Below are 136733 nucleotides of genomic sequence, written 5' to 3' on the forward strand. Positions count from 1 at the left end.
CACTTCACAAGAAACATCCGCTTCAGACCTCTGTGCCTCTCGCTGATACTCACCAACCTGCTTATCAGAGTGACGAAAGACCCTCTAGGAGACTCATCGAGAAAGGGATGAAAGTAACTGGGAGGTTAGAAATGCACAGTTTGGTAACAGGATGTTTGGTCTGCTATAAAAAGCCCAGGAGGACAAGAGGTGAGGCTCGGAAGGAACAGTTGCTGCTGTGATTCACAGACCGTGAACACAGGAGAGTTTTGAGATCTGGGTAGATGAGTGGGGGCCAGGTTTAGGTGCAGGATCTGCAAGGAGTTTCCCTGCAGAGCTCTGGGGCTGTGACTCTTGTCTGCCCACTTGCCTGCCATCTGTCTGTACCGACACACTCACTGTCCTGTCTCTCCTCCACATCGGAGTCTCTCTCTGTGCACTAAGAAAAGAAAGCACAGCATGTCCTTTCCCTCTTTCTTTCACCTGCCCCTATTCTGCCCTGGTGGTCCCGGTTCATGAAGGGCCCGGTTTCTGTTCTTTAAGAAGATGTGTTGTTCCACACCCACGCTCTCCCAAAGGAGATCATCCCTCCCCTCTTTTCAGGCTTGGAGCTTCATTTGCACCTTCTTTGTCAACAGCACAGGGCGTGGGCTCACGGAGCGCTCCCGAAACACCCATCGGCAAAGCCTCTGTGTACATCGGGCTTAAGGGAGAGTTTCACCAGCGGGGACACAGCTGGGAGAGAAACACCCCCAGCCTCTGACCTCCAGCAGATAACTGGGGTTTTAAACTCCCTCCAGGCATTGAAATATGACCTTGGGTTTCCAATGTGCTCTCCCAATGTCCTAGCGATAAAGGGTGTGTTGGAAAGTCCGGGGAAGAAACTCCTTCCCTCCTCCTCTGCCAACACACAGCTCTGCTTTCAGTCCAGATGGGTCTTGCACTTAGCCAAAGCTTTTCAAGAGTTTCATTTCCTTGCAGGCATTAGAATTTAACCAGCCACATTTAAATACTCTCCAAGTGTTTAACTCTGCTCACCACTGAAAAATCCAGCCACGTGTGTCGTGGCAGGGGTTATTGAGTGCTTCAGGAAATACCTTGCTCTGATTTGGTGTCTTAAAGATGACTGAGCACATTGAATGTCAATACTTATAAATCCCATCCTTCTGCTTCTCTCCGTTTCAAACTACTTGTTGGAAGATGGTTGCAGAGGGACAGTGTACCTCTGAGGATGCTGAGCAGTTGTTAACTGTTTCTGGCCTGTCATGAGATTTCCTACAGCACAGTAATCTGTGCATCTTGAATTTTTCCAATGTCCAAATAGGTTTGGTCTTATTGATCCCCAGAGGAATTCCTAGCAACATGTGAAAGGGACTAAGTTCAGCAATCTGAAAAAGACGTGAAACTTCATTTCCCAATCTTTGCATTGCCCCTAACAGTCTGATCTAGAAATCTGGCAAGAATTTATGGCAGAGCCTTTCTAGGAAGGACACTGGATCACTTTATCTTCCCAGCATTAATTATCTGACATGTCATAAGGGCTTAGGAAAAGGGCAGAGGTTGTGGTCCAGGCACAAAAAGGTGAGACATAGCCATACCCTGAGATGAGAATCATTGAGTAATTTCTAAAGTGCTGAGTACAGCTTGGGCTTTTCCTTGGTGTGAACGTTGCCCCCAAAACCAGACTCACAAGGACTTGATCTTGATGGCTCACTTGGGCAGTGGTTGGGAAATGTAAATGGTGGTAACTCTGACTTCACAGAGGTAACACTATCTTCAGGACTGTCTGAACAGCAGTTCCTGCGGAGCACATCAGATGTAGTCATCAGGCATCTTTTCTCCTCCCCATCTCTTTGTAATATCATTCCAATGCCTCCTTCCTCCCTTCATCTTGATTTCAGCAAGAACAACCTGAAGTTATTCCAAAGAGGAAAATTTTTCAGTGGTGATCCTGAAGGTGATCAGATTCTTGCCAGTCTCAGGAAGTTAATTTCGTAACTAGGGTATCAAGTTCATAAATGAGCATGGGCACCATCCATCATTGAGTTCCTGGTGAGCACTTGGTAAGATTTGGGTAGAAAAGTGATTCTTGCTATAACTGGTCTTAGAGGATCATGACCAAGACCTTGGAAGCATCAGGAACATGATGAGAGAAAACAGGATGGGTAGATGGCAAGGACTAGGTCTTTACGGAGCCCATCGTCTGGAAATGCACTTAGAAAACTCTTCCATGGATGGTACCAGGGATGATTTTTATCTTGTCAGGACCTTAGTGCACATCTCTCATGGCTCACACACTGAGCATGGCACTCACACACACATGGATCTGCCTCGCTCTCAGTCAGCCTGGGTCTCACTTATTCTCCTTGTTTCGCCTCTCAGTCCCCCAGCCCTGGGACTGTGACACCAGGAGCTGCTGTGTTCCACGTGTTCCTAGTGGCACATGGTGGGGAAAGTGGCCACACTTTGTGGCTGACCCTTCTGACAGGGCACACTTTCCATCTGCCACATCACTGCTGGACCTCTTCCCCAGATGCCTCACCACACCTGTCCCGACATGACACCATGATTAGTTTCATACATTTTGAAAATGACATTTCTTGTTGATATGATGTAAAGCTACCCTCTATCTACAACATTTAACTCCCTGCTTTTCCCACCATTACCTCTCTAGTACTATGAAACTCATTGTTTCCAGGAATTTGATTGTGTCTGACTTTTGTTTTCTATCTGGCCTCTGGTACAGAATGTCCAGTAAAAGAACAATACCAAAATAGAAAAACTGAAAACAAAATAAATCCTACCATACGGGTCAAATCTCTTGGCCTCCAGGGGTTGGTTTTCGTGCCCTGGAATCTCTATCAGAGCTTCCAGTATTGCTTTGGGAAACAACACATGAGCAGCCAAGTGCAGGACCACCTTTATTCCTTGGCAACACACTGCCTTGCACAGGCAAGCCCTGAGATCTGAGAGCTGTGGGTAATGACACACAAAGTACAGCTTTACACATGCCAAAACCACTTACTTACAGATGAGAAAGATTCCAATGTTTTTGGGGCATTCTGAGGCACAGTCTCGAGCCCTGTAGTCATTTGTTGGTTGCTGATTCAGAAGAGAAGAAAAAACAAAGGTAACAGGTGAAAACTGAGAAGCTGGGGAGGAGGCAAGATTCCTTTCAGAGCCCTCGCTAGAGAGAGGTTTGGAGGAGAAATCAGGAGTTCAGCCAGCCTCACACAACTTCAGTGTGTTACAGGTAAACACATTTTAGCTACAGCCAGGTGAAATCCATCATGTGAAGAGTGGAATTAAACTACTCCCAAAACTGTAACCTTATTAAAACTGGTGGGAAAATATGAATGTTTGAATGACTGCAAGAAGAGGGTTGATTATTAGCTTGGTTTATCTCCAGATGATTAGGAATTCCAGGTCATGTCTGCTGACCAAACATAGATTGGTTTATGCTTTTTCTATCCCAAATATTTGAGAATGAATAATTACTACAGACTATTTTAAATTGTATTTTCAGAATACATTCCCTGTGTGTAGTCAGTATCAAATAAATCCTGTCAGTCCCTCCAATGGATGCTGCCTCCATCGACCACAAATTTCAATATCAAGGAGGAAATCTGAGCTTTGCTCCTGGAAATGATGGTTTCAATTCATCTGTGTAGGTAAAAGCTCTGGTTTTGGTGCTATTCACTGACCTGTGGTTTATGGGCAATGGGAGTAATTTGAAAGAAGTCTTTTCCAACAACTTTTTTGTAAAACTTTGTACTGAATGGCAGCCCTGCAGGAGTGAGCAGCAGAAGTAGTAAACTTTCCTTGTGCTGTTGCCCTCTCCAGCACTGACAGCTGTGATCTTTGGCTGCTTCAGCTGCTACCATGGTCAAACACAGTCTGCCTCTCACTGCTGGCCAGGCTGGACACAATCCTGACTAATCCCAAGGAAGATTTGCAGAGGTTTTAGATCCTCCTGACATCTGGGCAAAGAATCTGGGCGCTGCCTGCAAAACAGAGCTTGGAGCTAAGGTTCAGCAGGGGTGTTTCCCCTGGATGGATGGAGGAGTAAGTGGGAGAGAGAGAAGAAAAAGCAGCCTGCAGATAAACAACAAAATATTTTTAAGGTTTTTCTAGACAATGTAAACCTGAGCTAAACACATGTGGTCCTACAAGTCCGCCCTTTTCCTCCAGGACCTTGGGGACTTCAAATGAAACAGCAAGTCACAGGGTTCAAAAGAAACAAGGTATTGCTCTTTCCTGTGAAGTACAGAGTAAATCTGCAAAAATCCTTCCTGTAGAATGCTGCAAGTGCCAGAAGTTTAAAAAAACAGCTGAATTTATGGAGGGAAAATCAAGTGAACAAAATTAAAGTTAAAAGTACTGGCACCGGCTCAAGGTTTATTCAGACATGGATCAGGGCAGGCTATAATGCATCTTGGGGCAGGGTCACTGTTCTTGCAATATTTCCTGGCTCTACAACCAGCTGCCACCAGAAACGTGGGCTGGAGTGCTGTTGTCTGGCCATTTTTTCTGGCCATGTTTTCTGGTTCAGTTGTGAAGCTTGTGCCTTCACTCTGAAACAAGAGTAATGCAGCTGTGCCTGCTCTGCACACCTGCTGCTCTGCGCACCTGCCCATACTTATAATGACTTACAATCAGATGTTTACCCTTATACATGAGTTTTAGCTCAAGGATGAATTCAGGGGAGTCAGGGGGCAAGCTTTAGTGTATGCAAGGACAGAGAAGCACACCTGAGCCCGTGCTTCCCAAACACAGGCATGCACAGTGAGACCTTCCCCGAGAAATGTCTGAGAGAAGAGGAAACCAGGCTGCTCACCTGCAAGTCCTGGCAAGTGTTGAAGCTTGTTTTTGCCAGAAAAGGAAACAGGTATCGTTTACTACCCACAGAGCTGAGATCTGTGCTGAGTACAGCGCTGAGGCTGCTCTCTGACTCACACCCCCCAAGGGAGTGACATGACCAAGGTGTTGAGCATTTGGCCGGTGCTGCCAGGGCTGTGGCACACGAGGGCAATCTCTCTGAACGATTAGAGGAGTCTCTCTACCGGCAGACAAAAACATCCCAGTTTGATTTCAGGGACTGTCTGTTACACACGCCTCTTCTCACTTGGTCATGCTATTGTAAAGGACAAAAATTCAACTTGCATGTTTACTTAAGAGCAGGCCAATCACTGAGGACTGTCGCTAGGGGAGTACCTTTAGCCTAAAGAATACAGAGGAGATTGCAACATCTTGGATAAACCTAGGTCTTTCAGCAGAGATTAATGATCTGAAGGAATGGTATTTCCCAAAAGTCAGGTATAAAAACTAGGTGAAAATAGAGTGAAAACTCTTTGGGAGTTCCAATGGAAAAAAATCAAAACCAAAAGAACCTCAGGCAGAGGAGGAAAGACAGTGATTATGAGTAAAAAGAGGTTTTTTTTTTTTTTTGCCCATTGAGGCAGAACAAAAATCATCCAAGAAAAGAAATCAGATATTTAATGACTCAAAGAAAGGAAGGAAGTTCAGAAGAGGAGACTAGGTGCTCTTAGGGATACTGTAAAATCCACTGCAAATTCCACAGCACTGAGAACACTGATGAGTGATGAAGGGGAAAAGTGGAGTTTCAGTTTTTATCTTGCTATGTAAATTCCTTGTGATGATTTCACAGAAATAGTTTCTGGGTTTTGAAATCTTTCATGAAACATGAATAAAAAGTATCAACCTCAATTTGTCCCTAGAAAGCAAAATACAAATTGGGTGCTCATGAGGCTGGCACTGTGCATGAGGGGACTCTGTAAACTGTATACAGATTGTCAGGGATGTTCAGTGGTCAAAGAAGCGCTGGCAATTTTTGGTACAGCCTGTTAGGGCTGCAGGAGGTCTGAGAGCACATGGATGTGTGTCCTTATTGCCTTTCACTGGCTTTGTTTGACCCAAGGCCAAACAAAGGCCACTCTGTCACCCAGCAGCACTGCCCAGTGCAGAATCATCAGGGACAGAGCAGCAGTGGGATGGCTGTACAGCCCCTCAGGAGCACAGCATCCATCTCCAGGCAGGTGTAGGCTGCAATCCCACAGTAACCTTCACAGAATATTGCTTTTTCCAGTCTAAGTTCCATATCCTTCTGGAAGGGGAAGACACTGAGCACAAACGCTGTCCTACAGTATGAGCAAGCAGTCAGACTTGCACTACAGACAGTTTTGGCACAAACTGTCCCTAGAGTGCCACCAGGATAAATTCTAAGATAAATCCAAAGCCAAAAATTCCCAAGGACACAGTGGCCATGAATTTCAGTCCATCCAAGAGCTAGCAGCATGGTCTGGGTGCTACAACTTGCATCACATAATGGTGCATGCATTTCCCCAAGATCAGTCTTGATGTGCCTCTCAGTACCAGTGCAATCAGATCATTGGTACTCAGGACTCCTCCCTGTACTTTCCTAGAAGGTTCAGTATAAAGTCCAAGACCTTCCCATCCCTCCTCCTGTTCCCCCTCCTAGCTGCTCAGAGCTTGTAGAAAAAGGATCTGAACCTCCTGTAAGTGTCTTGGTAACTTTAAACCCTCTTCAGAGCTGACCTTGCACTGCAGGAGTCAGTGAGGAGCTGCCCAATCTGTTGGGGTAGGGGCTGGCAGGAGGGTCAGGAAAGGGCTGAGTCAGTTTAGTACTGAGAAGCACCAGGACCCTGCACATTCCTTTGCAGATGGACACTGTTGGACTGAAATGACTCTGCAGATGTCAACGATCAAATCCAGACGCTCCTAACTCTGCTCTCCTCAGGTCCACATGGGTGGACCTCTTTACCAGGCAGGGAGTTGTTCCTCACAGGAATCGGCTCCAACAGCCAGCACCATGCCGGTTTCCCTGCTCCCCGTATCAGAGTTCTTCATGAATACACAGATAAATGCAGCTACTTTGTTATCTCTGCACTGCCAAAGAAAACTTTGCTGCTTTCTTCCTCTTTACTCCCAGAAGTATAAAACTGTGGTCCACAGCAACACAGGAAAATACCATTTATTCACATGCAGAATCACAGTTCCCTAATCCTTCAAAAGTGAAAAAAGACATAACTGGAAACGATTGCTACCAGGCAACTGGGGTGGATTTCATCACACTAGCACTGCTGCCTGGACACTGGAGATCCACAGCCACAAGTGTTTTCAGAGCAAACCAGCCTTGCTTTGTCTCTGGCCGGTGGAGCAAGATTGCAGTGGCTTTTCTCCCCTTTGACCCCCCTGGCATTGCACAGGACTGATCAGGTAATCACGAGTCTGTTTGTCTGTTTGCAAATCTCAGGAAGCAGCTCCAGCAAAATCTCCTAAGTCATCAGAATGCGGCAAAACACGGTGTCAAAACAATGCAACCCCATCCCTACCTCCAGCAGGACCTTTATCAGGAATTATCACCTGTTTATCTCAGAGTTTGGGATTACAGCAGGTACAGGCTGAAGGACCCCTCCATCCAGCCTGTGGTGAGGGCGGGCAGCACCACCCAGCCCATGCTGTGCCCTCTGAAGGAGACATCATTTCCTCACTTTGTCTGCTATGAGCGTCAATATTCAAATATTCGTGCAGGAGAAAGGGAAACTAGAGTAACCAGACAAACACACACCCAAGACAGAGGACACTCCTTCCTGGTCTGTAATCCCCTGGTTCAATACACCTTAGCAAATCAGTGGAGTGAAATTTCTCCCAGTAATGCAGAGGTGTACTGTCCTTACTAAAACGGTGGGTTCAAAAGTTTGGATTTGTTCGTGGATGATGAGTGTTTGCACAGCTGCCTCTCTGAAAGCCCTTCAAAATCAGAGTGCTCATAATTCCCATGGCTGCTCTACCGCCTCCTCTGTGGCTGGTCAGGCGTGCTGCATGTCCAGGAGCCAGGCAGCGAATCTATCGGGGGGAAATGTCCCCCTGCCTTGCCTGGCGGCACTGAGCGGGGCTGGGAAGGGGGTCACACACACAGGACAGGTGGAACTGGCACAGCCCTGTCCCCACTCCCCTGCCCGCTGTGCTGGCTCCGGGAGGGAGAGCCGGAGAGCCAAGTTTACAGCTCCAGCGGGTGAAGGATAGCAGCGGGCTGCCAGTCCCAAGGAAGGCGAGTGGGGGTTCGCGCTCTCAGCACCCCCAGCTCGAGGAGGGGGCAGACCCGCGGGCACAACCAGGGCACCCTTTCGAGGTGCCAAAACATGCAGGGGTGCCAACGCAGCCCGCCCCCGTGGGGGACAGAAGGGATCATTCCTCCGTGGGGAGGGGCAGCGCGGGGCAGTGCAGTGCGGTGCGGGGGGTCACGGGCGGTGAGGGAAGAGTCACTCCCGGCCGCACCCAGTGCGGAGCGGTGCAGGGAGGGGGTCACAGGCCCTGAGGGAGGGTCTCTCCACTGAGGAAGGGTCACTCCCCGGAGGGAGGGTCACTCCCGGCCGCGCCCGGGGCTGCGCGGCCGGCGCGGCGCGGCGCGGGGCGGGGCCGGGGCGCGGCCGGCAGGGGGCGCGCTGGGCGCGGGTTCAAGAGGCGCGCGGGGCGGCGCGCAGGCGGCAGAGCAGCGCGCGGGTCAGAGCGGCGCGCGCCCTCCGTCCGTCCCCTCAGCCCGCAGACATGGCCAGCGGAGGGCTGCAGCTCCTGGGCTTCGTCATGGCCTTCCTCGGCTGGGTCGGCATCATCATCAGCACCGCCATGCCCCAGTGGAAGATGGCATCCTACGCGGGGGACAACATCGTCACGGCCCAGGCGCTCTACGAGGGGCTGTGGATGTCGTGCGCCATGCAGAGCACGGGGCAGATCCAGTGCAAGGTGTACGACTCGCTGCTCAAGCTGGAGGGTAAGTTGGGGCTGGGAGGTGGTGAGGGTGTCGGGGTGTCCGTCCCGTCGGGGCCGTGCCTTCCGCCCCAGCGCCTCATGCTTCGTTCGAGACGGAGGGGACCAGTCCCGCAGGGTCATTACCCCGCGTCGGTGTCGGTCGCGTCGAAGTTCAGGCTGAGCTATTTGGACTGGGTTTGCCAGTCCTATTGCACGTCCAATATCCTAGCTCCGTCATCGTCCCCTCGCCCCCGCCCGGGTGCTTATCGTGTTGGGGATGCCGCTGCTGTCGAGTCTCACGGTCTCTGTCCCGTTGAATTTACTCAGCCTGTCCCTTCAAGGTTGAAGGTGCAGAGCTCGGGGTCCCCCATCTCTTTTATGACTCCTGAGGGTCACTCCCCAGTGATTGTCCTTTGGGGCACCCCCGGCAGTGCCGCCTCCCTGGTAGAGGAGCGGGGGCGCTCCACGGGCAGTGCTCGGGCAGGAGCCGGAGCTGCCCCGCATCCCCCTGCCCTCTGTCCGTCCCCCCAAAAATGTCCCGGGGGGAGGAAGGGTGAGATTCTCTACGTGCGTTCCGGAAAGCGAACAAGAGCTTTTGGCTGTGGAGGTCCAGCCTGGGACTGGGCTGCCCTCGCTGGGCACGGCTTAGCGGCAGCAGCGCTCAGCAGCGTGGCCGGAGTGGGCTCTTGGAGCACGGGTCCTGTTTGCCTTTGGCTGTTTTGGTCTTTTGTTCTCTGGGAAAGTCGCTGCTGCTCCCGTAGTAGGGCTTTTAAACTGAGGGCTGGCAGGTGAGCTGGCCTCCTGCCCAGGTAGCACTGCCTGGAGTTTTTAGGCAGGCCAGTATGCCAAGATAATCTTTGGGTCTCTTATTTTGTCCTGGGACGGCAAAGCCATGTCGTGCAGGTAGGTACTGCAGCCAGCGGCTGGGGGTCATTCGGGTGCTCAAGCCGAGCTGGAGCCTTAGTAAGGGCTGTTTCTAGAGCGCTGGGGCAGATAACTTAGGCTGATAACCCAAAGGGGTTGAAACAAATGTACAACTTTCTCAATACCCCTTGTCTCATCTCGAGTCCCGGAACACCCTCATCCCTCCCTAATTAATAAAATAATAATTGCCACCTTGGTCACCTTCTCTTTCCCAAAAGAATGAGCAGGCAGTTTCACGTAAACCGAGGTCGGTGGGGAGTGTCCCCGAGTCCGATTGCCACCAGCCCTTCCCGTGTGTCATGCGGTGAAGCAGGACCCACCTTCGCGGCCAGCCCACATCTGTCCCGGCCGTTCCGTGCCCCAAAGCCCCGTGGGCTCCGCAGGAGGTGCGGGTCGCGCCCATCGGGAGCGCTGCGCACCCACTTGGCACTCGCAGTGTGGGTATGGGGCTGTGCTGATCGGGGCAGGGCTGAGCGCACGGTCCGCACTGCTCGGGGTGCTAATTATGTGTCAGCTCAGCTTCAATCCTCTTATCTCTCACTGGGGGTGGGGGCCTCAGCAGTGGCTGAGGAATCTCCATCCACCCATGGCTTGCGAAAGGTAACCTTGCCTCGGGGGCTGTGTGCAGCCCATTGTGCTGTAAATGGAGCCCGCCTTGAACGGGCTCCCCAAAACCTGCCCCAGGCCCTCCTTACCTGGCCATTCATGGCCGAAACCAGCTGCTCCCCTCACCTTTGTCTGGCGAACAATGCGGGCTCTTCTCTTCCAGGGGTGGGAGTGACAGGGACCGAGGCTGAGCTTGTGGTGGCCTTTTCTGATCTCGACGAGCTCTACAGGAGCGTATGCCTGAGAATTCTCAAATAACAGGGAGATCATAGGGTGTGTTATTCTCACGAGGAAAATCAGTGAGGAACGGCAAAAGGGCTCCTCGTTCTTGTGCTCCCTCAGCTTGCTTATTAGGCTGTGCCTTTCCCACTTTAGGCAGATCATGCCTGGGGACATACACCTTATCTGTTGCTTTCCCTCCTGGTGTCCCTTCAAGGTCTTGCAGTCACATAGGCCTGGGTCGGGACCAGCAGTTCTGGTTTGGGTGGAGATGCCAAAAAAAAAAAACCCAAACAAAACCCCTAAACCGTTTATACCCAACTCAACAGCCACACCCTGGGACAGGTGCAGTGGAGAGCTCCCTTATTGCATTCATTTGTGTCCTGGTGAAGGTGGCACAGGTGTGTGGGCAGAACTTCTGCCTGGCCACGCTTTCCTGCCAGGGCTTCATCTGCCCCAGGTGCTCTGAGCCACATGTCAGAGCCGCATGCACTGATGGGAGAGGCTCAGATCTGTAATTACTTTGTCCCCGAAGAAAGGACTGAACCTTCTTGCACCTGCACTAACTCGTGTTTGTGGGAATGCTGGAAGGATTTGCCAGCAAGTTTTGGAACATGTGGTAGCTGTTGCCATTGCTCTGGATATGTCAGTGCTTGGCTGTAAGGCAGAGATGGGGTTGGCACAAGCTGATGAGCACCATTAGCCAACCGAGGGGCCTCCAGCTTCCCGTGTGGGCACACTGCTGGAGTGCACCCGTGCTGGCACTTCTCCCGCAGCTGTGTTCAGCTGAGGGCTTATGTCACTGCTCCTATTCAGGCAACAGAAAGGCTGCGTTTTGCTGGCTTACGTGAAAAGCAGTGCGTGGCCACACGCAGACATAGAGGCAACAAATGCCACCCTTGCAACGAGGCTTTGTTGCACAGCCTCAGCATTGTTCTTGTGGCCCTCCAGCATGGTCCATGGAGCTTAGCCAGCTTTGTGCTCCTCGGGGTCTCACGGGGATGGTCCCAGACATGAGGGAGTAGGGCTCCTGGTACCTGTCTCGGAAAGTTTCCAGCCCCACCTAACCACATTCTCCTGTTCAGGACAGATGTTGTTCTGGATCCTGTCTAGGCTGTTTTAGCTGAAGATACTCATCGACCTGTTTGATTTTGCTGGGAGAGGTTCTGTGCTTGAGACAAGCTGAGACTCATCTATCACTTCATCACCAAACCTAGTACATCCACAGTGAGCCTTTGTGCCCTAGCCCAGAAAATAAACAAGGTTTTGAATGCCCTCTGGGTCAAGCAACATGGCTGAAATGTGAAATCTTCCCTCCTACACCTTTACCACCCTGGCTGAGCCTGTTCCTGGAGCTGGGGAAGAGAATTGGATGGGGGGAAGGAACAGTTCATGCTCAGGTTACTGCTGCTCGGTTCTGGTGGTAGGAGAGTTGGGATGGTGGCCCAGGGAGGGACAAAGCATGAGGGACATGTGTCCAATTCTCCATCTTCAGATCTTGATTAAGCAGGTAGAACCTGCTGGTATCTGTGCTTTCATGTGGGTTAAGGGTTAATTTGCTACTGTGTTTCTCAATCCTTGTTCCTTCCTGATGAAAAATTGCGATTGAGTGATAAAACAGTCTCTTGTGCTGGCTTTGAGAAGGTAGAGGGTGACTTGGAATGCCACCGAGGCTGTTCCTGTGCAGGGCCTGGTGTGTCTGCAGGAGGGGATGGATGGCAGTCTGTCGCAATACACTGGCTTTATTGCTCTACAAGCAGCTTCTAAGCAGCTTTTAGTAGCTGGTGTTACTATGTGTTACTAAATCCCTTGGTAAGGGAATTTCCAGGCTTTGTGGGAAAACAGGCTGTCCAGGTCTCCTCTGACCAGGAATCTGGAAATGGTGATATCGTGCTTGTCTTACTACCAATCTTTATTTGTCAGTGAGGATAGGAGGGCATCGAACCTTACTTGCTTTCAGATATGCAGAGTACAAGGCCACTGTTACCTACAGAACTTTCCTCTTGTGCGCTGCTCATGCAGTAGGGAGTTCCCAACCTTCCCATTTTGTAAAACAAACAAACAAACAGGACCCAGAGTCCCTGTCCTGGCTGGATACTTTGTATGGTCTTTCAGACTTGTAGGGAGGTGCTTTGAAAGTGCACAGACTGGGGTCTGTTGCTGGGTATGCAAGGTGGACCTTTGCAGGATCTGGTAAGGGGGTTGAAAGCCTCCAAGCCATTAGCAGCTTTTGAGAACTACTTCAAAGTGTGAGAGATGTTTGCTGGCCACCTCTGAAGCTTGCTCAGATCTTCAGTCCCCTGTCTACTGCACAAAAGTAACTTTCCCATGCTGGCAGGGCAGACCTGCAGGATCTCAGCTCTCGCTCCTTCCAAGGAATCCAGCTTTCATGGTCCCCGGTGGGAAGGCTTTGGAGGCTGCTGGCTTCTCTCAGAGGTGGACAGTGGAAGATGGTTCCTGTACTACAGGGGCGCTTTTAACTCATGGGGAACTTCCCTCATAAGGATTAGAGGGAACTGCACAGCATCTGTTTCACCTGCATTTTGTCATCAGCTAGTTGGATGAAGGCCCATGGGAAGGGAAGGAAAAGTCCTTATTTTAAATTAGGCAGTTGATGAGCATCCATATCAGAGAATAATCTTCACACAAAGCCATTACAGCAATTTTGCCTTACAAACAGGCATTACAAAAATCCCATGGCACTTTCCCAACAGCTTTTCTGTAACATAAATGACATAAACAGATTGAATAAGGAAATTAGATGATAGAGAAAACCTTCAAACATCTGCAGGTGAAGTACTGAAGTATTTTTTTAATATAACTAAGCAGTTACCAGCAATTATTTCTGTCTCAGTTAATGATAGTTGTGGGAAGGAAAGCATATTACTTAGGTCTCAGATAAACTGAATAAGGTTGTTTGTGTCCAAAACCACTAACAATAATTCTGAATGGTTTGTTAGTATTTTTTTAAAAGATGTGGGGGTTTATTCTGTGAAACAGGTGTAAGCTGCAGCTGCATGTTTGTGGTCTTTAGGGTTTTTTATGTCCTGTAGAATGCACATTTGTTATTAGGCATTTTAAGCCTCTATTTTTCAGTTCTTACTGCTTTCTTGCTACAGAGTTTTCAGACCATGTCTCTCATTGCTAACCAGCAATCAAAAGGCTTGGCTTCAAAGTGAAACTGGTTTGTATTGACAAAATACTGTTGCCATCTGACAGCTCTTGTTTGGTGCCAGGCCACTTTGTCTCACCTTGTGTAGGACTTTTTTCCCCAAAGGCTCCCAAGACTGCCTGGGTTTTCGTGTTCCTGTTGGTGAGACCGTTGCAGCAGCAAGGAGTGTGGGGGAAATCCTGTTTTCCCTCTAATATGGTAGAAGCTGTAAAGTTAAATTGCTGTGGATTACTTCTACTTGGTGTTGGCAGCCTGTCCTGTTTAGCAGGTTGAGACAATATTGTATAATTTTGGATTTTTAAAGCATCTGGAAAGGCCTGTGTGAACAACAGAACTATTATTAAAGTAGCTTTCCCAGCCGCTGGATGTGCAGCTTCCATTGACAGCGTGTCTGTTAATGTGTAGTTACTAGCTGGTAGCTTGTATGATGATTAACTGTGGCCAGTGCACTGCACACATTGCAAAAGTGGCAGGAGGACAAAAGCACTGCCTCCCAGGCTGTGCTGGGAGCACAGGGCAGGTGGAGGATGGTTGGCTAACACAGCCATGTCACATTTCATCTTCTCGGGACAAAGGAACAGAATGTTCTGCAAAGGCAGAACCTGTTCTGCTGTCCCACTGCAAGTTTCCTCCATGTTTCTGCCCCTTTGTGAGCCATGCGTGAGGAGGGGGCGAGGGCACCAGGAGTTGTCCCAGCAGCGTCTACTGAGAGTGGGCAGCCCTGGGGAATGCTCACAATGCTGTATTTTGTTCAGCTGCTTCTGCAAAGCTGTCGAGGCATGCATCCAGTTAATATTTATACATATTGAGATTTTGGTGCATTTCATAGTTGGGTTTTTAGAGGTCATAGAAACCTTTTCCAGCATTTTCCTGTATTTGTCCCTTGGCACTGTGTGTGAAGGTGAAATGCTTTTTTTCCACTCTTATAACTGTTTTTCTAGTTTTTAGAGATAGCATTGCCTATTTTGAGCTTCATGAAAGAACTCTTTCAAAACCCTCTCCTATAAAGTAATTTCTTCTGCAGCAAGACTGAGCCAAACTTACTGTAGTCTTGATAAAACAGGTTTGGTACCTCTGCAGAACATAATGGTTTCCCATGCCTAGTACAAACTGGTACTCAGCCATGGGCCTCTCCAGAGCTTCTGCTGTAGGGCACAATTTAGCCTTAAATGTATAGCAGCTCAATTGGTTGCCTGGGTGGCAACCTGTCAGCTGAAGCCTTTCTGAACGCCGGCATTGCTTTTGTAAGGTAGAAATTACTTTTGGAGTGTAATCTCTGGCACTGGAGATAAATCAATTAAAAACGAGTTTGGATAGTGCAGTGGTGATATATGCTAAAGTGACAACTGGCTTTGTTAATGGGTTTCTGTGCATGCAGCAGATGGGCTTTGATTAAAACATGGGTGGTGCAGAGGTGTGTCACCTTCTCCTTTGAAGGAAGTGAGAAGATGATATTAGCCTAGCTGATTGAGGAATTTTTCCCAAGAAAGCCAACACTCATCTTATGAAAGTGTGTTCCTTCCTGTTGCTCCGATGGTCTTTTTGTTGTGTTGTTTGTAACTGGTTTCATAATGTGTTTACAGAACAATAAGGTTGTGTGTGAAGGGGCAGATCCAGATCTGTTTTAGAGCAGAATTAGAACCTGGTGTTGTTATGGGTCACGGGAGTTTTCCTGCACAAGCAGTTCTGTGGGACAAAGTGTAGTATAGTAAAGAAGCTGCAGAGGATGGCTGTGTGGCTTTGCTCTCCTCCTGGCCAGCGCCAGGTCTGAGCTCTTCAGTTTCAGATTGGGCCACAGAGCCCATTGTTGGGGCAGGGACTCAGAGGGACTCACCGTGCCAGACCTGAGTGTGCAGGTGCTCTGTTGAAGGCTTAAATCTTGCAGTCCAAGCCTGAAATGTTTTGCAGGGCTCTACCAGGATGCAGTCAGGGTGTTTTGAGGGGTGAGCTTCAGATCTGAGATTCTGTGTCAGGGGACACCTGTGCCTTGGTAACAGCATGCTCCTTGGAGCTTATTCATTTTATTAACCAGCCCTGTTTGTTCTCAGGGCTTTACAGGGCTGTGTATGAAAATTCATTCTGTTCAAAAAACCTGATTTGCCAGACAATGAAGCTCAGGCTCTTATTTCACTGCTAGTCAGGTGTTTTGTCACCTGAGGGTGTTTTTTAGTAATGACTTAATTTACATTACTACTTGTCTTTGGTATCAAGAAAATTTAAGTTCAGTAGCTCACATTCATAGGATGTGTGTCTTCATGCCTTCAGATGACTCCATATAAAAACCAAATCCCCAAGTACATTAAGTTTATCTGCTGAGAACTCACTATGGGAGGCATCACCCCATATTCCAACTCTTCAAAAGCACAAGAAGCTCCTAAAGCATTTAAGTATCTTTGAGTCAATTAAGCTAAATATTTTACGTAGAAAAGAAAACAAGGTATTTTTCAATTGTCTGGGAAAGTCGTATTTCTTTTGCAATTGTATTTTTGTACCCTCTGGGACTCAAACTGAGAATGTAGCACAGAAACATCTAAATCAGCACTGAGTTATTTGTATAAAAGACGGGTTTTAGAAGTGTTGAGCAGTAAATGGGCCTCACTGTCTGCTGTGGCACTATTCATATGTATGTTACTATTCATATTAAAACATCTGCTTAAGTACTTTGTCAAGGTAGAGCCTAAATCTGAATACTTCTTTTGATAAACAGATATATCCTTTCAATTGGGATTCAAATGATCAAGGAACAAAAGATGTCTGGGGGCAATTCCCAGGTCATTTCCTGCAAAAGGCCACTGAATGCCCTTGTTTGCCATGCATTTTAGAAGAGGCAGAGTCCTCTGATCCTGGTGCATGGCAGCCTTGAGACTAAAGATGCGAAGGAATGTCTTGCTTGGCTGTATCCTGTGTATTAGGGAGCAGGAATATTTAGATAGAAGATTGTTGAGCAATTTGAATTTTGATTTGTATCTTGAGTTTACTTTGTGGGTAACTCAAATCCTATTGTCTTCCAGGCAGTCTCCAGGCCACAAGGGCTTTGATGGTGGCTTCAATACTCCTGGGGCTCGTTGGAATGTTTGTTGCTGTGACAGGCATGAAATGCATGAAGTGCATGGAAGATGACCAGGTGAAGAAGATGAGGATGGCTGTCTTCGGTGGGGTGATCTTCATCATTTCAGGTTGGTAACATACAGATGTGTTGTGTGCTGTATGTGCTGTTTCCTAGGTGGCCTATATCCTGTGCAGGATGTGGGAGAGCTTGATGTGTTGCTCCAAGAGCATTTTGGTCTGGGAACTCCTTAGAGGACTTTGGTTCAGGCTACCTGAGGCCCCTTGGCACTGGCATTACAATCTCCATATGAACTTCATGCTTTCCATATCTGTTGGCAGAGCTGAGTTTGACCCCGCTTCAGCGAGAAAAGGCTGTCAGCAGAGCAGTCCTGCCCTTGCTGCAGTGTAACTGTGGGAAGCCTCAAATCCCTTCTTCTCTCCCAACCAGCACGAAATGAAACAGCTCAGAACTTCCAGGGTAGCAGCAGCTCAGCTTTACTCCGGATGCTGATTGTACTGCATTGATATTTTTCCTGATTGTTTTTTCTTAAGCCATGACATTATGTTCTCTTTGCAGGTCTGGCAGCGCTGGTGGCCACGTCGTGGTATGGCAACAGAGTGGCTCGGGCCTTTTATGACCCTTTCACACCTGTCAACACGAGGTACTGACCCATTTGGTGTAACACACTATAGTTTAGCATGACAAGTACTCACAGGGCTTAGGTTTGGGTAGCAGTCACTCAAAACAAAAAAAGGAATTTTCTGAACTAGCTGGGCTGGCTTCAGGCTGTGCAGAAAGAGCTGGGACTGGATCTCATTATCCATGTGGCTCTTAGGTCTTGGCTTTAAGGTAACATCACTGCCAGAGACCTCACGGGTGGGACTTCTGTGATTTTTGTCCCACTACATGCTAAAGGGCTGGTTTGCATGGAGCTTGGCCTGCAGCTGTTGGGGGTTTCCCAAAATACTGGAGAAACCCAGCTCTGAGCTTTGAGGGTCAACAAAGCCTGACTGCTCTAAGCTGCTGCCTTGTTGGAAGCCACATCCATCCCAGTTTCTGCTTCCTCCTGCTATGTGTGGATGTGTAACTACAAGTAATACCTCTGGATTACAGTGATTCTCACTTTATCCCTTCTTTCTTCTCCAGATTTGAGTTTGGGTCAGCTCTCTTTATTGGCTGGGCAGCTTCATCTCTGGCCATACTGGGGGGATCCTTCCTCTGCTGCTCCTGTCCACGGAGAGAAACTTCATATCCCCCCACCCGAGGCTACCCAAAAAATGCCTCCTCCACAGGGAAGGATTATGTATAATGGAACAAAGAAGAGGAGCCACCAGCACTGGTAGTGAAAGCATTTTGGAGAGGACACTACAATGCCACTGTCCTGAGCAGAGTCCAGGCTCTAGGTTCTGCCTTCCTCTTCACCCAAAAATGTGTATATTTTTGTAATCCTCTTTGCTACTGGACGTAACTTCTCCTTTCTCTCCCAGCCCATGGAGGAAGGCTAGCCTAGATTCATAGGTATTGCCACTGGAAAGATGAAACCTCCAAGCTTGGGTTAAGTTTAGTATTTGGGAGTAAAAGGGAAAATGATACTGTTTTTATAGACGGATGTTGGTGCTTTTTTTAGTTGGTTGTTTTTATTTTTTTTAAATAGATGGTAACACTTCAGTCCCATATCCCATTAAGTTAGAGCCCACTGTGGTGTGTGTAGAAATTAAAGGAACATATATACAGAATGATGAAACCAATAGCTTAAGGGGAAACATAATTTTGGGGAAAAGGCTTTACATGTAAGAATGTTTGAAGAGATGTAAAATGCTCTTGTACTGTCCTATTGGCATCATTTTCAGCACCCTCCTTTCCATGCAGACAAAGGGTCAGAAACAAATTGCTGTGGCTTAAGTGGAAATCCACACTGTCTGTGCACATGCTGTTGGCTAATGGAAGATGCAGTGTAAGGTAGAGACCACAGAAGTTACCAGACTCCCAAAGCATCTGCAGGTTTCCCTGGTGCCAGGGAAGAGCTCCAGGAAAAGGATTGCCTTCTGTTTTCACTGTGTGCCTCTGGTGAGCCTGTGGCTGTTCCTTAGACGCTGAGTGCTGCCAGTGATTGTTTCTCCATTTTCACACCCTGGCAACTGAGCTTGAAGCTTTATCCCTGTGTGTGTTGCAGGTCACCTTTTACACTCTCCTCTTTCCTCGAGGCTTTCTCATTTGCGCTTAGTTTCCCAATCTCTGTTTGCCTGATGCAGCTAGCTGTGTTAAACCAAACTGAATGCACTGCCACTCCCTGATGTTTCCCCAAGGATACCTCACACACTGCCATTCCATCCTGTCTATTTCTTGTAAACACTTTCAGTGATGATACGAAGGCAAATTCCAAGAAAACTGACCCAAAGGTTATGGCGTTTGCTTGTAATCCAAGCTCACCAAAGAGGAAGAAACAAACATTTTAAAGACATAGCCATCCTTACATATTAAATCATATCTAAAAAAATAATGCTGTTCATCAAAGGTTCCCACCCTTTCCCTTGAAACACCCACTCAGTCACTTGGTGTTGGCTGACACTGGGAGTTAAGTCTTGTGATTCCTAGAGGGATGGTGCCACTTCTCCAAAGCTCCAGAAGGAAACTGGTGCTTCTGACCAGGCTTTATAATTGTGCATATGTTCAGAGGCATCAGATCTCTTGATTTCTTTCTGTAGACAGGGAGAGCCTCTGGCTGAGCTGTGTACCACGTTGGTGGTCTGTACGAGCCTTGTACCTCTGTACCTGACTCCTGCAGCATAAAGTTACTAAAAGAAACCAACCAAAGCATTTGCTTCAGGCTCGAGTTGCTGTTCGCCTGTACTTGGAGCTGGGCCATGTGGCTTCCCCTTCTCCATGGGGAATTGCCTGTGCACAGCAGCTGCCTCAGGAGACCTCTTGTCTTGGGAGGCAGCAGTTCAGGTCACATTAAAGAGCTGCTGAAGTCTGTGCTTTTGTATTTGCATTAACCCTGAGCCAGGGAGCAGATGCTTGTACTGGGAACTTGTACAAAGTGTTTAAACAATTTCAATAAATGGACTTTTTTAAGGAAAATCAGACTATTACTTCATTTCTTGTTTTTGAGCAGAACTTGGAACAGTGCGCATGGAAGTGAAGAGTGGGACTTGGGCTTTTGGGAGCCTGCCTGCCAGGATGGAGCTTGTTTAGCTGTGTGTATCTCCAGCAGACATAGGTGGGGACAGATCTTCTGCAGTGAGTCAGGCAGTTGTGGCCTCTGGCAGAAACTCACCCAGTAATTGCTCAGATTGCAGCCCAGGAACCAGAAGGTCTGCTCTGCTCCTCGGCAAGGCAGGCTGCACCCTGGGTGGAGCAGGAAGGGGCAGGGGGAAGGCAGACTGTCCCTGGGAGGGGAGTGGGAGCTGCAGGAATGGGGAAGGGATGGGGCAGGGAGCCAAGGTGTTCCCAGGAGCAGTGTTTGCCTTCAGAGGAGGGAGAGTTCTGCTGATCCATGTGTGACTCCTTCATCTCTACGGCCCTTCAGGGACTGTACTGTGCTTCTACTGTGACAGCACAACATTTTTTGCAGGCCAGGTAGAGAATGGTTCCTGTTGGACATGAGGTCTTACAACCTGCACTGATACCTCCCCAGGATAACAAGGCTCTATCCCCCTGCTTCTGCCTGCCCTGGAAACCTTTTTCTGTTCATCAGGGTTTTGAGTTCATCCTTTTCATATTTTAAAGTACTTGTGCTGAGAAGCAAACTGTATTTAAAACATTTTCTTAAGCTCAGTCAAGGAGCTGCCTCCTCTAGTCCCTCACTCTCCAAGGGCTGTTTGCTTTTGTGATTACAAACAATAGGAACAAAGCTAATTAGGCCTTGTAAAGCTGGCAGAGCAAAACAGCCAGGCATGTGGCTGGCTGAGTGAGCTTGCAGTGCCTGGAGCAGGCTGGTTGCCTGGCATAGTTTGGGGTCTATGGTCATTCTTATTCCAACCTGTCAATTAGTCAAGGATTTCCATTGAGATTAATTTTTTCCCATGTTTTCATGCTCTCTCTCTCTCTGAGGACTCTTGCAACTTCTGCTCTGAGGTTTCCTGGGCAGAAGAAGAAAGCAATTCCACCTCTAAAATGGTCAGTAAGACTTCTCAGCAGCTGGCAAAAATAGACCACTGCAGGAGATGCAGAGCTGTGTGTGAGACTGGCACAGAGGCAGGAGCCAGAGGCTACCTTGTTTGTTTGTTTGCTATATATTTTAACTGGACAAAATTCAAAGCCAAACTTTCATTTCCTCTCCCTTTCTGCCATGATCATGCAATTCTACTTGGCCATGTTTCCTACAACCCTTTGGCCATCTCTGCTGTAGTTTGCATAGAAAAGGAGTTGCATGGGTGGAAGGTTGGGGGAGTTTCACTGGATTTCAGTCTTTGCACGTGACTGACATTCCTGCTGCTAAAGCCATCTTGCAATGAAATGATGGCATTTGTCTCTGCAGACAATGGGAACTTTGACTGCTTCTTGGCACCTTCTTCCATATCATATTTATTATTCACATGGTGCCAGAGCTCTGTATACTATGCAGGGAACTTCACTGTCAGTGGGAATTACATGCTCATTTATATTGCTTAGATATTTCGAAGCAGTAAGGGACCTCAAGATGTTTTTATAATGGCATCAGCCTGTTGGATTTCTTGGCTTCTCCAACTGAATAATTTTAAAAAATCATGCATGCCCAATGCCTTTTTCAGTTTCTGATTTGCACGTAAGCTTCTTGTAATAAATGTGACTTTGTTTTCTGTATTGCTCTGAACACATAGCTAAAGAGTATTAAAGCACTGAAAACTGACAATTAAGATCACAGAAACAGCCAAGAGACCTAGTGACAGCTGTTGACAGCTGTTTGTGAAACACTTATACAAGCTCAGAATCTTTTTAATATAAGGCAGAAGCAGAGATAATGACATTACTGAGGGAAGGAAGTTAATGAAGGACTTCTTCTCAAGAGAAAAGCCGAGAAATGTCACTAACCTTCTGAAGTTGCTCAAAGGCAGCAGATTTACAAATCTAGATGACTAACCAGACTGACAGAGCTTGAGTCTTTGTCTTGAGCATGGAGAGAGACATTTGGAGTAACTTTGGGGCAGCCACTGAAGTGACAGTGGTGTGAAATTGTCTCAGTGTTTTCACAAAGGACAGCTAAAAGCTGCCAATGTCAGCAGCATCTTCCAGGGTCTTACACCTAAATCTCCCCAAAAAGTTATTTTGTGCGGACTTTGCACAGTGTCAGCGCTGCAGTCAAATCCCAGAACAGCCTGGGTTGGAAGGGACCCTTCCTTGTCACCTTGTCCGTGCCCCTGCGATGGGTGGGGACATCTTCAATAAATCCTGCAATGTCAGACCTCACAAGTGGCCAAAGCTCTGGCAGCTAGTTTGTATCCCATCAGGATCACAATGTTGTTTGCCTACCACCGTAGCAGCCACCAGCAGTCAGAGGAGATGGCTGGTGTCACACGGAGCAGAGGAGCCACAGGCTCACAACAACCACGCGTTTCAGCCAGGGCTTTGCATCCAACTGAGCTGAGCTTTCCGAAGTGGCCTTTGGATTGCAACACAAACAGTATTGCAAGGGTGTCCTCCCCGTCCCCCTTCATTACACTCTTCATTCCTCCACTCCCACTGCTTCTTCAATTTGCCTTGTAGCTGTTTCCCTGCTTCTAGAAGTCCAGCCTGCGACAAGGAGCTTGTTCTTCTATAGCATATTGCTTTTGACCCTTTCTGCAGCTCCTGAAGTCCTGTGCTCAGGCATCTGCATCACTGAGCAGAAAGGGAAAAACACTCCTTTGTTGAGCCTCATGTGCTTGATTGGAAAACATCCCAACTCCTACAGCTTTTCCAGAAAAGCCCTGCCTGGATTCCTAGCATACTGCATCAGGACATGGTGTTCCTAGGGTCTACATTTCCTACAGGGACCTGCTGTGGATACCAGGAGCCCCTTGAGCTATGGAGCCTGTGGGTGCTCCTGCTTTGCTGCCACAGGGGCCACAAGGAGCCTTCAGCTGGTGGGTCCTGCCTGGGCTGGGGGCCAAGCCCTGGGCAACCCACCTGGATAACACATCTGCTGGGTTTGCCTTGAAGCCACCCTCCATTCTGATCTGGTTCATCAACCAGGCCCATGTTCCATGTCAGAAACACAAATTTTCATGTTAAGTTTCCCATATTTTTGCCTTGCTCTAGAATGGCTCTGCTTCCATTGTGTCCTGATTCACTGTAGTTGTACAGGTCGTCCTGGTAGGAGAAGAATTGTTTGGAAAAGTGTTTTCATCACCAGGCAGGTCCATCTGACCATTCCAGGCTGTTGCTGACTGGTACAGCCAGGCTGGGTGGCACATTCTGGGACATTGCACAAGTCTGCATTCTTAGCATGGTGTTTTTGTACTTCACCTACCACATTATAAAATTCCACACCTGCCTTTTGTCCAGGAAGGTGAAGGATGTGACTGACATAAAAAACTGCGTTTTCACATCAGGGCAGAGGATCCCCAGGACTGAGTGGTACAAAGACAGCCTTTGCCAATGTCCTAGAGCTTGCCGGTGGGTTTTAATGGGGAAAAAAAAAAAGGAGACAGTGAGGGAAGAACAACATGAACTAGCTGGTGCCAAGCTTTCTCACTTCCTAAGCTCCTAGAAAAGTCCCAGCTATGTGAAAGCTGCTCAGTGCTGCACCAGTGTTCTCCCCTGCCACGGATTCACCTCCCACTGCAGCCAAGGGCTTTGACTTTTAGTTTCGAACCACCCAGCAAGGTTCAGCAGGTGGGAGGCATGAGATGCTGCTGCTCCCAGCCCAGCACTCCTGGCTGCCCTTGGAGCCAGCTGCCCGAGCAGGACAGCAGCCGGGGAGACTGAAAACAAGCTCAGCCAAGGGAAAAAAAGCAAGAAATAGCATTCTTATTACAAGGTAAACAGTATTAACTCCGTCTTGGGGGAGTAGGAACATCGCGGCGGTGATCGGCTTTTCTGCCCACAGCCTGGAAGGGCGGTGGAACGCGCTCCACCCTCCCCTTGTGTAACACTCCCCAGGCAGCAGCTGTAAATAATCATTTACCTGTGGCTGCTCCTCTTTCACGGCTTTTGTCGTCCAGTGCAGCTCCCGGAGGGTGGCTGCCTCAGCCCAGGGCTGGCAGAGCTGTGTCCCACCAGCCCGAGCTGGGAGCTGATGCTGCCCCTGCGAGCAAGGCTGCCAGCTGCGCTAAGGGGGATGGGACAGTGTGGGCTGCATTTGTTGTTTTTTCAGGGAAAAGAGCTCAACGGTTCCTTTTAATTATTGTTTTCCTAGGCCCGCAATAACATTTCTCCACACTGCATTCTCTGGAAAAGGTCTGGTAAAAACACACTGGCAAAAACACATCTGTCAGAGAGTCAGGTCTGCTTGTTTACCTGACTCCTGGATTTCAACACAGGTGCTCTGAAGTCTTCTCTGAACCTTTCCTGACTTCAGGTCCTCAGAAACTCGGGACAGAACGGGGAAACCAGTCCCTTCCTGTGTGCTTTTCCCCCACTAATAAGTAAAAATGCCTCAGAACTGACCTAGACTGACGGGTAGTCACTTTTGTTGAGATTTACTGGTCGCTCTTATATTTTAGCATGACAAAAGCATCCTTTGGGAAGTATGCGTGGGATGGATGCTCTGGGAGCATGAGCAGAAATGTGACCATGCCCAGGCAGCCCTGTGCACAGAGCAGGGGACATGAGGAGTAATGAAACCCTCGGCTGCTGCCTTCCTTCAGGGAGGGATGTGGCCTTGGCCCAGCGAGCAGAGTCTGCACAAGAGGGAGTCTAATTTACAGTGCCCTGTAATTTGCTGATGCTGTAATATGTTTAGCTTGGGGAGAAGGCTGTGTTGATGTTACCGTGCTCACTCACATTGGAGCTGTGGTGTGTTCCATCCACATGGAAAACAATTCCACACAGGGCTGGGGCTGGGCCATCCCTGTGAAAATAACGGGCAGTGGCTCAGCTGGGGATAAGCTGTTGGGGTTTTCGTGGGTGGGAGCAGCCCCCTGAACCATCCAGACCCAGGTGGGATGTGACAGCCCAGCACCTGCTGCAGTGACACTCACTCTTCCTCAAGAACTACTGCCCAAGGTCAATTAGACTTCAGGTGTCAGCACAGGACCAGGCAGGATCTCCCTAATGCTTTTGAACTGGCCCCAAATCACTGGCTGCAGAGTCAGAAAACATAGCTCCATCCCCCTATCTATGACTTTTCTTCTAGCTGGTGCTTTTTTTGAGTCCAGGCAAAGAAGGTGAGAATATTGTTGTCAGTACCAGCAGTGATAGCAGAAACAATAAAAATTATCTCAACACACAGACTGGAGGGCCAGAGTGGTACTAGACAGACAGCCAGCAAATAATTACTGTTCTGATCAGGTCCTGCTTAGGGATACAGCATTGTCGTGGCTCAAACACGCCTCTCTGTTTGCCTGGTAGATTTGTCAGTAGTAATTGCTTACACCTGTGCAGCGCTTGAGCTCATGGGACTGCTCCAGGCTGTCTGCTGCATCTTTCAGGGTAACACTGCAGGACTGAGCCCTGCAGATACAGAAAACACTTGTTTGAAATTCAAGCTCACTCCAGAGCAAGTATTTCTCTCCACATGGCTTACATGGCTCTTTACACCTGAATTCTTCATCATCCTCAGAGCAGCCAAGTGAGTCAGGGCAGTGTCTTCACTCTGCTTACAGATGGGCAGCAGGCAAACCATAGCCCTGAACCCTAAATGCCTGATACCAAGAAGATCCAGGAGGCTTTGGACTGGGATCTTCTGTCATCTGTGCATCCACAATTGCACCACACACTCAGGGAGCTCTGTGTGTGCTGGTGTGGGGCTACCCCGATGTGAGGAGTTATTAACTCTGTCTGCAGGCACAGGATACAGATGGACCACTCAGTCCTCAAGCTGCCCTGGAAAGGGAGAAGTCTCCCTTGCTCCATCCTTGCCAGCCATGTGTTCTTGAGTCCTTCTTTTTGCCATCTCTGGACTCTCTTCACTCACACTGAGCTGAGTGAAGATTTCTCTGCTGGGTTTGTCAGTGGGTGCTCAGGCCAGCAGAAGGCAGGGAGCTGGGCTGAGACCTTGCAGCTCAGAGGCAAGGGAGAAAAGCAGAGTGGTGGGGCAGGACCACGCTTCTGGCACCAATGACTCCCTGGGTGAGGCAGGTCAGCAAAGCTCCCAGGCTTGCCACAGAATTCCTCAGAAACTGGAACATTAAGTAAGTTTGCCTGGAGTCCTATGTTTCAGAGGAATTATGAAATTTTCCTTGCACACACCTATTTCTACTGAAGGCAAGAGTTAGTCCTGATTCAGAGCAGCTCTTATCACTGCAAGACAGTGTTTTAATAGTAATTTCCTTACAATTTGTTCCCAAAGCCAGGCTCAGGCCAGCTTTAAAAGATGATGATATCAAGACCAAAGTTCAGAGCAGATGAAAATTGCTCTTACAGAATTGCACTCAGCATGAACCTTTTTCCAAAGAAGACATATCAGGTGTTTTGAAATAAGTTAAAAACATTAATTACAGCCATAGCAGTAGTTCAAAATGTGACATGCCTTTTAGAACTTGTTGCCATAGATCACAATGTCAATATTGCAAAAGAGTAGTTTGTTTCCATCATAATCAAGTTGTCTAGCACTGAATAATGGACTACTGGAGGCTGCTTCTTTATCTTGGCATACACAGAGCTCAGCAGTGTGTGTCAACACCAAGAACACTTGAAGGATTGCATTGCTTTATCTGCTTAGACCCAAAAATACAAGGGCTTTGGAGGGGATTCAAACTGTTTTGTAAAGTACCTGCTCTAAGCCTGCTTACCCCCTTCTAATATGGACAAACTTGCTTATCTGTGTCCTGGTGTTCAGAACTCAGCCCTCCCTTTCCTCCTATTATTCACCTGAGTAATGAAATCTGTGCTGTGCAAAAGGGGCAGTGACACAGTGCACACGAACATGCAGAGGTTTCCATTGGTGCACTTCTACCCAAATTATTTCAGTGCTACATAAATGGTGTCGGCCCGCAGCCCCTCTGAGCAGTGGCTTCAGCTAAGCTGTGCCAGGTGCCATACAAACAGCTCAGAGCTTGGAAAAATACATGATATATTAAGGGTGGGACAGATCCAAATATATACACTTAAATCAACTTGTTCATGCATGACTGGAGTGCAGTAACAGCTCCAGTGAAGCAGCCAGTGTTGAGCTTGGTGTCCCTGAGCCTGCAGCATTTGGACTCCCTTCTGGGCCATAACTTGGCTGTTCCTACTAATTTTAAAGAAGGCATACCTATGGAAATGATAGGACAAAAAGAGCACAGAGAGTCCCAGGACTCACCATAGTCTTGTCCCTGTTTAGTTCACTTAAGCATTTCTTACAGAACAGATGGCACATTAACTGCAGGGCAAGCTCTGCTCTCTTCCTGCTACAGCAGAGATGTGCAAGTAAAGCAGTGGATCTGCTAATCTCTTTCATGATGAGATTTAGATAAAGGGTTGTTTGGGACTCCCCTGTGACAAGGGTAATTTTGATTCACAGCTCTTGGACAAATGGAAGCTAAAAGAGCGATTACAACATCCATGACTTCCCACAGGAGATTCTTTCAGGACATTTGAGTTTTTATCTTTTTGCAGAACTAATAGAAGTTCAGAAAAAAAAAATGCTGATAAAACCTAAACACACACTCTTCCTTCTTTCCATGGAATTCAACTGCAAAACAACTTACAATGTAGCTAATAAAAAATGGAAAGTTTCCTCTCAGAGTCATAGCTTTTCCTCTCAAGAGCAATTGAGGAGATTTCCTGTGAAAGCCTGTTTCTGCTCAGTGCCAGTAGCAGTGTTTTTCTTCCTGGGATAGGTGGCTGCACATATTTGTGGAGACCACCTGTGCACTTGCTGCTGGATGTGCCATAACACCCAGCCTAGGATGGCAAAGATGTCCCTCCCCACAAGCATGGGTCTGCTCCTAACACCAGTAACTCTGCATCCTCATGATCCTTGGGGCTCCTGTTGGCAGTGAAATCTCTTCCATGTCAGAGATTCATTTTTTCCTGCTGGATGTTTCTCATGTGGCTTTAATTCTGTTTGTGGAGGCAGCTGCATGCACAGATCAGAGGAACAGGCTGGGCGCAGAGTCAGCTTCCCACAACTTATCTCTGGTTGACTGGGGCAGGTGGGGAAGGGAGGATGTGGGCTCCATCCGTCCCAAAACCTGTGGGATGGCTCAGGATTGTTACTGTAGTGATGATATCTTCTTGCAGAGAAGACCAGAAGAATGTGGTGGGTGCAACCTGGGACACATTCCCACACTGCCTCTGTATATTTACACTCATTCAGTTCCAACATCCCATTAAGCTTGATGGAAGCAATTAAAAAAAGCAGCAGTAGCTGTTCTTGTTCATTTGTGAAAACCAACTAGTGAGATTCTGTTACAGATGAGCAGTCAAATTTTAAGCTGACCGGTGAAGTTAGGCTCCCAGGGTAATTCTGTCTTTTGGAAAAGTCGTGTGTGTGTAGGTCAGTGTAACATAGCCCAGCCCAGCACAGGCAGCCTTCCAGCAGGGCCAAGTTTAACTGCTCAGTAGAGTGGAGAATGGGGAACTGTTCTGACTAGGACCAACAGGAAAAAAAGTGTGTTTATGCAAGCATGCATGTGTGTAGGTGGCGCACACACACACTGGACTGTTTGCAAAGGCCAGTGCCAGGACCTTAGACGTGATTCCAGCATCTGCTTGAAAAAGACTTCTAGCGGTATCATGAGAGTAATGAAAGCTTGGAACTGCTGCCATTTGTGGGGATCCCACTGGGAAAAGGTTAAGTCCATTTGTTTGTTGTAACAACACAGGAAGGGAAGAGGTTTTCCTTTTATCCTGCTAGAACAGCTACCTTTGGCATAATATCCCTTTTCTCATCTGGTGGAGATCCATATTCAAACCAACCGAGCTTGTCCATAGCTACCATTCAGTAAACAGTAACGAGCTAGAGCCAGCTTTTATCTAGATTGAATTAAGCAGGCAGCAGATGGAAGATGTAACATGTTCACCTTTCCTTTTGCTGGAGCAGGAAGGGGTGGATTGGACCCCACTGAGAGAGGGCCTCCCTTGATTCTGAAGCTTGTGACTGTGCTGATTTAATAGGAAGCCCTTGAGTTACAATGAAATATCCTAATGGGGTTGACAAGCCTCTGACAAAACCAGTGGTGAACCCTTGCTTCAGTTGGGTGCTCACATCAGTTCTAATCCAGAAATGATCACAATCTCCGCAGACTTGTACTGTTTGAAAATGCCATCAGATTTTCCGACCTGGAAGTGCCCTGAGGCAATTCTTGGCTATTGACTCTGGACTTCCAGCAGCCACCGAAACTTAAACTGAGTCCTTTCTTCTTTTGGATAAACAAACCACCCTTTGCCTCACTGTTCCCATCCAACAGAACACTCACTCTTGTAAATGAAAGCAAGCTAATTTACTAATCTCAACTGCTCTTTTCCCAACATGATATTCAATGCAGTGAGTCACCAAAAAAGGCTCTCCCCTTTTCCATTAAGGTCAGCAGAAGCTTTAGCAGGGAGTAGGTGCCTGGTCATAGCTCCAGGCTGAGCTGGCAGCACCAGCAGCAGTGTCCAGGTGGAGGAAGATTTTCTGCATCTGCCTCTGCTGCAGATACAGCACCATAATGTCAGAGGAGGTCAGATAAGCAAGATAAGTTGCATTGCCTGAACCTTCTTTTTTAACAACTCTTTTCGGATGCAAATAATTCAGTTTAATACAGGTAGGTGCTGCCCCAGGCCTAAACATAATTTGGGTGACAAATGAGGAATGGCTTAGGGGCAGGGAGCAGTAACCTAACTTTAGAAACAGTTTAATCTCTCTCTTCAAGCTGCAACAATGAGGACTTTTCTTTGTGTTTCTGTCCCCAAACAAACTTCCTTTGTTCTGGTGCAGTTTCTCCTTTGCTGGAATTTGCTGTCCCAACTGCCTCACTCCAGTCATGCTCAGGCTTGCACCAATGCCAGCAGTGTCTCAGAATGAAACCTGAAGCATCCCTTTTTCCCCTCTATGCCTGGGGAAATAGAAGCCATCCAAACAGAAGCCAGGAAGCCCTTTTCTGGAACAGTGTTGGCCCAACAGCAGTGCTTGAAGAGCAGGAATGGAGGGATGGCACCTGCTGGAGCCCAGCCTTTGGGTACAGATATTGATTCACTCAGATGTCCAGGGTGGTGGTTGACTCAGCAGGAGCATGTGAGGTTGTCTTGAGTCCCTGATGAGTGTTTTCACACCCAGACACTCCTCAGCTGGAGTGGAGGACAGGAAGCCACTCAGAGAAGCCACCACCTCAAGGTTAGGGCACTGCCTTGGGGGACAGTTGCAGCCTCCAAACTGACCAGAGCAGGAACATGAATTAAATCTTCCCTCTTTCACATGGATATGTCAAAGGTCAGCACCAGCAAGGCTGCCTTTGTTCAAGGTGGCCCTGGTTTTGGCTTTGAGCCTGTGTAGGGCAGAGGATGGGAAATGCACATCAGCTCTTCAGGGAGTCCAGCCTGAACTGCTCCCTTTCAGGAGCTCAGCTCCTGGACACCTTGGCACATCTTGGTGAAAGCCTGGGATCCCGATGGGTACAGGGACACTCCTGAGTGAGGAACTACAGGCTAGGATCCCGTCCCATTCCCAGCTGACACCAGTGGATCAGCAGTCTTGGTGCCTGACTCTGCCCAGCTCTCCCATTCAATCTTACTGAGGAGCAGCTTCTAAATCATGGTGTGACTTCAGAGTCAGGTGAATCAGACACTTGATCAAGAGCCACTCTAGAATTTTTGGATTTGAGTGCAAGCTTAACTGTGGCCATATGCCGAGGTCATTGTCTGAAGGGCAATGTCAAAATGCAAAGTCAGTGAGATGCCTGCTGCAAGAACCCTCCTCCATTTCATTGCTGCTCATGGAGCTGTGCAGCCATTTCTTCACACAGAATCAGAGCAGCCTGAAATCTCCTGTGTCATCCTCAACACTTATCAGGTTCCCCTACATATAACTGCAACAGGGAGGATCAAGGCTAGAGTGAAAAAGCAGCCCATGTTCAGTAAAGAATTCTCACTGGTAGCGTCCAAGCCACGTTACTCAAAGGGCCAGTGTGAAGCTGGGACCTGGAATCATTGGAGAGAGCAAAGTTTTACCTGGAGAGGCTGTTTCCACCTGCATCTGCCTGTGCGATACCCACTCTGAAGTTGTAAGTGTGGAAGCAGGAAGGGACCCACTCTGTCCCTCATGGAGTCTGTATTTACACCCTCACCTTAGGTTCGTGCTGTATCCTGGTTTGCGTTTTGTCCTGTGCCTTGTGGGAGCAAAACTCAGGTTTCAGGAAGCGTCTCATTAAATTTTCCGTATTTTGAAATGGAGTGAGTCACTCTCACCAAACCAGCCACTGTTTTGTCCTTGCTTTGGGCACTGAGACAAGCACAGGACTCACCCCTGCCCCACGACTGGCCCCAGAATCTGGGGAGTCGGGGGTCCAGGCAGCAGCAAACACTCATCACCTTCCCTCTCAAAAAATGTCCCTCTGTGGCTTTTAGACACAAACATGAATGTACATGAAAGGGCAGTGGGTGGGGGCTTGTGCTGAATAATAAGCAGCAGCCAAACAAGTCGAGCAGGTCTGTGGAAGCAATTCAGGCAAGCCAAAAAGATCGGTAAGGTGAGATGTAATTATAATCCCTCTGAGCTGGGACACTAGGAGGAGTCGAAGCACCCAGGACACAAACATCAGCCATGCAGCCCTGCTACACCAGGGGAACTGGGCCTGAGTAACAACTTGTTTACAACTTCATCTTCGTCCTGGCTGATGTACCATGATGTAACTCTGAGCACCTTATACCTTGGCCAGGCCAAACTTATTTGGGGTGTAAGAGGAGATAGGGAAGAGGCACACAGGTACTTACTTAAAATTTTCTTTTTTCCTTTCATGTATCCTATCCTAGCAATATTTAACTGAATAACATTTTTTTCAGGATTTTCCCTGTTTTTAATTGTGTGTCATGTATTTTGCTGGTGTGTCAATGATGGAAGAACTGCAGAGCAATTGCTCATATCCAACAACAGTAAAATGAAAGTTCAGAGCCCAAGCAAATGCTCTCCAAACCTCTATTACCCTGTTAGATAATAAAGAAACCAAAAGGTACCTTGGTTATCACCAGAAAATAGCCTGTGGGAACATCCTGCTCATTCAGCTATCCCTAACTCATTTTCTTTCTTTTGCTGTATGAGGTTTCCAGTCTCAGTTGTCCAATGGCACAACATGAAAGGGTGAAAGGGTGGCCCTTGGGAGCCAAGTGCCCAACCAGAAGCTGAAAGCAAGCAGTTATAGCCAAAGACAAAGCTTAACCTAATGAGCATCATCAACAGAGAAAAATATGAAAGCAGGAGAGTTTCAAATTGTCCTGTCACTTCAGATAAGATCTGACTTTCTACACGTAAAAATGGAAGTAAAATTAAAGGGAGTGGGGGTGAGAAAGAAGCTGGGGAAGTGCTGAAAGCTTTCAGACTTTGTTCTTTCATCACAAAAAAGAAAAAGAGGGGCACGTTTTCCCCTTTGTAAGTTGTATTTAAGAGCTAGACCCTTCTTCATTTCGAGCCAAGGGAATTTTTGCTTTTGAGTTTGAAAAAAGTAGAATCAGGGTCATGATTTTTAAAAAGCTTAAATCCCAGGCGTGTTTTAGAAACAGATTCAAAAGCACATGCTCACTGCAATTATCTACGCCTGCGGTGTTTTCAGACATGTGGACTTCAGGAAAACAATAGCCAGCCCTGTTATCAGCACAAAGGAGGATCAGTTTGGAATTACCATACCTGTAACGTAGGCAGCCCTCAGCTCTGAGGGCTTCTATTCCCACTGTTGTTCAGCTGTGAATTTACTCACAACATTCCTGGAAAAAGAAAAAAAAAAAAAAAAGAAAGAAAGAAGGGCATTCCTGACTGAAGTGTGGAACAATTGAGAGCTGGCACCCTTTAAGAAATAGCTCTCAGCACAGGTCTCACCTAAAAGCAGGGGGATATCCTGCCACTGGAAACTGATGATTTTTGAAGCTGGAAAAAACATCAGAGAGAAAGGATGTCTGAACACAGGGATGCTCCTCGCCAATGCAGGCACTGCACAAGGGTGAGGAGGTGAGGGATGTGTCCCTGGCTGGAACACTCCCCTGTACAGGAGCCATGACTCCTTCCATCCATTTAAAACAAAGAACCATGATGAACCATTGCAGCTCCAGAAAATGGTTTAATAGAAAGGTTTGGTGCTGATGGCAAGTATCCAGATGCTACCTGGTGTGATCATTCAGAGGCACACACACCTTGGGTAGCTGGGCTTGTCTGTCTCTTGGAAACCCTAAACTTGTTATTTAGGTTAACTGCACCTGACTTTTTTATGTATTTGAGTTTAAAACTCCCAGGGATAATATTGATGAATCTCAGAAAGCTGGCTGGGAATCAGGCATGGGAGGTCAAGCCTTAAGGACTTGAACTGGGGTAAAAAAAAAGCGCTGGTGAGTTTTAGCAGGTCCTGGCTCCCCTGAGCAGCTCCAGAGGAAGCGGTCCTTGTGTTGTGTTTGCATTGCAAACTATGCAGAGCAGGCAGTGACGTTGCCTAACCAAAGTACCAGAAACATCTTAAAAACACCTTAGAAATTATGGGTCTCTGTGTCAGGGGCTACAATTCCTCAGTGGCCTGGGTCCTGGGTCTCAGCGCAGCCGAGGGACAGGGGGACAGGACCCGCACCCCGGTATCTGTAGCAGCCATCTCGGCTCCTTCCATAATCGATGGGGAGAAACCGGGAGGAAAGCGTGATTCATCCCACCTGCCGGCGCTCCCGCGGCTCGCAGCCCTCCTGCCCGGGGTGTGCTGTGCCCCGCTGTGCCGGCACTGCCCTCCCTGCCACCGCACCGCCACCTGTCCCCTGCTGCTGGCCCGGGCACAGCGCTGCCATCGCCCTGCCGGCAGCGGGGCAGAAGCTGCGGGGCGGAGCATCCCCCCGAAAGCAGCACCCCGCCTCTGACAGTGGTAACCCCTTGCTGGCACTTGGGAGCAGGAGCAAGTTCGTGTCACCCTTATCTGCGAGATCTCAGCTGTGCATTTCATTTCTCTGTGTGCAGAAACCTGCGCCGGGTGTGATTCATGTGCCATTACCATGGGTAAGCCCCGTGGTGGCGATTAGCAATCACTTATATAAACCGGGTTTCCAGGGTACCGAGCACCTGTGAACGATGTTGAACCGTAGGCAGAGCCCTCGGGAAGCTTCTGGACCTTTCTGGTCTTTGGCAGGGGCACCCATGGGCTCCCCCCTGCCAAAATTGTGATGCTGCGTGGCAGGGAGCCAAGGCAACAGCCCTGCCAGAGGGCTTTCCCCAGCATGGGGAACAGATACCCAAGCCTCCCTGGCAGGCTTACATGGAGGGAGAAAAAGCCAGCGAGAGAGAGGCTGGGGTGGGGAGGAGGAAGAGCAGGGTGATCCTGGAAGGGAGGGTTGGTTTGGAGAGGGGGAAGTGCTTGGAGGCTTGGCTGGGGAGGACAGGCTGGTGGAGGTGTAGGGTGAGAAGGTGACAGTGGAATGTGGGGACTCTGAGAGCAGCCTTGCTGGAGGGATGAGATGGGGCTGAGAGAAAACCAGTGGAGGAAGGGCAATGAGGCAGATTGTTTTCCAGCTTTCTGTTGCAAATGAACAGAGGTGGGAGAGGCTCTGAGGATAGATAGGGAGATTCAGCTAATCTCTATCAAATTAACCATTCTTTAAAGACTTGCTGAGCAGGCAGTGCATCCGTGGGGGATACCGGTGCCAGTCCCGATCCTTATCCCCCTGTGCCCATGGAAATGCACTGCTCACCACTAATGCAGCACTTGCAGAGCATCTGTGAGTCCCAGCTGGGGGCTGAGTGTGCCCCGTGCCACCCTCAGACCCCCGGCTCGCTGGCAGGGCCACACTGAGCCCTTGATGAAGCTGGATAAAGGGATCTGGGAGAGCTGGTCCAGCAGGGAGCCGGGTAAAGCACATCCTGTGCCCAGCTCTGCTGTGCACTGGTTAAAGTCAGCTCCATTCTCAGCCAGAAAAACCCTCTGATAAGTAGTAAGCCAGCCAGCTGCATATTTACCTTCCAAGGCTGGCCAGCACTGACATGCTTTGCAGAGCCAGGCCCAGCTCCAGTGAGAGGGGGAGTGCTGGGGAATGCTGCACGGGGAAGTGGGAGGATTTATAGCTGTTTGCCATGGGGGTCACCTGAGCCGAGGGGGCCTCCCAGATCCTTCTCTCTTGCCAAGAACGACTTTCCTTGCTTGGCCTCCCAGATAGTTGGATCGAGCAGGCCCTTCCCGGGGAGCGGGGTCACGTCGGAGCAGCTGAGCCTGGGAAATGAAGCCGTGGGTAGGGCTCCATCCCCCCGGGAGCAGCATCCTGCTGCTGGCACCAGGAGATGGCTCTGAGAGCTGTGGGGAGCTCGGCAGAGACTGAACTGGGCTGCAGACATTGTTCTGTATTGCTGAGCTTTTTTTTTTCTCTTTTGCCAGCTGACCATCTCTTTGTACACCCCCGCCCTTCCGGGCTGCCCTGACACCCAGTAACAGCAAAAATTAGATATTTCCTGGGTAAAATGGGGTCAATGCCTCACCCAGGAGGGGCGCATAGGGATGGACTTTCTTTCCAAAGTGCAATGGCTTAGGGAGACTGTTTTACCAGCCAGAAGAGCGTTCCACAGGGGCTGTAGCACCCCAGTGTTTCCCCCACCTCCATGGACGCAAACAAACTACAGTTGAACTCCCCCAGCTCTGCTCACTTGCTGGGTTGTTGGGGCTTTTTCCCTTTGTTACCAAGAATGCAGGAACCTGCTGCTCCTGGATGGCTCCGAGCTGAGTTTCCCTTTTAGCCCTGCCACATCCCAAGCGGAGCAGAGAGTGCAGCCAGCCGGGCTGCCGATGAACTGCACCGGGCAGGGAGGCACCTGGCAGAGGCACTGAGAGCCCTGCAGAGCCCGGAGCAGCTGCCCTGCACAGGGAACGGCCCTGGGCACCAAAGGGAGATGTGCAGGGAGCCCCGTGTCCCCCCTGGGCAAGATACAGCTGGGGGACACGGGTGACATTGTTCTGCCCACTGCTCCAGGGGAGGCTGTGTGTGAGGAGGGCTCATAGGAACAGTTTTGCACAAAACTGGACGAAGTCACAAAGTGTTTTGAGTGACAATAGGTGACATGTAGCCTTCTCCTCTGAGAGGAGTTCTTGCAGGAAAAGGCAGAAATCTGAGTAAGGTCTAGCAGGATTTCCTATAGCCAGGCCCTGGGGACAGGGTCAGTCTTTCTGGGTCAGTGAGTGTTGAATATTTATGCTAATTGAAAAGCCTGGCAAGGTGAAGCCTGGCTCTGCAGATTCATGGTAGGGTAGTCCCGCTCCCTGTCTTAAACTGTGCTGAACACCATTTTCAACTTATTTTCCCAGCAAATGCCCTGACAAGGTTTGGGTGCTTCGGGCAGGGCACTTTTCTCTAATCCCCATTTCTGAGGTTTCTCACCCTAGTTAGGAAACCAGTTGCAGAGCACCACAAATTCCTCTCAAAACGATTATTTCTCAGTGTGGTGAGCCTCCACCTTCCTGAGACAACATCTGTGGCCAGATGAGAGACTCTGTGTCCCGCTCCAGCCCTGCCTGGCCGCCTGGCTCACCCACCACGCACGGGCTTTGCAGGCAGGGGATGTTGCTGCTACTGCTGCTGCTCGGGACGTGCTCTTGCAGCTCCATCTGCAGGTGCTCAGCCAGGCTGTGCCTGCACTGAGCCTCTCCCCAGAGCCTGGATTTCCAACCAGACTACTTTGCTCATACTAGGCTTGCACTGTCTGTTGGTGTCTGTCCCTTTCCATCGGGTTCCTGCCCTCGGTTGCGACACTGAGGTGCTGCTCCTCCTGGCTGCCTCACTGTCTGCCTCTCCACGTGGTGTGTTCTCATGCCTTGCCTCCAAACTCTTTGAACCAGTCTGTAAGATCCTTCTTATCCTCCTCCAGATCTTCCCTGAGATGATTTCTCTAGGACAATGATGGGAAATTCATTGTCTAGCTATGAGGAGAGGAAGGGTGTGGGAGGAATCTTTATCTCCCATCCCTGCTGGGACATTGGCTCCCGATGTGATGTGACCCATTTGCTGAAAACCACGTTTTCAAACTGTCCAGCAGTTGTTGTGCTCACAGCTGGGTGAGAACACTCTCTGCAGAACAGGATCACAAAGCCACAGCAGCAAGTCCTGGGAAGATGGTCCAGGCAGTGTGCAAGGCTCCTGTACCCATCTGCCCATGCTGCCCTGTGTCACAGGCAGCTGTCCCTGGGCAAGGCAGGAAGGGCTATTTGGCCCCAGTGCAAAGTCCAGCAGCAGTTAAAGCAGAGCCTGTGCCAGCATTTCATCATCCCAGTGTCCCTCTTCACTCAGCCCTCCCCAGGGCAGGCGGGGCACTGTGGCAGCCTGTCCCAGCTTTGGGCAGCCTCTTGCTGCTCCTTTGGCTGCAGCTGTTGTGATGGGGGCTCTGGCACAGCTTTGAAACCACAATCACAGGGTTTCTGCATCAATCCAGGTGGTGGACAGTCAGGTTAGGATCTACAAGGAGAGGATATGAGGGCTGAGAAGGCCTTAAACACAAAAACCATCTCTAGATCAGATTGATACCTCAGGAGCAGTACTGACTGAGGTGGGGCCTTTGGGTCTCACATTAGTAAAAACATAAATCCTACAAAACCTAGTGTGGGGTTTGCACAGGCAATCCATGTCCTGTTGGTGGTGCTTTGTGAAAGACCTGCTCTGAGATGGCTGTGGGCAGAGCTTGGCAAACTCTACACAAGTGGGAATGTTGAGATATTGGAGCAGACTCTGGGTTTACTTTCCAGGAAGTAAAAGGATCGTCTGCCCAGGACTGACTCATTGTCAAGTAGGATTTCAGGAGGCTGTTGCAGAGACCAACGCCTGGGATTTCAGGCCCCTGGACCAAGTCTGGTGCCTCTTTTTGGCACAGCCAGGCTGGTGTTGGACTGGCTTCACCTGCAGATTTGCAAGCTCTCCATCCTGAGTAAGCTGGCAGGAAGACATAAAGAGCATCACTTACACATTCCCACATGGTACATCCTGGCAGCCCTGTCTGGAGCAGAGCTACCTCGAGCATTTCAGAGCTAGGAGTGATGCCTTGTGAAGCTGCCTAGAACAGAGGCTAGGCAGAGTTAAAGGAATAAAGTAGGTTTTTATGAAAGGGCTTTCAAAGGATATACCTTGGGCAGTACAAGAGCCTGGCTGTGGCTCCACCCAAGATGAACTCCAAGCCATGAGTTTTCACATTTTTATAATTTCTGGTCCATTTACATATTGGGGTTAATTGTCCAACTACATCTTCAGGTTATGAAGTCCCGTCCTCTCAGTTTGCTCTCCTCAATTTGCCGTTTTTTGTACTTTTTGAGCCTGAAGCTGCAACGGTGTCCCCGGTTCTCAGGCTGGGAAAGGATTGTTTTGTCTGACTAAACTGTGAGGGGATACATATATGTACATATATATGTATATTTACATATGCATATATATGTGTGTGTATTTATACACATATATGTATATTTATACATCTATGTTTTATATGTATAAAAACACATATGCTTTATATGTTAGCATATAAAATGCTAGCACTTTATATGAAGTTCAAAGTCATATACTAATGCAGTACAGAACGCAATACAGAATCCAATAATAATGCAATGCAGGATCTGGAAAACATGAAAGCTAAAACCTAAGGCATCAGGAGCGGGCAATGAGGAAGCGGCTGTTGCAGAGAGCAGGGCAAGGTGGCCAAGCGCGGGGGATCCCTGCCGAGCTGCCCCGCCGCGCCGGCTCAGCCGCGCCCCGGGGTCCCGCGGAGCCGTGGCGGTGGCGGGGAGCGGCCGGCAGGCGGCGCTGCGGGCCCGGCGCGCTGCGGGCGGCGGGAGTGGAGCCGGTGCCGGGATCCCACCTCGGAATCCCGGGATTTCCCCCAAATCCTGCCCTGCAGGGCATCCTACCTGCGGCTACAGGGAGCCTAGCGCCCCGAAACTGCACCGCATCGCACCCTGACCCCTGCGTGCTGCTCATTTGTGCGGCTGGATAGCGGCGTTTGTGAGGGCTCGGCCGAGGGACCGCGCGGAGGATGGAGGAAGGAGCTCGCCCAGGATGGGAGCAGGAGCTCTCCCAGGATGGAGGCAGGAACTCTCCCAGGATGGAGGCAGGAGCTCTCCCAGGATGGAGGCAGGAGCTCTCCCAGGATGGAGGAAGGAGCTCGCCCAGGATGGGAGCAGGAGCTCGCCCAGGATGGAGGCAGGAGTTCGCCCAGGATGGAGGAAGGAATTCGCCCAGGAGCCGCCTGGTTCTCACCTTCCTTCCATTGCCCCTTTCTTCCCCGCTGGAATGCAGGGGTGGCTGCTCGCCCCCTCGCAGGAAATGAAGGACCAAGGGGTGGATCAGAGGAAGGCGTTGTGCCCAGCTAATCCCCTCGAGCCTACATTTGTCACTAAAATGCGTGACTTTGTTCCCAAAGCGTGTGTTTTGCCTTCCCTGTACAGCCAGGCGACTTTGTCCCTGAAATGCTGTGTCTCTTTCAAGAGGCTGCCAGCTATAACTTCAGACATCAAAATGGGATGGCAGAACTGCTCTGTGCCTCACCTGTGCTATCACTTCTCTCTTCTTTGCTTTGTACATCTTCACTCTCTTAGCAAGAACTATGTGAACTCAATCCTTACACTTCTGGCAAATGAAATTTCCTTTTTACCTTTCCCTAGTAGAGGGAGACGCTTTTCAGGTGGCAAGGACTCACTCCTCCAAGAGGGGATGAATCGAGGGCTGAGGCACTGCTGTGTTTTGGTGGGAGTGGATGGGACACCAGAGAGCAGGGGGATGTGAGGGGCAGCAGCATCTCACCTGGACAGCAGGGTTACCAGCCCTCTGGAGGGACAGGGCAGTGCATGGGAAGGGAAACAGAGAGACCTTCCATCGTGGGCTGATATTTTCCCATCTTATATTTTAGAGCATAAACTCTCCCAAGATGGGAGCCTGGGCAGCATCCCCATGCCCAGGAGCAGGGAGGACTCCCTCGTGGTCACCTCCTGCAGGTTTTCTGTCTCCTCGGGCTTGTCTGCACCCAGCATGACCCTCAGACCTTCCTCTTGGCCTTCTTTGTCTCTCCTCTGCTCTTGCTTCAGTTTTCAGCTATCCTCCCTGCATTCCCAAAGGAAGAGCTGGGAGGAGGGCAGCACAACGAGACAAGAACCTGGGGAGGAGTTAGAGAAAGACCAGGATGGCCATAACTTCTTTCCAGTGGTTCATTCTCCTCACATGCCCCCCACAATCTCACTGAATCTCACTGCATCCCAAACTTCTTCTGCAATACAAACCCCTTGCTTGCTTGCTGCCCCCCAGCTCCCAAAATGCAGCCTGTACAGTCCTGTACTTCAGCACTCCCATAGTCTCCTTTTTGCCCTGCCTCCCATTCCAAGGAGAGAAGGGAAATCACTCTCGCTCTTCCAGTTTACAGGGCACTGCATCCTCATACTCCCCCCTGCACTCATCTCAGCCAAGCAGATGAGGACCAGGGGCTGTGCTCAAACATCCAAACTCCTGGGGCAGCCATAGAAACCATAACATTGAATAAAACCTCCCATGAAGCCCAAGCCAAGGGCTGCTCCTTGCACATGCAGCACGCTGAAGCTGGCCCTGATTTCCAGCACACTTGTGAGGCCAAATCCTGATTTATTTATGGCACTTTTCCAATCAACTGGAGTAGACCAGGACTTAGACTGAGACACACATCCTCACTAATGTTTCATATTGCTGTACTTTTTCTTCCAACACGATGGTCTTGTTAGTAGCTGGAAGGCTTCAGAAATGTGCAGAACAGATGCAGGTTATTTGGGATTTCCAGTCTTGGGAATATTTTGTGCACACTGAAGTCAGTGGGAAAGCTACCACCACTTCCAGTGGGTGCTGGAATGCCTCTGAGCTATTTGGCAGAATAAATTCGATTGCCTTAATGAGTAAAGGAGGGATTAGGTTTTCCACAGGATAAAACATTCAGCAGCAGTGAGCTCTGGAAATGGCTGTGTTATCACTTAGGTCTCTCATAAAAACAGATCAAACCCAACAACAGCAGCAAAGTCCTGAATGAAGGAAAAAGGGAACATTTTTTTCTTAAAAGCTCTGGGAATTTGGAGCACTGGGAGCCATCTCAGTAGAGAGATCAGTTTGAAAATGAAGGTGTTTCTTAACCCCAGCTCGTTGTGGGAATATGCAGCCTGGTATTTCTGTTCTGAGCAAATGAGCCAAATTATCCAAAAGGCTGGGTTTGTCCCATTTCCATGACACAACAAGGTCCAAGTCCCACTCTCCAGACTCACACAGCTGTGTATGCAGCAGAGCTCATTTCAGGAGGACCTTTGAGATGGAGATTCCCAGGAGTTCCACAGTGTCCATGGGCTGCTTTTTTCCCACATCATGGGTGTTCCATGCACTCAGCTCTCAAAGGCTGTGCCTCCTCCTTCTCAGCTACCCATGGAAGGCTTTGCTGCACCTCTTCCATTCTATTGTGCCCTGATTTCCCTTTCTCCAGTAAGGAAGTTACTTTTTCTCTCTGCAAAGAGGTCCAGCAGAGGCAAAAAGAGCTCTCCATGCAAGAGCCAAATCTCCTCATGGTGCAATGACAATTCACAGCCTCCTGTAACACCGATAGGTAACAAGAGTGGCACCTGTGTAGTGGGGAGAATACTCCCTGGAGAATATTGGAATCTTGGACTAGATACAAAAGTATCTCACTATGGAAATTTTACATCATGAGGCGTCAGAGGCTGTTTAAAAAAATCATGAAAGCCACAGCCCTCTGAGCTTGTTGCTCAGGGAACTGCACATTTTCCTAATTTGGGAACAGGTGATGGAAAAGGCCCCTTCCATTGTCAAATGCTCATGACTGACCCCAGCCAGGAGAGCGTTTTCCCTATAGTATTTCCCCTTCACATTGTGTTCTTTCATCATTTTAAATCCCCTGCTTGTATTTCTTCAGTTCCCAGATACAGAAAGCAGCTTCAGCTGTAGCTGTGCTGCAGCCAAACTGATGTGCTGCACGTAGGAGGCAGGTGACCCTGAGGTGACCCTGCAATGACTTCACTGGGTGCCTCACAGTAACCTATAGATACTGGTGCTGTAAAAATGGTTTTGTGAGAGGCATAAATACAAACACTGTGAGATCACATATTCCGGGCTGTAACTGAATGCAGACTCTTGGAAGAAAAACAACTCAAAGCCCTCCTGGAAAAAGCTGTCAAGTACAAGCACACTTCATAAATTTTTCCACAACCCCAAATGTACCATGCAACAAACAGGCTACTCTTAGAAAGTGGGGCTGTGAACCCCACAGTGGCTGGGCATTTCTTGTGTTGTTTGTAATCTGTGCAGGATGGGGAGGAGGAAAGGTTATCTCAAGCCCTTGTTGTGTTGATGTCCTTAGGATCTCCATGGGAACGAAGACCATCGGGAAGGAGTCGTGCTTGCTCTGCAAAGAGAGCCTGGTGCCTTTTGTCTGGTGCCACACAGCAGCTCCCCCTGCCCAGGGAGTGCCCAGCCTGGCTGCTTCAGGCAGTCCCAGCAGGAAAACCAACCAGTGACTCAGGAGATCAGCCCACCCAGCCCAGCACTGACACTGGGCAAGGAGGACACAGACTGTTGAACCTCTGTCTTGCTGGACTCAAGTGCCACCAAAGGTCCTGAGAGTCAAACACTGACCTGCCCAATACTTTAATTTTGCTGTCTTTTCTCCCTACTTCTAGGCAGAGCAAGGACAGTCCAAGCAGGATTCCTAACAGCTTGCTCTGGGGCCATCATCCTTCAGATTTCCTTGGAGAAGGTTAACCATCCTGGCAGATGCACCTGCTTGCAGTCAGAATAGCAAACATCTGCTGTGCAGGTGATTTAGTGAGAGTTTACCTGGCTGTGAAAGGTGACAATGACAATTACAGCATGGCCACAGGGAGCTCAGAGCTCCCTACATTCCATCTCACACTTGTCTATTAGTGTCTGGTGACGTTACACAAATGCCTAGAGCAGGCAATCAAAAAGAATTATGAGCTTAATTAAAACCCACCATGACCATTTAACCAGGCATAATGAAGCTCTCCAGGCTGGAATTTGCCCAGCACTCAAACACTTGCTATTTCAAATGAGTTAGAGTGGCCAGAAGTGGTTTTACAGTTCAGGGGAAAACGGCATGTCCAGTCCTACCGTCCCTCTACATCCATGCCAAGGCCTCAGAGCAGCACAGTTGTTTGTGCATCTCCTATCGAGCCCTGTCTGGGCACAGAGCCACCCTCACACAGCCCCTGCCAGGAGCTTGGCCCCAGCTCAGCGTGCTGCACACCACCTTCTGCCACTCTGCATGGTTTTCTCCCTGTTTCCAGCAGTTACTCTCTAATTATTCACTGGAGCAGGGGCTGGATGCTGCGACAGCAAAGCTTGTGCCACGACCCTGCAGAGTCCCTCCCAGACCAGTAAATAGTTGTTGATATTGAAAATAATCCATCTGGGCTTCTGTTCAGCCTCAGAGGAGGAGAATGCAGAGGCTGCACCCGGCCTCCACCTCCATCTCCTGCTCATGCTGCTTTTAATGAGGCCTGGCCGTGCTCCTCAAGGCTCTGTCCCAGCAGCACAGGGACATCTGGCTTGGGAGAGGTGCCAGAGCTTGGCTGTGATGCAGGACCCTGTCCATCAGCAGGGTGAGCCCTGGTGGCTGCTGCAGAGCTGTCCCTACAGGCACTGAGCACGGGCTTGTGGCTCCCAGACCTTGCCCTGTGACTCTGGTAGGCACTCTGAGCTAAAGGTGTCCCTGTGCTCTGTCCATCTCGGGCATTCCCGCGGGTTTGGAATGTTTCAGCTGTAATTGTCCTGTTCTCTGTGGCCAAGATTTGGGACAGATATGGAGTTCTGTGCGTTCCTGCCTCTGGTTTATTGTGAAAACAAAGCGCTGCCCAAGCCTGGAGGTTTGGCAGGGAGTGCCCACATTGAGTGGGAGGTTTTCTGCTTTGCCCAAACTGGACAAGTCACAGGTGTCTGAAAAATTTCTTGTAGCACTTGCTCAGTGTGATGGGGCTTTAGATGCTCACTGATATGGCTGATGTTAATATTAAATTGTGCTCTAGATAGAACAAATATGCCATACTCTGAAAAATCAGCACGTTGATGCCCCAGTAGGGACACCAAAATTTGTTGCTATATTTCATTTACATTTTGTGTGGATAAATTTTATACAGCTAACATGAAGCTAATAGAATTTCTTTCTTGCAGAAAGAAATTAATGAATGTCAGAGCAGCATTTAGAGACAGCATGAAACAGTCAGAGAAAAGCTGAAAGTGAAGTTGTGTCCTCTGAACACTGAAGCTACAAGCTGAAGAGGAGAAAGCAAAGGATGAAATTGTTTCATATGACATGAACATCTACCCTGTGGTGTGAGCAAACCCCAGTACTGAGGGGGAAGGAGGAAGAAAGAGTGAGTAATGGACAATATGCCCTGGAGATCTCCTGTAGAGCACTCAGCTCACAGGGAGAGCAGGAGGCAAAATAAAGCACCCTCAGCTCTGACACCCTCTGATTTCAGAGACCTTCACATCATCCTTCATTTTCCTTGGCCAGTTTAGGAACAGAGAACTTCCTTGCATGACCTGATAAAGCCATTTATTTGTGGTTTGTCTCCAGTGCCCCTGGCTCTTCAGCCTCTCTTGGGGTTGCATCACTCCTGGGCATCTCTGGGGTCCTATGCCTCTTTCAGAAACCATGTTGGCCAGGCTCAACATGGATGTGTTTTCATCTTCCTGGATTACTGGATGGATGCCAAACACACCCAGTCCTGTATCTCACAGTGGGGGTGCATTTCTTCTCCCATCTGCAGGGTGCCAGGCTGGGGCTGAGGGCAGGGAAGGCAGCAGGAGCCTGGCACCCTTCTCCAGAGCTGGGGGCTGGATGGGATGAGGGAAGGGGGAGCTTCCCTAGGGTTGTTTTTTGTCATGAACTTAGGCCTCATAAGTTTCTATTTTAATTTTCTATAAGTTTCTATATTAATTTTTCTCAGTGTCTAGCTGCTTTCTGGTTTTACATTGTGAGATCCTGAGAGGGGGGGACTGAAGTTTTATTATTCTGGATTTTTACAGCACTTTGCCCAAACCCTGAGTGCTGTCATAACAGATGAATTATGTAAAAATTCTTGTGTATATAACAGGTTATGTTGTTTCCTGGCCTCATGATGAGGTGCCTAATTAACCTTGCATCTAATGCTTGGACCAGCTCCATAACTGGTGTGAACCAACACAGCTGCCTGTTTCTTGCCCTGTGGTAGCAGAGTTTAACCTGACAGCCACTGAAATATTCCATGTGTGGAGAGAATTCTGTGTGATTTTCTCACATGCACATGTCACTGTGAAAGATCATTTTGGTGCAGGGCAGTGTTGGTTATCTCAGCCCTTCAGAGGGAAGCAGTTGCCCCAGGGGGCTGATCCTGGATCTGTGTTTTGCTGACCTTACAGTCTGTGCTGGAAATCAGCAGAACCTTTTTGAAATAAATGGTATATATGACAAAAATACAGCTCAGAACACATTTAAGGGAGGGATAGCTCGGTCTTTTCTCTCCTAGCTGTTTGGATAAAGGAGTGAAAATATAGCTAAGACAAAAATAAGACAACCAGGATGGCTGGAGGCCTGGGGGAGAAGATGTTGGGCTGCATTCAGGGTTGCCTGCCTGGCACTTTCTCCCTGACATGCTGAGAGGCAGCTCACAAATGCAAGAATTTGTTGTCTGGGTGTCACATTGCTGAATGTCACTAAAATGTGCCAGACTTCAGGTTTTCTGTGCTAGGTGCAGAAGAAATCGGCATGGCCAAACCACTGCAGAGATGAAGGGCTTTGGCATCGGCTGGCAGCTGCTTTCTCTTGTATCTGGGGCTAACTCTGGCCACTTCTGTGTTGACCCTGCTCATTGTTCAGGGCAGAAGAAACCCAGCCTTGACATAGCTTTTGGGCTGAACACAGGAAAACCTCAAGTATTGCTTTTTTGAGCACAGAAGCTCATTCTATTCACACAGGAATGTTTGTGTGCTTGCAAAGCTGGGGGTGCAGCATGGGAAAGAATGAGTTCCTGTGATGTTTTGTGATGAAAAAGTGGACACACGGTTAAAGAAAAAAGGTCCCATTTTATCCCAGCCAAGCCTCACTGGGGAAACTCCAACAAAATCAGTGATGTTTGGCCCAGAGAGTGAGCATGTTGGCATAAGCATAAAATGAAGCATCCAAATGGTCACAGATGATTGATGAGAATTCTTCATGCCTTTACTGCCATTTCCTCCAGCTGTCCAAGCTCCTTCCACACCATTCTCCCATTGGAGAGCAGGAATTAGCCTCCTTTTTCCTAAATGCTACATTTGGGGAAGACATCTGACTGAGCAGGCCCTCTCTGCAGATGGGAATGGCTTCACATATTGAGGGGTTTCCTTATCAGAAACATGCTGTCTCCAGCTCCCTGGAAAACCAAACAGCTCCCTTGGGCTCCATCTCCCTGGAAAACCAAACAGCTCCCTTGGGCTCCAGCTCCCTGGAAAACCAAACCCTCCCTTGGGCTCCAGCTCCCTGGAAAACCAAACAACTCCCTTGGGCTCCTTTAGCAGGCATTGTTTTCCCTGTGGAAAGTCTGTGTGGGATGGATACAGCATCAAATAGGGAACATCCAGCACCAGCTGATGGGCAGTTTGGTACCTCACCAGCGTCAAAAGGACAGAGTTGCTTTACTTTGGGTTCTCTACTTGCTTGTTATTTTTTCCCAGAGCTGGAGAATGCTTTTACATGTGTCCTTCTCCAGTCTTCACCTACATCTTCAGGTGTTAGGGCAGGGTCCTCTGGGGCCTCTGCAGAGCCACGTTTAATGTCCTGCAGAGACCTGCCATGACTGCTGAGGGAGGAAGAAAGCCTCAGACTTTTGGTGTTCCTGTCAACCTGAGCTTGAAAAATCTCACTTCCACTGGAGCACAGTGCTCCTAACAGGTCTTGCTGATCCCTCATGTCTGGGGAGCAATGCTCAAAGCTGGCTCCTTTGCTCCCAGGTGACCTCTGGCTGGAGCTGTGCCCTGCTGAGGATAGGAGCCAAAAGGAATGACAGTGTTAAAGCAGCTGGGACTTGAGGGTGGATCACCAAAACCTGGGAGGTGCCCTTGGTTGCTGCTGCCTGTGCTGGCCCTGATGTCAGTATTAACCCTCAGCACTGTCATCACAGCTGGATTTTGCTGTCTTCTCTCCTCAGGTTCTGTCTCTGGCTGCTGTGCTGTCCTTGAGCCATCCCCCTGGCCTAGGGCTGTCTCTTCCATCTCCACCAGGATGCTGCTCTTTGGGGACGGAGGAGTTGAAGGAAAAGCTGTGGGCACAGCCACTGCAGGTGCCACTGTTATACAACAGGACCCTGATTGCAAGCTGCTTTCATGGAGTTGGGGAAATCCCCTGAAGCCCTACCAGGCAGGGAAGTCCTGGCCAGTGCAGTGTGAGCTATTCTGCTCAGATGTTAGTGCAGAGAGAGAAAAGTTTCCCAGGGATGAGCCACAAATTCCTGAATGTGCTGAGGTTTTTCTGAGATGAGGTCAGCTCTCACAGAAGCAGGACTGCTGCAGAAGGGGGTGAGCTGATGGCTTGATCCCCATCCTGTGTGTGTTCAAAGAGACACCACAACAGCCCTGGTGCAGAGTCCAGTCCTGGCACACAACCCTTTCCAGCTGCTGAGCAAATACAAGGATCTCTGCCAGCCTCCCCTTTGCCACCTCTCCCTACTGGATTAGCATCTGCAAACTCATCTGGAAGCAGAATATCAGCAGTTCCTTGGGATTTGGTCAGTGCTCATAACCAGCAGTGTAGCAGGCTTAGAGGCAGACACAGAAGCAGAAAGAAACACAAGGAAACAGTGCAGGCAGTGCTGACATCAGACATGTTTTTATTTCAGCTTTCAAGGTGGTTTTCCAGATCTAATTGTGTTCAGTAGTTAATAAGCACATTCATTTCTTTGTTACCCGCAGCATATTGGGTGTCCCTGTTCTTATCTTGGTTCGATTTCTAGGTATTTGAGGGTTTAATAAGGTCTTGTGTTTGTTTAAGGAATTATTGCCCTCCCAATTGAAAGATAATGGGATGATGTGGCCTTGCCAAGTGTTTTTATGCTTCAATAAAATAACAAGCAATTTACACAAGGCAATAAAACAGTACCCTGCCTCCTCAATGAAGAAACACAAAGCCAGGTTTGAAACCATGTCCAGCTCAGAAAATAAATCCACCCTTACTCAATGCACTCCATAAAATTAACTGGTACAGAATCCTCCATACGCTCTCCTTTTCCCAGAAGTTTGGAAAATCAACACAAGATGTGTTTGGAAATCCTATAATGTATCAGCAGAATTTGCCCCAAGACAGGTTGCTGTCTGTGAAACAACAGACTTGATTACTCATTAAGGCTTCCAAAGGGGCATAGGTTTGATCACATACCCCACCAATCCCTTATTTCTTTTCTCTCTGGGCTCTGTCACCCTTTGAGCCCTGCCTGGTTGTGTGGAATGCTGAAGAACCCTCTCTGATGTAAGGAATTGCCTCTTTACCTCCTCTGCTGCAGGGCTCAGGCATTTGAGGACATTTTCCACACTGGCATTCAGAAAATTCTGAAGGCTGTGCTGACCTTTTGCCCTCCAAACAGCTCTGGCATCTCCATTCAAGGGCTGAGAGCATCCTCGAGCCCTCAGGGTGGGCTCTTGTTGCTTTGCCTGCTTCTTCTGTAGTGGCAAAGGAGAATTTTGGAGTCCCATGGAGACTGTAGCAGGGAAGAGCCCTGTTCCCTCAGAAGTGGCTTGACGTGTGTCTTATCTCAGTTTGAGTCATGAGCTTCAACAGCCTGCCTGAGCTCCATCTGAATGACCTCCTGGCCACAAGGATGCTCTGGCCTGCCTGTTCAGGGACTGCCACAGAGGAGAGATTTCAACCTCTGGTGACTAAAGTGGCAAGAGGAGGTCTGAGCCCAAAGTGGAGTAGAACCCCCTTCTTGTTCTCATACAGCCCTTTACTCTTCAGCAGAAAAGGATTTCTGCTGGCTCTTCCAGTGGGAAATGCCACAACAAAACTGAGCTTTGGGGTTTCCTCTGTGCAGCAATTTGTGCTGTAAGTGTTGCTGTTGGTAGTGCAGCAGGGCACCACCTATAAATAAAGGCTCAATTTTGCCTTTGGAGATGCCAACCGAACCGAGGCCCTGAAGCACAGGATGGCAAAAAGGATGGTGGCAATACTGCCCTAGATTGCAGCTGGAGCCAGCAAGGAACACAATCCCCACAGTCCCCAGTGAATGCCCAGCTCTAAACCCAGCCAGCCCAGCAAATCCAAGCATGTGCTGGTTAAAAGTTGGGAGTCAGTCACAGCAGCATTATCCCTGCTGGCATGAGCTCCCCCCAGAGTGCCCCCCAGCTGTGGCCACAGACCTTCTGAGATGCTTTTCAGGCCTGCATCTCCACTCAGCCAAGTGCTAATCCTCTGCAAGTGCTCTGCAAGGTGACCTTTGCTTTGGGGTGCCCGCCAGCCCCTGCAGCAGCTGCTGCTCTGAGTGACCTTCCTGGCTCACAACAATGGAGGCTGTTTAAAGAAATAAATACTCAATCTGGCCCGTTGCAAAGCCAGGTTCACAGCAATCCCTCCTGACAAAAAAAGGTCAGAATCTCCTTAAATAGAAACACACCCTGGTACTAAGATTAAAGCTTTCCCATATCTCTTCTGCCATTAAAATCCCACTTCTCATGAGAAACATCTTTTCTCTTTCCATAAAGGATCCAGCTCATTTGAGCCATCAGCTTGTCAAAGTGTGATGGATTCATGCAGCAAAAGGTTGCTGAGGCTTTTAGCTATCCTTCTCTGGACATGTACTTCAAAAACCACTCTTGACCTGGCATACAGAGCAAATTTCACTCCTAGTCCTGAAGGCTTGGCCAGGGGGATGCTTGTGAGACCAGATCACTGCTCTCTGCAGAAATGACAGGGGTCAAAGAAGTAACCACAGTCTAATTTCTAACAGCTGAGACCTTCGATGCAAGGAGCTGATACAAAAGCAGCACTGTCTGTGCCTCACTTCTTTTCCATTAAAAGCTGGAACACAAACCAGAAAATTAAGGAAAACTGAGTCCTTGCTACTGTGTTTAAACATCATCTCCTCTTGGCTACCCTCCAGAATCTTATTTTGGACAAGTCCCAGAGGTAATGCAATGTAGGAGAGAGGGAGCAAATGCACACTAGGGTCTATTTTTAGTGATTACAGTAAGGCTGAAATCTGTTCCCTCCGCCCAGTCTGTCCTCAGCCAAAAAAAAGGCCCCAGAGAAACTGCTGAAGCTGTACTGAACAGGCTGTGCTCTCTGCTGGGCTGCTCACCTTCCCTGCCTGAGCCGACAATGGGTGTCCCCTGCAAGGAGTCAGGAGAGCTGGTTCCTCTGTCCTGGGTGATTTCAGGCTGCTTGCTTCCCTGCCTGGGTGCACAGCATGTGGTGTGCTGGGAATCTGCTCCCTCCACAGCCTTCTGCTGCTCCCCTCAGAGAAGCAGCCACTAACCAGAGAAACATCAGCTTTCACACAGTGCTACGCCGCAGGGAACACAGAGACCATTTCCCTTCCCATTCTTCAAGAGTGTTTCTACTCTGCAACTTCTATAATTACAAGGAACGCTTCAATGAGACAGGGTATTTGCCTCTCTCCACTTCGTTATCACCATCTGGATTTGCTGCTCCTGCCATCTGTCCCACAGCTGATGTTACAGCCACCCTCTGTGCCTCCACTGCTGCCTGGCGGGCAGCTGTTTGCCCTGGAGCTTGGAAGGGTAGGAGAGGGTGGCACAGGAGGACTTGAGGCACTGATCTCACAGTGGTGTTCTTGAGCAAACTGGAGTCACTCCATATCCTTCCACCACATCCCATGGCTTCCATATCCAGTCTTTCTGTAATTTACACCACTGCGGAACCAGAGTGAGTTTGCTGCTGCAGGGGAATTTGTCCAGCTTTACTTCAACTTTAATGAAGCCTAAATGTTATCCATGGGGAAGAGAAGGAGAGAGAGAGAATGAGGGAATATGTCATTGCTTGGATTGGCAGAATCTTTTCCAAACTGAATGTTTTCCACTGGCCTGCAGTAGTTCAACAAATAATGACATTCATCCGCTCCTTCCAAGCCTGCTTCCTCCATTCACCCCTTCTAGCCCTTTCTCCAGCAGCAATGGCCCCAGAGAGTATCTGTGCAGCATCCACCTCTCCCCAGTTATTGACACAGGTACAAGGGATGGGATGAGAGGAAGAACGATGCTGCAATCTCCTGCACACCTTGGCTGGCCACAGAACCTCAGCTGCCTCATTCCTTTCAGCTGGAGCTGACTGAGTGTTAGGAGGTTTCTCATGGACTGGGGGAGCAGGAGATACCCCTGCTGCTCTGTGTTCCCAGGCTGGTGCCAAGCATGGCAGTGCAGGTGTTAAGGACCCACTGCCAGGGGAATCTGGGCATGGACCATTGCAGGCTTCCAGCACAATTCTGAAATCTTTGTGTTGCTCTCATTTGCCCCTGGGCCACACGGTTGGCTCCAGCACTCTGACTCCAGTATTACATTTGTAAAGACTGACCAAGACCCCCCAGAGGACTCTGCATTACACAAAATGTTAAGAATTCCAGTTCTGCTTCCTTTCCCAGGAGTAATTTCCCTTAAGACAGGATTTTGCTGAGATGTCCTGGGTTGCTTATTCCCTTCCCACATCTGGGTGGGAAGCAGTGTGCCAGCAATCTGTCTGCCTAGCAGCTGTAGTGAAGTGAGTTTTATGTGTATAGCATTAGCAGAACATTTTAGGATTCTCTAGGATGAAAACTACGGCCATATAAACCTAACACCTTGCAGTAAAAACGATTCAGCCAAATGTGCTCTGGAGTGTAGTTTTAATCACCTCTGGGCCTCTTTCTGCATGCAGTGTGTCTGTGATCTGCCCCAACAGCACTTCACCCTCATGAAGGTCTTTGATTTTTAACCAGGCCAGGTCTTTAAGGAGATCAAAAGCTATTCAAATTTATACTTAAATGTCCATAATTTCTTCTGTTTTCCCTTGTGCTGCAGCTGACAGGGCTGTAGATGTTATTTGCACCACTTGGTCAGCTCAGTCAGAACTGCATTAATGTACAGGAAAGATGGACTGTGAAAAGTGAGCCACAGGGAACCCAGTGCTTGTGAAAGAAGTCAGCTTAATGTTTTTCATGGTCTCTCAGCCCCCCACTTTTTCACTGAATCATAAAATTAAAATTGGGTAAGGCTGAAAACACAGGAGTCCCCTCTAGACCTCTGCCATGCCACTGCTGGTGAGAGTCTCTGGTGTTTGCTGTGGTCCTGGTGGGGGATGGCCCCAGAGGGGGATGGATCACAGTCATCCCTGCTGGTGCTTAACCAGGGAGCTCCTCTCTGCTGAGTGTGTCCTGCCATTGCCAGGGTGTTTTTTCATTTCCTCAGCAGACTTTGCCTTCTGGGCTTGCACTGCTGCTCTCTTCACCCCTCAGGTTTCACAGGTAGGATGTTGAGTTTCCCCCTGTGACAGCTCTCCATTCTCTCCTGTTGGGCTGCCCTCCTTGTGGGCCTCTTCCCCCTGCCTGACATTTCCTTCTCCCTTTAATAAGTTGGGATCTGGCTCATGTGGAGGGCTCTGTGGGGAAGACAAATATTTACTCTTGGAGTCACAGTCTCTCGCTGCTGGGCAATGCAGGGAGAAAGGGTTCTGAATAAAACCTTGCTGTTTGCAAATTATATTTTGGATGGGATGCAGCATCTACCTGAGCTGGCTCAGCTTCCCCATGGCTTCTGCATAATCTTATTTTAAAATGTCTTCTGTCCCCTGAATGATATTTTGAAACCAGAAAAGAGATGATAAGAGGAATGACAAAACCAAACCAAACCAAGCCAAAAAACAAACATAGAAACAAAAAAAAAAAAAGAAAAAAAAAGAAAAATAAAATAAAAGCATCAAGGTGCTCAGATATTAATTAAAGCATACAAAAAATAAGCATTAGTTCATACAGAAGAAATATATGGCCATATTTACCATTTCCACTAAAAAGACACAGACTGCTTCAGATAGCTTTTGAGAGGCCCTTGAGTATTTCCCTGTTGTCCCACTTCAATGCCCACATCTGACTTTCCCAAACTCTGATTCTTCCATGCCACTCAAGTCCTCACTCAGCTGAGGTGAGGCAGCTCCGACCAGCCCCATTGCAGCCAGCACAAGGAAACCTGGGAATCAAATCCACCTGATGTTTACCCCAAAGGTAAAAATCCTGCTTTCAAGGGCAGGATTTTCATGGGAAGCTCTTCCCTGGGGAAGTGGTGAATCTGCAAACATCCCCACCAGCTGCACAGGAGCCTGGGCCTCTCCATCTGCACACACACATCTCCATCAACCTCATTTTGGGCGGAAGAGGAGGCTTGCTCTGTGTGGCCTCGCCGCCATCCCATCTTTCTTCTCCGCTCACACACCACCACAGAGGGCTGCAGTTTATCAGACAGAAGTGTCACCGGTGTCTCTACATTCTGTGTCCCTCAAGCCCTGCTGAAAGGCCACCTCAGGCAGGCTGTGTCACCCGCAGTCACACACGCATGCGAGCTCGTCGGGCTCAGCCAGGCTCCGGCTGTGCGAGCGCACGCTCCACACTTGACCCATCCTTTTGGCAGTGTCACCCACTTCGGTCCCATTACAGCCACCATGAATTGGACCCTGTTCACGCTCTGAAACTGCCACAGCTCCCAGCTAAACTTCAGACAGCTACACAATGGAGCCATTCACACGTCTCATTAACTCCGGACTATGCATTGAAAATAACTGTGTCATATGAGTCTCCGATTCAATTTTCCCAGTTTATATCATTTATAGGTACCTTCCTGTTCATAACAGCAACTCTAGTTATGTAAAACTTCTTGTCTGCCAGTGGAGGAAAAGTGGTATGTAGAGCACAATAGTGTTATTAATTGTTGTCATCCCAAATAATATAGGCCATAGAAGTATTTTAAATCCAAGCTCAAATGTGACAGGCATGGAGCCAACTCCTTCAAGACACCAGTGTGCCTTCGGTTCTGTATTTTAAACTTCTTGAACTTGTTTTTATTGTTTTTTAATTTACAACAGCAGTCAAGTTCAAGTTTCCAAGTAAGAAAAGTGTGAAGGCCCTTGGAATTCAATCAGGCTCATACCATTGCCTACACATGGGAAGACACAAGGATCTTCTGCTTATGAGATTTATAGGATTGTATTTCTCTGCCGAGTGCCAACAGCCAGCCTTATGTTGTATTTGTCTGTGCTCTTGTATTAAGGTTTTTATAACAGATGCAGCACAGGGGTTTCTGTGTATCACATAGCACTTGCAAACTAAAGCAGACATGTCCAAAGCTTCAGGAGGCACAATGGAGGGATGATTGCAGAGATGGCTTTGGGGAGTTAGTTTCAGTTTGTGCTGCAGTGGAGAAGCAATGGCAAATTCTAGAACACAAAACCCTGTCCCAAACAGGCAGAGGTACAGTAAATCCCACAAAATGAAGCAGAGAGATGGGACTGACAAGGACAAAGAAAAGAATGAGCTGTCAAGGCTGGTATTAATAATGGTGTGCAGCAGAGAGCGAAGTGCACAAGCCTGTGCCAAGGCAACTTTACTGGATGCTGCAAAGGAAGATGTGAGATGACCTTGACAGTCTGTGTGAGGATACAAGAGCAGGTCAGGCACTTAGAGCAACACTGCCAGCAAAGCTTTGCTGGCAATCATTTCGTGCTTCTGCAGAGGTAATGTCAAGAGGAAGTCATTATAGAAAACAAGGCTGTCATCAGCAAGATATGAGGTGGACATGCATTGGAGCAATGTCAGGATAGAGGGCTGCTAGGACAGAGGACATTCCCGGTTCTTGAGGTAGTAGTTAATGAAATAACAGCTGGCATTTGATGACAGGTCAGATATCTGGGAGAAAGTGATAGCTGCTCCCAGGTCCTGAGCCAACAGAAATATTGCTAGAAGGAGGTAAAAGTTAAAATGTTTTGGAAGAAAAATTAAAGACCTGTTCACCTGTGCTGACCTCAAGTTATCAGCAACCCATGCAGAGCAACGCATCAGAGACAGGCCCAAACATACAGGGGGACACCTGTGGGGAAGCAGATTTGCAGGCCACCAGCAAAGCAACAACAGGTATAACCTGGAGCAGGTGCAGAGGCATCCCCAGCAGGCACCTTGTGCTCTCTCCATCCATGTTCTACACTGTTGCAGTGTGCTACATCTTGCTATACCAAGATTAAAAATTTACAGAGACAATTCCTCCTTGGTCACTCATCCTTTCACTCTGCCCAAACCCCGACCAGCTTTATACGACTCTGATGATGGATTTTTCTTGGAAGGAGAGTCTCAAAATATGGTGTATGATTAATATTGCAGCACATCTTTTCATTTGGTATTAATTTACTGACATTTACTGACATTCACAACCACTCTCACACCTTCTTGAATAAAAAAGATGTTGGGTAGATGGAGGCATTTCATGGAATTCCAGTATGGATTTGGGTCTAAATCATGAAGTACTTAACTAATGGATGTGATGTATTCAATTAACTTGCATTTTTGTACATGAAGCAAAACCCAACACCCTATAATTAAGAGTATGTTGTACTTTTCCATCTGATTCAAAGCTCTCCATCTCACTAAGGTACATGGCTGAAGGGGTCACCTGTGTTTGATTTGGAATTATAAAGTTTGTCCATGATTAAATATGAAAGCAAGTCTACAAATGAAACAGAGAGGGCTTGAAACCTAGGTCTGCTTGTACAGTGCACGTTGGAAAGCCATTTTGAAAGGCATTTTAAGTTTTGCTCTTACCTTCTTGCCAAATCATCAGTGGTTTGACTCATATATCAGAACTTTCAAGCAAAAAAAAAAAAAGCTTCAGATGAACCTATTTACGCAGGAAAAGGTTTTTCAAAACAACTGCACAGGGGCCAGGATCAACATCTGAACATGGGCTGAGTTGTTACATATTTAGAATTATTCCTTTCATTAAAGGCATGAGGGATATCTCACACATCTTGGGGCCTGATTCAGAGTTGTAACATTCTAAACCAGTAATTCTGCGCTGGGTGAAACCCTCTATATTTGTTTTGGAAGCAAAGCTTCCAAAACCAGTTCCTTTCCAGCTCCATGGAAGAGAGCCTACCTTGCCAATGATGCTGATGGCTGTAGCAGCAGCACTGCTGGATGCCATGGTGCAGATCTTCTGCAAGAATAAGACAATAAAGGGACGAGCAAACTTCTTTCATCAGCTTGCTGCTCTGGCAGTGAGCAGGCTCATAAAACTGAAAGTGGTTGTTCAAGGAATTGCACTGAATATTGGAGAGATATACTGGATTAAGAGCCTTGCATGTGCCAACCCTTGTTGAGCTCTTTGCTGCAATTAGCTAACAACAGACCACCAAAGTGAGGGAAAGCCAAATGTCTGTGAACAGAGAAAGTGTGACTCCAGGCAGGGAGACTGCAAAGTGGGGTGGTGGCAGTCTGGTCCTAAAGTAAGTGGATGCCTACAGAGAAAACCCTGCAAGAAGGGCAGCAGAATGGGTCAGAACAAACAACTTTTTCTTCACTGGTTCAAAAAGGACTTTTAATGAAAATAAAGATCTGGACCAGAACATGCAGCAGTGTGAAATAAAACATTTTGTTTGACTTCTTTCTCTTTCCAGTCACTCATGTACTTTCTGCATTCCTTCCTATGCAGGGCCTCAGTTACCACTGCAAGGGCAGAGATGTTGCTGACTTGGAAGCAATGTGGAATTGGGTGCAGCACTTCTGCAAACAGATCATCTGAGATGTACTGTTCAGAGCATTCACCCAGGGAGCCTTTATCCCTGTGATTTGGGGCAGAGCTCTCCCCAGCTCTAAACTTCTGCAGTCACCAGTGGCACCTCTGGAACCCTTGAGAAGGTTTAAGTAGCCCTCTCATAATGTCGCCTCTGCTCCCAGAGGAGTGCTGATAAACTTCTCTTTGCAAAAGGCTTTATCTGCACCTGAGACCTTTGTTTTGCACAGGCAAATGGTTACAGCATGCACCCCTCCCACCACAGATACCCTTTCAGGGTTGGGTTCTCCTGTTGTGATACCCTCCTCAGCATGCCAGCCTGGCAGGCAGAAGGGTGGAGGGACACCCAAACCTTTAAAACATTTTGTGCTGATTTGCAAGAACACAACAAGGACAATTGTTATGGAATATTTGCCAGATGGGAAAGATCTTCACCAAGAACTCTAGTAATCTCTAGTCATGTGGAAAAAAACTTCCTTTATGCGAAACTGTGGTAAACTGATAATAATCTGATCACTTGCCCGATGAGAGGCTGTTGAGCCCTGTTTCTGATCCGGGACACAGCAGTATAAACGAGGCATGATTTGATCAAAGTCACTGGAGCAGCAGAGGGGGAAGCACAGCATGACCGCGAGGAACATCTGGCTTATTGCAGTAACAAAGTCTGGACCAAGTGGATTTCAAGCATCTCCCATTTCCAGCTGTTTTAGTCTATGAGAAGATAGGCAACATCTATAGAGATGTTCCTGAAATGTCTGAAAGAAATAAGGCCACAATACCTTGTGAGAGACCCTACTGAGAACAGTGCTGTACGCACAGAATTTGGAGTAGCAGAGCCCAGAACATCTTACAGTAAAGCACCTAATCAAATCCAGGGTTTGGTCATTCCCCCTCACTCAGGAACAACCAAATTAACTGTGTTAATATGAAAAACTTCATGGTGACAGGTGTTCAACACTGAAATTATTTAAAATGCCAACTAAGATATTTTTTTCATGTGTCACCAGTCTGCATTGCCAAGCGTCTCGTCACAAGAAAGCATTAAAATTCATGCAAAAAAAAAGAGTAACATTTTTGGCAGGGCAGGGCATTGCAGCATTGGAAGAGAGAAATCTTGGAGGAATCGAGACAAACACACAGCTGGGAGCTGAAAAATCTTCGCCAGCCACTCACTGTGCCCATCCCAGATTATTTATTTGCAGAATTCCCGAAGGCAGGAGGATGCCGGGGTAAGAAAGGCGAGTGGGGTGGAGAGCCCAGCGAAAAACGGCTCCAAGCAGCAGCCTCGCAGGGAGACAAAACCAAGCATCCTTTGAATAAGGCCGCCAGCGCGGGGATGCGGGGCGGCAGGAGGAGGTGCGGAGCAAGGCAGGGAGAAGCGGGAGGAAAGTCTGCCGCCGCTGCTGCCACTGACATCACCCCGGGACGATTTACATTTCCCGACGTCACTCACGAACCCCTGCGGCCGCGGGGCACGGGGATGCTCGGAGCAGCCCTGGCTGCCGCCGCGCCCCCTGCGCGCCCCCGGCTCGCTGCGGGGGGGCCGGGGCCGGGCCGGCGGCGCGGGCGGGGCGGGCCGGGCCGGCGGCGCGGGGCCCTTTAAGAGGTGCCGGCGGCGCGGGAGGCGGCACAGGCCGGGCGTGCATGGAGCCGCGGCCCCGCCGCCACCGCAGCCGAGCCCCGCGCACGGCCCCCGGAGCCCGCGGCGCCCCGGCCCGCCGCACCGAGCCCCGCTCCCGCTGACGGAGCCCCGCGTCCCATTACAGCGAGATCCATCGCACGGATCCGTCGCACGGACCCCCGGAGCCCGCCGGGCGGACTGCACGGCGCGGACCCCCGCATCCCACCGCGCCGGGATCCGCTGCACGGCGCCGCTGCACGGACCGCACTGCACCGAGCTCCCCGGCGCGGACCCCGCCGGGCGGACCGCGTGTCCCGGACCCTCCGGCATCCCGCCGCCGAGCCCCATCGCCCCGAGCGCGCCCGCACCGCGCTGCCCACGGCGCGTCCCGGCGGCGCGGCGGGCATGGCCCCCGGCGGCCGGCGCGGGGGTGCCCGGCTGCTGCCGCTGCTGCTGCCGCTGCTGCTGCTGCCGGCGGCGGGCGGCGGGTGCGCGGCGGAGGGCGGCCCGCTGGAGCCCTTCGATGCGCTCTACGCCAGCGGGGTGGAGGCGTACTACGGCGGGGACTTCGCGGGCGCGGCGCGGTGCCTGGAGCGGGCGCTGCGCAGCCGGCGGGAGCTGCGGGCGGCGCGGCTGCGGTGCCGGCGGCTGTGCCGAGCGCAGGTGCGGCTGGCCGAGCCGGGCCCGGGCGCCGGCGGGGACCTGGCGTTCTTCGGCTCGGTGCTGCGGCGCGCAGAGTGCGTGCGGCGCTGCGAGGAGCCGCGCCTGGGGGCCGTGTCCCGGCACCGCGCCGCCGAGGAGGTGCGCGCCGATTTCCAGCGCAGGGTGCCCTACAGCTACCTGCAGCGCGCTTACATCCAGGTAGGCACCGCCCGGCCCTCCTCACCGCCCTCTCCAAAGGGTTACCCGCGCTTCCACACTCCCGAGCATCCCTGGTGTGCCCCCTCTGCCATCTCTCCCAAGCTGTACAGGTGTGGTCCGCACGACGTTGTCTCTGGTGTGTGCGGTCAGTGGTCATGGCCAGTTCCCGAGTGAGAGAATCCTAGATGGTAACGTAGATTCCTTCCAGCTTTGGTTCACCTGTGCTTTTCCTGACTTGTTTTGGGTGTTTTTTCTATTTGCTTTTGGGAAAGGATATTTTTGTTTTAATGTAACACAGTATAATTCTGAAAATCGTCTGCCTTCAGTTTGCAGAGAAAATCCCCCAGAAACCCCTCAGTACCCCCCAATGCCCTCTGCCAGAGGTGTTTCCTTTCAGACAACCTGAACTGATTCCATGTTTCTGGAGCTGGGACTGTAGGTGAAGCTGGAAGGTACATAACCTGTGTTCCAGGGACCTGATGGTCATTGTCCTGATGTGATGTGAAATACTTTGCAGTATTTCTGCAAAGTAACAGTGTGCAGTCAGTATTTAGCAGCTGCTGACATCCTGAGTATCATCCTCCTGTCCCAGTAACTTCTGCCTTATAACCGGTGCCTTCCCTGAGAAAAATGGTACTCTTTGAACTTCCTTGCCAAAAAGAAGAAAAAAAAACAGAGGAAAAAAACAAACCAACCCCCTCCCAGCGACCCACACTATGATAATAGTATTTTTCTTATTCATTCAAGACTTGTGCTCTGTCAAGCCAGCTACCTGTAGTAAGTCTTCCTGTTCATGACTAGTAAGAACAAAAACTCTGGGAATTTTGTTTCATGCCAAGTGGAATGTTGAAAGCATTTCTGGAACATCTCCCTGTGGATTTCTGCTTTATTTGAGCACATTCATAACCTTTTAGTTGCTATAGGCAATTTGATAGGTGAAGACCTGCCTAGTGGTGCACAAGGAGGGTGATTCTGCTGAAATCCATTTCTAGGTGGAGAAGCAAACATCTATGCTAGGCAGTGCTGGTGCCTGTGGTGCAGCTCTTATGCAGCAACATCAAGAAGGCAAACCATCAGCACTCAAACCTAGTGGAAAATCATAGCTACACTGATTTTTCATGCTTCCTTTTCTGTCATTGCCTTGATGTCAGTTTTACAAGTCAGGGACTAGAACTGCATTGGTTTAAACTCTAGTGGCCATGTGATGCATAGAGTTCCTGAAAGAAATCCTGGGGGTGAACTGGAACTGTAATTTGGTTTGTGTGCAGTGCCAGTGCAGCTGATGGTCCTTACTATAAAAGATAGTCTTTGTACTGTCAGCATCTGTGGGAAGTGACACAAAATTTGTCATGCTAAAAAATTAAGGGATTTCTTAATCTGATTTCAAAGCCTTTTTCAGACTCACTGATGTCAATTTCACTGAAGAACTTTCCTCCAAATTAAATAATAGGGATTTTGTCTCCCACTGCAGTAAAATTGATACATAAAACCCCAGAAAATTTTGGGGTATGGGCTGTTCTTGCATGTATGCTTCTATGGAGATGGAGGTTATTTAAAATGGCATTCTGAGCTTATCAAAGCAATGTGCTGAAAACAGCCCTTTTAAAATTTATTTTATGTGTGACTCATCTTAATTTGCTTTTGCAACATCTGGGGATTTTATGCTCATGCTAACACTGATTTCACTGCTCTCAGATGGAGGAGTGGATGTTCGTGTTATCTGCATGGCTGTCCAGGTGTTGGGCATTGGAGCCAAGGGAAGCTACTCTTTGATTAGATTTGTTAGTGTTTTTAATACCTTTTTCTTTAACCCTTTCTGATTCTCTTGGGTTTTGTAAGCAGCACTCTGACCAGCCTGGTCCCTCACAGCGCCCTGCAGTGATTTGTCCACGTCCTCAGCTGGCTACTGCCTGTACCTGAGCTCTGCTCCCAGGATTGCCCTTTTGCTCTGGCTCAACAAGTCTGTGCACAGGAGAAAATACCCCAGATGGGATTTGCCTGCACTTGCACCAAACACGAGGTCTGCTGTCGTGCACTTGGATGTGAACCATCCCCTCATGCCAAGGCTGAGTGCCAAGGCTTTGGCATGTTCCCTGGGGGTTGGGATGCATCAGCTCCACATCCTCTGGGTTGACTTTGGCTGCAGCAACTGCTCAGCATTTTGTCTGAAAAGGGGAGCTTCCAAGTGGGGCTTGTGCAGAGCCCCCCTGCCTTGCTGTGGGTGCACAGACAGGCTGCACAGCTCTGGGGGTGGCCACTTCACCCTCCTGTTTTGCTTCTTGAAACCAAAGAGGAAGTGAGATGAGGTTAAACACCCTGCTGTGTACCCTGCCCAGCTCCTCCCTGGTCTGCATCACGAGGCCAGGATGCTGAGCGCTGGGAGGATGGCAGGGTTTGGTGCCATTTGTGGTTTGAGAGAAGAGGAGCAGCCTGGAATGTGCTTCCCACCTCCCACTCTTGCTGACCTCGTGCTTGTTTGTTTCTCAGGAGGGGAGAAACACATCCCGTCAGGAGGTAGTGACAGAGCAAGGAACAGATGAAAAAAATGGAAGGGTTTGGCTCTTGTGGAGCGCTTTGAAAAACGGTGCTGAATATACATGAACTAATCCTTGCAACACTCCTGTGGGGTCGGAAAAGCAAAGGCTTTCAGTCCTGCTGGACAGATGCACAGCCTAACGTTGGCCAGCACTGTGTGTGCCTCTGCTGTTTTGGGAGCAGCAGAGCCACTCAGATGCCCTGGGAGCAGGCAGGACCCCCCACTGCCTTTTGGTGGCCTGGGAACAGGCTGGGGTGTCCCACTGCCTCTGGTCTCCCACTGCAGACCAAGCACCAGCACAGCCTGGCCCAGTCGGGATGATGTGAATGAGACTCTGCAGTGAATTGCTGGAAAACTGGTGCTAGATTTGGAAGTTTTGGACTTCTTTTGCTCCTTTTTTTCTTCTTTTTTGGGACTATTAAAACTGGACAGTAGCAGCAGCTGTACTGGGCTGCATTGCTCCTGCTTCTGAGCAGATGCTGAAGATATTCCTTCATAGAGCATTGTAAAGGGGCAGGGAGGTGATGATGTGAGTAGGTGAAATAGCAGTGCTATCCATCTACAAAAACATGTTCTATCAGCCTTTGATGTGATCATCCCCATCATCCTATCAATTATTTCCTAATTTATCCATGCTTTTCTGAAACAGAAACAGTGGTCTTCTGAAGACCACCTTTCTATTTCACAGACATGATCTGAGTGTTTCTGGTGACTCTGGCATGATGTGGGGAGAGGCTGTGGTGCACTGCGGGAATGGGAGAGCTTGTGGATTCAGCTAAGGGTCTCTGTCAGCTTTGGGCTCGAGATCAGGCTCCTGAAGTTGACTGCAGACTCTACAGACTGTAGACAGATTGGACTGAACAAGCAGCCCAAGTCCACATGTATTTGCAAGACTACTTTGTGGCTTCTCAATACATATTTAAGTAGGAAGACTCCTCCTTTTCCTAGGATAGCTGGTGTTTTCAGGTAATTTGGAAATAGAGTGGGTGCATCTGCTTGGGGCAGTTAGGGTGGGGTGGGTTTGAGAAGGAGTGGAAACAGAGGAGATGAAAACATGCAATGCATGTAGTGGGCTCTCCAGCCAAAGTGAAAAGGTTCTTCAGTGGGTTTCTGCTGTCACATCCCATGGGCTGGACAGTTTGCCAAATGCTGGTGAGTCTCAGTTGTGTGCTGGCTGCTTGGTCTTTGTCAAAGCAATAACCTCTGGGCTTGGCAGGTGGGTGTGGCAGGAACACTTTGCCCTCTTAAATATTTTATTAGTCACGTCCTTCTTGCTTTGCTGCTGTACTCATCTTGTTTCTGTAAAAACCTAGCCTGCAGGCCATGATGTTCCTAACCCTGGTTTTTGGAGTTTTTCTAGCTCTGAGAGTGAGAGGAGGAGGAAATGTACACAATGTACCCTGTGACAGTGTTTGCTGCTGTGAGCTGCTGACTCAGGAGCTTGCTCTGGATGGTCTGCCATGAACCCTGTGACAGGGCACTACTTCCAGTCCCCAGTCTAACTTCTACAAGTCAGCTTGGTCCAAAAACGAGGAGTAACCTGGAAACGTTGATCACTGTGTCAATTACAAAACCAAATCTTATTTCTCTTCTACTTACTGACCCTCCCCTTGAGGTCTCTTTCCTTTGTCTCATCCTGTTACCAGCCACAGCATTCCCTGGCCTGCTTGCTGGGTTGATGGCTGCAGTCTGTTTTAGTTTTCTGTGGATATTGGTGTGCTGTTGCTGAGCACTTCCTCCCAGTTTGTAAATACTGAGTTGCAGTGGTCTTGTCTCCCCACTTTGCTGAATGCCCCGTTGCACATCGGTGAAGCATGGCAGGAATTGTGCGTATGTAGTCTGTAACCACCAGCCTTGGATCTAGATGAGAAAAAGCCTTTTAGCCTGTGCTTGGGTTTAAAACAATAAATAAAACAAGTCCCCAGCATGTTGGACATTGCTTCTCTCTTAGTAATGCCAGATTGTAGGTGGAGCAAAAGGGGCAAGAGCCTGACTATGTCTGCCTTATCCTGTCTTTGGCTTGAGCTCTCCTTTGCCATGTCTGAGATGTTTTTCAGTTCTGTTACCATCATGACTTCATGTGTTGCAAGCATAAAACAGTAATGTTTAGGTTTTCTGTGTTGTAGGAGAGACTGTTTATTTGTTCTTTAAAGCTATTTCTTTTTTTAAAAAAACAAGGTCTTGTTTGGGAAGAACTTCCACTTTTATCTTCAATGCTGGGTTTTCCACACTGCAGCAGGTGGGGCAGTGCTGGAGGCACCACTGGGAATGTGTCCTTGGGTCACTCTGAGCTGTCCTGCCCACCCACACCACCAAGATGTCTGAAATGCAATAATCACTTGATAAAAGACCATAGGAGAGAAACAAAAGGGACAAGTGTGAGGCCAAACTTCAGAAACACTTGTGATACAGATAACTGCCTGACTTCAGTTCTGCCTTTGAAAACTCTGTATTTATGACAATCCAGACCCAAGGGAGGAGAATTGTGTGTGTAAACCTTGGCCTTTAACCTCTCCAGCCACATTTGGGTGTTTGAGTGTACCAACCCTCAGGACAGTGGTTGTTGAGACACTTCAACCAAATCCTTTCCACCTCGAGTAACTACTCACTGCCCACGTCTGTGTGTTTCACAGGGCCAGGGACCTCTGTCTCTGTGGCAGATCCGTGGGTCACCTACCCAGGGGTTGTGGAGCAATTCTGCATTCACACCAATGTAGTTGCTTAGGGAATTTGGTTTGTTTCACTCAAGGACTGCTGTTTTCCATTAATGTTTTGCTCAGTTTTCCTTCGTGCCACGGTGCTGCATGGACCAAGCAGATAATGGGGTCCTGTCCTGGGGTGGGTGGTTTCACGTGCAGCATCTCATGGGCAGTGACACAGGATAATGTGTAAAACTTCTGACTTGAAAGTCTTTGGGGGAGCAGCTGTTTGTCACCACAGGCACCACCTGTCCTGCAAAGTCTGCCTGTGCAGCTGGTCTTGTTTTTGCAGGATTTATGTGACATCTCAGATGAAGACCTATAGTAAAACTGTCAGATAATCATTATTATTTGGATTTTTACTATTAGTGGTGTTTATTTATCCTCAATCTTGAGATTTGGTATTACTCAGATACTGGATAAATAAACAGATATGAGACTTAATCTCTTGGAACGTCTCTTTATTTAGATTTTCTGAGAAAGCATTCCTACTCCTCAGCAGAGGGTAAATGTTAGTGCTCAGAAAGTTAAAATTATTTAGGACAAAAATAAACTCAGTTTATGGGGATGGAAAACTTTGAGTCTGGATGGTTGGGTCAGTGTCCTGGGTTTAGAGCAGGGTATTTAGTCCTGCCCTAAGCCTGGGACATTGACCCAACTGCCCCTGCTCCTGTTCTTGCTGACCATTTCAAATGAAATGCTTCTAAAATGTTTAGAGTTGAAAGTGTTGTCAAAGAGGAAAAGAGGTGACCCAGTGGTTCAATTCTGCTGCCAGCAAATGCAGACTAGGTACATCTTTGTCATGAAGGTGTCTCAGTGTCTTCACAGGAGTCTCAGTCTCGACTTTTTGGACTTGAGTATGGGCTTGTGATGTACTAAAAATTAGACTAGCTGGTTGTAGGGATTTTCTGCTGGTTTCTTTTGTTTTTTGAGTGTTTGGGTTTGGTTGTTTTTTTGGTTTTTTTGGGTTTTTTTAAATTTTATTAGAGTAAACCCAAAAGCAAAACTAAGGTGTTTGCAGTTTGCCACATCATTTCAACTGGGACTAAATTAACACAGCACTGCCCAGCAAATCAGGACACAACCAGTAAACACCTACTGGTCTGAGACCCACTAAGCTCATTCATACAGCCTAGTAATCATCCATTTGATAGCCAGGGCTGCTCTTTTTGTCTTGCCCAATTCCTCTTTCTCACTTCATGGCTATGCAGTGGTGCCAGGGCTTCAACATATACTATACAGAAAAACATACTAATTATAGACCCAGTGCAGTGGGTCCCAGGCTGCAATATTTTGCAGTCTTTTGGAAAAAACAAGGTAACCCTGAATTCCTCCTTATTTCTTGGCAATCTGTGGTGACATGGCTTGGATGATGGATGAGGCAGGTGTGACTCACATGGTTTGAGTGGATTTTTTTGGGACCTTGATCTAAAGGCCTTCCAGTGCAGGTTAATATCCCAAGTGGAACAAAACTGGGCACCAGCAGTGCAGGAGACTCCTGCTGCTGGGATGGGACCCAGGAACCTGCCCCTTCCCTGCTCTTGCATCTCCTTAGTTTCTTGTGGTTATTGCACTTCCTCCTGCTGGCTGCTCCTTGGCAGAGCCCAGCTGCTGAGCTGCCCTGTCCATGTGCCGTGGTGTGCTGGGATTTGTTAAGTGGCTTTTTGAGCTGCCTGTTAAATCTCATCCATACGTCCGAGAGCTCTGCTCTGGCTTCTGCAGAGCCCTTTTGTTGTCCTTGGCCACAGGAATAACAAACGGCAGCTGATGATGGACTGCATGGGAATGAGCAATGCAACTTAGCCCTGCTAAGCAAACTTGTGTCCAGTACTCTTGAGTTGTGGCTGAGGTTTCAGCAAGGATTATTCCAGTTTCTTGTACAACTGGTGATTTCATCGTGGATGGCACCGGCAGCGGTGAGAAACCATCCTGTCAGTAGCTGTTGCTTTACTGCCAACCTCCTGAGCACTGCTGGAGCCTTGCTAGCAGGGTTCTGGGCTCAAAGCACTGCTGGACGTCTGGAGCAAGGAATTGAGGGGTTATTTATCTTAGTTTTTTTCCTTTGGAGGTGGTATGAATTAGTCATTGTGATTGGGTTTGTTCCCAAGGAGTAGGAACCCCTGTACTCTGCGCAGGGCATATTTCCATGTGTGTAGTCTGGAGTGAGGCCAGGCTGAGTTTGGATAAATGGATGTGAACCTAGAGTGACCCAGCTGAGGGCCCTGGAGTTTCTGTGCTGTAGCTGAGCTCAGGACTTGGCCCGTGTGTTTCAGCAGGAAGGGATGGCAGGAAGGAGGGCACGAACTTCCCTGCATGCTTTTGTTTCCAGCCAATGTATCAGCAAGAAGGTATTGACATTTTTATTTCTTGGCCATGAGCTGGTGGTGACTAATGAAGGCAGGGGGTCTGCCTGTGGGTGGGTTCAGGCAGCAAAGAGCTGTTCCTCATCAGCCTGTACCTCCCAACCAGTCCTTCTCCTTTCCATGACAACTGGTCACTTAAACAGACCCTCCAGGGCTGACGTCAAGGGTCAGGGATTTGGACACCAAATAATTACAGCAACCAAAATAGCATCACTTCCCCACCCCTTCCTTCCCACATGATCCTGCTGAATCCCAACTCATAAATGTCCTTTTTTTTCTTTCTTGGATGAGAAGCAAAGCCCACATGTATTAGCTGGAGCATATGGTAGGGTTTGGCTGCAGCCCATAAGTTGTGAAGGCCAAATATTCACTTGTAGCTTCTTGTTCATTTAAAAAAAAAAAGAGGAGAAAAACACGTTCTTTCAGGATTGGATGAAAGGCTGAGTCTGTGCTGGTGCTGGGATGGGAAGCAGATAGGGTGTGGGATAGCATGCTGAACGTGCTGGTGTGACAGGAAACCTGTCCCCTCGCAGCCATTGAGAGGTGGCCTGGTGGCAGTGGCCACTGTGCCCTGCTCCCTGCCCTAATGCTGTTTCTCATGTCAGGCAGAGTTTGCAGGCACGTGGCTCAGGAGAATATCACCAGCACCAGGTGCAGAGCAGTCAGCAGATGTTACGTGTGGGTTAGTCACAGACTGGAGAAAATTGTGTCTTTGCAGCACTAAAGGTTTGATTAAGGGTCATAGGAACATCTGGGAGGGTGCAGAAAATTTGTGAAATAGAGGAAAATGAAGGGACGTTGTCAGAAATTGACTGCATGCACCACCAGAATGTACCTGGTGTACCCAAACTAAAAAAAATCAGAAACATCACAAAAGTGCTTGTTAGACACCAACATGCTGCTTTTCACCATGGGTTTTCCAAAGCAGCTACAATGGTGGCCTTGATCTCACATCATATCCCTGCAGAAAGATGAGCCTGAGACAGTGCTGTGTCCTGTCAAAGTTAGAGGTGGGAGCACATGAATCCACAGAGCCTTCTGCCTGAAAAAAAAGGGTGGGTAAATCCTGCCCCAAAGTACTGCAAGTAGGGCACTGCCTACACCCACAGCTCTTTGAAGTCAGGGCTGGACTCCCGAGGGTGCAGTGGGGAGACGTGCTGAAGTTCATTGCCCAGGGCTATGAGTGCAGCTTCTTTTGAAGATGGAGCCAGCCATTTTCCTTCCTGGGAAATATCAGTGGGATACAGAGAGAAAGAGCTTGGAAAATATCCTTCAGAATATTTGCTGAAGGTGTTGCTGTGACTGCCCAGGGACTGAAGCACAGTCTGTTGGTTCCCTTGCTTAGAAAGCTTCTTTTAAAGTGGTTTTTTCCAAGGCACTGCCTGTTCTAAGGCTTCTATATATTCTGGGGCATCTGTGACCTGAGTTACTCTGTGACTTTGGAAGCAGATGAGAAACTGCAAAGTTTCATTGAAATAGTCTGAAAGGAAGATTTTAGTGAAAGAGAGGAAGATGTGTCTACTCCGCATTTTTCCTATTTATGGAGCTGCTGGTCTGTCTGTTGCAGGGAATGAGAATGGACAGCAGTTTTCTTACCTGTGGGCAGCACTGATCCTGGGGATGTGTTTGCAGGCTGTTAACCAAGAGTTGTGAGATGCTCTGAGCTCCAGAGGTGGCTGAGGAAAGGCTCTTGTTGTAGAGGGAACTCATGCTGCTTTGGGAGAGGCTTTTAGTGCATGGTGATGCAGATCCTGATCTGTGCTGCTGAGAGCAGGTGGTTGGGGCAGGGTTTGCTGAGTGAGTGGTGCTGGTGCATCTTGTGCTCTTAATTACCCTGGTGCACTCAGCACACTGTGTGTAGGCACTGCAGAGTGCTGCTCTGACTGCAGATCCCATTGTGGGCTGCTGGGGAAGCTGGTCACCACTGTTCCCTTTACTTTAAATATCTTTTAAATGTCTTTTGGCAGCTGGCTGCTCCTTGGTTGGCAGCCCTGCTCCATTTTCTTTAAAACAAGTGTTGCACCCTGGTACCCAGGTGGCTCTGCTGCTTCTGTGGAGTTGTCACTCCAGGGTCAGTCACAGACTCCTGCAGCCAGCTACCTTGGCTCACTGGGGTGCTGCTCAGTAAAACTTGGTTTCAGCTTGGATCCGGCTACAAGGCAGGCAAATACCAACTAAAACAGGGATGTGCCACTTCAAGAAGCAGCTTGTCCACTCAGCTGTCAACTGCACGTCCATTCTGAGCATCCCAGGCTGGGCTGCAAGGTCATGGAGTTCACTGCAGGCATGTGCTGTGTGTGTGAGGATGCAGAGGTCATCAGGCTCCCCCAGAGCTGTTTCCCCAGGTAATGTCCATGTCTGGGCTGTGTCTCCAGCTGAAGCCAGGCTGAGTTCCAGCTGAAGCCAGGCTCAGACTGGCTTCATGCAGCACTTTGGCCTGCATGGGGGAGCAGAAGCTGTTGCACCGCTGTCTGCCATCATCATGACCTTTGTGTGCTCTCCCAGCCACCCTTGCTGATGCTGGAGTTTGCTCTCCACCAGCCAAACTGCAGAATCTTTCTCACTACACCCTGAGCACTCCTTGCCCAGACTCACCACCCTCTAAAGGGGCAGATCCTACCCACACTCCGTGCTTTAATGCTGGACTCAGGTCTCATTCCTGTAGCCTCGGTGGCTGGGGTGTAACAAAAGCACAACATGGGACATCAGTGCCTGGTTGTGCAAGCAGTGTGAGAGGAGGCAGCTCTGCAAGGTGCTGCTTTGTAGAGGACAAGGCTTGTAGCTCCCTCATGGCCTGGGATGTGCAGGACAGTTTCAGTTTTGGCAGCTGGACTCTTCCATGTGATAGCTGAAGCTCTGGGAGTTGGAGTAGGCTATGATTCTTCGAATGTTGCCAAACTGAGATCTGGGCTTAACAAAAGAGATTTTCCCATCTTGGGAGACTCATTCCAACCTGATTACTGTGTGAGTTGTTCAACAAAACAGTCCCCAGAAAATGACTTTTGCACTGTAGCACAAGGCTTCCCACAGTGGTGTTTTTAACTCCAAATCACTGTTTCTTTAATCACTGTGCTTCTGTTTTCCAAATATATTTGTGGATCCTTGCTGGGAAATCTGGCTAGATGACAGACTTGTAAATAAACCATTTTTAGCTTCTAATCCTTTTTGAATCAAACCAAACCAGGTAGAGAGACCTGAATAACCATTCATCTGGACTTTCTCTTTGAAAGTTACAGCACTTAAAGTTGTCACTATGTTGCCAGCAATCGATAGACTCAGCTATCTTGAAAAGCATAGTGTAGAAGCCATAGCGTCCTTCAGGATGCTTTTGGGAAATATTAGATAGTGAAGGTTTGCATGTTTCAGGCTTATTGTTTACATTCCTGTCTCTCTGCTGCTGTTTTACATGGTGGTGTTACAGCTCAGCTCCCGAGTGGTGGAGCCCTGCTCAGAAAGGGTTCCAGCTCCCTTGGGGTCTTCTGTGCTGCTCTTTGGGATTGCTTTGGTATCACAGCCAACCTGTGCTGAATAACAAAGTCCTGCTAAGTAGGATTGCCAGCTGAGCTCTTGCATGCTCTAGGTGTGTGCACAGATGTGCATGGAGCTGGGGAGATGGACAGGAGAACCCTCCTGGTGTTTGCCTACCTGAGATGGGAGGGAGTGCTCAGGTGTAAGAGCCGGCAGTGCTTAGCCCCTGAGTGAGGGATTATTTCATCAGGCTAAGAATGTACTCAAGCCTAGAAAGGCCTGTGTTTGGGAAGTGATCAGGATTGCTGTGCCAAGTGAATGCTGCTGTTGCTATCAGTGCTTTTAAGTGCCAGCGGGTCAATGGCACAGCTGGGTAAATTGTGCATTATATCAACCACTTTACTGTCCATCTTATTTAAGCCACTTAATGGCAGCTTTGGAAGTTATTGTCTGCTGTTGAGGGAGGAGACCTAAGCCCAGACAGCTGACAGTTCAACTGTTTTAATTTTGCTGTTTGCTCTTGAGTCCTTGTGCTGGAAAGGTAAAAATTGTAGGAAGACAAGGAAGGGAGAATCTGCTTTTCTTTTCATAGTGTTTCTTCTGCATCAGGAGGATCATCAGGCATTTTGGAGGTTATCCTGGCAGGTTCCCCTGTTGCAAAACTGCTGTAGAATTTTAGCTGTGCTGTATTGTCCCTTTTATGTGCCAGCAAGCTTGGTTCTCTGCTCTTATGTACACTTAGTGCTTTAGCAGTCCTGAGCACAGAAAACTAGATCTGCTTTTGCTTAGCATTATAAGCCAAAAAGCAGCACTCAGCTATCTCTTGTTTCAGAGCCAGGGTGCTGCTGAGTGCAATCAGAGACTTTGTCCAACCAGTGATGGGCGACAACAGAAGGATGTAAGTGCTAGGGAATTTCAGGCGGAGATATGTACTAAAGGCTGCTGAAAATAGCAGGGTTTGAAGCCTTCTGAGCTGCACACTTTGATCTTGGTCCATGCTGAGGACAACTGCTCTGACTGATGGACTGCACTGTGAGTTGGTGATGGATTTAGCAGAGTCCTCACAGGTGTCTGGATTTGAGACCTGCTGATATTGGCAGTGAAGCTGTGTACAATGTCTAATGCTGTATCTGTCCTTTAATGTGAAAGCACCGAGATGGAGGTTGTAAGGATAAACAGAAGGGAGTGCGACGCAGCTTATTCAGAAAGAAAAGAGCTGAAGTGGTGCCTGTACTTGCTGTGGACTCACATCTGTTCTAATGACTCAAGCTGATGCCTGATGACTTACTGAGGCACAGCTGCACTGTGCATTGAACTGTGTGTGTGTGTGTTGGATGCAGCCTGTTGGGTTTTTGTTCTGCACAGAGCTCAGATGAGATCTGGCAGACCTCGGGCTCAGGCGCAGCAGCCGCCCGATCGTCCCAAGTGTGCTTGATTTGGGGTCTGTGACCCAGACACCAGGACAGTCCAGGAGGAAGGACAGCAGTGGCTGGGTTTGCTCCAGCCCAGCACTCCCAGCCCTGATTTGCCCATCTGTGGAATGAGTTTGATGTGCAGTAATTGCACACCAGGCACTCGGTGTGTGAGACAGGGCTGACATCACATATTTGGGGAATGTCAGAGCGCTGCGTGGTGTCCGTGCTCCAGCAGGAACAGCACACACAAACAGTAGCAGATTAATCAAAGATGTCCTGTTCTGCAAGAGGCCAATTATGGAGCAGTCTGCTCAGAGTCAGTAGTGCTGCCTGGCCTATTAGCTGGGCACGAGCTAACTGTCCCCTCAGAGGAGAGCAGTCATCCAGCTGTGGCAATTCACTGTCACAACTGTCCTGCACGTGAAAGAGGACACGTGGCTGTCAGCCGTGCAGGTCCAGGGCAGGTCAGCTTCCAGCCCTTTGTTAAAGCTGTTCCACAGGCAGCAGAGCAGGGTCTGTGTTCCATACTTGCAGCCAGGTGTTCCTTACTACCTTTGCAGAGACTTCAATACCTTTGGTATGTTTATTCCAGATGTTTCTGCTTGAGCTGCTGCTGCTGTTTCAAGGGCCCGCAAAACCTGATAATATCCCTGGGACCTGGGGAAATTGAGCATTTCAGATGAGTGGGAGTCCAAAATCATCATCAGGCTGCAGAATAATGTTGTCCTTGTTTTAGGCCTTCAAAGCCTGATAGGATCATGGTAAAAAATGTGACTCAAGGGTTTTCTTTGGAGTGGTTCCTGAGTTACAAACATTTTCTGGTTGGGACCTGGACTGAATGTGGAAAGCCAGCTGCCTTGTCCAGGGACAGCAGCTTTCATTCCACAGGACTCATCTGGCTGAGGATGAAGGGTGAAGTGTCCTAAATGTCCTAATGCCCTAAACCCAATCCTATCCCTCTGTCCCACCACTTTATGACCCAATGGGCCGTATATGGCCCAATGCCATAAATCCCATTCTGTAGCTCACCATAAATTACCCTGTGAATATTTTCTACACACATCCCTACTTCTTTCTGGTGAACTTCACCAGCAAGACTCCTACAGTCAGCATGAGCTACTGCAAGGAGAGTCAGACCCATCAGCCATGGGGCTGAGCAGGGCTGACAGCTCATCCTGTCTCAGCTGCACTGCTTGAGGAGTTGCTGAGAGGGATTCTCCCTTTCCAGCAAGGCTTTATCTATTTTTCATATTGCTTTACTTTAAACAAACAAAAAAAACATCATTCTGGAAAAATAATTATTCCAACATCCACTGAGATTTGTTTTGGAAAGCTGATACTCTGCTTGATTTCAAATTCACGAGGTAAACTGAAATTTCAGCTCTGGAGCATATTTCACTTTGTCTTCCACCTATGGGAGAGCTGAAAGAGAAATGTAAGCAAGAAAAGTGGGGCAGGAAAGAGAAGTGGCAAAGGAATCAGGGGAAGGAGTCACGGCATCAAATGTGTTTGGCAGACTCCTGTGCCAAACTGGAGGAGGAGGTCATGGGGATGCTGTTGTATTGAGGGGCACTCGCCTGTACCAGGGTTTGAGGAGCATGAGCAGTGATGGGTTTGTTTGTTTTGAAAGGAGGAGCTTGCCAAAAGGTTGGATTTGAACTTCCTCCTGTAGAAAACTGGAGCAAGAGTTCCTGCTGGGGCTGAGGCAGCCAGGCAGGCTCACTGTGGCTGGGAGAGAGGGAGCTGGTGGCCGTACCTCACAGGGTCTCAAGGCTGCACAAAGCACACAGCTGCTGTTCATGTCTCTCAGCTTGTCACTTTGGAAGGTTTTGAAGGCCATGTAGCTCTGCTTTCACTTCCTAGATCCTCTGTGCCAGGTGTGTGGGAGAGTCAGCACTGTCTTACAGGGGAATTGGTCCTTCCTCAGGAGGGACTCATCCTCCAGGCCAGGCAGGCAGGGAGGTTTAACCAGGGTTATTCTCAGGTAGAGTGCATTGGGTTTTTGCATAGCTGAAACGTGTCCAAAAATTGTTACCGCTTTTTCTCCTAGTTCATAGTAGAAGATTTCATATTTACAATATGATATTGGTCTTCAGCAGCAAGCATAGACACATTTCTTTTCTGAACTACAGGGACATGGATTGCTGCAGAAGAAAATTCACAATGACTGGTGTTTTGATGGGCCCCAGGATAGCAACTGAGAGTGTCACAGCCTGTCCATAAACACCTTTTCTACTATCAAGTGAGGCTTTCCAAAAGCTTTTGGCCTTTGCCTTAGCAAAAAGGATACACTTCCCTGGCATGGGATGCAGTACCCCAAACCCTGCTTTATCCCAGACACGCATCTTTGTATCCAACTACCCAAGTGTTAGTGTGTTAAACAGCTGTGTGATATCTTCCTCAGGGCTGGGCAGAGAGGTTTGTAAATTTGGGAGATCTGGGAGCTTGCTTGTGCATACACACTCATGCACTCCTGAGTGCAGAGCCTCAGGAATGAGTAGAACAGCTGTATTCCTTGAATCTTTCCTAGCTCCTCAGTAGAAGAAAACTTGCCAAAAATATGGCACCCTGAATTTGTAACTGCTCTCTTTGTTCTCATTTGCTCATATCTCCAGAGGAATGAAGTCATTTATTTGATTTGCCCTGCTGCTTCACACTCTTGCTTATGAATGACTGGGACAAGACTGGGAGTATGAGCAGCCTGGCTGCGTGTGGTTTGGAAAGATGTGTTCACTTGCACGTTGGTGTCCAAACAGAGTAGCTGGCTCTGAAATCCTATCAGTAAGGCTTTTGAGTAACTTGAAACCCTTCTCGTAGATGCTTTGAATTTCTTCCACTCTGACATTGTGTAAGCCCCTGTTGAAGTTTCATTACCTCAGCCACCACAGAAAAGCAGCCAGCCTTTTCACTGAAACCTTCCCCACAAAGGTCTGGATTCATTCCCTCACCCCCTTTTTCCTTGAATGCAGAGCACAGCTTATTGTAGTTTAAATAACAGGGGAGAAGGCCAAGTCTGCATATGGATCTGGGTGGCATCGTGCTAAAGAAGTAAGAATGTGTCCTGTCCCCTGGCTGTCTCTGTGCCACTCCGTACTAAATATGGAAAGTGACCTGTATAATTTTCAACGTAATTAGGATATTCATTACTTTCTTTAGAGTAACTTTATAACAGACCAGTCCCAAGCAGCTGCTGTTTCATGGGCCATTCTTGGTATTTTCTGTGCTTTAAATAACTCCAGAGTTTTGTGATGTGCTCTGGTGAGACTTTACCCTACTTTCTCTCTAAAATTTGTTCCAGAGCCTTGTGTAGTGAGTCAATGATTCACCATTGGCTTAGCAGGGCATTGTGGTGTGAGCAGTCAGAAGATTTCTCTATTGCTCCTTCTCTTAGGGGCAGTATTCCTGGCAGAGGAACTTCAGCCCTCCCCAGAACGGTACAAATCCTCCTCAGCACAAATATCCCCCTCCCACATTCACTACTGAGCCCCATCCAGGTTGCTTCTAGCCTGACTCCTCCTGCTATTTGTAACATAGATCAGAAGAATTACCCAGGAATAAAAAAATGTATTTTTTTGCCAATTTTTCATCTCATCTGGTTTCACGCAAGGAGACAACCACAGTGTATGCCACTGCTATGTAGAGAAGCTAAAATATCCTGTTAAAAAATTGAGACAAACCTCTGCCAGCAGCCACTACATGGAGCTGCTGAGGATTTTTCCTTGCTGTGGAATACTGTTAGAATTTGGGGAAAATTTTAATTTTTGCTTTTTTTTTTGAGTGGCCTAAGCCCAAACAACTGAAATTGATGGCAAAACACTGAACATCAAGTGAAAAGGTTTTTTATTTGAACCCCACACTTTCCAATTTAAATCAAGTCAAGTTCCACTTGTTGATGCTTGGAGAGGAAAAGGAAGGACCTTTTTAGACACCAGGCAATGCATTATATGTGTCTCCCCAGACACTCTAATTTTCAGCCTTTTTTATATTCAGACACCTATAAAATTAAGGGATTATTTTGTTTGGCACAAGATCATGTCTATTTTCAGGAGCACCCAGAGCTGCTCCAAATGCTGCAGTTACTGCTGCTGGGGGAATTGGTGCCAGGCAGCTGCTTTTCATTTCTAGAGAATTTTAGGAAAGTTCACAGTGCTTAGCTGATGTTTTGTGTTTAGTAAAGCCTTTGTTTTCTACCTCAAAATTTCATTATTCACATTATTTGTTGCTTAAGCAGCAAGGTGGCAGTCAGGCAGAAATGATTGATGTTATTTGCTCATATGAAATCCAAAGTTGCTGAAGCAAGGAAAGAAGATGAGAAAACTTCTCGGTCCTGAGAAAGAAAAGCTGTTGCTTCTGGCTGTGCTCTGGGAGATCCAAGGCAAGAAGTTTACCTTAGCTGAGTGAATAAGCACAAAAACCCCATCTAACAGCTTTCCTCTTTCATGGTGGTTAAGGCTTTTTTTTCTTTTTTTCCTCTAACTAATGTTTTTTCCCTGTGTAATCTGCACAGAGCCAGTGTGTGATTCTGCTCTGTGCTAGAGGATGGGATGCTCAGAGCCAGGAACAGGTGTTCAAGCTTTTGGAGTTCTTTCATCTCATAGAGCCTGGAGTGCTTGCACTGATGTGGTAGATAAATTCCTGAGAGTGTGCATGTTCAGCAAGGTGAAAGCAGGAAGGAGAGTTCCTGCTCTTTGTCTGTGCCTGTGGTCAGAATCTGCTGGGCATCAGGCACCCACCACCCAGGTAAGATGAAAAGGTGTGAAGGCACTAAAGTGTGACCATGTGCTTTGCCACAGATCACACCATGTCTGGTTAGAATTATTCAGTTTAGAAGAGTAAAAGAGCCCAGTAAGTGGCCTTCCATAGAAAAAGTTAAGAAAAAGAAACCAAAAATGCAATGTATGCCAGCAGGGTGGCAATGGGAAATGGACCAACAGGGCTTCTCTGCCCTGTTCTGGAGAGGATGAGCCTCTCCAGAAATCCATCCCTTTCTTGATTTGTTAATTAATTGCAGTGGTGTAGCTATTGAAACTCCTTTGCAGGTGGGAGGGTTTGCTCCGCACATTTTCATTGCAAGTGACTGCAGAAGGAAAGAGGCTTCACCAGACCACAAGGGGGGCTGAGCTCTGTGTTGGCAGGAGGACAAGAATTATCTCTTCATTAGCAAGCTGTGAATGTTTGCTCTAAACTGTTGTTGTGAATCGACTCCTGCAAGTCATGTCCTCCCCGTGCCAGATGCTGTCAGGCTCATCAGTAAAGCCACTCTTGGCCACCCTGTAATTCTGGTTAGACCTAACCAAACCCACAAGTGGGGTGTGAGGGGAAACAGCTCTTGGTGCATACACACTTGTGAATGGGTGGCATCAAGAGACACAATCTTGGTGTTTTTTAATGTTTCCAAGACAGAGGTTTGCCGTGCCTTTGGGTGGATGCTGGCATTGCCCCGGGTCCCTCCCTGGCTGATATGCAGGAAACCATTTTACCATAAAAGCTGTGGTGCCAGAGCTGCTTCCCTGAGACAGCTGACATTTCACCCTCCTTGCTGAGAAAGCCTTGCTGTAATCTGCTAGATAAGGAAAGAATTTGTATTTCACCTCCAAATACTCTGCTTGCTCAGAGTCTAGCTGTGCCACAACTGCACATTTTTGCAAGGAGAGGGGGAGGCTCTTGTTTAGCACCGATGCTGATCTTACCCCCTCACAGCTTGCTGAGTCACAGATGCAGCTCAGACATGATGTAGGCTGCATCTCAGACTTCCCAGGCTTTTCCACCCTTGCAGACCTCCCATTGTGGTTTCAGCTAAAAATAGAATTGAGGGACTTGATTCATTCTTCAGGAAAAGAGCAGGGGAGTGAGCTGGATTTTCATGTCTTTTCCATGCAGGAGTTGAAGTTCCAAAGGCAAACACTGGTGTTGGCTCCTGGAGAGATGATTTGCTTTCTGCTTCATTCCTGGGGACTTGGGACACTTACTGTCATGTTTTGGGCTGTGTGCTGGCTCCTGTGGCACTTAGAGATGGGAAACCTTGCTGGGCTGGGAATTTGCTGTGGTGCTGATTCAGGGAGGCAGATGGGGAGGATGCTGGAAGATGCCTGTGTTGTGACATGTGACCAGTCTGTTTCCAGGAAGAGAGCTGCTGTGCTTCTTTCACAACTTCAGTGATAAGCAGCCAGCCTGGAGCAGAGCCTGGAAAATGTAGAGAGTCATGGGCTTTTTCTTTCTTGGTTGTGCACAGCTTCTTCATCTTGGCCCTTGAGAAAGAGCAGAGCTCTGGTTTATTATTTTCCAGCTCACAGCCAAGGCAGACTACTCTCATGGAAACTGGATCCTTGGGGAAGGAAAGTTTAGAGGGTGTTGGTTTGTTTCTTTTGCCGTTTATCTTGCTTGAGGAGATGAAGGACTGGGAATGAGACAGGTATATCACCGTCTGAATAATGTGGATTGTCTAGTGTGTTTTGGGATGAATCCCAGTTTCCTTTGGCTATTTTTATCCTAAAAGGTGTCAAGTGCTTATGTACATTTCCTCAAGTGACTTGTTGATGTTTCTCAAGCAGTTGATGCCTCAGCTGAATTGAGGCATGTTTCCCAGCAGGAGGAAACAATCAGAGGCTCCCGAGTGCCCTGGGTGGGAGCAGTGGATCAGGCAGAAGCTGGAGATGCCAGCTGAGGAGAAGGCTGATGGAGGCAGTGGTGCACCAGGGGCTGCCTGCCTGCCCCTGACACACTGATCTTGCTCTACACATTGATTTTCTTCTCTGTTTTCAAAGATGTCCACAATATCAGTTCCCCAGCTCTTTTTCATCCCTTTTCCCATGTCTATACCATTGGGTTATACTGGGTGCCAAGGGGCAGCACTGTATCAGAGGTGTTGGCCTGGCCAACTCTGGGCTCCTTTGACTTCTGGGGTCAGGAGGAGGCAGAGTTGGATGAGAAACAGTTTCCTACCTGGAATTTCCTGTTTGGGTGCTGGGAAGGTTGTTAGGGATTCCAATCTTAATTACGAATTTTCTGTTTCAATTAAGATTCCTCCCAGATAAACCTGAGCCCAATACCAGATGTGTCACAAACAGATTCTAGCCTGCCTTTCTGAAGCTCCTTTCAGTGACAGACTATGGACATGCAGTGCAGTGCAGAAACTACATTTGGATTTTCTAGTGAGAAAACCTATTTGTCCCAGGCTTTTTGTTATTGCTGTTGTTACTCTTAGTAACATTTGTGTGCACTAGAAAATACATGATTAATGGTATTGGGGGAGGAGGAGGTTTGCTTTTGTTTTTTGTTTTTATGAAACTGACAGAGAGAGCAGCTGTATCCAGTTACAGTAAAAGTCCCCAAGAGTGGCCAGCACTGGGCACTCAAGGAAGGACAGAAAAACATGTTCAGAGCACAAACAGGATTCTTGTTTTCAATACACAAAGCAGTTAACAATTGCAGTGGTTCATTAAGAACTAGGGCAAATGATCTGGCCTGGCAAATTTTCTGAAATAAAAATGCTCAAGATCTTTCAGAAATTGTAATTAATTCTCAAAGATCACAGATTTGTGTGAATGCTGCATTGAGAGATACTAAAAAAACTTCTGTAGTCCAGCCATCTGCTTGGGATGGGTACATGCCAGGTTATTATATGTGTTTTTAAAATCCTCCTGAGGAGAATCCTGAATTCCCAAAGGAAAATTACCTTGAAGTTGGGTATTCTTTTTCCTGATACCTAGATAAACATTTTACATGGTACAAACTGAGCCAGTGGCTATACTCTGGTTCCTCACCACCTTCCTTTTCATATGTCAGCCTGCATCTGAAGTGTGTTTTCAACTGCCCTCTGTCTTTTAGATTCTAGCTTGAGAAAGCCAACTGCTTTCCGTCCTGGACCAGACCTTCCAGACTGATTTTCTCTTGCCTCCTGTCCCTGCCCCACCTCTGCTGGATGTGTGTTTAACTTGGTTCCACTTTCCCCAAAGCACAGACTTGGCATTTCTGGCTGCAGGGGGAATGCCAGGACTGATGTTCCTGTGAGATAGGCTGTTTGCAAGGGCAGCCCACATTCTTCAGGTGATTCTAGCCCTTACATTTCTGCTGAAATCAGATCACTGCCAGGGCAGGTGTGGCCTTTGTGACTGTAGGTCCAAGGCTGGGTCAAGGCTGAGTTAAAGGGAAGAGTGCTTGTGAAAGGGCCCTTCCTGCTGAGGGAGGCTCTTCCTTGGCACAGGCACAGGCACAGGCCAGGGGGATGTGCCCACTCGAGCACGCTGACAGCATGTGCAGATGTTTTGGAGACAATGGGATGGACAAAGGCAGCGTTTCCTGTCAGGGAAGGTTCATTTGCTGAGGAAGGTGGTTCCAGGGCCAAAAGAGCAAGAGCAGAAGAGTCCCGTGGGTGGTTTCTTGCAGTGTTTTTCCAGAGGAGATGCTGATTTAATACTTCCTGTTGTTCAGTGGGATTCTGCAGTTCCCAGGGCAGGAGAGTTCACAGTGCTGAGCCCTTGTGTAGTGGTGTGCAGTGCAATGGCCACACGTGCTCCCCGCGCCAGCAGCTGTGGGAGATGCTGGGTGCTGCTGCCCATCAGGCTGGAAAACACTGCCAGATTCGTGAGAAGGGGTCTGGAGGGCAGGGGCAGGACAGCTCTGGAAACAGCTGACATTCAGGGATCCTCCTGCCCTGCTGGGACGGGTGAACAGGATAAGGGGGGGGGGGGGTCAGAGCCAGCTCCACAGCAGCTCCACAGCTCCTGAAGCTGCAGCCACTGGTGAAGACAACAGTTCCCTAGTGTTTTACTTATAAGCAAATTCCCCTGCACTGGATTATGAATTATCAGATCCAGACAGAGGAAGTCTCTCATAATTCTCTTCCTCTGAGGTAACTCAGATTCTTTGTGAATTAACTTGTTTTACAAACTAGAAGCACAGGATACAAAAACAGTGGTTAAGAATCTCCTCCAAGTAGTACTCCAGTGGATGGAAAGTTAATGTAGGTCAGACAGCTGTGCCAAATCCCAGCTATCCAAACTGGGTAGCAGACTTTCTGCTTTCCTATATCCCTTCACATCCTATATGATGTAAGCTCGACACGTGTCTATACCAATCATGTCAGTGGATAAAGCCACTCAGAATGTGTGCTCCTTGGGCTAAAGTTGCCTTTGGAGAGCTGGAGATGTGTTTTCCACACTTCCTCCTCACTCTGTTATCTCCAAAGAGAGCTGATAACCTGTCTTCCCTTCCTCCTGGCTTTTTACTTGCCTTAACCTGCTGATAGACAATAGCAGACCAGTCTGTGATGAGCTGTCACAGAGCAGGCTTATCATCCCACACCACTGCAAAAGTGGCAAGTGTTTGGTACTGTTTGTTTTTTCCTTTTTCCCTTTTCCATTTTCCATCCTCTAGTGAAGTTAAAGTTCACTTGTTTATGGCTGATCACATTTTGTCAGCCTTCCCAGCAGCAAGCAGTGCTTGGCAGGGTAATGCTGAGAATGCACAGACCAAAAATTATAAATACCTTGAAATTTAGGTTGCATGCTCCAAATTTCAGATTTTATAGAGGAAAAAGTATTGCTTCACGTTACAGAAAGGAAGTGGAAGAAGTGGAGAAAATCAAATGCTTCAAGCAAGGTCTTTTCCAGGAATGGAATCCAAACAAATGGTGTCAGCTTGTGGCCTCTGCAGACAGAGGCAATTTGGGAAGGGGGCGTGAGCTCGGCGCTGTACTCCTGTGTCCAGGGACTCTGCTGCTGCAGGGTGGGGAGAAGGGCCAGTGGGAGCTGGAAGATGCTGTTCCCAAAATGAGGAAGCCTCCTTAAAAGGAGGAATTAGATGACAAGGGCCCTTCACATTGATCAGGTGGAGGAGATGGACAGGTGTGGGTGTCCTCCTTAGGGGACCCCTGTGAGTGGTGATGAGTGATGGAAAGGAGGGTGCGTGCTGGGGGTCCCATCTGGAAAGAGTTTTTCCTGTAAATTCTGGATTGCAATGAAACCTAGGTGGGAGGGGAGGTGTGTGTGAGTGACATTTATCCCATAGAGTTTTGGAATGCTCCAATGTTACTCTGGAGTGTTGACTACCTGGATTTGTTGCTTCAGTGTAACCACCAAAGTTCTCACCAGGTGCACACCTGTGAAATGAGGCTTGTAGCCATGGATAAATTCGTTATATTTGGAAATTTTCATCATACTTACATAAACCTGCATAAAAATCTGGATGAGAACTGTTAGAAAGAAATTTTAGGAGGAGATGAGCAGTGACTTAGGGGAGAGATGATAGTAGGGATTATGGAAGAGTTGAACTGATATGTTTCTGCTTGGTTAATTGAAAAAATATCCCAGGGAGAAAAAAAAAACCAACACAGTAAGTTTCTTTCAGGAGCTGGACACTAATGTTTAAATACCCGCTTTGGTTTTGCCCTGTGGTGTGAGAGAGTAACCCCATTCAGCAATATATTCTGATTAATGTGTCAGTTCCCTTCTCTGGAACACGCAGATCAAAGGTTTTTAGAAAATTCTTCCTTCCCCCACGGAGGGCTATTCCTAGTATTATTTTTGGAACTGGGGTTACCAGAAGTTTTCCAGGAAGAAAATTGCAAATCTCAGTGCTCTGTGGGCCATCTGCTTAATTTAATTTTTTTTTCTTTTTCTTTTTTTCTTACACATGAGACATTTTGGAGCCTGCACGTAACCAGACAGTTGTGTTGACTGATTCTGGCGTGTCACAGAACGAGCACCTTGTAGCCTGAACCAGATGTGGGGAGGCTAATGAGGTGTCTGTAACTTGAGTGTGAAAACCTGAAGCTGCAACAAAAATTTGGAATTTGATATCTCTTGAGGTAATGGAAATTAGTGCTTTAGGCAGAAGAAAAAGTGCAGATTTGGGGTAAAGTGCTATTAAAGGCAATGAAGCAGTACATTAATTAGAAATTAGGGATGTTACTTTAAGAGTTGAATACTGGCTAGAAAGTGAGGTCCCTGGAAAAGCTTTCATGATACTTCTTTATATTTGGTTATTTTTAACTGCTGAGAAAGCCTGCAAACATGGAGTTTAAATCCATAGTCCATGTTTACCTGGAGTATGATTTCCTCTCGTGCACTGAGAGCCAGAGCAGTGCTGGTGGGAATTGTGGTCAGAGTCCCTGCAAGGGGTCTGGAGCTCAGGAGTGGGCCACGAGTGGTGACACAGCCACTTTTCCCCACCAGTCACATGTAGATGGAGATGGGGGTGTTAGGGAAAGAAACTATTTTGGAAGCTCCCAAGCTTATCCACCTTGGGATGCTGGATTTTCTTCTGCCTTGGCAGGAGCAAAGAAAACTCAGACTTCCAGCTGCGTGCAGTCCCTTCAGACCACTGTCTATAATTTTGACATGCTTGGACCTCCAGCCCTACAGCTCAGAACTGTTAATGACAGTATTTTTCTCTTCACCTGATCTTTTGACAGCTCCCGTGGAAGGTGAAAGCCTGTTGGGTAGCACAAGTAGCAGGGGCAGAACCAGCCACTCTCATCAGCTGGAGATGTGGCTTTGCCTTCACTTTTCTGGTTCTCTATCCTTGACATGCAGATTGTGGGGCACATCCCACCATCCCTGGATAGCTGGGAGTCTGCAAGCCATCGTCTCAGAGCGAAGGCAGGTCCCCCATAATCCCAGTGCCCATTATTGCCTCCTTGGGAGCTGAACCCAAGGAGTGGTAGCAGATGGGGCAACCCGTGGAGCTCAGGACATGCAGTGCACGCTGTTGCCCATGTTGGTGAAATCAGGACTATCCTGTGCCATGGCTTTTAATCTGGAACTTGCAGTTTGGTGTTCCATGGGGGTTCAGGCTGTAAGGATCTCCCTGTTCTCTTGGGTGGGATTCCTGCCTACTTGCAGCATGGCACAGGTGCTGTGAGCTGGAGCAGGGACAAACTGCTTATGCCTGACCTGGGGCTGCTAAACTCCCCTCAGATATATGAAACTACACTTAAATTTGAATGCAAAATTTTTGTGCTGTCATTCTCATAAAGTAGCAAGGAATGTTTTTATCATCTCTTGGAAATAGAAGGAAAACCCACATAGCTTGGGGTGTCTTGCCCCCAGGCATTGCATGTGTTATAACTATCTAGACAGATAGAAATAACTACTTTAAATCATCCTTCTTAGTTAGGGCTTTTGCTTTCCTTTGGGAGAGGGCTCTTCACTCTCTCACTCATATTCCTTGGAGAAACTTCATATGTTTGTTTTCGTCTTGTCTGTTTGGCATGTTGAAGCAAAATGATGTGATTGACCTTTAGGGTTACAGATGAAGCCTGGTTTCCGATCCTTGTTAATTTAGGATAACTGCAGGAAAATCTCAGAAGCACTGAGATAGATATTTCAGATGAAAGCAGAAGCAGAATGACTTCAAGAGGTTCAGCACTTGGGAAATTTGTAAATATTCAGCTGAGAGGAGCGGAGCATGTGTGTGATTTACTGGGTGCGCTTGGCAGCCTTTGCCTGTTTATTGGAACAGAGCAGGAATAGCCATTATTAAAAATAATGGCTATAAAATGTATCAATTTTTTTTATTTACAAAAAACAACAAACTAACAACAAAAGAAAAAACCCAAAATTTTAAAATTTTTAAATTTTGCCTGTGGCTTCCCTGAGCACATGATTTGGTGCTCTTAAGTCGCAGGGAATGCCAAAGGCATGGAGAGGAGGCAGAGAGCAGAGCGGCGCTGTTCCCGTGGTGCTTCCTGGTGCATCCCAGCCTTGGCCCTGGCTCCCCAGCTCTGCTCACTCTGCAGCTGCTCAGCATTTTTCTCAGGGATCTTGGAACGTGTTGGCAGCACCACGTGGATCACATGAAGCTAGGTCCAGTTCCCTCTCCGAGGGATGGAAGTCTGCCCATCCCTGTTATCTGCTAGAGAGAGAGGATGAAGCAGCAATATCTGAATTCAGCTCCAAAGGGCTGTGGTAAACCAGCCTCTCTCCTGTGCAGTTTGCTGTAATAAACATCAGCCCAGAGCCCGTGGGACAGATGGATAAATCCTCCAGGACTGTGCTGAGGGACCACTCCAGATCACCATGACTCTGTCAGTACAACCCTGAGTATTCAGAGAGGTTGTTCCTGTCAAATGTCCTGGGCTTTGGTTTAAGCATCAGATTAAACCCTGTAAGCATCAGCCTAACCCTGCTTGGTGCAGCGCCCTGTGTGCTCGCTCAGCCCCCGTGGAAGCCGGGGCTCTAGTGGAGTGAGCTGCATCAACCCACTGGAAAGCACTGGGGTAATCACTGACAAGGCTGTTTACATATCAAGTTCCCTCGTTGTGATGCACTGATTTGGCACTTTGTACTCAGCTGCCGGTTTAATGCTGAAGCCAGCCCTTTCCCAAGCTCGGCTGTGAGAGAACCGCTTAAAAATGTGTTGCCTAATTGCTGTTGCTTAATTAACGGTAGGAGCATGCCAGCTCTGCTCTTGGCTGTGCCAGGGAAGGGAGGCAAGCAGAACTGGGAGGGGGAAGATCAGAGGAAGCCTGGAGCACAGTAGGTTTGTGCAGATCTTAATGATCTGCCAAACAGTGCTGAACTTTTTCTCTGGCCTGCAAAAAACTCTTACAAATTTTTCTTTCTCTTGTCCCTTCTTCTCCATGTGGAGCCAAGTCTGAGAGGCAGCAGCTTGGTACGGTATGGGTTGGAAGGGAAGGTGTTAGGCTTAACAAGTCACAGAATCACAGAATATTCTGAGTTGGGAGGGGCTCACAGGGATCATTGAGTCCAACTCCTATGTGAATGGTGTGTCCTGGAGGTTTGTTTCTGCTACCCCCATGTTTGCTTTGAGTGTGTGGAGCGTGGGTGTCCCGTGGTTGCCCGCATCTGGGGTAGCAGTGCAGTCAGCGTGGAGCAGTGCAGCCCCAGCAGAGTTTCCAGAAGGGGCTGGGAGCACAGGGGTTGTTTTACTGCTGTGCACTCAGGGCTCTCTGCACCCGGGGGTGGACAAGCCTGGTGCTTCACCCATCTCACTCTTCAGCTCTAATGTCACATGTTTTGGCATTTTTTAGTATTTTACTATCTTGCACTGCTGGATGTGGGCTTAGAGAGGTAGGAAAGGCTTGCATAATCTCCTCCTCTTCACTGCCTGTGCAGGGGTCCTCTCCTGAAGAGCTGGAGGCTGAGCAGCATTGGCCTGGCTTCCCTTCTGGTGGGAAGTGCCGGCAGAAGGTGCTGATGTTCAGACTCAGTCAGCAGCTCCCAGCAAGCCTGGTTTTAGCATTAATGTCTGCTGCAGTGGAAGGGCCACGTTCAAGCAGAATATCCCTCCGTGGGTGTTGGATGACTGTGGCATGGGTGAAGGTATGAATGAGTGGGTGTTCTGCTGCTGCCTGCAGAGGAATATGTGCAGCTCCTGCCCTTGGAGTTCAGAGAGGGGTTTAGATCCATCTGCAGACGTGCACTGAGCCTCTGCCGTGGTTAAACGGCTCTTCAGACTTGGAAGGAAGGAGTGGAACATAAGATCAAAGGTAGATGGATGAGGCTGTAGGTCTCAGACATCTGCTAAGTGCATTGCAACTGGCTGTGCTGCAACATTAGATTCCCAATGCCTTTGCAGAGGAGAATTCCCACTGCCTGCATTACATGGCAGCCCAAATACACAGCCTGTGCTGTGCTGCAATAGTTTAATTTTTATTCCAGACCAGCTTTTAATCCACTTACTTTTCAATAGGCCTTTTTCAACATAAATGAATGTAATTAAATGTGTGTTTTCCAGTTGGACGAAGGCAAGGTAGAGGAAGGCAGATGGCCTGGAAGGGAACACGAAGACTTTGGAACAAGCTGCTGTGAGGTGCTCTTATGTGGTTTTTGGAGTTCATGAGCATCCAGTGAGGGAGATGCCAGGGGAAACGTGGCTTACACCCATGTGAATTGCCTGGATCAGAATCCTCCTGTTTGCTGCAGAAGTGCGTGGGACTCGTCAGGGGAAGTGGTGAGGAAATGAATGTCTTTGGGACCTTGGCTATTGCTCTGTAGGAGTGTGAACATGCTGTGCTGTTGCTGTGGGTCTGTTGCAGCTGTGTCATCTGATGAGGTGCTGAGCAAAGAGTTCTTCAGGCCAAGGGGTATTGGTGCCTTTCAGTGCTTCACAGGATTTGGTGCACCAGAGTAACTTAGGAGAGACCTCAGAGTGTGTGTGTGTGAAAGGGAGCATCTGGGTATGGCTCAGGTCAGATTTAATTCTCACAATGCTATGAAGGCAATTCTTCATTTCTTGTTCAAGTGTGGAGTCGATTGACCTGGACCAGTGGAAATTACCTTTGACTGGTGGGACAGCAGAGTTCAATGCCTGCCTGTGATCAGATAAAACCTGAAGCTTGCTACATGGACTGAGGAAAAGGAGTCCCACAAATTTGTCCATAAGTTGGAGTTGCTTAAAAGGACCTCTTGGAGCTGAATCTTTGTTTTGTTTGCCCATTTTTCTGGGAGGTGAAGTGGGATGTAGTTTCAGTGCCTTAGGAGTTTCAGAACTAGACTGTGAAGATTTTTTGATTAAATTTCTCTGCAAGCATTAAAGGGAAAAACCCACAGTTTGCCATCAAATCTTCTCTCCAGGACGAGGTTCCTCCCAGCAGTGCTCTCAGAATGCTCCCTCTCATGCTGGTACCAGATCAGTTTGACACTGGAGGAGGCTCAGGGTGCTGCTGGGAGCAGATCAGTGGCCAGCCTGTGCCTGGGGAAGGTGGCATTGGCTCAAGCTCAGCTGCTGGAAGGGAAGGAAGCCTGAAGGTTAAGGAACAGTTAAACTGTTGATGTCCTAGAGCTGTTGGCCACTGCTGGCTGGTGGAAGATGCTGCATGTGCCCGAAGCTCTGCATTTCTTTCTGTTTTCATGCAGGCAATGCTAAGATATTCATGCACACTGAGGAAACAGTGCAAAGATCTCTCAGGCTGCAGAGGAACAGTTTTGTTTCAGCTGCAAGGTCCTGAGGTGTGTAGCATCTCCCATCAGTGGGACTGGGAGAAGGGGCAGGAGCAATGTTTTGGAGGTGTTGGTGGTGTGGGCTGCAGCTGGCCTGCTCCTTCCCTCCCCATGGCAGCTGAGTGGGGACAGGGGCTGTGCTGGGAGCAGCTTGTCCCCTCGTGGTGACAGAGACAGCCCAGCAGCAGTGCTGTGTGTGGAGATGGGGCACAGCTGCTTGGGGTGGGTGACAGATGGCAGAGCTCCTGCCATGGCCTCCTCAAAGCTGCCAGGGGGGACAGGCTCGGGGAGGGGTGCAGGGAAGCCAAGGGCCCACGAGCTGGGGCAGGGTGACCTCTGAGCTGTCCTGTTCCCCCAGTGAGGGCAGCGGGGCTGGGAGGGCGGTCAGTGTTTCCAGTCTTGGCTTTTATGCTTTATTGCTGCTGCTTTCAGCAAACTGGTTTGGCCAGAGGAGTTGTGGGGGCTCGCAGACAATGGCTGCTCACATTTTCCAGCTGTCAGATACTTAATGACATTAACTCCCCAGCCACCTAGTTTTATTACTGATTTAATTTATTTTTTTCTCTCTGGCACGGCCAGCTGAAGTAGTTCCAGCAGGCAGATAGACCCAAATCCTGGCCCCCATCAGTGCCCTCCCACTCTCAGGGACCCTGCTCTGCAGCCTGCCCTCCAGCAGCAAAGGGGTTTCTTGCTTCTTGGAAGCAAAGTGCTGAACTTCTGAGGTGCAGTGGGGACTCCTGGCTTTTCCCTCCCCTGGAGGAGCTGTAAATGTGCATTAACCTGATGGATGTGTAGGAGGGAAGCGTCTCCCCCTTGAGAGCAAGGAAATAATTCATTTTGTGCATGGAAAAGGCATCTGTTCTCTGCACAGACTACTGAAAGCAGCAAAAGCCACAGGGTCTGAGCATCCCAGAGAAGGGGAGGGTGCAGGGCTTTGCCAGCTCCGTGGCCCTGCTCACACACAGCCACCGGGGTCCCTGCACACAGAAAAAAAAGGAAAAATACCTTTGAACTCTGTCCAGCTGCTTGAATTCTGGAGCTGAGGTGCATCACACCACTTCTAGACTGATAACTGATCCTTTTCACCCAGCTTTGACTCCAGGCATACAGTTTGCCCTTGAGATAATATATAATAGATAATACATAATTTCATGTTTTATATTTAGTATAATATACTAACATATAACATATAATTTCATAAAATATATTATATATAATATATAATGCAGGTGTGCAGACAGTTGGCATGCTGTCACAACATGCTGCTGCTGTGTGTGAGCATGCCTGTGTGTTTAGCTGATAAGAGCTGTAATGCTTGAGGAAGCTTTGGCCTGGGAACATCCTGAAGATTGACAGTGCCTTTATGCCCCACTGTGGGGTATACCTGCTAGCTGTGTGCTCTGGATTTTGTACAGGATCTGCATGAGAAATAATAAAAAAAAATCATCTCATTAGATATTTAGGCACACTGTAGAGAGTTTCTAATTGATCTTTGGTACTCCTGCTTTTTATTTTCTTTCTTTGTTTATAATGCTACAGCAGTAGGTAGTCACAAAAAGTCAGTGCTTTAGTTTATTGATCAGTGTACAGGCATGTTAGCAAACCCTCTCTGCCCCAGAGAGCCCAGACTCTGTCTGGGCTGTGGGGTGGTGGAGTGTGAGGGACCCAGCATGGAAGAGCCATGGCACCAGAATCTGGCAAGGTCTAAGCTGTCTTTCTGTGTAGCAGCAAGGAGATGTCCTCTGCGGGTTTTAACTTAACAGCTGAGAGCCCGTGGGTCAGACTCGTGAACGAAAATTCATTATTGAAGTTAAATGCCAGCAAAAGCATCTTTGCTCCCCTTTGTGCTGAAGGAAGTGAACTTAAATTGTTCTCAGAGCCAGCAAGCGAGGATGTCCTTCCCCCAGCCATCAGAGTGGGCAGTGGGACCATCTGGCTCGTGTTTCCCAGGGGCTTGCTTCAGCCTGCAGACCCTTGCCAATTGACCAGCAGTGCAAAGGCAGGAGTGTGGGAGGGTTCCCATGGGGTGGTGAGTAGGAGTTGATAGCTTGTACCTCATAGACCTCCCGATGTGCAAGACAAAAACTCAAGTATAAAGGGCACTTGAGGGCTGTTGTTGCTCCAGACCTGACATTATTCCAGTCCACTTCACCTGAGGCTTCTCCTTTTTGCACCGTTTCATTTTCTGCTTCACTGCCAATGAAAGCAATATTCTGTTTTGATATTATTAGTGCTGGAAAGCCTAATCAGCCCTTTTCTCTCCTTGACAATATCTGCCCTGCCTGCCTGAGAGCTGATCCGCCCTGCCCAGCCAGTCATGCAGCAGGATTTCCCAAGGGCTGTGGCACAGCATCCTCCTCCCTTTCTTGGTGTTTTTCCTATTTACCAGGCACAGAGGACTGTGGGAAAGAGTCAGGCTGACTTTGTCATCCTTCTCCCTCTGAACTGACACATACTGAAGTCATTAACTTGACTATCAAATCTCAGCCGTGGGCTGAAACTCGGCAAAGAAGGTTTTGGGGCAAAGTGTGTGTGTGGAACAGGATATAGTGGATTTTCCTGTAGGAAAACACTTGGGTCAGGAACAGAAGAGGGGTCATCATGATCATGCCTTCAGATTTCTTCACAGCAATGTGATCCATGGGCAGGGCACTCATCCCGGCTCAGATTTCTTTCACTGGTATTTGAGGGCTGTGGTTCATGCTGATCTGCTGTGCCTCTAACCCTTCCTGCCAGCTGAACACATAATTGAGTCTTGTTAGGGTCATTCATTGCAGTGGTCAAGGTGCAGTCATAGAAATATGGATTTCTCCCTGGGAGACTTCACAAGTGCCCCTCTCCCCATCTGCAGATTGGATATTACCATCCAAGAAAGCTGTGAATTAAGTTGTTCAGAAACAGGCAAACCTGGAGCATCTGTTTTTAGGGCCAATTTACCTGGGGTTGTATTTTGGACTCCTCTTAGCAGTAGGAGATTTGCCATTGACTGTCATGGCTCTAAGTTTTGATGTTTTCCTGTACCTGTGTGTGAGTTCAGAGCACCCAGCATGATATATGATAGTTGGGGCAATCCCTGGATCCTGTGCTCCCTCTTCTGCTGTTCTACAGCAGAGGGTAGGCAGGAAGACCCACCCAGCACCAGTGTGGTTGGCAGCACTCTGTGAAGAATGGTGCTCACCTGAGCAGGGCACTGGCTTGCCTGCTGTGTGCCAAACACGTGGACATGGCCATCACTCCACTGGAGTAGGTGGTGGAGTGCTGGAAAGGGCATTTCCCTCTGGAAGAAGAAGGGCCAGAGCCCATCTGTGTGTCAATGTGTCACCACTGTACCCTGACGCCTCTCATGCTTTGCCTGCCTTTCCCTACTGGATGCAAGCAAAGAGAGCTGAAGAGGATTTTCTTTTATTTTGTTTCACCAGCTTTCTAGTTTGAGTCTGCCTGTCACTTCCTTGCTCCAAACTACTTATTTGGCAGGTCAGGAGTGTGAGTCACAGCCATGGCCCAGGATCCTGCCTCCTGCTTTGGCCAGCAGCACTGCAGCTGGGGCAGAGCAGATCTGCTGCTGATGCTCCAGTGTGCCTGCTGCAGGGCATGGAGGCACTCACCTGGAGCAGGGGAGAGGGTAAATTCACAGGTTAATGCGCAAAAGCATTTATTCTGATCTGAGCCCAGACCGTTTTCTAATGTGTTGCTTTCCAAGGAGAGGGCTGTGTACACTAACTTGGTTACTTCAGCAAACTTCTCCTAAAGGCAGAATCACTCTCAAAAGAAAAAGTCAGTGGGAGATGCGTCTACACACAAGCTGACTCTAATATCATGGGCTGGGAAATGAAACTGGATTCTAAAAGGAGATTTTCCCTAGAGATTGAATGGGCTTTGCAGAATTTGTGCTGACTAGGGATAACCTTCCCATGAGGATTGTAGGGAACACAGGTTTTGTTCTCTGTTGGTATCTGACTATGTGACTTGTGCTGGACCTACTGCTGGAAAAAGAAAAGCAGTTCCAGTTGGCAGCACAGTGAAACAGTTTCCTGGAGATATCCCTCCTGGTGTCTGTAATGGCCGGATCATGTGGGCCAGTCCTCAAGGATTCATCTCTTGCATCCCACTGCTGAAAAAAAGCAGAGAAAGTGAATGTGCAGACCCTTAGAAAAACTGCCTGGCAATTTTGTTGGTGAAAATGCTAGTGCCTGCTTCTAATAAGAAAGACTGGGAGGGAGGGAGGGAGGGAGGGAGCTATATTTTGTTTCTGGTATATAAAGCAAACAAAAGCCCTCTTAGGGATAAAGGAGGCTCTCAGAAGTGCTGTAGCCTGCTTGAGACGTGCAGAACTTTGTCCACAACCTTGAGGACTTGCAGGGCAGCTTCAAGCATCGTGTGTGTTGGCCAGACAACAATGAACCCTTTGAACACACTTTGGGTCAGGGTACTGTTTTCTTGGAGGGGGAAAGGGAAGGGAGGCTGGCACTTTGGTCTTGTATCAGCAGCCGTCTGTGGTGAGCCGCAGATGATTTCAGTGGATGGCAGGGCTGGGCTGTGGCTTCTCTGTGCAGGGCTGGCTCCTGAGGCACTCAATCTGCAGCAGCAGGTCTGCTGCAGAGCCATTGCTGTGCAAGACTTGAAGTGCCTCTGCCCCAGCTCTGTGGTTTCAAAGAGAGCTTTTAAACTAACGTGGGAGTCTGTGAAATTACCCTGCTGCGATGTGTCAGCTGTTGACACAGCAACATGACAGTATGTCATCACTTATTTCCTGCTTGAGGGATCATAAAGCCTTTTTGCATGGTTTGGTGCCATCTGTTTTCCAAAAGAGAAACTTTATTGTATTTCTCTTGCTCTCATTGTCCTCCCCCTCCAGACTTGGCCTCTGGTGCCTTTCCTGTACCTCGCTCATGAGCTCTCTGGGGTGAGGTGAGAGAAGGAGTTGCTCACCTTTCAAACATGTTTGGGGCTGCACTGGCCCTGCTCTGAGCCATCTCTTGGACTGCTGTCATCTGCTGACAAAGAGGACTATCCTGTACAGTGAGTGGATACCTAAGTCTGACCTCTTTGCCTGAACAGCCTGGGATCAGCAGGCCAGGTGACCTGTTGAGCATGAGACAATAAAGTGTAATATGGGAAACAGCAGTTGCTTTGCAGCCCTGGTTTGAGCATCTGGACATGTGGGAAGCCTTCAGCCCAAAACTGAAGGGGAGTTTGAATCTCTGGCTGCAGTGGGAAGCCCACCCTGTCCTGGGCAAACCAAGGGGTGCAGCTCCTGAGGCTTTGGTCCTCCCTGGTGCTTGACTCAGAGCAACTCTTATTTTCCAGCAGTCAAAACCTGCTACTGTTGATGTTGGTCTGGTGTAAAATCCAGGCCAGAACTGATGGAAAATTGGAGGTTGTTGTCTCTCCTGCCCCATCACAAGACAGAGCTTTTGCTGCTGCTGTCCTGCACAGCAGAATCTTTTCCCTTTCCCAGGGCAGGGGCAGTTCTGTGCAGCTGCAGTCGGACATACGGGCGGTCTCGCGGCAAATCCTTCGGAGAGCTGCTGAAGGAGCTTGGCTCAGGTCTCGTGTCAAGTAGGATGAGCGAGGAAAACGCCTCCAGCTTGTTTGTGGTCTGGCAGCCAGAGAACTTTCTGCTGCTGTCACTGGGAACCGGTGTTCTTTTTTACATTTACGTTGTTCCTGGATTGTTTCTGCTGCGAGCTGCCACAGCCCAGCACTGTGAGCTCCAGGGAAGCACTCCCAGGGAGCCAGAGGAGAGGGATGCTGCTGTCATGGACAGCATCTGTAAATAATAACCCAGAGAGCTGAATGCAGCACTGATGCTAGCTCTGCAAGTCTGCCCATGCCTCTGTTTGCCAAGTCACCATTTAGGTCATGCAGATTTTATTCTGTGCCCCAGATTTATTTTGGATGGAAAGCCACATGTTTCCAGTGAAGTTACACCTGCAGGAATTTTTGTTTTGAATTAGCTTCAGAAATGACCAAAACACATTTTTCAGAAGTTCTTCATATTTGTACTTTTTAAAGTACAAATCTTTTTTTTTTTTTTTTTTGGTAGTGTTAGAAGGATGCTCTGCATTTTTAACAGTAGTCTGATCTGGGAGCAGATGAATGTTTCTCCAAGAGCTTCTTGGAGTTAGTGTTGTTCACTAAGTCAAACAGAAGAGTTTTGTGGAAAGTCCAAACTGATTCTCTTAAAAAACAAAACCAAAATTAGATGCAGTATTATGGTTAGGTACACGTGCCAGAGGCTGAGTAAATTTAACAACAGACTTGTGACTTAGTCTTCACCCTGTTTAATCCATCAATATTTGGCTGTAAAGCTCTGTTTAGAACAGAAATGTTGGCAAGTGCTGCAGCTCCTGCACTCTCCAGTCTGGGATGCTCTGAGCTGTTGTTAGAGGTACGTGGTGGCAGATCCTTCTCACTGGCTGTGATGGGATTTCTCAGCCTACTTTGCTGCCCTCTGTGACTTTCTGTCTCTGCCTATTTGTGTTGTCACCCTGGATTGTGTTCAACCAAGTTAAAGGATCTTTGTGAACCAGATGATGATTAGCATCCTTACCAGAAGTTTTGTTAAAATGCTTAGCTGTATTTTCTTTTAAAAATCCCTGCACTGACAAATCTGTTTCTTTCAGCTTTATCTTTTCTGCGCCAAGGAAAGCCAGAGTTGGTACCAGTGAGTGAGAGACCGGTTCAATTCTGCTGCTCCAGGCCAGAAAAAAGTCAGTGGCATGAAGTGGGCTAGATGGCAGAGTTCCTCTGCCTTCATCCATGTCATGTGCTGCCATTGGAGCTGCTTGCTTATTTCTAAATAAATAATTTATTTTCTAAATAAATAATTTTGAAGGGTTCCTGAGTTTGCTGATCAGGTTTCCAACAAAATGGAAGCATTTGCAGAAAGCAAAAGGGTGAATCAACATCTGGCAACTTCCTCAGCCACTATATTTTTTGTTCATTCTTGTGGATAAATGCAAAAAAGAATTCAAGTGAAGTCTTTGTGCACATAAAACCCTCAGTGTCCAAGCATGATTGATTAGGGACGCTTGCTGTTTCCCTAATTCTCTTTCTTAATCTTGGCATCATCCGCGTTTTCCGTCTTAGCTGTTTCCAGTGGAGATGAAATGTTTCTTTGCAGAGGGGCAGGAGCCACCCACCCACCCACGTCGGAGGCTCCTCAGACAAATGGGTCAGTGTTCCCTGCAATCACGGGTGGGAGCAGGAAGCCAGACCCTGGCCATAGCTCAGGGCAGCAAAGCCATGGAGAGCCTGACCCTATTTGACTTCTCTTTTCTAGATCTCAGTCTCTATAAACAGCTTTTTATGGTATTTGCCTTTCAAAGAGGAACCAGGGTGTGGATGGGAACAGTGACAAAGAGCCACTTATACGGACTGAGTGAGCTCTTACAGGAGTCCACTGCATAATTTTCAGATCAACAGAAAAATCTTGCAATGTCTTAAGCCCTGACGTGTCCTCTGAGGTTTTTAAATGCTGTCATTCTGCCTCCCAGCAGTCAGGGCCAAAAGGTTTGTGCTCCTGTTTAACAGGGAAACTGAGTCATGGGGGTGCTTAGTGCCTGACAGAAGAATTCCCAGTAAATCAGAACAGAGCCGGCAACTGAAAGCAGAACCCCAGTGCTTGGAAAACACTGGCTTCTCACAGGAGCATGACTTCATGTGTCCTTAGCAAGGGCAGACAGCTCCTCATTTTTTTCACATAGTGGAGCACAGCTCTGCCCCAGACAGCAGGTACTGTCTCTCAGGGTGATGTCAGTGCTGGGGCTGCAGCAGGGGCACAGAGCTGCAGTGCTGTGAGTGATCACAGCCTGTGCTCAGAGGGGCCCCACAGCATCCCTGTGGGACCCACCACTCCCTGGGTATCCTGCTGCATTCCGGTGCAGCTCCCCACAGGCTCTGGATCATCCTGCAGCGGCTGGCAGGGCTCCCTGGGCAGAGGGAATCATCCTTGCCTGGAACTGCACCAAGCAGCTGCTTTCTCCATCTCTCTCAGGCAGACTGAGCAGTGCAAGCAGAGATGGAATAAACAGCTGTGTCCTGCCTGTAGTGACACGTGCATCCTTTAGGATGTTGCTTCCCAGTGCCAGCAGAGAATTGAGGAACTGAGGAGCTGGTGCTTGGGTAGGAGCCCAGGAAAGGTCATCCATCACCACAGATGCTTTTCAGCCCTTGATGTGAAGGAGGTTGTGGAGGGGTGTGTCTGTACAGGGGTTCCAGGAAGCAGGACCACAAGGGTGTGAGAAGATGGAGCTTTATACTGTATGTGATTAACTTCATCCAGGCTGTGGCTGGCATCCCGCCTGGCTCTATCCACATCTGCCCCCATACAGGAATGAGTGCAGACCAAGTGCCCAGTCCGTGCACTGCTCTTGCCCAGGGTAGTGGTCTGTGTCTTATTTCCAGCTTGTGAGGAAGAAGGGTGAAGGTATGCACCTGTAGGAGAGCACCCAGAGTCAGAAATGTGGGATGTGCCACTGATCAGCCCTTGGCAGAGAGCACATCTCTCGGCTGCCCTCAAGGACAGACATGTGCCCACTTCCCATTGGGTCACTCACTCCTTTGGCCACGTGTGAACTGGTCAAACTGGGAGTTGACACATCCCATCCACATCATTCTACTAATTCTTGTGAAAGAAAATGAAAGAAAACCTGCTCCACTGGGAGGACCCACTCTGCAATTCTGTAGGTTCTTTACCAAGCCTGGGTAATAGAATCAATGAGAATGCCTGTAAGCCTCAGTCAGGGGAAGCACAACCCCTAGCTCAAGTCTCCTTGCTTTTGTTCTCCAAGTAGGTTTGGCATAGGTCTCTCCCATTGGATGTGGATGTTTGGCAGCCCTCCAGGATGGGCAGCGGCTCCTGGGCAGCTCACAGGGTAAAAGTGATGCTGCTGCAGCAGCAGATCTTGTGATTTGGTGCTAATGGCTCTATAACTCCATTACTGTGCATTTGCAGGGAGATTTTTTTATACACTAATTAACCAGCAGTTTGATTTGATGGCGATACTCTGGGCTCTATTACAAGTGGGCAATTGTAACTCAGCATCCCAGTGGGGCCCCACGGCACAAAGGAGGGGATTGAAAGCACTGCTTTTGGCAAAGGCTCCTTCATCCCACCTGGGATGGAATGTCCTGATAAGGGGATGGAGCTGCAGGGCTTGTTTCACTGTTTCACTCCTTCGAGGAAGGCATTAGGAGAGCAGCCCCGAGGTCTGGTTCTGATTTGCTGTGAGACATCAGACTCCTTACCTGCAATTCAGGGAAAATGATACCTCTGTGCAGGGGCCTCGCAGGGTTCAGCTAAGATTCATAGGGGAGGGAGGGGAGATGAAATATCTGTGGCATTTTGCTGTTACTATTAATGATGTGGAGTGAAGCCAGGGCATCTCTGCGAATGATCACTGCATTTGCCTCTTGAGATCTGGCTGTGTTTCTGCCCTCCCCTACCCTCTACTAATCAGAACAAAGTTAAACTTTGTAGTAGAAGGGCTCAGAAACCAGCATTTCTCAGTGTCTGAAAGAAAAGCAGCACGTTTCCTGGTGTAATTAGGTCCAGGCTCTCAGGAAATGAAGGCTGTCTAGCTGATAAGTGTTTAGTAATGATTACCAAGCCAAGGCTGGGGAAAGCAAGCAAAGTGTTTTCATTTCAGAGGTAGCAAATCCAGCTGAGACTTGTGGTGTGTGTCATGTATGGAGACAATTGTCCCAGTGGTATGTGGCCTCGCTCACTGGAGCACGAGCCAAATCTGCCCTGGTGTAAGTCCACAGGAGCCTCTGGAGCTGCACCAAGAGCCTGAGCAGCAGAGGACACGTCTCCATACAGTGTCCCTGGGCTGTCAGAGGTGTCATTCACCCAGACTGGTGTCACCCTGCTCTCAAAGCCAGCAATTCCTCTCTCAAATTAGTAACAGTGCTCATCAAAGCTGGGGGAGCTGGAGGAGGGTAAGAAGCACATTTGCAAGGGTGGAGTTACATCCTCTCCAAATGAAGTGCATGTTTCTTCAGTGGTGCTGGCTAAACTGAATGTGGCAATGCACGAAGGTGGGTTCTTCAGCATGCTGCGTGTCAACCCTTATGAAAGGGAACCTCTCCCCTGAAATTTCAGGGTCAGATTTTGCGGGGAACATGTCTGGAGGTTGCTCTGCTGTGAAGTCAACACAGTCCATCCCATGCCAGCATACTCATCCTGTCAAGAACCCTTGAGACCTGATGTGCTCTCAGTGTTCTGGATGAGAAGGTGCCCTGTGGACCCCTTCCCCTCCCCTGTTTCATGTCCCTTAATTTCAGAAGATGCCTTTTGGTGGGAAACCCTACCCCTGTTGTATTCAGATGGGTTTGAGTTTTATGAACATTGAGCATTGGAGGAACTGAGGAGTTTTGCAGCCCTGCTGCAATTCCTCTCGCCTCCCAGATGAGTCAACCTGTTCTCTGCAGTTCCATGTTTTCTGAAAACTCTACCATAGCCTAGTGGTAGGTCTTTCTCTACCACAGTGTACTCTGGTGAAAATAATATACTGATGTCTTAAAATCTCCCAAATCCCTTATTTATTGCAGCCTGTATAAACGAGTTCCAGAAGGGATTACACAACTCCCAGGAGGACAAGGCCATCAGTGGCTTTTAAGCACAGTGGTCCAGAGGCAAATCCTGGTTCAGGAAGCCTGTAAGCTGCTGGGCATTGCTGACTGTGTACCCACCATATATTTATGGCTTGCCCACAAGTGTCCACCCCTGGCCACTGCTGGGGCAAGATTCCTGGGATAATCAAACCTTTGGATTGGACTTGGCAGCCCATGCAGGCAGTGTTCCTGGCAGGACCTCTCCTTTGCTTTTCAGACCAACCAAGATTAAATTGCAGAACTGTGGATATATTTTCTTGCTCCCTTCATCTGCAAACTTTGTTTCCAGTGCAGTGTCTTTGTGCTGGCCCAGGAGTGGAGAAGCAGCACAGAAATCTCTCTTCAAATATGGCAGTTTTCTTCAAATCCACCTAAGGCGTAAGCTGAGCTTGCTTCCCCTTGGTGTCAGTCAGTTCCCCTCATGGTGAGCACAGCCCACCCCCAGCCTGCAGATCTTCTACAGACTTTGCAAAATGGTTGGATTGGAATTTGATGGACTTACTTAATCAGATCTGCAGTGCCCTAATGTCCATCACCGTCATGATGGCTCCCATGAATTCAGCAGCTGTCAGTCATTATTTGCTGGTTTATGACTTGAGCTCTGGAAAAGGTATTCAAGAAATATTGTGTCTGGAAAAAATGTGAATTAAAACCATTTCCTTGAAGACTGTCAAAGTTTTTGGGTGAGGGAACAATGCACAGATATGCTGTGAGTCTGCTTTCTTGTTGAAATTTATGGTTTGTTTGCTTTTCCCTTTGCTGCCCCATCACAGATCAGGGCAGGGACAGATAACCTCTTCCTCAGATAGCACAGTCCTGTTTGCAGCCCACCCTCAGGGCTCTGCACTCTGCTTCTCAAACTAAAGCTCTGGTGCTAATACCATAAACTGACCATGGTGGCTGTCTGAGTCAGTCAGCACCTTCTCCAGGAGAAAACCTTTCTGTTGCTCAAGGGAAAGGTAGGGAGGCAGTCCTCAGGCTGGCACAGGCCTTCAGCCTGTTGACAAAATTCCAGTTATAGCATAAAAGGGCTGCAAAAAACAAGTATCATTTATCAGCAGGTTGCTGTGGCTTCCTGGCTCTGGGATGGAGGTGGAAAACCTTGTGTCTTCTGAGAAGGGCGTATTCTGGGGACACACAGAGCTGTTTGGATGTTGTTAGGTAGCAGCAGACAAGCATATACAAGCACAGGAAACTTTGGCTCCCAAAGGGCATTCAACAGCTCATCATGTCTGACTCTTCTAAGAGGTGCTGAGCCATTGCTAAGCTGTAGAAAGGGAGGGGAGGAAAGTTTCTGCTGTAGGAATTTTTCTGCTTTTCTCGGATTTTTCTGTTGTGTTTTTCTTAAGTGTTTTAGTAATTACTTCCATAGAGATACCAGTGTGGAGACAGCTGGGTTAGGAGTCTGACCCAGTTATCAGCCAGTGCAGCTTGATTAGCTGCAGTGTCCAGGGAGGCAGGATGCTGGAGAAAATTCACATCTAAACTGCAAAGCTGCTTTTAACTGCCTGCCAAGTTTGTTTTGTTCTGGTCTTCCCCTAAAAGCATGAGACCGTCCTCCCTTGATAGCAAAGGATGCCCTCACTCCTCACCAGCGTGTTCAGTAAGATTCACCTTTCTTCTCCCAGGTATCTCCATGACTCTGGAGACCACCTCTCAGTTATCAGTCATAATATCAGATGAAAGCTCATTATTTGTCCGACAGGCAGTGGCCTACAGGAGTGCTGGTGATCCCTGGGGAGGGGATAGTCACATCCTGCTTGTTCCCAGCTGCTCGATTTCATTAGCTTAAAATGCCTGGGCTAATCTTTGATACTTTTCCAGGCGAGCAACCTGGAACCAGGCAACCAGTTAGCTGAGGCTGCCACAGGGATGTTATAACAACAGGAGGAAGGACATGCAAGAAAAAATTCTGCTGTGGAAAGCCTGGCTTGTTTTATACTGCCCACCTTTTAGTACCAAGCACTGCTTCTTGCCATTAATGTGTGAGTGTATTGCTTCTCCCATGCTACTCATCTCCAAGGGAACTGGTTAATTATCTGGCCAGGGAAAACTCTGGGGTGCAGGAGCTTCATGGGTAACCATCTGCACAGATCCCTGAGGGCTGAATACATCCCACCTTTTCCTCATTGAAAATACTGTTTCACACACAACGTAGCTGCTCTCAGAGTTTGTTAGGCAGAACTGAGTTAGGCAGAACTGCACAGGACAAAATGTGGCTCAGAGTTTATTTCACAATCAGTCAGATCGAAGGTTCAGTAAACACAAACACATTTCCCACTGCTTGCTCTGCAGATGAATCCTGCAATGCTTCAGTGTGTTGGAGATTTATATGGGAAGGGTCCTTCCCGCTGGGAAGTGGTTTTGCTATGAGTCAATGCCCTGCTCCTTGTGTAGGATTTGTTACACAAGTGTGCACTGAAGCATTTAATGCACAGCCAGAAACTGTGTGGAAATCTTCATTCTTACATGCCTGGGAAGAGTTCAAGAAGAGCATGTCAGAGAGGGAAGGAAGCGAGAATGTGAGGGTCAATCTAATTTGTTTTTTTAATGCCAAATGGCCCTTTCAGACAGGGTTATCCAGTCAGTCTGCTCAGCATGGACTCATGCACATATAAAATAATGCCAGCATGGCTCAAGTGAGAGATCCGTTAAGAAATATGATTTCTGTCTTCATTAATTGAAAGAATTTTTTTCCATAAAGAATATTGAAGTGATGTTTGCTTTTAAACTTTCAAGTATCTCCCACTTTCTGAATACTAATTCATCATCTAGTTAGCTCATTTGGCCACGCAGCTACCAATCCACGTATGTTTGTGTCCTGAAAATTGCTTGTTGGAATACCAAAAACCCCAAGCTGTTTCTAAATTTCCTTTCTCATGAGAGATTTTCCCTGTGCCAGTTCTGCAAACTTGTTCTGTTTTGGATTTGGGTCTACCAGAGGGATTGGTAGGCAGCAGCACACAAGGTGGTGGTCTAAGAGGAACTGTCCAAAGCAGGCTGGAGGTTGTCTTAATTTTGAAAATGAAAAAACCTCTGAAAAAATACATATGGAGCCTCTAGGAATGCATCATGATTGCCCTCCATCACAGCCCTAGCAGGGATAGGAGGCAGCCCTGTGTCTCTTGAGTTGGGAAATTGGTAGAAGGTTTGGAGAGCAGGGGATGGTGTGGTACTGAACTTAGAGATGGCCTCACACCTTTGGCTCCTGGTACCTCTTCCCTGCACTTGATTAAGGTCCTTTCCTGCTGTGTGCTTGTCTTGCTCTCTGATTTTGGTGGTTCTGTGGGGCCGGTTGATGGATGCCATAGTGGGCTGCAAACACTTCAGGCATCATTCTGAAAATGTGTGACCCATCAGCAGAAGGAAAATTTCCTGATTAACTTCTCTGGAGAATTTCATCCTTCTTATTTGCAACAATAAAATAGTTGAGATAAGGTCAGATGCTATTTATAACCATCTCACTGCTGCTTGCTCCTTCTCTCCTGGGCAGTAAGCTCTGCACAGACACAACCAGGTTAATCCTTCATGGCACTGAACCTTTTATTCCCCTTGTTGTGCTTGCAGGCTCCAGAGCCTCCTTCCTCTGCAGAGCCCAGTGCACTAAGCCTTCAATACAACACAGCAGCAGTGGAGCTGTGGAAAAGTTTAGGAAAACATTATCTGTGCAGCAAACCAGGGATTGTCTGTGAGGTTGGAAACTTTCATTTCTAGGTCAGCTGAATGGTTTGAAATCTTTCATCACAAACTCCATGCCAGGTTCATACACTCTGCAATTAACTGAGGTTATGTGCAGGTAGGTCCATTCCTGAAATGGCAAGAAATGCTGAGGGATCTGACATATTTTCCAATATATAAACCTTACTTTTGTTTCCCTCAAAAAAAAAAAAGTTTTAATTGAAACTATATTTTATTTTATGAAGAAACCTTAATGTCGAAGCAGATTGGGTTAGGACAGTTAGACACACTATGTGTGACAGCTGCCAATATCTGATATTAAGTTCAATGCAATGGGAACTCAGTATGAAGAACAGTCTGAGGTCTTGGTTATATCATACCTGTGACCTCTTTTCTCAGACAGTCAGAATCTGTATTGCTTTGGCTACCTTTTCTCTAAAATCCTCTGACTTTTGCACCTCTTTTATCCTTGGTTTTTTGCCCTGAAAAGCTCAGGATGAGCTGGGAGCAGCTGAATACATGTAGCTGCTCTGCCTACAACTGCTTCCCCCCAAAAGCTGCAGAGTGGCAGTGCTCAGAACAAGCAGAGTGGTGGTGGGAGAGCAGCCCTGGCTGCATGAGCTGACTGTAAAGCTGTGCAGTGCTTGTCTCACAGACCTGGCACCCTGCCTGTTCCCCTTCCTTATCCCCACTGCCAAGCTCCAGAGAGCAAACTTAAAGGACTGTGAGTTTTGGGTCATTGTAGCTGAAGCCATGGTGCTGCTGTGAGGCCTTTTCCCTTGGGAAGGGGACAGGAGTTTGTGCCAGCCTGCTGAGCATCTGGCACGAGAGGGACTTTGGTCAGAATTCATTTGTCTGCAAGGGGTGAAGGCAAGTGTGAATTCAGAACATGAGCCTGCCCGTGGAGCTGAGGCAGTCTGAGGTGTTTGGGCAGGTGAATCCTCCGGGTTTCACTTGAGGGCACCCAGCAGCCAAAGTGGGGGTAAAATCAAGCAGCAAGTTAGACATGTTGCAGTGAGACAGCTTGTTTCTTAAGCCCAGCAGGTTGCTGACTGTGCCATCACAGGTACAAATCAGGATGCTCAGCATGGAGTTTGCTGGCTTAAACATTCCTTGACAGGTACCAGAGTGACAATGAATAGTTGGGTCTGTTAGCATTGTGTTATGCATCACCATGCAGCCCATGAAGGCTCTGTAAAGGATTTTCTCAGTGGTTATCAGTGAGAATTGGGTTCAACTGTCTAGTGATGATCAAGGTGCTCACTCCAGGTCCTTTCTCCAGCCTGTGTTTGTTCCTGCACAATGCTCCAGGCACAGCAGCCTTCCTAGTCCAAGCCACCTCTGCAGGCTGGAAGCCACAATCCCACTGAAGCCCAGGCCAGCACTGTCCCCGCTGGGAGTGAAACTGAGCATTTGCAGCTTGCTGAAATTCTTTCATCTGGGGTTCTGCTGCTTAAAATATTTTTTTTTATTAACCACTCCTAAATCTCATTGAGGGGAAAAAAAAAATCTTCCAGCATCAGAACCCAGCAGCACTTACGTGTTGTGTTTTCCCCTTCTCAGATCTAGGTGTTGGTATGTTAAGATCAAAATGGACAGGGCAGGGTGTTCCCAGGGCTATCTCAGTGCTGATGCTCTGATTTCTTGTGTCTTCTCTGGCTGAAATACACAGGGCTTGGTGCAAAGCTGCAGCAACAGTCCAACAATGTCATTCCAGTGGGGTGAGCAAGCAGGGCTTAGAGCTCATACTGAGGTTGTGAGTCCACATTTGTCATTTTTTCCTTGCTGATTTTCATTCAGCAGTTGTTGTGCAAAGATCAAAATTTCCTTGTGTTACGTGCTTGCACATGCTTATGGCCCCCAAGTTGCTTGCCATCCAAATAAATAAAATTACTACTCTGTGGGAGAAATGCTATTAATTTTATTGTTATTGGTTAAAAACAATGGAAAGTCAGGAACAAAGAAAACAAAATTATTTTTTTCCAATGGCTGCACAGTGAGATTGTGACAGGGCCCGGAACTGAGTCCAGGTGTCCTGAGTCCCAGCCCAGACCTTAAGCACCAAAATATCCTCTCCTTGTGAATTCAGAGTGTTTTGGCAAAAGCTTCCGCAGAGTGTTTCATAACTAATGTCAGAGCTAGATGCTGGACATGTCTTACCAGTTAGGAATTTTGCTTTTATACACACTCACTGACTTAAAAACTCCCCCCAAACTTAGCAGCTCTTGGCTTCTTTGTGTTACTTGAATGTTTCTAAGGCAAATACGGAACATGATAAATTGAAAAGCATTGAGTTGAAGTGTTCTGCTTTGAGTACACTTAGCAAACTCCAAAGGTCATCTCTGCTGCGTAGAGCCAGCAGGACTAGACATAGAGTGAGCCTTGTTTGAAAGGGATTTTCTGTTGTCTAGAAATCAGGCTTGTCCTATTTCACAGGGGTGGATGTTATCCAGAACTAAGCCCATCCTGGGATCTCTGACAGTTTTTGACAGTTTGCTGAAAAGGATCTAGAGCTAAGGGGAAAAAGAACATCCCACAGCAGACTATTGCAGGTTGTGTCTTGAGGGACCACTTCCCTTTCTGAGAGGTCTTCAGTCCCTTTTAAATCTGCACAGGCAGGGCACTGTTTGTGAATAGCCATCTGTGGTGTGGAAGAATGCAATTCCCCCAGGCAGCTCAAATAATGGCTTCTTAGCAGTCCTCTGGATCAGGTCAGCAGCTCACATCTCCAGCAAACCTTGTGCTCCATCTTGACTGTCTCTAATTACCAGCTTCAGTGGCATTCCCACAGACATTCAGCAGGACCTGAAAATTCTCTTTGTGAGATGCTCTGGTCAGTTCTTTATCCCACATCCGATGGTGTCCAGCTGCAATGAACTTTTCCAGAGTGGGATTATGTCGAAATGATCTATTTCAAAATGGAACGTATGTTTCTGAATAGGAATGTCTCTTTTTTAAAAAAAAACAACAACCCAAACTTCTATTCTGAAGGGGTTTTGGCGTTTTATGTGCTGTCCTGGTTAAAAATTTCTTGTAGTCATTTTTCATGCCGCTGGAAAGCCAAGGGATTATTATGGAGAGTGGTGTCCTTTGGAAAACTCCAGATGAAAGACTGGAATAGATGTTGTTTTTGCAGTAAAATCTGGCTTCCCTGCACATGTTGTCAGTACAGAGATAATCCTTAAAAATTTCTGAAGTTTACACAAGGCAAATTTTTTGCGTTTCTGTGGGCACTGCAGCACAGCTGTGCTTTGGTGTGCAGGGGTGTGGGCTGGGATGCTGTGGCTCTCACCTTCCTTTTTGGGACATTCCTGTGTGCTTCTTGGGCTGGCTGTGCCCTGGAGCCACTCTGCCCTGCTGCAGGGTGACAGGATGTGGAGCTCATGCTTCCCTGCAGGTCTCTGTTCCCATTCTGCTGGGTGCTAGGGTTTGTCTGCTGGGTGCCTGTGCAAGTGAGCTCTGTACCATGTCCCATGGATGTGCCTGAGCTTGCTGGCTCTGTCCTCAGGAGCAGCCTTGCAGCAGTGGCACAGGGCTTGCTGTGGGTTTTGCTGTCAAGCAGAGCACTTGGACACAGCCTAGCTTGGGCTAGCATTAGCCTGGCCCTGGCTGACAGGTTTGGGTTGGACTGCTGATGCATCCCAGTGACCTGACTGCAGCTTGCTGGTACCCAGTGGTGTTGGCTTTCTTTCAGAAGCAAGTGTTTTAATGACTTCTCTTTTGCTAGCTCGTGCAGAGGTTTCACCTGACCATCTGTTCTGCTCCTGATACTCCCAGCAGCTGCCATGGATGTGTTTGGCACTAGCAGTTCTGGTTGCTTATGAGACTTTCTCCAGGGTGAAACTGATGTCTGGTCTCATTTCTGAATCTCTAAACCCAAAATAATTTGGTGTATCAAAATAAACCTCTCTTTATACCTCTGCCACCATCAGCAGAGTCTGGCCTTCTGCAGCTACACACAGCTGAGCTTAATAAATGGTTCTCAGTCCCTGTCTCCAAGCAGAAGCCCTCAGCCTGGACATAGCTCAGCCTCCAAGGCTTGCAGAGAGAGCAGTCTTTGCAGCTGCTTTCCCCTCCTCTCTCCATCTCATGAGAGCATTTTCCACCTGGAACTGTGCAGCAGTTTGGAGTAGCTGAGTTGAGAGGATGTGCTGCTGGAACACAGGCTGGATCCCATCACCAACAGACCCTGTTGCAGTGATTGTCTGGCTCTCAGGAGCTCCACCTCTTTCCATTTCACTTATATTGGGCTTTCCTCTCAATTCAGCTTTTTTCTTCAGCCTCTGCATTCAGGTTTTCCTTGGTTATCCCATCATTTCCCAATCCAGAGGTGTCAAAAGGATGTCAGAGGATGCAGCATAACTCCTGTGTTCACCTTCTACATCACAAGTCTCACGTGGTCCTTCTCACCTTGTTACAGCTGAACAAGCTGGAGGAGGCAGCAAATGCAGCTCACACCTTCTTCATGGCAAACCCTGAGCACATGGAGATACAGCAGGACCTGGAGAACTACAAGACCACGTCAGGGAAGGTCAGCTTGATTGACCAGGAGGCCAGGCAGCACATGGTGAGTCTGAGGCTGAAGAGGTGCCCAGCTTAAGTATCAGGAAGTCTGGAGAGGAGAGATGAGGAGGCCAAAAGAGATTAATCTATGAATGGGGAAATTCTTACCAATTCAGCAAAACAAACTCTCCCTTTCAGCATTTTCCCTTCTGAAGCCTGTTCCTGCTTCTTTAGGCACTCTGCTCTTTGATTGCTACATGCCCAGCCTGGTCCCTCTATTCAGAGAACTCTGGGGCCATCCGTGGCTGTGAGCACACACCAACAGACAGCTTTGATGGAAGCCTCCGTGACATCTCAGCTCCTGTGTGTTTCCTCCAGGACAGATCTTGGCTCCTGTGTGTTTCTTTTGACCTGAGTTCTCCCACCTGGGCAGGATACATGCACATGGGTGGCTGTGGTGGTGAGGGTGCACAGTGGCAGGCAGGAGAGTGTCAGCTGCTTCCAGCTCCACAAAGCAAAAGCCCAAGTCAAATGCCAGGGCCACCCCCAGCTTCCTAATTTCACAAGACTCAGCAGAACAGGAGTGGCTGTTGGGTGTAATTAGTGTAGGTGCTCATTAAGGGCCATTCTGAAAAATGAGCAATCTGTTCTCTTGGCATTCAATGTTGTTGTTGGGTGGGAGGGTAAAAACAGAAAACAACAACAAAAATTTTTTTCATATAATGCATAATCTAAGAGTAGCACTGAGGATTCCCTAAGTATGGAGAAGAGCACTTAGGCAGGTTTATTAGGTTCCACTGGTCCAAAAGTCCATCAATGGCTTAAACATGGTTTGGTACAAGTGGTTATATCTGATAGGTATCTGGGGAGGTATCTGTCCCTGTCCCAGTCCCCTTGTACCTTCTTTTGAGAAGCACTGCAGCATGCTGTGCTCCAGGCAGCATGGCCTGCTCACGGTTTGTGCTCTGCCTGCCTGCTTTGCAGGAGGACTACAGTGCTGGGGTGAGGCACTATGACAGGGAGGAGTATGAGCTGGCCATTGAGTTCCTGGAGCGTGCCCTGCAAGGATACTACTCTGAGGATGAGGATTGCCAGCTCATGTGCGAGGGGCCGCAGAGGTTTGAGGAGCACGAGCACCTGGATTACAAGGCTGGTCTCTATGAAGCTATTGCAGGTGAGATCTTTTTTGCATTTTTAGAGTTCTCACCCTTGGTCCTGAAATGCTTTTAGTTACTGAGTTTGGGCCTTTGGCTGGATTTGTTGAAGTGTCTTCCCTCCCATCTCTGCTGCTGGTGAGTAATGCTGCAGGGGGCACCTGGAAGCCCAGAAAGTGCAAACTCAGAGCACAGTGAGCTAGAACGTCTCATTTTGGTCCTGAACAGAAGCTGGGCTAGAAGAATTGCCTTTCCAGATGTGTGGAGCATTTGCAGCTTTCTGCTAGAGCTGGAAGTTGAGGTGCTTCATTGTAAACTGCTTCCATTTCCCCTGCACACAGTCTCACACACCTCCCTGGAATCTAGACATTGCTGGCCTTTGTTTATGTTTTCTGTTTCTGAGAGCATATGAAGAGAGCAGCAGTGTTCTCTTGGCCATGCTCCAAGTGGCCAGGAAAGTTGCCAAAAAGGCTCGTAACATGGATTTTCTCCCCATCCAAAAGGATGGATTTGTCATTAGTGGAGGCCCACCTAATTATGATCTTGACTGAAATCTCTGGAGAGAATTGAACGTTGCTGTGTAATCTTCAGATTTGCATGTGTGGCTCTGAGCCAAAGAGGATTAAAACAGTTCATTCTCAGTGGAAATGAGATTACATTTAATTAGTTGTAAGGGAAGGAAGAGCAATAAATTAAGGTTTGTTTGGTGACAGAAATCTTATTTATCTGCTTATGGTCTTGGAGTTGCATCAAGCCCTGAAATCTTGCTTCTTATGTGGAAAATACTTCACTCAGATGCAGAATGTTTTTTTGGGTTTGCATAATTCTGTTTGTGTTGAGAGAGGAAATCTAATTGAAACAACCAAAAGGAGAAACCACCAGCATACCGGATGGGAAGCTGCCCTGGTGGGGTTTGTTTACCCATGCAAAAAATAGAAGTGTTGGAAAGGCTGTTTTGGTACCAGGGTGGCTGTCAGCTGATCAGGCCTGCTTTTAGAGCCTTGGCCAGGATACCCATCAATAGAGCAGCCTTCAGTGGCAAAGCAAGCCCAGCATCCTTCTCCCTGAAAGCTGCTGCTCTTCAAACAGGACAAACTGTCCCTGTGCTGTGCAGGTCGAGTGCAGCCCCAGTGAGCTGAGGTGTTTCTGTGCTGGCCCTCCCTGAGCACAGACAGGCTCACGGTGTGGTGGTGCTCAGAGCAGGGTGTCACCTGGGGGGACAACATTCAGAGAGTCCCTGCCAGTGCTGAGGCTTGGCTGTGTGTGCCTGGCCATAACAACCCCAAACCCCAGGACCATTCAGGCACCCAAAGGAACTGGGAATTAAGGGAGGGCAGTAAGATCCTTGGTGCAGCTGCTTTTTGGTAGGAAACTAGGTGGCTCCTTCCAGGACAGCATAATCTAAAGTTCACCCCTGGTCCAAGGCACTCAGGCCCAGACATTTCAGTAGGGAGAGGGAACACGTAATATGCCAAGAAAAGAGAGATTAGGTTTCTTCAAAACTCATTTCTCTTTTTAACCCCAAACTGATTTGCTCTGCTGCTGCTTGGGGTTGAAACACTCTCACCTTTTCCCCCCAAGGACAGATACATTTCAGTGAATTGATTACAGTACCAAGAAAAAGCAGTGCTTCTCAGTGATGGATTGATTATTTCAAATCTAGGATGCTTAAACAGGTTTAAATTACAACAATATGATTTATGTCCTTTCCCTTCTTGCTTTTCCTAATATAATACCCTGGATATGCATGGTAAGTCAGATAACTACTCAGACTACCTGTCAAGAGCCAAGGGCACATAGGCACTGTTCTGAGTTTCCACTTGGTTTCATTGCAAATTCCTCAGGTGGTTTTTATGGCAGCTCTAAGAAATGCTTTGGTAGCTGAGCACATGACTATTTTCAAGCCTGTGTTTGTTTCTTAAGGTTTTTAATGGTGTGCAGAGACAGAGCAAGCAAATTAGATTCGTAAGTACATTGCAGCAAAGGCTCCAAAATGGAATCAGATGTCAGTGTTGGCTTTGAAATTGTACAGCTGGTACAATGCCTGTACTGTGGAGTCCCACTAATTAAGAAACTTTGCTAATGGCAAAAGTTTACCATGTGCTTGTGACTCCCTGGGGGGTGTCCCATCTTTGAGAAGCAGCAAACAGGGGGGTTTCTGCTGCCCAGATTTGCACCTCGGACCCTTCAGACTGGCCTTGCTTGGCCGTGCTGAGAACCTGCACCAGCTCCCCTTAGCTAAACCTCCCCGTGCCCTCCGGAGCTTTCTTGCTGCAGGAAAGGAGAGGATGAAAGATGAGCTGAAGGAAGGGAGTCTGGAGCTGGATGTGGCCACCTTGTCTTCACCTCTCTGCTCGCTTTGTGGGCTTGTCTCTTGGGGTTGAAGCGCTACCTGCCACCTGCAGTCCCTGCACGCCACAGCAGCTCCTGCCACACCAAAGAGATGCTCAAGCTCCCTCTACAGTTGAGAGAAGGAGGAAGGCGTTTCTTAAAGGGGGCAAAAATGTAACTACAACTCTGTCAAATTGGCTCTGGGGAGGAGCCTGAGCTCTTTCCCTCGATGCACACTCACCTACCAGGCTAAAGCAGTGTGAGCTGCACATCCTTCAGCTCAGGAGTTTGAACCCCTGTGTGACACTGTTCGCAGGGGCCCCAGGATGAGGCAAGAGGCAAGAATGTTGACTCCATGCTCAGAAGGTTTGATTTATTATTTTATGATATATATTATATTAAAACTATGCTAAGAGAATAGAAGAAGGGATTTGATCAGAAAGCTGGCGAAGTATAGAAAAAGAATGACAACAAAGGCTTGTGTCTGACTGAGACAGTCTGGACAGCTGGACTGTGGTTGGCCATTAATTAGAAACAACCACATGAGACCAATCCCAGATCCACCTGTTGCATTCCACAGCAGCAGGTAATCAGTGCTTACATTTTGTTCCTGAGGCCTCTCAGCTTCTCAGGAGGAAAAATCCTAAGGAAAGGACTTTTCATAAAACATGTCAGTGACACCTCTGTCTGTCCTTGTCCGGGCACTGTCACCATCCCCTCGGCTCAGTCCAGCTCTCCCTCTTTTCCTGGCAGATCACTACATGCAGGTGCTGGCCTGCAAGCACGACTGTGTCCGGGAGCTGGCCACGCGCTCGGGCCGCATCTCGCCCATCGAGAACTTCCTTCCCCTGCACTATGACTACCTGCAGTTTGCCTATTACAGAGGTAAAGCTCTGCCCCGTTCCTCACAGCTGAGCTCTCTTCCTTTTGTGCAAGTTCAAGTTTTCCATGTGTCAGTGAGGCTGTTTCCCCTGATGTCCGCACTACACTGATGCAGAGGCATGGTCTGAAAGAGAAGCAAAGGACACTGGAAATGGTCTCTTCAACAGTCAGGTTGACTGAAATACAATGAAGTATGTTTTATGAAGGTGTTTTAGGTCGTCCGTCAGGTTTTAAAAGCCCAACCTTTAGCTTAAACATTACTATTCTTTAAATAAATCCTGCTTTTTTAGGGTCCTTTCATTTGCCTTTTAATATTAAAATCCTTGGGATTCATATATTTCACATTTTCTGAACCAAACTGATACATTTTCTAAATTAATATATAGCAGACTTATGACAGCTCAAACTTATCCCAAGATGCCAATTTTTGCCGATTACCAAATATTTTAGAATTCACTTTAAAGCTGCAGGAGTTGGCAGCATGGCAAAATGTCACGGGTTGGCATAAAAGATCATGTCAGTTGTGTGGTTCTGTGTGCTATTTTATTATGTTTTGTTGTATAAAAGAGAATAGAAATCTGCTCTCTCAGGCTTTTGCAAACACTGTGCAAGGGTCAAAATTTCTATTAAAACATAAAGATTTTTCATTCATCATCCCAATGAGAAGAAAGCAGGAGGAGTCAGTTCATGTATGGTGTACAGGCCTCTTAATTCCTCTGCCCAGTTAGAGGTTTGCTGTGGTGGGTGAAAACCCCTGGGCCCTGAGAGATGCTGCACAGATGAGAGGCAGTTTGATGCCAGACTGTATCGGTGTCCTGCCCATCCATCTGGATGCAATTTGGATACCATCTGCTCTGTGCATGATGGCAGCAAACTCTTGTTTCTGTGCCTCAGTTTCCTTGCTGCTGGAGTGGTTAAGACAAAGAGGCATCAAAAGAGCCCCGTGAAGTCCTGGGCTGCTGTTTCAGCTGATGGGGAGCTCAGGCTGTGCTTCCCTCCCTGCAGAGTCCCCTCCTGGGCTCTGTGTGAGCCCCCTGTGCCTCCCTGTGCTCCCCTGACCGTGTTGTGTTCCCCCCAGTTGGTGACTATGTAAAAGCCCTGGAGTGTGCCAAGTCCTACCTGCTCTTCCACCCGGACGATGAAGATGTCCTGGAGAATGCAGGTTATTACGAGGGTCTCTTGGAAGGTACAGTGGATCCAGCCACCATCAAACCCAGAAAGGTGAGAGTGAGTGACACCTCAGAAAGAAGCCTGGCAGCTTTCCCCCAGTGGGACCACTTTAAAAAGAGAAGCAGAAGTGCTGTGCTTATTGGTGATGCTGAGGTGGTGATTTCCAGGGTGCAAGTTGAGAGTCACTGGTGTGGGGGAGAAGCTGGACAGGATCTGCTTTAAAGGGGCACTTCGGCCTAGTAAAGCCTGAGCAAGGGCAGGGAGGGCAGTGACCAACAGTGTAAACCCTCCTCTTGGCCAGTGCTCTGGCGGACATGCAGAGGAGGAATGCAATGAAACACTGAGCAAAGGCAGCATCCCTTCAGATGGGATGAGAAATGCTGTCCCAGGGGAGGCTGGGACCTCAGCATTACTCTCAAATCTCTTAGCTTGGAGTTCAGGGCTCAGCCTGTTCTGCAGACAGTAGCTCTGCTATCACAGGGTTAGGCTGGGGTCAAATAACCAAACAGTGTCTGTTCCATCACCCAGCAGGACAGGCGTCCTCTCCAGTCTGGGCAGCCCTTATCTGTGGCCCTGGGGCTGCCTTCCTCACCATAAAGAAGTTCCTCCATCCCATCCCATCCCATCCCATCCCATCCCATCCCATCCCATCCCATCCCATCCCATCATGTCGTTTCTCTCACACCATAAATAGAGTGTTGGCAGGAACTGGTTTTTCCATTCCTTTGGGAATTCCTTGACTTCCAGGCACATCAAGGTGAATTTGATAAAGTACTAAAAAATAAAAGCAAAATTATAAAAAGACAAGAAAAACAGTTGTTTTCCCTCTCACAATGAATCTAGGAAAAGAAACTTAAAGTTGACAAAAACATTTAATTGTTTACAGTGTTTTGAAGTTTTCTGTTTAAAAAAAGGATTTTATTTTTGCTTTGCACAATAGTTTTCTAGGGGAAATACCAGTGTTTTGTTGCAGATTTTTCATTCAAAATAAAACCCTCTGATGGACAATTTCCAGCTGGCTATGTTTTGTGGCCCCCATCCAAGCACTCTGAGTGCATCCCAGGGCCAGGCCATGGGCTCCATGGGGAGAACTGAGGCACAGCCCAGCCAGGGTCCCTGCCCCACCAGCCTGAACTTGCCCTCATTCTGCAGCTGGGGTTTCTCTGGCCAGCCTTTTGCCCAGATATTTTGAGGCTCTCCAAGGTGTTCAGGAATTTCTGCCAGCTTTGGACATGTGCTTTGGGATTCAGGCTTCCCATACGAGTTGCTGAACACCTCCTGTTGTGTATTGAGTGGCTCAGCCTTGTGCCTGGAGTTGCTCCAAGCATCCCTCAACCTAAAGAGACCTGCAGCATTCCATGAAAACCAAACCCCTCTGAAGCAGAGGTGCGTTGCCACTGTCTTGCAGAAGCTGGCCACGTGCAACTGCTGCTGTTTTCCTTCTCTTTGCAGGAAGCCAGAGCGCTGCTGCGGCGCCACAAGCTGGAGTCTCACCTCTTGCGGGTGGCTGCGGCCGGCCTGGGATTCGCCTACACGGAGCCGGTAACGCCTGCCTGTGCTGGGCCAGCACCTTCACAGCTGTGGGACCAGCTCCCCCGGCCCCTCTCCTGTAAATCCAGCCCTGTGGAGCTGACTCAGGAGCTGGGTCTTGCCTGGTCTGTTCCCTATAGGAAAACGGGGATGGCAAAGCAAAGGAGGCATTCCTGGGGGGAAGGAGAGGCGCGTACAGCCTCGTCCACATTTTCAATCTGGTTAACTCAGGCCATTGCCCAAAGTTATGTGGGATGGAGCCAGAGAGGCTGGTTGATGTCCCTGGGAGTCAGGCAGAGCAGGTAATGCCCTGGCTTTGGCTGGAGCCTTAAATTAAGAAGTTTGTCCTCTCTTTTCCCACAGAACTACTGGAACAGGTACGGCGCCCGCCAGGACGAGCACAGGTGAGCCACAGCTGAGCTGCAGCTTAGCAATCCCCATGGTGGGATCAAGGGGATGTGCTCATGGGGTACCAGGCTGCCGCTCAGGGGTACTGCCCACCCACCCAGCACATCATCCTGGTTGAATTAGGGCCCTTTGCCCCTTGCCATTGCAAACATTCCCACAAGAACCTTATTTTAGCTGAGTGCCTCAAAACCAACAATGGTCTAGAGGGAACTTGATTGCTGAGGCAAGTGGTGCTGGTCAGATTTGTTGGTGTCTGTGCTTTGTTGGTGGAAACTGTTGCTCTCATTACCAAAAAAGCAATGTTTGCCACAGGACAGGGTGAGGGCTTCAGCTTCTGTGGCTGTGACATTTGTACAAAGTACTGATTTGCTTGGGGATTTTGTGTGTTAGTTTCCAAAGGGAGCAAAAGTGCAAGCTGAAGAGCTTGTGGCCAAAGTCATGATGTCCCTCTTCTCTTTTGCTCCTCAGTGTCCCATCAAGCATCAGCAGTGAACCCGAGGATGGGCCCCGGCTGTCCCTGACAAAGAAACCCATGCCAAAGGCAGATCGAGAGCTGAAGGAGGGTAGGGCTGATAAACATGTCTCAATAAAGTTGGGATTTTTTTTTTTCCTGTTGCTAAAGACTACAGACTGCAAAGGCTGGCCACTGAGCAATGAGGGCCACTCCTATTTAAAGGAGTTCGAATTTTGTTTAAGAGACAGACAAGTCTTCAGTGCTAACACAGCATTTCTGGGTCTGTGGATCCCAAGGAACTGCTGTGCCCTTAGACTTGTTTTTCCCACCTGCTGGGCTACTCAGTACAGAGCTCTGAGATGTGGAGTTGGGAGGCTGGGTCTTCCTCACCATGGGGAAGGCAAACCAGCAAACAGTAGTCTGCTGTCCAGGTGCTTTTAATGTCAGTGTGTTCCCTGTTGTCCAGGCTGCAGAAGGATGGATGCTGGAAGCAGCCTGCCCTGATGCTTTGCTAAATGTGCTGGATCACACCATACTAGCAACCCCTTCTCTTTGCAGACTAAGCTTACGATTTCATGTCTTAGCTCACATGAAATCACTTGTTTATAAGCCTGTCAGCAGACATTTCATCTGATTTCAGCACATTTTCGGCAGCCACAGAAAATACCATAACATCTACTAAAGACAAGATTTTCCCCTTAACAATTTTGAAAAACAATATTGTAGCCAAGCACCAAAGCAGAATCCTTGCTGCAAAACAACAGGGTCTCAAGCCAGGAGGTGTCTTGTGTGTCTAGTGAGCCAGCTCCACAGCAGCAGGCAATTAAACCTCCCTGTAATGCAATGGGTGGTAGCTCTTTCTGGGGAATTTCACAGCTTTCCCCAGCCCAAGTTGTGTCCAGTTGCTCAGTGTTGTGTTCAGAGTGTTGTTATCCCTTCTCTAGCTGTACATAAAATAGACAAATACCACAGGAAGATACCAGAGATCTTGCTTAAGCCAAGAGCTGGTTGAATTATATTTGTTGGCCTGTTTGCTGTTTATAACCCAGTAATTTCAGTCCTTCTTTCTGTTTTTATTTCTTTCTGTGCTCTTATTCTGGTTTACTTGCAGAATGTTTTTGTTTACAAAAAAAAACTGAATCCATCAAAAAGAAACTGGGATTTTTGTACATCCAGCTGCTGCCTTTTTGTTGTCTTTTTTTCTTTCTCTCTTTTTACTCGGAAAAAGAAAAGGCTGAAGGAGAAAAGCCTATTTTAATTTTGTACTCTCCTGTACGTCTACCCTCCCCTCCTTCCTCCTTTCTGCCAACTCCTTCTCTCCCTAAAGTCCAAAGAATTCCTCAGTTTCTTTGGGGTGTTTTTCACAGAGCACAGGCACAGGAAACAGGTCTGTCTCTCTGCTGGTGCTTAGAGCAGGCAGAGGCAAGGAAAGCAGGTGGGAGTACACTGTCAGTGTGGGGCAAGGGTTCAGTGTCCATGGCAGTGTCTTGTTCCCTAGGAGGAACAAGAAGAAATGTTGGAAGTGTTGAGCAATGCCTTCCATGTTCATCCCTCATGTGCTTATGGCTGGGGAAGAACAGCTGAGCTGGAAAACTCAGCCCTGAGTTGGAGCATGCCAGGAGTTTGGATTTGAGAATTCTGATTCTGATCCAGCTGCATTTGCAATAAGTGTGGTTATCAAGCAACAAAATCAGCACAGTGAACACCAGAAATATCCCATATTTTCCATTTCCAAGAAACCTAACTCTTCAGAAATAAAGCTGTGAGCTAATGACAGAGCTTGTGGGGTTTACGTGTCCTCCATAGGCCAAGGAGACCTGCCAAGAACACAGTTTTGACTCAGTAGACAGGAAAAGTAGAAGTTACAAAAGCATTGTCACAGAGAAGTTTCCTTGTGCCACATGGGGGGAGGAACTCTGCAGCTCTGTTTCCTCTATTTTGTTGCTTGTCTGTGACAACAAATAATTTTCTTCACAGTTTAGATGTATTTCATTTTTTTGCTGGGGAGCCATCTGGTTTATGCTTTTATTGTTACCATTTCTTTCCTTTTCTTTCTTAGAGGAGATGTGTGGAAGAGGCTTCAAAAGATGGTGGTTTAGGGGCCTTGCTCTGGTTTTTGGATCAGTCAAATTTGACGGGGATGGATTGAAACACCTCGTAAAAAGCTTGCAGGCAGAGGGAGGCAGCTCAGAGGGAGGATGTGAGGGCTGGCAGGGACAGCCATGGCAGCTGCTTTGCCTCAGTGGAGGAGGATTATCCTGTGAGTCCTCTGGCTCACCCACTCCCTGCCCTCCTTGGAGGAGAGCAATGCTTGCTGCAAGCTCAGCACCACCTGAGGTTTTCTCTGTCTATGGCAGACAAGAAGCACTGATGGCAGTTGCAGAGGGTGGCTTTGCATGCCAAGCCAGCAGCATCCACACAGCACAAATGCAATGAGAACCTACACTGGTGTTGGCAGCTGGGCTGCAGAGCCAAGTTAGCCACTGTCCCTGTCTCTCCCTCTGTCCCACTGGGGCTTGGTGTTTCCAGTTTGTGGTCCCCGCATTTGCAAGGCAGCTGTTGAGAAGGGAGAAAATGCTGATGCTCCTGCAGCAAATTGATTTCATCTCCTTGTGTTCCCATTGCTTCTGTTTCTTTTGTTACTGATGGGAGGCCACACTCTGCTCTCTGCTGTGGAGCTCTTTGCCTGTCAGCACACCTGGGTGACTTCAGCTGGCCTCCAGCCACTCTACAAGATGTCAACAAGGCCAGGGCACGTTCAGCAGGATGGTTTTGTGTCTCTCCTCAGGGGGCCCTCTTCTCTACAGCGATGTGAAGTTTGTCTACAACTCTCAGCAGCTGAATGGCACCCAGCGAGTGCTGCTGGATAATGTCATCTCGGAGGAGCAGTGCCGGGAGCTGCACAGGGTGGCCAGTGTGAGTGGGCAATGTTCCTGGGCTGAGTGTCACAGCTGGATGTGTGATCAGCCCCTGGAGACCATGGGGTCATGCTTTGCTGAGTGTTACAGCTGATGGCAGGGTGCCTGTGGAGAACACGTGGATGCTTGTCCCCAGTGCACGCCCATAACTGCTCACAGGAGCTGCTGCTCCGTCCTGAGCTGCAGGACAGAGTCTGTGCAGAAAGAGCTCCTTCCCCATGTTATAACAACCCAAAGGATGCTCATCCACAAGTCTGGGTCAGCCTTCTCATTCACCATTGACTGAGCTTGGCAAGGCACTGAGGGTGCCTGAACATCCCCAGTTAAGAGGTGGGTGGTTGATATCCTGCATCTGTGCTCACAGAGAGCTGCAGCACCTTTTCACCCCAACTCACCTGGCTCAGCAAATGCAGCCCTGGGGGATTTGGTATGAGGATGCCATGTACTTCCATTGCAGATCCCTCTCTCCTGACACTCCAGTTCACCCCTCATCTGTATTCCTGTTCTCCAGGGGATCATGTTGGCTGGAGATGGTTACAGGGGCAAAACCTCCCCCCACACCCCGAATGAGAGATTTGAAGGAGCCACTGTCCTCAAAGCCCTCAAGGTACCACTCCCTCCTCCTTTTCCTCCTCTCCCATGCCCTCCCTCCCAGTCTGCACATGACACTGACCTTCCTTTGGCCCTCTCCTTGCCCAGTATGGCTACGAGGGCCGTGTCCCTCTGAAGAGTGCCCGGCTGTTCTATGACATCAGTGAGAAGGCTCGCAGGATCGTCCAGTCCTACTTCCAGCTCAACTCCACGCTCTACTTCTCCTACACACACCTGGTGTGCCGCACCGCCCTCTCCGGTGAGGAGCAGGGAGCCTGGGAGGGCTTCAGCCCTGCACGGGGGGTTTATGAGCTCAGAGCAGCTCTGTTTTGCTCACTGCTTAAATGGGTGGCCAAGGCTGGGCAAAGTCAGCGTCCCACAGCAGCAAAAAGTGGGCACTGCTGTCCCCCAAGAAAAGAATTTCAGGGATGTCTCTTGGTTTTCATATCTGCAACTTTTCCTGTTTTCTCCTCCCTTTTCTCTTGTCTCCTCTTGTCTGTCACCTCTCCTTTCCACCCCAGCCTCAGGTCTCCATTTCACTTCCCTGCAGTCAGGAAAAGGCAGAGCTGTGCAGATCTGAGTCCTCAGATGTTGCCTTTTCTCCTCAGCCGTTCCTTTCCTCCTCTCACCTGTGAACACCACCTGGAGTGGGGTCAGGGTCGGCTCCCACCCCATGATGGGACCTCACAGAACATGGCATTCCCATCTCATCCATCCTTTCTCCTTCCCCCTTCCTCCACATGGCCCTGCCTAGGCCAGCAGGAGCGCAGGAATGATCTGAGCCATCCCATCCATGCTGACAATTGCCTCTTGGACCCCGAAGCCAACGAGTGCTGGAAGGAACCTCCTGCCTACACCTTTCGGGATTACAGGTAGGAAGGAAGGGAAGGGATCTCCCCAGGGACTTCTCTGCCTCTGGCTGTCCCCCACCCATGTCTTAGTGGAGCAATGTGGGATCTGTCCAGGAGGTGGGGGTCAGCCTTGAGACCTCCCCAGTTCTCCCCTAACTGGGGTTTCCCATTTCCTTCCCCAGTGCCCTCCTGTACATGAACGCAGATTTCGAAGGTGGCGAGTTCATTTTCACCGAGATGGACGCCAAAACTGTGACAGTGAGTTGGTGCTCTGGGCCAAAAGCTGGTCCTCAGCAGTCCATGCCCAGGGCTCTGGGCTTCCCCAGACAGCCTGTGGCCCCTGCCTTGCAAACAGCCCATACAAAATTCTGCTGCAAAGGTGCACAGGCCATCTGCTCCCTCCCTAGAGGCTGTGCCAAGTAGGAAATCTGTGGATTAGGGGTTCTCCCCACCCTCAGTGCAGACAGAGGGATGGCTGGTAGTTGTCCCTGGCCTGGAAGACTGCTGAGCTGCCACCCCATCTCGTGGTCAAACATGAGCTGGTGTCTCCATACAGATGCAGGTCTCTTGTTCCAGAATGTGTCACAGTGGTGGATATCAGACCCTGAGAGGGATGTGGCTCAGGTATGAGCCCTCACCTGTCTTTGGGGCCATTAAGGAAGCTGGGCACTCACTCTGTGGTTGGTCAGAGGTCTGGGCACCATGCTGGGGTCTCTGGAAAAGCTGGAGGGTAGATTGTGACTACGTAAGTCCCCGAGGGTTGGTTTGGTTGGCAATTCTGCTCCCGAGGTCCTGCAGGACTCTTGTGGACTCTGCCAAGAGAAGAAAGAAAGGGTGTTTGACAGCCATGCCAGGCTTATCCTGGACCTCCCTAGAGTTATGCCATGGCCCCATTTTGCTCTAGGTGGGCACCTGTAGGCTTTGCCGAGGTTATGTCCTTTCTGCATGATGCCTGCACAGCAGGAGCCAGCTTCACAGCTCCCTATTAACCCCACACATTTTGCCAGCCATGCCCAGAGCTCTGTGTGTCCCCCCGAGCAGCTCACCAGGTCCTGGGGCGATGCAGAGGGATGCCCAGTGAGGTCCCAAGCCCTGGAGCGTGGTGAGCCCAGCTAAGCCAGCGTGTGCAGTCCCTTGCCAGCCCGTTGTGCTGTTTCCCTGCAGGCCTCCATCAAGCCCAAGTGTGGGAGGATGATCAGCTTCTCCTCGGGCGGCGAGAACCCCCACGGGGTGAAGGCGGTCACCAAGGGCCAGCGCTGCGCTGTGGCTCTCTGGTTCACCTTGGACCCTCTCTACAGAGAGCTGGTGAGTCCCTCCATCGTGGAGTGAGGGCAGTTGGGGCATACCCAGCGTCACACAGGAGCCAGGACCATCTTACTTCCTCCAGTCCCAGTACAACTGCTTTCCTCCCATTACAGCCCCCACAGCAGCACTCCCATGATAGGAGCTGGTCCCAGGGCAGGTTTTTCCTGCCAGTCCTGGTCCTGGGCACAAATTGCCCTTGGCCCGTGGGGTGCAGTGCTGGGCTGGGGTGCTGAGTGGGGCGTGGAAGGGCTCCGTGCAGGGCTGGGCTGGCCATTTCTGACACCTAGTGGCAGCAGCCTGATGGATGGGGAGCTCCTGCAGAGCCATCCACAGCTCAGAGTGCTGGGTGAGTCCTGCTGCTATGTCCTCCCACAGGCATTTCAGCAGTTTGAAGTCCATGGCTCTGGGCACCCAAGATGCCTTGGAAGATCTGGGCTGTGATGCCTTTGACCAGGCACCCTCCACATTCTGTTTTAAAAGGCTGCTGTACGAGCCCCTGCCTCCCTTTGGTAGCAATTCTGCTCTGTAAAAAAAAAGATACAAGACTGAGCAAAACTAAATGCAGGGACAATGCAAAACCCTCATTTCTTTGCCTTGTGATGGAGGTGGGCTGTGAGGTTTGGGGAAAAGCTTATTTTCAGACATACAATTCAGTGTCTCTCAGTTTTTTTGCACTACCAGAAATTTCTCCAGGCTTGGTGCCTGTATGGTGGGAGATCAGCCTTGCCCAGGGAGCTGGAAATCAACAACAAGCAGAGGGGACAGGAGGAGGGTGTGCTGTGGCAGTGGCTGCTAGTGGAGTGTGATAAGGGAAATACAGAGCATCAGCTCTGCCCCAACCACTGCAGCCCTGCAGGGAGGAGGGAATCAGGCACTGAGGTGGAAAGGGATTTGATTAATTTTGCCCAGCAAATCCCCAGTTTGAGTCCCAGGCTCTCCCCCATCCTCTCACCTACACTGCTGGGTCTGGGGTAAAATCCTTGCTGTTTGTCCTCCCAGCAGCCTGAGCCTCACTGAATCAGCTGGAGCAGGCACTGAAGTTCTGCTGTTACCATTTCTTCCCTTCCCCTCTTGCAGGAACGAATCCAGGCAGACGAAGTGATTGCAATGTTGGACCAGGAGCATCTAGGACCCAGTGAAATGAACATCAACCCAAGGGATGAGCTATGAACTAGGCCAAAGACTTTTTCTATTAAATATTTATTTAATATTGTTAATCTTATTAGAACCCTTCTATTTTTGTACAGAGATGCTGCATAAATTAACAGGTTAATATGATTGTGGAGTTTCAGGAATGCCTCTTCTGTGTTTAGCACAGCTTTTGCTGGAACCCTCATCCCTGTGCCAGCATCTCCTCGTGGGGCTGACTCTGCTTCCAGCATTCCCTGTTTTTTCTCTAGCACTTCTCAGGACTCATTCAGGCCTGCTCTACACCCTTGGAGAACCCATTTTTTTTCTTTCTCAACCAAAGTAGCTGCTCTTCTTTAGCATCTGCTAGAGAAAATTCTCAGGTGTCCTAATGCACCAGTCTTCCTGCTCCTGCTTCCTGCTGGGGGAAACTGGATCACAAAAACTGAGTTCTGACTGTCTCTCACCATTTGAAATATGCCTTTTAGGGGAAAAAACAAAGGAAAACCCAAGTCCTAGAAAAATGGAGATTTCTCTGTAGCCATGCAAGGCTGGTGTTTGGGCATTAATTCTGAGAAGAGCTTCTGGAAATCAGCTGCTGAGCAGGGCCATGAGCTGTGCACAGGCAGGAAGGGATGTGATTTGCAGCTGACTCTGGTGAAATAGGGTCTGTCACTCATGTTCAGTCCCTTCTCTTGCTGATGGCCTGGGAACATGAAGGATGCTGCTTCACACTGCATCCTTTGAGCTTCCAGCCCAGACTGCTGCTGGGAGAACCAGCTGCTGGGAGTTTGTAGCCTTAATTTCTGGGTTCCTGTTGGAAAGCAGCTTTGGAAGTTGCAGTGCCATGGTGTTGGATGGTCATGGTGCAGCTCTGCACTCTGGATGTCCTGGCTGCATCCTTCCATCCTGGCAGTGCAGAAAGCAGCAGATGTTCATGGTGTGGTAGTGTCTATTTGCTCAGAGGAGTTCTGACCCAACCTGAGGATGTTGCAGTGAAAGCAAATAGTCAAGTAAATAATTCCTCCCCAACCATTACATTTAGTCCAGCGTGTGGGATCAGAGCAGCCCCTATCTCAGTCGGAACAGGCACTGAGTCGCAGGATTTCTACCCCAGACATAAGGGCAGCTTTTATTTTGACCTAACAGCTGCTTCTGCTGCTGGAATGCAGTTCCTAAAAGCCAGGTTTCAGCAATCTTCACTTGAAATTACTGCAAGGCTGCAATCTATCCAGAAAACTACAAGAACCTCTGCTGCAGTTCACATCCTTGAGCTGCTTTGCTCAGCTCCCTGCTGCATTGGCTCTTTTCTCAGCCCTTTTCTCCTCTTCTCTGCCAGTTTTGGCATTCCCAGGACTTAAAAGCTGCAATAGAGAATTGTCTTTTCTCTTTGCTCCTGTAGCTTGTGCCTGTTCAAACCTCCCAGGCTCAGAAGCCCCCTCTTCCCACCCTGTCACTGGCTGCAAAGGTTGTAGACAAGGATTGTCTTTCTGTAGAGACCTCCTCAAAAGCTGGTCCTGGGCAAGATAGAGGGAAACTCTGCATCTGGAAAAATAAATGCCCAGACTGTGAAGAGGGAGCTATTACCACCCAGAAAATGCTGGAAGAGTTACTTGCTGCATCTCCTCCAATGCAGAGGAAAGGCTCTGGGCATTCTTAAGCCACCGGCATTGCTTATTCCTTTGTTGTTATCCCCCTTCCCTCATAGACTGTCGAAAAGATTCTTCAAGGTGGCTCCTCAAAGAACTGCCCACAGGTTTCTGCCTTTGAAGAGCCTTCCCTGCTCAAGTGCCTCTTCTGTAAACACTTAACTCCATCCCCCATTTCAAAACAGCCAGAGGAAAAGCTGGGGAGAAGAAGGGGAGGGCAGCTGTTCCCTTTGGAGAGCTGACCCTGATTTCATGGTCCCTCCCCGTGCACCATGCTGCTGCATCCACAGCTTGACTCTGAATGCTGCTCCCTCCATGGGAGCCTGTGCTGCCATCCCCCAACAGCCACTGCCCAAGGTCATCCTGCAGAGCTGCCCCTCACACAGCCCCAGCCCTGTCAGGGGTGCCACCAGCTGCTTCTGCTGCAAGGAGGTGCAGGGGCTGGCACAGGTCATGGTTTGCTTGTTCCTGTGGTGGTCAGCCAGAGCTGTGTCTAAATCCAGGGAAAATAAACTAAACACATCTGGGCCTGTCTTTGTCTTTCTTCGGTCAAATATTAGAAGGAGAGAGCGGGGAGTTTGGGGTCTGTCTCATTACGGTATCTGTGTTTTTGGGGTTTCCTGCCTTAGACCTGAGAGCACAGCCCCCTCTCCATGCTGGAGGAGTGTGGACTCTGTGTGTGTGCTTTTGGCTGCCTGTCCCTGTGCCTTGCTGTGTATCCAGCTGTGCAGCAGCTCCCGTACCAGGGACATGCTCCAGGCAGTTTGGTGAGCAGGAGGGACAGTCCCTGTGCCCTGCTGGGTGCTCAGGGCCACGGCCACCTCGGTGGAACAGCTCTGCTGCAGGGACAAGGAGCAGCCACAGGGGGATGCAGCATTGCAGGACTCACTGCAAACACGCCCCAAGAAGGGAGAAGACTCTGGGCTGCCTGGGCCATGCTTTTCACCATGCTGCTCTGCCAATGAGACCTGCTGGCAGCCTGGGCCATGCTGAAGCCAGGAAACGGGGATGCAGTGAGTCAAAGGCACTTTTCCTGTTGGTTTGTTTTTCCAGCTCTCTGCTCTGGCAAAGTCTAGCTCAGAAGAGGATTTGTATTTCTGCTGCAACAGCAGAGGTGGGTGCGAAGTTCATTGGCACTCTGTAGCCTCATAGGAGCAAGTTGCAGAGCTCTTTGGGGTATGCACCAAAATACAGCGTAGGTTTTTTTGCATCTGTGGGATCCAAGTGGGATGGGTTGCCACCAAGGTGGCTTGAACTGAGAAGTGATTTTAACTCTTGGATTTGATGTAGGGGCCTGGCATCTGCCAGAGCTGTCAGGGTCACATCCAGAGTGCCTGCAGGGCACCTGCATCCCTGCTAAAAGAAAGCTGACAACAATACTGAATGCATTCTCTCCTCCTTGGTCAAATATGCCCCAGGGATAACCTAGTGCATTTCTATTTTTGTTTCCTTCTACTTTAGTTCATGCTGTTACTCCTCTCCTGACCTGCCAGTCTGGTAATTGCTGCTTCCTAAAGCCCCATCATGAAGCAGCTCCCCAGGGAGGCAGTGCCTGCAGTCACAGCACTGAGCTCAAAACTGATGTGCATTTCAGAGAACACTTCATGGCTCCCAGGCCAGCTCCAAGGCTGGCCCACCAAAGGGAAGCACTACCCATTTTGGTGTTGGCCATGTGTTGCACATTCCCCAATTCTATCACCAGCAACAGGAGCCTTTTGGAGATGGAGGTGGTTGAATCATGCCTTAGTTCCTTGTTCACTCAGCTGTGCCCTCCATAATAATAATAATAATAATAATAATAATAATAATAATAATAATAATAATAATAATAATAATAATAATAATAATAATAATAAAAAATGTAGAGTGGGATTAGCAGGCTTGATTTATGACAGTCATTGAGATAAAAAACAACCTACCCAGAAAGGAAACATAATGGAATTTAAAAGTATTTAAAACAACAACTGAGGTGGTTCTGTGTGTGCGTGTTTGGGTGTGGATGTGGTTTTGAAAGTGAAGCCTGCATGCTGTTAATCCATGCCAGGGGACCTTTACTCCCAAGGAGATTTGTTTTGCTTTCATGTCCAAGTGGGCCCAAGCTGAGTTCACTCAGCCCTTGCACAAAGCTGCTGCAGATTGTGGGGGCACTGGGGGAGCCTGCTCTGTGCCACAGGCATGTCCCAGCAAAGGGAAGTCCATCGTATTTCGGGACAATACAGATGAAATGATGCCTTCATTAAGGACAAGATTGCACTTTGCAGTCAGGGATGCAGCTACAGAGTGTGAAGAGCCAGTGACAGCAGAAGCACCAAGGCTTGGGGAGCAGTGGCTAACAGGAGTCATGACAGCTCAGCAAGGCGCCTGATGGCTCATGCAGAGGGTAGGAGCATGGAAAACACCTTGTGTAAGTAAAGAACCTCCAGGAAAGGCCAGCAGAAAGCCTAAGGCTGAGCCCCCTTGGGCTGTAAATGCCTTATTCCAAGTGGCTGCTGAAAGCTTCTCTCCAGCCAAAAGCTCACCCCGGAAAATAAAACTTGTGGCTACCTCCAAATTTCTGAATCTATAATCAAGGCTGAAATACCTAAAGCTCTTTATGGCTAGTGACTACAGTCTAAAGGAACCTGAACATTCCATAGGCATTAGCCTGAGACACTTTCTGAGGCATTAATTTAAAGCAGCTGAAGCTTGCCAATGTTCTTGCGGAGGCTTAGAGCCATGTGGACAGTCAGTCACCAACAACTCCACTAGATGATGACTAATCCCCATTCTTTTTAAGCTAGGCTATGGTAATCTTATAAAACATTGTGTATTTGGTCTTTTTGTATCCTTCTTTATCTCCCAGGCTCTAGACTGATAGCCCCAAAATACATCAGCTCTGATCACCCTGTGAGCCCCTCTGACAAGCTCTGCCAGCAGCCGACCTGGCTGAAACCACTCTGCTGCTGCCACTCCATCCCACCCCACAGCTGCATCCCTCCTGCTGTGTCCCAGCCCTGCTGCTGGCTCTCTCACCTGGTTATGGACAATTTGGGTGGCACCATCCCCACCGTGGGGTTGGCAGTCCCTGTGCAAGGGTGTCCCCACCTCAGAGGTGCTGTGGCAGTGGGTGGGAGCAGAGCCTGCCCTGCTCTGTCAGCTTTGCATTGCAGCTCCTGAGTGCCTGAGAGCTGCAGCAGCTCAGCCACTGAAAAGAGTGGGCAAAGCAAGGAGATGGAGTTCGTATCGAGCCCTGCTCATCCTTCCTGCTTACACCTGGGCAGAGCCTGGGCACTCACAGGCAGCTGAACATCTTCCCACGAAAAACTGTCATTAAAAAAAAAAAAGATTGTTTCCTCCTGTCCACGCCCTTGCCCAGCCTGGGGGAAAAAAGAACAAAACAGCTGGCAGTGAGATAAAAATGGGCTAGTCCTGCTTTGGGAAGAATTATATAAAAAGAGGAAAGAAGTGTATGTCCTTTGTTTCCACAACTGCTCCTTATGTCTACACCCCACTGTAAGAGCCACCTTTTCCTGGGGGAGGTGTTCCTGCTTGTCTGTGCACTGGGGTATGACCCAGGCCAGGTTCCAAGACACTGTGCTCTTCCCCACGTGTGGATAGCCCCACTATGTGTGCTTCCCCTCCCACCACTCCATTTCCAGACCAGCACCCAGATGGATGAGATGCCTTGGTGTCATTGAGAGGAACAGAACCAACGGGGTGCAGCCTTGCACAGTGAGATCCTGCACTGCTCTTTGCCCCAAGCACAGCCCTGCCTGCCCTTGGGGCTCCACGTGGGCAGGTCCAACAGATGTCACTGAGAGCAAGAGAGCTCCCCAATACCCTCCAGGAGCCCAGCATGTGTGGGCCACCTGACCAACCCCCCAGTGGAAACTGCTGTCTCCACAGCTCTAGAGGGTACCACAGCCAGCCCAGAATTGCTTTTATCTTGTTTTAAACACATGGTGAAAGCTGGGACTGAGTTTGTTTCCTTCTCATTTAGCAAAACTTTTGTTATGCAGAAAAAGAAAAGTCATAAATGTCAGCACGTCCCAACCACCTGGCCAGCATCCAACCCCACCAAAAATAACTGCAGCACACTAGAGGAACTTGAGAAAGCTAAACAGGTGACTCAGAGAGCTGCCTGGCCACCCTCACCTTGTTTCTGGTTGAAAGCACCCCTGAATTTCAGGGGGGAGGGTCCAGCCGAGGTCTGGCCGAGCAGCAGCGTGCGGGGCTGCGGTGGCACAGCGCAGTGCAGGAGCCTGCAGGGCACAGGAGCCCTGGTGGGAGCTGGGCTGGGAGCAGGCACTCTGGGGACCTGTGGGCAAACAGAGCAGGCTGGTGAGCAGACACACTTGGCAAAGGGACAAGTCAGCTAATGATTGTTTCCAGGGATGGTTTGGATAATGAGAATGGCAATTCCAGTAGGTATTTCCTGAAGCTGAGCAGGGCAGGGCAGGGGGAATTTATAAGGGCTCAGTTTAGCTTCTACTCCTCCTTTATTTGTAATGAGATTAGCAGCAGAGATGGCAGGGCACCCTCGCCTGCTGCCCTGATGGGGTGAGCTGATAAGTCACTCCTGCCTGGCCTTGCATGCCAGCCCAGCAGCTGAGCCATGGGGGGAAAACACCAGGGAAAACCACCCTTCCATCACACAGGGCCTTTTCACAACCATCCTAAACTCAGGAATAAAATTCTGCATGGGACTGGCCGGCCTAATGCTGGCAGTGCCAGGAGTGGTGCTGGTATCCCAGGGCAGGATATCTCAGTGTCACATCCCCTCCTTGCAGTGCTTCTGCACCCCATGTCAGCTGGCAACATCAGGTTAAAGGCTTGTCCCACCTTACTGCTGAGATATGAAGCCACCACCTGGCCACCAATATGCCTTGGGCAGCCCCAGTGCAAGGAATGAGTGTTTGATTTGACTGCATTTTGGCAGAGGCTGTGAAGAAGTGTGACTGCCCTGCAGAGCATCACCCAGCTGCTCACAGTGCTGTACCTGGACTGTAGCAAAGGTGGAGAAGAAGCTGTCTTATCATTCCCACCCCCAGAGAGGAGAATGTGCATCCCCTGACGAATTTTGAAAATATCTTCATAGCACCCATGACAAGGTCTGTTCATGGCAAACCCCAAGACACCTCTGAGTGTACATAGCCCTAAGCAGGGGAATTTTGTCTGTAAAACCACTGAAAACCCCCCACCTGTATTTTAAAGACTCATATTAGTTACAGCAACCAAACACACGTGGGCCAAGTGGATCCATCCAGGGCAGAAGTTCCAGCTCCTGTGGGGCACCTTGGCACCCAGCGCATCCTTGCAGGGCTCCCTGCCACCACTGGGCAGATCTGAGGTGATGGCTGAGCCTGATGTCCCTTCACCATGCTGTCACTGGCTGCATTGCCCCAAGCCAGGATGCCCATGGAGACCATCTATGGTGACATGCATTTCTCACTCAGCCCTTTCCATTGAGCCAAATCAATGTGTGCCCATAGCCCAGGGGTGACCAAGATGCTCCAGGGGGCAGTTTCCCAGTCATGTGGTGATTGTGGGGAGCTGCCCCCACCACCACACAGGAAAAAACAACCCACCAGCATCTTAAAACCAGTTTGCAGCCCCCAGGCACCTGGGGGTTGTTTGTTCATCTCCTTTCATTTCAACACCTCATGTGAGAGGCTGGGAGCTGGCATTCACTGCTCCTGTGGTGCCAACTTTGAGATTGTTTTATTTGATTTGCCAACCAAAATGGGTGGAAGGGTGGAGACTGTATTTTCCCCTTTATTTTTGTTTTCAAAAAACCCTTCTGGCCCTGGGTGAGGCAGAAGAAGCTGAGTAGTTTCACGTCTATCTACTCTGTGACAGTTACCTGCCTACAGCGCAGCCTGGCTCCTCCAAGCTGGGTGTGGGTGGATGGCCTCCCTGTCTAGGTGGGGAGAGCTCTCAGCCACCTCCCACAGCATTTTTCTCCCCGCCAAGCACGCTGGAAAAGGCTGCCGTGTGAGCCCCTCCTTCCTTCCTCTGGCCAGCGGGTCAAAGGAAAAATGAAGTCAGCCCGTGGCCCTGGGAGAGGATGGGGCAGGCTGTGAACTCCTCATCAGCAGTGGGGTGATCACTGCTCTCATTTTGCACAGCTGCAGGGAAGGGGTTTGTCACTGAAGTGCCCAGGGAGAGCCCTGTGTGGTTGACACCCCGAGGTGCTGTGAGCAAACACAGAACACCCACCCCCACACCAAACTGTGTCCCAGACAGTGACTCTCAGGGATGGGATGCATCTGGACTTTCTCTGGAGCCTGGCTGCACCCTGGGCTTCCCCAGGTGACTCACAGAGCCTTCACAGCATTTCTGCAAGCAGAGCAGCCCAGGAGGGTTTTTCCATCTCGCTCATGGCTGTGAAGAGACAGATATTCACGAGCATCTTCCAAAAGTTCAGACACGAGCAAATGATGTGCTGTGCTCTTCTGTGCCCAGCAACCTGCCAGGTCCACCCTGCCAGCCACAAGCCCACAAGATGCTGCCACAAGGCTTTCCTGGCATCTTGGGCTTGCCCACCCTTCTGGAGCCTCCTGAGAGGCTGCAGGGAAAGTAAACGTTCCTGCACCAAAGCCAGGCGCTGCAGGGAGTGAGAAATCCTGGCTGATGAGCACACACCCTGCCCTGCTCAGCTGGCACCGTGCATGTCCCTCCCTGTTTGCCGCGGTGCTGCCCCTGCAGCCACGACCCGCACCCTGCTAATGAGTCTTTAGTTCCCCTCGAGGTGGAAGATGCCACATCCTTTCTCCTTTTTCAGACTAATTACACTGAAACAAAGGGGAGATGCACCACACCGGGAATGCTACCGAGCCTGAGTCCCCCACCCAGCGGGATGAGGTGGGAGCTCCTGATGGCACGGATACAGGAACCAGCAGCCAGCCTCCCACTGCTCTTGCTCAACTGCTGGCGCCACCAGGCAAAAGATAACAAACATCTCTCCTGCTCTTGTGATGGGCCTAGCAGCAAAAGGAAATTTCCAGATCAGAAGCTCCTGCTGGGTAGCCCGTGCTCCAGGCTAAGGGGAAGAGCTGCAATCCCATTTTGCTCCCACTGTAAGCACTGCATAGGATTGGGGAGATCCATGTGCTGAACACCCCAGGCACTGCCTTGGTTCTCCCCTGCTGCCTTCAAACTTCATCTCACTTCCAGCACTTCCACCATTCCCAAGAAATGACATGGCTGCTGCTAATTCCTTCTAAATACCTGCAGCTTCTGGAGAAAACCCAACAGGACTTTTTGTTTTCTCCTCCTTCAGTAGTTCTGCAAGCCAATAGTCACCATGTGCCAGGCCATGGTAGTCTGAAGGCAGCTCTGCCTTGCAGGCACACTTGGTATGAACAGGGATAAATGCACCAAAGGGATCATCCTGTTCTACCCTTCCAGAAGGGGGGAAAGGGCAGAGTGCTCCCTGGCAACACAGGCCAGCTCTGGGAGCATCACCTTGACCTTTTCTCTCCCTGTCATGCCTAGGCACCCCAGCCAGCACTGCTCTTCTCTCATTTGCAGTGGGGAGCTCACAGCCAGCTACAGCAGCATGAATGGGAAGAAAATCAGGCTTTAAAAATCAGGCTTAGGAAATTTGCCTGTGTTAGTACAGATGTCTGTCTTGGGCATCCTTTTCTGCAGCCTTACTGGGTTTTATTTGTCTGTCTCAACTCTCAAAGCCATTCCAGATGCCCTGGCCTAACCAGGCATGCAAGGATTAATCTGTGCTCTCCTTGGGCCCAGCATCACCTCACTTCACATGGAGATGTGACACTCAAGAGCTACAGTTTCTTTCCAGCTAGTTTCTCTGGATGGGCTTCATCTCCTGTGAAACACCCTAGCATCTCTCTTCTGCTTCCTGGCCATGGGGGTACTACTGCAAAAATGACAGCAAACAAACAAACAAACAAATAAACAAACAAACTCCAATTTCATTCAGCTCTCTGGTTCCTGAGGCCTCTTCAGACAGCAGCTGGGCTCTGCCTGTGTAGGATCCAGGGTGCCTTCACCTCCTCACCTGCCCATCTTCATGTGGCTGCTGGCACCCCTGGCAGGGCTTTCAGTCATGTCCAATTTCCTCACCTCCGAGGCAAGGCTGAAACCATCTGAGACAGCTGCTGCCCATGGCCTGACTAACGTACTTGGCTTAAAGGTTACTCACTCATATTTACCCCTGGGTGAAATGATAAGGTTCTGGGCCAGGTGGAACACGTTCAGACATCTCTTCTTTGGGGCAAGCTGAGTCTCTGCTGATAGAGTTGTGCAAAATAAAGTTTGTGTGTGGTTCTGGTGCATGCCTTTTTACTGTGAGCCCTAAACCTTCAATGCACAGCACAATTCTGCCTGCTGATAGCTCCTAAACAACTGACTTCCTCCTGTTCAATCACTAATTAAGCAGCAGGAAAACTAGAATATAAACCATAATAGAGGCAACTGTATTGCTACCCAGTCACTTAAAGCTGGAATAAAACTTTTCTCTAAGGAGAGCAAATCTCCCTCAGTGGCAGGCAGAAACCACCACAGGCTGCTCCTCCAGGTAAGGGAAGCCCCGATCAGGATTTTCAAAGGATGTTGTGGGTTTGAGGCTCCCCAGAAAGGGAAGACTGGCCTCCATCAGTGATTTGCTCAGCATCAGCCTGGAGAGGGCAAATACTGCCCTCAAGGGAGGGCACTGGGCTCTGCTCCGGGGCCAGGCTCCTTACACACTGGCGCTGCAGCACCTTCTAGGCACAGCGTGGTGGAGGGGATCCCTTACCTCCTGTTTCTGTGGAAAACATCTCCATGGAAATACTCCTGTTCACCTTCAGCCAGCAGCTCTCAGCAGGCTCGGCAAGGGCTGCTTGACCGTGTCCTTGGGATAAGAAATCAATGCCTTCATCTCACATTCTGCCATGGCACGTGGATAATTTGATGCAATTGTGTAGCCACCCACACCTTTAAATTAATCAAAGAGTTTTTCACGCAGCGCTGTGCAATATTTTATTTCCTAACACCCCTGCACCGGTGTACTAAGGTCTGTTGTAACATTTCTTACCCAATTCCAGCACTGAGGGCTATGCAGCCAAGAAGAAGATGGATCACACGTGTGGAAATCTTCAGCGTTGTCTCCAGAGGTGACTGCCAAGGAACCAGAAGCTGAATTAATCAGAGATTTACAAAGAGATTTGGGAAAACAAAACAAAAACAAAAACGAACCAGCCAACAAATGAAAACAACCTCAGGAAGAAAAAAACAGGAAGAAGTGAGCAGATTTCCTGGGGTTTCACTTAGGAAGCTCTGGAAAAACTGAAGGACATCAGAGAATCTCCTAAAAAACTGGGAAACACCTTGCTAGAGTCCACTGCTCTAGAACAGAGCTGAAAATCCCTTCCAAGGGGCCACCACAACATCTTCAAACCTTCTTCTGCCCAGCTTCATGTTGGTGCTGCTGGTGGGGAAAAGCAAAGTGCAGGTAAAGCCTGGAGATGGTTGCGCCAAATGCTGAACACCTGAACAGAAGTGCCTGAAAAACACCTGTCCATACCTGAGAGCTGAGCAGCCCTCCCACACCTTTGAGTGCAAATTGGTACCTCTTTCCAGGCCCTCTGAACATTGTGGCAACTCCAGCCAGGAAAACTGGGACCTGGAGACCGCGGCAGGGGTGAGCAGTGGGGGTGCCTTGCTGCCGAGCAGGGACGTGGCCCACAGAAGCTCTGCCCATGACTGCCAGCACAGCACCACCTGCCAGCCAAGGTGGGTGCCATCGTTCTCCCTGCCAGCCACGGTGGGTGCAACTCCCTGGGAGCTGCACGCCATCTCCACGGCACAGTCCCGAGCTGCAGCAGGTGCCTGCCCAGCGCTGGGGGCTCTTCTCACATTTGGCCTCCCCAGAGCAGGACCCACATACATGTGCCAGGGCGAGCTTTGACACACGCACCATCCAACTGAGGCGCAGCCAGCTCCAGCCCCCGGGCGAGCCGCCGGCAGCAGCAGCGCGGAGCCGCACCGGTGCGCCCGGGGTGCGGGGAGCCGGGCCGGGCCTGGCGGGGTGCCGGGCTCCCCACCCAGCCCAGCTGTGCCGTGGGAGCTGCAGCCAGGTGCTGCTGTGGGAGTTCCTGGCTGCGGCGTGCGCCCTCGGCAATTACCCGCGGGTGTTTTCTCAGCTGGAAGAAGCGATGTGTATCGCTCTGGCAGGAGCACTCCCGCGGCCGAGGCTGTGTGTGTGTGTGCGCGAAGGGAAGGGGGAGCCCCCCTGCTGCCCCCGGGCACGGCACGCACGGTGCTGCGGGCCCGGGGCTTTGGCTGCGGGGTGCTGCAGCCTCCCATGTGCCTCGCGGGGTGGGTGGGCTCTGGCTCTGAAGGCATCTCTGGGCAGAGGCTCACCAGCTAAGGGCACAGCTTCAGGCTTCCCGCACCTAAGGGCTGCCCGGGGTGGGAGGAGTCATCTCTCCTGCTTCGGCAGGTGGTGGGTTTTGGTCTCCATCTTCTGAATTTCCCATTTGTGCTGGAGTGGGTTGGGATGGGCGCAACACTGGGGGATCCCTGTGTGCACAGCAAAGGGCAGGAGAGCAGCAGCTTTCCCAAGAGGCGGCCGCAGGAAGATTTGTTTTGCAACACCAACAAGTCACTTGCTTATTCCGCCCATGTAGAATAAACAAACAGGAGTTGCTGTTGCTGCCCTTGCACGTGGGGTGCAGGGGGTGAGAAGAGGCGCGTTTATAAACGCGGGCCCACGCTGTGAGCGCCGGAGGTGGCCGGGGGGGACGCGCGGCTCCCGCGGGGCTGGAGCGGGGCCCGCACCCCGGGCTGCGGCTGCGGGGCCGCCAGGGGCCGCCAGGGGGCAGTGCCTGCCCGGCGGCGCCCTGCGCTCTGCCCTCTTTTCCGGGATTTTTGTGATTTTTTTGCCCCGCAAATACCCTCGACAGGGAACCAACGCGGCGGGAGACAATGGACACGGGAGAGTCCTGGCTTCTATGCAGCCAGCTCTCACTTCTCTCAATTTTTTTTTTTTACAAGTTTGGATTCTCCTCTCTTCTCTTATTTTCCTCTTATCTTCCTCTTCTCTCTTGATTTCTCTCTCTCTCTCTTTTTTTGTTTTATTTTAGCCTGCTTCGAGACACTCATTTTGAGACTGCTGGCAGCTGAATAGAAGAGGAAAAGCACCATCTCTTCCCCAAACCAGCTGATTTGTTTCATTGTTCCCCTTAGCCCTACACCAGTTTCTTTGATGCACATAGCTGTGCCATGACGGTGTCCCTCAAGCTTTTGGGACTCAGCAAAGCTGATTGTATGGACAGAGCCACCCTGCTAAATGTTAACTAACAAGGTTAGTCTTCCCTTGGCCTTGATGCAGGCAATAATGAGACTGCATCTCCCAGGGCATGATTCAGAGTGGGAATCTAATATGCCCTTAATGGCTCCCCTGGGACTTTCTTGCCACTGCTGATGCAGAGAGCCTAATCTCCTACCCTAGGCTGTTGGGAGAGACAATGTAAGCATCTCCCTTGCATGCTGTAATGGTTGGTATCAGCCCAGCTGCTGGTGAGTAATTGCTGAGCATGCCAGCAGGCACACACCTCCTGTTGCAGCACGTATCCCCATCATCCGGGCAAGTGGCACAGCCAAAAAGCCACTGGCTGCTGTGCCCACATTACCACAAAGGCAAAGGGCAGGGCACTGCAACACTGGTGAGAAAATCAGTTGAAAGGTCCATGCAGACCCTCCCCAAATGATCTTAGAGCACTCAAACCGAAATCCAGTGGTCCATGGGCCTCTTACAGATGTTGGGGTGGGAGCAGGGTGGGGCATGGCACTGCTGTGACTGCAGTCACCATGGCAGAAGCACACTGGGCACAATCATTGTCCTCAGGTGTAGCAGGGACCCTTCAAGCCTTGGCTTCAATGCTATGGGCACACAGCCACTGTATACTACCCTCAGTGATACCTCTCAGTGCTCATCCATGCCCTGGACCTGTAGCTGCAGATCCCTTGTCCTGCCCCAATTCCTGCATCTCCTGCTCCTTAATCCCACAAACTCTTTGCTTTACTCACCAGGTGGCCCCAGGCACCTGGCTTATTTCATGAAGGCAGAGCTGATATTCCTAAGAATAAAACATATGACAGTAGGAGCGTTTGCAAGGAAGTCAAAACATTTTAACAAAACCAGGTAATCCTCCAAATCCTCCCACAAAAAAAAATGACTTTGACCACTTTGAGCCAAGGAAGTCCATAGCAACGCTCACCCAGCAGCAGGGCAAAACTATCATATACCTCTGAATAAAATTTTGGCTCCTTCATCTTAGGGAAGCAAGCTGGGAGAAAGCCACAGCCAGTCCTTGCCAACAGAGCATAAAGATTATCTTCCTTCCTGTTTATTTGACCTTCATGGCCAGTGTATCCAAATATCAACAATAAGGCTCCAAAACTCCAGCACCCACCTTCTGCTGTGTGCTCAGGAAGACAATTCTGCCATGGGTCACAGAGAGGCAAAACAACTGAGGACCCATAAACCACCAGCTGGAGCCCGGCAGGCAGAGAGAGCAGTTTGCCAAACCTCCGTGGCACAGGCTCAGCACAGGCACAGCCCAGAGGGGCCAGGCAGGGCAGCCCTGCAGGGCCTGCCACGGCTCCCCACCAACCCCCACCCAGCTAATGACACGAGGTGCACATTCCACAGCTCAGTAAATCAGAAGGGCAAACAGCCCAGGCTCTGACTCGGTGCAGGGCTGGGCTGCCCACATGGCTTTCCCATGGAGAAACAGCTTGGGAAGAGGCAGCGTGCGAGGCCAGGTCCTGCAAGGACCTTCCCCCATGGCACAGGCAGCTGCTGTGCCATCAGGAAGGGGGTTTGCTAAAGCACACAGGACAGGAAGAACATGATGAGCAAGACACCCTCCACAGGCTCCACTCGGACGCTTGCCAAGTTTTGTTGTGTCCGGGTAAGCTTCATTCCAGGGGACTGCTAGCTTCAGCACACTTAGGACTGACAGCAGAGGAGGGCATGCACGTCTTCAGAGGTCCACCCAGGCTTGCAAAACACAGCTGGAAGCTGTGGATCCCTGCCCTGAAAACTTTGTGCTTGCCTATGAAGCATCCCAATACCCAAAATTCTAATGGGTATGGGTGGAGGGCAAAAGCAGCAGCTTGGGATTGCTCAGCACTGAAAGCCTTGCTGTAACCTAAGCAACGTAGAGGTTCCCCACTTCAGCAGAGGATGACAGCAGTCAGAAATGACAACCATATTTGAAGACTACCTGTTCAATGGAAACTGAAATCTTGTTTTACATGATCCAATTCACTCATCTAGAGGCAGAATCCATCAGCTGAAACAGCAAATTCTCACAGCTGTTCTAGTAGTACTTCTCTCTTTTGAGACAAACATACTAATTTTTAAAACCACATTCATTCATTCTGCCAGAGTACAACATGGGTGCTGTTACCTCTGGATATTGATATCTGGAGTCAACTACTTCTCTAATAATTTGGGGAAAAGCAACAGCGAACAGAATCAAAGAAATCAGGCAGGCATTCCCTACCCCACGGGAGGTTGGGGGAAGCCTCTTCTTTTAAGACCCTTGAGGGGTTTTCTTTCCACTCTCCCCCTTCCTAAGCATTGTCCTCCAACTGTAACCCATAAAAACCATAAGACAGACATGGGGCCCCTCTCAGAAACCACTGATAAAGCTGGGATGTTAATGTGGCGGACAGAATGAAGCCCCCAGCTGATGGAGGGGACTCCACTCCCATTCCCTTCAGGACAACCACCCCACCAGCTCTGACCCATTTCTTCAAATCCTTGGAAGAAAAACTGAGATGCAAAGGAGAAGGAAATGGCTTTGCTAGGATGCATAGGGTGATGCACAAAGCCTTTGGTGTAAAGGATATTTCCCATCAAAGGTCAGCACTGACCCTGCCTGCTCCAAGCACACACTCCCTCCCTCCAGCAGGACATGGAATGTGGGGCACTAACTGGTGCCCTGCTCAGAAAAAAAATACATAAATCCGATGAAAGGCCAAAAAAGAGC

At 48.9% G+C, this 136733-nt stretch overlaps 2 protein-coding genes across 2 annotated transcripts; both read left to right on the forward strand.

The window, feature by feature from the left end:
• Positions 1–8540: 8540 nt before the first annotated feature.
• Positions 8541–19820, forward strand: CLDN1 (claudin 1). The gene is made up of 4 exons (XM_084212086.1): positions 8541–8791; positions 16702–16866; positions 17316–17400; positions 17886–19820. Exons 1-4 carry the CDS (start codon positions 8569–8571, stop codon positions 18046–18048), a joined length of 636 nt encoding a protein of 211 aa, XP_084068212.1. The 5' UTR covers positions 8541–8568; the 3' UTR covers positions 18049–19820.
• A 38905-nt stretch (positions 19821–58725) lies between these two features.
• On the forward strand, positions 58726–121503 carry P3H2 (prolyl 3-hydroxylase 2; the record flags this gene model as incomplete). The annotated part of the gene is made up of 15 exons (XM_084212141.1): positions 58726–59181; positions 106286–106432; positions 107353–107542; positions 110607–110738; positions 111814–111956; positions 113358–113447; positions 113799–113839; positions 114312–114406; positions 117086–117213; positions 117727–117822; positions 117915–118065; positions 118561–118678; positions 118840–118915; positions 119822–119962; positions 121040–121503. 15 exons carry the CDS (start codon positions 58726–58728, stop codon positions 121130–121132), a joined length of 2097 nt encoding a protein of 698 aa, XP_084068267.1. The 3' UTR covers positions 121133–121503.
• Between the last annotated feature and the right edge of the window lie 15230 nt (positions 121504–136733).

The sequence above is a fragment of the Fringilla coelebs genome (genome assembly GCF_963513975.1).
Source record: "Fringilla coelebs genome assembly, chromosome: 10".
NCBI lineage: Eukaryota > Metazoa > Chordata > Aves > Passeriformes > Fringillidae > Fringilla > Fringilla coelebs.

Coding starts and splice junctions, on each gene's coding strand:
- CLDN1 (XM_084212086.1), top strand. CDS start 8,569: ATGGCCAGCGGAGGGCTGCAGCTCCTGGGCTTCGTCATGGCCTTCCTC. Junction 8,792..16,701: donor CTCGCTGCTCAAGCTGGAGG/GTAAGTTGGGGC, acceptor ATTGTCTTCCAG/GCAGTCTCCAGGCCACAAGG. Junction 17,401..17,885: donor TTCACACCTGTCAACACGAG/GTACTGACCCAT, acceptor TTTCTTCTCCAG/ATTTGAGTTTGGGTCAGCTC.